Source organism: Oncorhynchus clarkii, chromosome 16 (assembly GCF_045791955.1).
Source record: "Oncorhynchus clarkii lewisi isolate Uvic-CL-2024 chromosome 16, UVic_Ocla_1.0, whole genome shotgun sequence".
NCBI lineage: Eukaryota > Metazoa > Chordata > Actinopteri > Salmoniformes > Salmonidae > Oncorhynchus > Oncorhynchus clarkii.
This window is the reverse complement of record NC_092162.1, coordinates 59,550,113-59,694,291: the sequence shown is the minus strand read 5'-3', so window position 1 is coordinate 59,694,291 and position 144,179 is coordinate 59,550,113. Positions and strand designations below refer to the sequence as shown.

Sequence of the window (144,179 nt, the reverse complement as noted above, 5' to 3'; positions counted from 1 at the left end):
ACTGCTCAGGAAGGAGACGCGTTCTGTCTCCTAGAGATGAACGCACTTTGGTGCAAAAAGTGCAAATCAATCCCAGAACAACAGCAAAGGACCTTGTGAAGATGCTGGAGGAAACAGGTAGAAAAGTATCTACATCCACAGTAAAACGAGTCCTATCTCGACATAACCTGAAAGGCCTCTCAGCAAGGAAGAAGCCACTGCTCCAAAACCACCATAAAAAGCCAGACTACGGTTTGCAACTGCACATGGAGACAAAGATCGTACTTTTTGGAGAAATGTCCCTCTGGTCTGATGAAAGAAAAATATAACTGTTTGGCCATAATGACCATCGTTGTGTTTGGAGGAAAAAGGGGGAGGCTTGCAAGCCGAAGAACACCATTCCAACCGTGAAGCACGGGGGTGGCAGCATTATGTTGTGGGGTGCTTTGCTGCAGGAGGGACTGGTGCACTTCAAAAATAGAGGGCATCATGAGGATGGAAAATAATGTGGATATATTAAAGCAACATCTCAAGACATCAGTCAGGAAGTTAAAGCTTGGTCACAAATGGGTCTTCCTAATGGACAATGACCCCATGCCTACTTCCAAAGTTGTGGCAAAATGGCTTAAGGACAACAAAGTCAAGGTATTGGAGTGGCCATCACAAAGCCCTGACCTCAATCCCATAGAACATTTGTGGGCAGAACTGAAAAAGCATGTGCGAGCAAGGAGGCCTACAAACCTGACTCAGTTACACCAGCTCTGTCAGGAGGAATGGGCCAAAATTCACCTAACTTATTGTGGGAAACTTGTGGAAGGCTACCCAAAACATTTGACCCAAGTTGAACAATTTAAAGGCAATGCTACCAAATACTAATTGAGTGTATGTAAACCTCTGACCCACTGGGAATGTGATGAAAGAAATAAAAGCTGAAATAAATCCTTCTCTCTACTATAATTCTGACATTTCACATTCTTAAAATAAAGTGATGATCCTACCTGACCTAAGACAGGGAATGTTTCCTATGATTAAATGTCAGAAATTGTGAAAAATTTAGTTTAAATGTATTTGGCTAAGGTGTATGTAAACTTCCGACTTCAACTGTACATGTGAGATTTGGTTAAGACAGTATACTGATAATACAGTGCATTTGGAAAGTGTTCAGACCCCTTTTCCACATTTTGTAACTTTACAGCCCTTTTATAAAATGAATTAAATAGTTTTTATCCTTAATCATGGTAGCATCCACATTAATGTAGAAGTGTTTAGAAACAGTCTATTCTTATCCGGGCTGTTTCACATCCAGCCGTGATTGGGAGATCCATAGGGCGGCGCACAATTGGCCCAGCGTCGTCCAGGTTTGGCCGGGTTAGGCATTCATTGTAAATAAGAATTTGTTCTTATCTGACTTTACTAGTTAAATAAAGGTTACATAAAAATAAAATATGTTTTACAATAAAAGTAAATTAATTATTTACCATCCAATTCTATTGGGCACCAAATCATCTGAAACTAAACCTAATCAAACGGAAAATGCATCCAACAAGTTTGTAGAGTCACAAGTTTGGTGTAAAAATTGCATGCTGGGAATATGGGACCAAATACTAAACCTTGTACTACTTTAATACACATACGTGAATTTGCAAAAATTGCTGTAATATATAAACGGTTCACCAGATATGGATGAAAATACCCTCAAATTAAACCTGACAGTCTGCACTTTTACCTCATAGTCATTGTATCATTTAAAATCCAAAGAGTCAAAATAACCAAAAAATGTGTCACTGTCCCAGTACTTTTGGAGCTCACTGTATGTCGATTTAGCACAAAAAAAGACGCTGTTGGTGATAGGAGTCTCTGGAAAGCAGAGGTAGATATTTCTCAGAATCTTGTATTTCTTTAATTCAGGAATCTATATTTTTTTTATCCCCTGGTATTTTTAGGAAGTTGGCAGCATCATAGGCAAGGTAAGAAGGCTTATATTTTTCTTCTATCATATAAATGTTATTTAAAACTCATATCTGAAGAGATACAGTATTCAGAGGGGCTTTCTGATCCAAGACATGCTGTTATCACAAGGGATGCCTATTTTCAGATCAATTAAGACATTTTCTAGAATTAGATTAATATTGTACTAACACAAGTGATGGGAATTATCCTCTATTAAAAATAGACGCTTCACACCATGCCATTTTGTAAGTGTTCATAAACCAATCTATGTGGAATGATTTTTCTATGTCTTTCCATTCTACTGTAAAAGCACAACAGACATAAGGCCTCCTGACACACAATTTTGTGACTGTAAATGTAATTGCCTTAAACCAAGCCACTTCAGACCTCTCTACCCTCTAATGTAATACAGTAATCCATCAAACAGAAACATTAGTGCAAACCTCCGGTTGAAACGGAGCTCCGAAAGGCATATTACTGTCAGCCCGTTTAGTGTCTGCTATAGGAACCCCGTCCTGTAGGCCGCTCTTTACCAGTTTAGTGTCTACTAGGAGGAGTGTAGGCTGCTCTTTACCAGTTTAGTGTCTACCAGGAGGAGTGTAGGCTGCTCTTTACCAGTTTAGTGTCTACCAGGAGGAGTGTAGGCTGCTCTTTATCCGTTTAGTGTCTACTAGGAGGAGTGTAGGCCGCTCTTTACCAGTTTAGTGTCTACTAGGAGGAGTGTAGGCTGCTCTTTGTCCGTTTAGTGTCTACTAGGAGGAGTGTAGGCCGCTCTTTACCTGGTTAGTGTCTACTAGGAGGAGTGTAGGCTGCTCTTTACCAGTTTAGTGTCTACTAGGAGGAGTGTAGGCTGCTCTTGACCAGTTTAGTGTCTCCTAGTTGGAGTGTAGGCTGCTCTCTATCAGTTGTGTGTACTAGGAGGGGTGTAGGCTACTCTTTTCCAGTTTAGTGTCTTCTAGGGCGGGTTTAGGTTGCTCTTTACCCCCTTGCTGGCTCTCACTTGCCCTGTAATAGAACAGGTAGAGAGAAAGAGTGAGTGAGAGAGCGAGAGAGAGAGAGAGAGAGAGAGAGAGAGCGAGAGTAGGGGGGATGGGGAAACCAACACAGAGGATATAAAATATTAAGAGAAACAGGGGATAAGAAAGAGGGGAGAGAGAACAGACAGACTGACGAAGAAGAAAAGGGGATACATAGAGATGGAGATGGGAGCGAGAAATGCTCTGTTTTGCACATACCGTGCTGAAACAGACCTGTAACCAGGCTCTCCATCCAAAGCACTTGTGTTAATTGCTCCCTTCCCCCTCTTTCATTCCTCAACTCTATCTCTGCTGGCCTCCAGAACCACAACCTCTAAAATTTCCCAAACTACACACTAGCATACTATTTAGAATTAAATAACAGGTGTTGCTAAGTACACAAAATAGTATGGTTGTGTTTTTATTAGAACACATCTGGTTGTCAATGTCATAGGCGTAGGTGGTAGAATCACTTGGAGAAGGGAGGAGAGAATGATGGGCTGAGGCCAATATAAAAGTGACAGATGGGGAGGCAATATAAAGCTGACAGAGGATGTATGACAGAGGTGTGACTTAATTCTACTCCTGAGCCTGGGTGACGTGCCTGGCAGGCTGGCTGGCTGCAGGCCACACAGAAAGGATCTCACACAAGGACAGGACAGACATTAAGAGTTGATACTAGAAGAGTAGAGGGCTATAGATGTGAACATAAAGGAAGAGATTGAAGTGAAAATGGATAGATATTAACATTTCAGATGTGGATGGGATGAGAATACTGTTTGTAAGCATGGTGCCATCCATCTCAGATTGGTAGAGGATTCTATTTTCTATGCCGTGTTAGCTCCGATTACTTTTCAATGGAGGGGAAATGTAGTCAATGTGAAGAAAAGTATCTGTTTAATAGTGATTTGAAGTACAGATGGATTTCAATATGCAAGTTGAGAACACCACTTTAACAAATCACACACACACACCTTACTTCAAAGTTGTCCTTCGTCTTCTCTTTCCCAGAAAGGAGAGACGGTGAAAAGAATACGAGAAGAGGTATGTTACCAGCTTCTTATCACCACTGTTCGTTATCTGTGTACTCCACATTACCATAATACATGCAAAGTAGAGCCTGTCATTGGTTGATGAAATACATGTATATAAACTAGCTCCAAAGCTATCAGTATCACATCTTGTTTCTGTCTCAATATGCATTCAATATGCAATCTTTATTTTCCAGTTATTGTGTAGACCAGAAGTGTACCATCACGAAAAGGTTATAGTTCAAGGCAAAACATAATCAAACCGGAGACAGTGTCTAATATTGGTTGTGTTGCATTAATATTAAACTCAAACCCTCTCTGGATGTTTGGGAAGAGTGACTGGTATAGCATACAGAACAGCCACATAGTCTGACCTGCCTATTCGCCACTGGTGGCTTCATCTCTCCTTTTTTGCACTCTCTCTATCTGTATGAAGCTCTCTCTTTTCTCTCTGTCTTTCCCTCTCCCCCCTTTTCTCTGTCTCTGCCTGTCCCTGTCAAGCTTTCTCAACCACCCTCTCTCCCCATTTCTCAGTTTGTCTCCTCCCTCTCTTTCTCTCTTTTATGTCTCTTCTGTTTCTCCCTCATAAACATCAAAGCTGCAGTTGATCCGATGGCGCTTGATTAACTCCTTGTTTAAAAAGTAATTTGAGTGCCATTGTGTTGGTTCTCGTCCCTCTGACTCCTGGTGTAAAACTATTATGTTGTACTTTATGAAGCAGAATGTGAAACAGAGGCAGTTAGACTGGGTGATCATGTAGCCATGTAGGTCCACTGCATGAGTCAGCCAGTAAACCAGTCATCCATGCTAGTTAGCCCTCCATCCACCCACCCAGTCAGTCAGTCAGTCAGTCAGACAAATAGACATGCCTTTAGTTAGTTCCCCAATATGAGGCTCTTTGGCTTCCTCCCCAGGCCCTGTCTGTCCTCACAGTGCCAGAATGACTCTATAAGATGACTGTAATCAACATTGTTAAAGTACCACCATACCTCTAATACTCATATGTCCAGTCTCTGATCCCCAGACCCCAGGGCTCTGGAGAAAAATTAAGGGACAGTTGATGGAGAAATCAGAGTACCAGCCTAGAGTTTAGTTACAGCAAGGTCAACTTCCTGTAGGGTGATCCAGCTCCCGTATAAATTGTTAGTTATCTGTGGAGCAGGGTGTATTAAGCCTAGGCGCTAGCGGGACAACTTCCGGTGAAACTGGAGAGCGCGCAATTCAATAAATAATAATACAAATTATGGATATTTAACATTTAGGTATATATAAGTGTCTTATATCGGCTGAAAGCTTAAATTCTTAATCTAACTTCACTGTCCGATTTACAGTAGCTATTACAGTGAAAACATGCCATGTGATTGTTTGAGGACGGCGCCCCACATCAAAATATTTTTCCACCGGCACAGGTTTCATAAATTCACAAATAGCCCTAATACCCCTAAACTTGGTTTCAACAAGTCAAAATACGTTTATATTTACTCGTCAGATACCCTAAAATGTAATCAAATGTAATCAAACTATAATATTCCTTATGTCTTCATAGCGCACGCAAACACGAATTTCCAAGACAGTGACCCTGTACTAAAAGTGATATTTCTTATTTGTTTTTGAAGTTACAAGCCTGAAACCTTGAACATTGACTGCTGACAGCATGTGGAAGCCATGGGAATTGCATCCTGGGAGCTAATTTTCCGTATGCCCTTATGCTTGCCATTGTAAGAGCATGGTCTCTCTCTCTCAAAAAAAAAGTTTTTCTTTGGATTTTCTCCTACCATATCTATTGTGTTATATTCTCCTACATTATTTTAACTTTCTACAAACGTCAACGTGTTTTCTTTCCAATGGTACCAATTATATGCATATCCTGGCTTCAGGGCCTGAGCAACAGGCAGTTTACTTTGGACACGTCATTCAGGTGGAGATTGAGAAAAAAGAGGCCTAGCTCTAAGAAGTTTTTAACTGGTCTGGAGTTTGGCCTCCGTCTATTTAACCATACCCCTTCTTATCCATACTAACCTCATTGTGTCCTCCTCACCTCTCTGCCCTCTTACCTGTGCACCTTATTTGCGCCATCCACCACATGATATAACCATGCTCTCCTCATCTAATAGAACGTAAATAAAGCTAGACACTGGTTCTTGGTCTATCCCCCTACAGAGCAGTGCACGGGTGAACATCTCAGAGGGCTCCTGTCCAGAGAGGATCATCACCATCACTGGTTCTACAGACTGTGTCTTCAGGGCCTTCACCATGATCACATACAAACTGGAAGAGGTAAGACAACACAATCAGCGTTTCCCTTAGAGATTTCCTTAGGCAGGGCACAGCTGCACAAATTATTTGATGTATGATGTCCTGGTTTCCAATTCAATTATATGTTTTTATTTATACAGTTCATCCTGTAAATTAATAATTGAAAATCATTTCTTCCCAGGTTGGCATCTACTGCAGATGAATTTGACGTTGGATAGGAGTTAGACTGTTGCTGCTCTTGGTTCATGAGCCTTTTCGATTCTCATTTGGAATATTGCAGTGTGAAGTGTAGCTAGCACATTGATGAATACATTTATCACCCGGCCTTTTATGCAGCAGCATAGTGACTTGTTAAGTTGAGCTTGGCATTGGAACAGCACTGACAAGAGGAGAGTAACAGTCGAGTGGCTCCATGCCGTTTATGGAAAGCATATTGTTTTGAGGGAGAACATGCGTCAGTGCTTCAGGCCTTTTGATGAAAGAGCAAATGACAATATGTTAACGTGCTAATTAATTAAACAGATGAGGTTTGTGTTTAATCCCTTAATGAGCTACAGATAATGGCAGACCTGCGGAACATTTAGCTATTTATCCATCAGCAAACTAATTAACATGATAGATTCAGGGACATTTTGGCTTGCCTAGCTTTGGAACAGTCGCTCCCCGCGTAGTCGAGTCGACGGAGCCTTGTTTCATTGCAGTCAGTAAACACACGCTGGCTGGGAGGGCGCCGTGCAGCATTCATTAAAGATCTTAAGCTCTCACCTATTCCCAACCCTACATTAAGCCGAAACTACCGAGTTGTCATGGCAACCTGTTGGCTGACCTACAGCACACGGCATGCCTCTCGCCATGCCTGAGTGGTATGTGTCTGACATCTTTAATTAAAGGATAGAAAGAAAAATACATTTTTTGGGTATTGGGTATGGGTATTGTAAAGAATTGATATTGTTGTCTCTCTTCTGCTACTCCCTACTGTTATTAAATGAGAAGTTCACCCAAAATCCAGAGACTCCCAAGTGATTTTATACATTGAAACTAGTTCAGGGAATTTTACCCTTCCCCCTCTCGCTCCGTGTAGTGCTGTACTGAAACAACTGCAAAAAACGTCTCATGTGACTGGTGATGTTGCTGGATGCAGGCCTCGCTCTGCTCCGTTGCCAGTGAATTCATGATTCAGAAAGAACACCATCCCAACCTCAGAAGCACAGGGGTGGCAGCATCATGTTGTGGGGGTGCTTTGCTGCAGGAGGGACTGGTGCACTTCACAAAATAGAGGGCATCATGAAGGAGGAAAATTATGTGGATATATTGAAGCAACATCTCAAGACATCAGTCAGGAAGTTAAAGCTTGGTCGCAAATGGGTCTTCCAAATGGACAATGACCCCAAGCATACTTCCAAAGTTGTGGCAAATGGCCTAAGGACAACAAAGTCAAGGTATTGGAGTGGCCTTCACAAAGCCCTGACCTCAATCCTGTGGAAAATTTGTGGGCAGAACTGAGTAAGCGTGTGCGAGCAAGGAGGCCTACAAACCTGACTCAGTTACACCAGCTCTTTTTTATTTTACCTTAATTTAACTAGGCAAGTCAGTTAACAACAAATTCTTATTTTCAATGATGGCCTAGGAACAGCGGGTTAACTGCCTGTTCAGTGGCAGAACGACAGATTAGAGCTCTAACCACTAGGTTACCCTGCCGCCGCTCTGTCAGGAGGATTGGGCCAAAATTCACCCAACTTATTGTGGGAAGCTTGTGGAAGGCTACCGAAACGTTTGACCCAAGTTGAACAATTTAAAGGCAATGCTACCAAATACTAATTGAGTGAATGTAAACTTCTGACCCACTGGTAATGTGATGAAATAAATAAATGCTGAAATAATTCCTTCTCTCTACTATTATTCTGACATTTCACATTCTTAAAATAAAGTGGTGATCCTAACAGACGTAAAACGGGGAATTTTTACTAGGATTAAATGTCAGGAATTGTGAAAAACTGAGTTTAAATGTCTTTGGCTAAGGTGTATGTAGACTTCCGACTTCAACTGTACATGTTGTACTTGACTTGTTTCTCCCAGGAAAGGAGATTTTATTTGGAGCAGTTTAGTCATTCTCCATTGATGTCTCATCATCTTAACCACAGCAAACACAGGGGATTATGCCCAGCGCCTCTTTGTGTGACTGCAGATTCTTGTAACCCCCGGACGTATTTACGCCAATTTTCTTTTGAGAGTTGTTCACCGAGTTTGGTGAGTGAGCAAGGATCGTGCCATTCACAGTTGTTAAGATATGACGCATATTTTTAGATCAAATCTGATAGATGACGCCCAGAGCCCTGCGATCCCACTGACGAGCTACGTGCTCCTCATATAATGAGACAACTCCACGTCAGCCATGTTGCCTAGATCTTTCCACCTCACTTAATATAGACACTGAGAGAAAACCAAGGATCATAGCTGCATTAGATACATGGGTTTTCTATTTAAAAAGTAGGCCTACAAGAATTGTTGGAGAAATAAATGTTTTTTTGCTCAAATCACCTGGAGGGCACCTCTGTAAAGTACGTGAAATGATTATTGCACACCGCCTAGTTAACGCATTCTGTTTGAAATATATGTGGTGTGCGTTGCATTCTGCCAGGGCATACGGAGAGAGAGGGGGAGAGACTTGTATTCAGGTTGAGTTATTGGGATGTTTGCTGATGGACAGAGATAGCGAGGGCCATTTACATTTCAAAGGCTTAGGGAGCCTGACTGTTCATTAATTACCAGCTCAATCTCCGCCCACACCGGAGTGAAGGAGAGGCTACCTGGTTTATTACCTGGTCAAATGAAGGAACATTTTAAACAACCTGATTGAGGCCAAGGCTTTACCTTTACAGGGCCGCTCAAGACCCCCCCCCCGTTCAGTAGAAGCCGGGTTTTTTTTTAGGTATTATGCCATCAATGACTTATCATCCATCTTTCTCTCTCTCTCTCTCTCTCTCTGTCCCTGTCTCTATCTTTTCCCCATCCTTTTCAACCCTCTCTCCAGGATCTCACTACACTGGTGGCCAACGGTACCATCAGCAGCAAACCCCCAGTGACCCTACGACTAGTCATCCCAGCCAGCCAGTGTGGCTCCCTTATTGGCAAGGGAGGGGCCAAGATCAGGGAGATCAGAGAGGTGAGAGACTTCAGAATATCTACCTGCATTCAGTTACCACAAGTTAACCATGCTCTCTATTCAATCCATATCAAGGAAGTTCAACGTTACAGCATGATTGAAATGTAAAGGCAATGTTCCCACGCTAGCAGAGACTGCATTCACGGTATACGCTGCATATGTCAGCTCAAATCGGAAATGACCTTTACATTTCTATCACATAATCTGTAATGTTTCAGCAATACAGATTGAATAGAGCCCTAAAGCAAAAACAAACTGGCACCCAGGTTAGCTAAATTGAGCATCCCCGTCATACCTCCCTATCACCTCTGTCCACAGCTTCGTATCTGGATGAGCTGACACTTGTTTAAAGAAAGCTACGATAAAGGGATGATGATTGAGTTGGTGGAAAATATCAAAAACATGGTTGACTTGAGGCAAGAAACAAGTCCCTTTAGAGTTAAAAAAAAAAGTCAGCCATTTTACGTGACTGTAGCCAGAGTGGGGAGATAGTTAGTCCCTTCCCTGATCAGTGCTCCAGGCGACTATATGCCAGTCTGTTTCATGTCTGGTTTGTATTTATCTCAGGGGCACTAAGCCACTATCGGGAACCATACACGATATTCTGTGGTCAGGGTGCGTTATGTATTCTGTTTGTTCAAATAGAGTGGCAGTTGCACTGTGCCTTGACTCTACTGCAAGCTGATTTTACTTGCAGAGCACTGATATTTGTATGCAGGTCTTTACATCCATCCATCCATGACCACCCAAGGTTTAGTGCTGAGCTTATCACAAAGTCACTAAGCTTACTCTGTGAAATGAGGGGGAAAACCCCTTTTTTCATCTCTGGGTCATTCCACAAAATGTCCCCTTTGATATTTTAAGTAGAAATTGTGCACCGATGTTGGATTTTAAAAGCCTGTTATATTAAATGAAGTGCCCTTTGATATAGACCACATGGAACATTCAATAAATATGATTTTTATTATGAATACATTTATTATGATAAATAAATCTGTGACTTCTGAAGATTTTAATCCACTTAAACCTGGATAAACGTTGGAGTTTTCACCATCATTGTAAAGCCCTAGTTATTGTTGCTTTTACAAAGTCATTTCTGAAGATTGTTATTTATTTCATGTGATTAGTGATTCATTTTAAGGTTAATTTTTTTTTCTCACCTGTCCCACATTGTAAGGTCTGTTACATGAACTGAACTCTCGTTTTAATATGTTGTAACTATTCCTTTTTAAATATATTTTTTCTAAAGAAACATTGGACAGTTAATAGTCAAATCATAGTGTAAAAGCAGGTGAGCTGGTTCTACTCTCTTTGGACATTTTCTCGTGTTTTGTGGTGGAAAACTGAGTGGGTCAAACATAACTCGTCAACCCTGTTACTCACAGATAGACAGGCTAGACATTTTTAAAGAAATCAATCAATTGTGAAGCTTGAATTCTATTGCCCCTCCCTGTTGCACACAACAAGCTTCCATTCCCTTGTCACAAGAGGATTTATGGCTGATTTAAGATGAAACCTTGTTACGGTCAACCCTGTTTATTTGTCAAAAATTAAATATGCCTCTTGAGATGGGAAAACATGTTTTTTATTAAATTGAACATGTGCTCGTCATGACAGAGTGTAAAAATTTGGTGAAATAAATGTTTGTTTTTTTACTAAGTTACACTACCCAAACGGGACTCATTTTGTGGAACGACCCTTCTATTTTTTGGGGTATTTTATTATGATCCCCATTAGCTGTTGCAAAAGCAGCAGCTACTCTTTCCTGGGGTCTACACAAAACATGAAACATAATACAGAATGACATAATACAGAACATCAATAGACAAGAATAGCATACATTTTTTATTAAAGGTCAACAAACCATAGAGATTGACCAATGTCAGTGTGATTATTAGAATGCCAAATCTTTCTGAATCAGTGTAATCCTTTCCTGAAACCCCTATCATTGGCAGAGCACCGGAGCACAGATACAGGTGGCAGGGGATTTGCTGCCAAACTCTACTGAGCGAGGGGTGACGATATCGGGGAGTCAGGACTCTGTAATCCAGTGTGTCAAACTCATCTGCACTGTAATCCTGGAGGTGGGGCGCCGTTTCTCTCCTTCTCCCTTTCCTATCCCCCTCACACACACATCCATAACCATTAGTGGAATTCAATCAACCCTACACTTTCTGCATTTTTGTGGCACAAGAGCAATGTTAAATTTGTCCAGCTTGGGTGTTATCCATAGTGTTGATTTGATTGAATTACTGCCATACCTAGAATATAGATGAGGTAATAATAGCCACTAACAGATCCACTAATCTGAGCCTTAGGGAAATGTGGAGCATCCGTCCTGAAGAGCCAGCTAAAGTGAACTTCTCCTCGGTTCAGAACACATTAGTCAGCATCCTCTGGTCTTTGCTCGCGGACCCTATTAGACTCTGAGAAACCTTATTATAGAGCAGCCTGATGAGGCAGTCACAGAGGAAAGCACCCTGGCTCAAGTTTTCCATTGTTGGAAAAGAACATCAAGCTCTTAACCCAAAAACAAACTGACCTGCAGCAAAGTGTGTTCACCTTTAAACAACTGTTCTCTTGAGAAACAGGAGTGGGGGGGGAAAGGGAAAAAAACTACCCAGAGCATTATTTCCTTCCAATGCGTACGTGCCGTGTACAAGTCCTTTTTGCATGGACCTGCCTAACAGCTAGTTTGATCCAGTTTTCCAGGGCTTTCGTCAAAAGGCATGCAACTTTCATTAGGATTCTCTTCCAGCAGGGTCTTGCTTTTGGCTTCAGGATGTAAATTATGCAAAGTTATACAAAGAATATGCTCCCGCAGAAAAGATGCTCCACATTTCCAGAAGACCATGCATGCATCCTTATGATAAATTATACAACTTCCTGTGTGTTGTTTTACCCATGTTTTGTTTCCTTTTGTAATTTGTGAGTTCTCTCTGAATGGGAGTAGGTTTTTGTCAGTTAAGTGTGTGTGTGTGTGTGTGTGTGTGTGTGTGTAAGGCAAACCTAACCCAACAAACAAACCCAAGAACAATCCAATCAACCCTAAAGAGCTGCTGTTTCAATGGTTGAACTGTTCAATTAATGACTAATGTCACCATGAGAAAAACAAGGTGACAAATGTCATGTAAATGTCATTAGTAGTTTAATACACCATTCATTGTCATCCTGCTTCAATGCCATTTGCTCCATTTCTTTCCCTCCCATACAGCATAAGTGACACAACATTAGCTACATTTAAAAGATCAAATCACACAGATTTTTTACTTGCAATTGTCATATTTATTTTAGTGTTTAAAGGTGTTTAGATACGTCACCACACCAGACCTTGTCCTCTGTTTGACTCCCCAGTCTCCCCCGAAAGGTGCTACTATTCCTTACCGGCCCAGCCTCTCCCCAGGAGCACTTCTCATCTCTGGCAACCAGGTGAGAACGCCACAAACACATCCCTGTATAGACGTATCGTGTGAAATATAGTCCAGTGTACTTATTGAGGGACTTTAGAGCACCATTCTATGTAAGATCTCTAATTATGGTTCATGGTTCCTGACCCAGTGTGAAGTGGGGGTTGTATGTATTTGTGTGAGTGTAGGGGGATAAGATTGGGGGTGGGGGAGATGTCTGGATCGCCATGGTTTAAAACATTTTAGCCACTGTCTATAGATCTCTAGCGTTGGGCTGGACCGCGGTGGAGCCTGGTTACTATGCCTGCCTGTCCTGGGGATCCAAACCCTGTTACAGTATATGAGCTGTCTGAGCCTCTGATATGGTATTGAGTTGAGAGTGCTCATAATAAGATATCTTAAGTCCAGTCAATACACTCCAGAAGGAAGAAAAATGTTATATATTTTACTTTACATTTCAGAGGAACAGAAGAGGTTTTCAGTTAAACATTTCAGTTGGAAAATGAATGTAGTCGGTGGAATTTACCAATATATCTGTATGGTTTTATGATGCTGAAAATGCTCTGGGATGACACTTTAAAAGGCTCGTACTCCTTGATTTATTACATGAATTTAGCTTCCATGTTTTTACTATGAGTATATCTGCTTTGCTTAAGTACTCTGTGTTTATAGCAGAGGAGGCTGCTGGGAGGACCTATAAGAGGACAGATGAATTGTAATGGCATTAATGGAACGGAGTCAAACACATCAAACAGATGGGAACCACATGTTTTACTCCATTCATTCGTTTATTCCAGCCATTACAATGAGCCCATCCTCCTATAGCTCAACCCACTAGCCTCCTCTGCTTTACAGTATGTAACAAATGAGCTTCCTTCAAAAGCCACATTAGTATCTGTTCTCCCTGTGTCCTGTGTGTATGTGCAGGTGTTTGAGGCATCAGACTTTACCCCCCACCCTCTGTACTCAGTCTCCCAGGGGGGGCTTGACCTGCAGCAGGTGAGTGTTAGATGAACTGAGGTTACACCAACATCTCAAACTGTGACTACAAAAGTGGTCCAAAGTGGAACTTTCTGAGCTATAATAACATTGAACAAAATAACCATTTGATTCAAATGGATTAAACGAAGTACTGTACATTTGATGTGGGAAGTACATGAAGCAGTTGACAGGTGTTCTAGAATAATCTTCACAGCTCAGTGTATGAGGTTTGTATAAGGTTTGGAAAGTGAATCTGGGATGTCAAAAAGTGGGTAGCACCACATTGGCCTGATATTCTAAAACAGCTGAGCCTAATCTGCAGCCATTGTTCCAACATAGCATCACAAACATGATAACTGCTGTGACTAAATACCACAAAGCATTCCATTACACCTCTACCAACCATTTCATATTACCCCCTCATCTTTTCATATCAGTTTAACTGTCACAAAGAGGCTATAGGGACCTAGAATTTATAACTCTATAAACTATGCTAGTCAGTGCTGGTTGGATGCTGGTCAGAGCTGGTCTGACCAGCATGGTCTAGTTGGTCAAGGTGGTCTGACCAGCATGGTCTAGTTGGTCAAGCTGGTCTGACCAGAATAGTCTAGCTGGTTTTGCTGGTGACCAGCCTCGCTGTGTTTTGGACACTGATGACCAGCCTTCGCTGTGTTTTGGACACTGGATTTTAAAGTCAACAAAAATATAAACGCAACATGTAAAGTGTTGGTCCCATGTTTCATGAGTTGAAAAAAGAAAAATCCCTGAAATTTTTCACATGCACAACTCATATTTCTCTCAAATGTTAAGCACAAATGTGTCTAAATGTATCCTTTGCCAAGATAATCCATCCACCTGACAGGTGTGACATATCAAGAAGCTGATTAAACAGCATGATCATTACACAGGTGCACCTTGTGCTGTGGCAATAAAAGGCCACCATAAAATGTGTCATTTTGTCACACAACACAATGCCACAGATGTCTCATCATTATTATATTTCCCAGCATGCTCTATTGCAGTTGATTTTTTGAATTGTCTGTACATTGATTTGTTATGTAATCTTATGCTACACAAGGTAAATAACATACATTGTTCTAAACCAATCCAATCTGTTAGTTGGACTTATTCAAACCGTAACTGAAATGGTTGTTCCAGTTTAGATGGTTTTATTTATTTAAAATGTAAAAAATTCCCTGGCAGACATGATGATTTTTATTTTTTGTGAGGGGAAAAAAGTTACAATTGTTGGATATCCCCAGTCTGGCTCAATTCCATAGGAACTAAACATCACTTTGCAAGCCAGCAGCCATTGACTTCTGGCTTGCAAAGTGACTTGGTTTTTCATAAACTGGTCACCAGTGTCCAAAACACAGCAATGGCTGGTCACCAGCAAAACACAGCAAAGCACTGCGAAGACTGGTCACCATAAAAACACATTGCAGGCACCACGAAAACACAGCATAGACTGGTCACCAGCAAAACCAGCACCTACACTGGACCACCAGGGTCCTGACGGGCCCTGTACAGTACACACATGGATACTGTATGTATAGCAACACATCTCTTCTTGATGTTCTCGGGCAGGTGAAACAGCCTCTGGTGATTCACACCTTAGCTAGCTATTGTAATCATTTATTTCAGAATGGCTCTGAGAGCCTCCCCGCGGTTCTTCTGATACATAACTGAACAAACCAATTGTAAAAAATAAACATTTCCAGTGGTCCCTTTTGTCAATTCTGATTATTGATTCTGCTGTGGCTCTCCTAGTGATCAAAATATGACAGTATTAGCCATGGTCTGACCATGTTTCCTGTTCTTCCAGTTTATTGTGTGGTTTTGGTGCATAGTAGCGGCGCATATACAACCTCTCCTCCAAATTATGGCCATGGAGTGGTAATACAAGTCAGACTGCTGCCGGCGGTCAGAATTTAGTTTAGCTAAGTGCTGTCTGGCCTGACCATGGGGATACATGGACACCACCCTGACTAATGAGAGCAGGAGGATAGAACTGAGAGGCTGGGAGGAGGGGAGAGAGAGGAAGGGAAGAGAGAGGAGGGGAAGAGAGAGAAGAGGGAAAGAGATGGATGAGAGAGGGGAAGAGAGAGGAGGGGAAGAACGAGGAGATGGAGAAGAGAGAAAGGTGGGAAAGTCATGGAAGGGGGATGAGAGAGAGGACAGGGAGAAGAAAGGAGAGAGAGAGTGCAGGAGAGTTGAGGTAACAGAGAGTGGCGATACTACAGAGGGCACGTTACGGAGTATGGAGGTTGGTTAAATGGAAACCCCCTGATGATGTCCAACTTATATGTGCTACCTGTGCTGTGCTTATTACATTCATGCATTTTATGGAATTCGTACTGAAGTTCATAAAAAGTATGGCCAACTGTGGTCCTTTGTAGCTCAGTTGGTAGAGCATGGTGCTTGTAATGCCAGTGTAGTGGGATCAATTCCTGGGACCACCCATATGTAAAATGTATGCACACATGACTGTAAGTTGCTTTTGATAAAAGTGTCTGCTAAATGGCAGTTATTATAAGACCTTCATAAGGCATTATATGTGTTTCTATTCTAAATCTTAGACGTATTTGCCCCCACACATTACATGGCCAGAAGTATGTAGACAACTGCTCGTCGAACATCTCATTCCAAAATCATAGGCATTAAAATCTAGTTGGTCCCCCCTTTGCTGCTATAACAGCCTCCATCCTTCTGGGAAGGCTTTACACTAGACATTGGAACATTGTTGGGGGACTTACTTCCATTCAGCCACAAGTGCATTAGTAAGGTTGGGTGATTAGGCCTGGCTTGCAGTCGGCATTCCAATTCCTCCCAAAGGTGTTCGATGGGTTTGAGGTCAGGGCTCTGTGTAGGCCATTCAAGTTCTTCCACACTGATCTCGACAAACCATTTCTGTATGGACCTTGCTTTGTGCACAGGGGCATTGTCATGCTGAAGCAGGAAAGGGCCTTCCCAAAACTTTTGCCACAAAGTTGGAAGCACAGAATCATCTAGAATGTCCTTGTATGCTATATCATTAAGATTCCCCTTCACTGGAACTAAGGGGCCCAAACCATGAAAAACAGTCCCAGATCATTATTCTTCCTCCACCAAACCATACAGTTTGCACTATGGATTCCAACAGGTAGGATTCTCCTGGCATTCGCCAAACCCAGATTCGTTAGTCAGACTGCCAGATGGTGAAGCGTGATTCATCATTCCAGAGAACGTGTTTCCACTGCTCCAGAGTCCAATGGCAGCAAGTTTTACACCACTCCAGCCGACGCTTTGCATTGTGCATGGTGATCTTAGGCTTGTGTGCAGCTGCTCGGCCATGGAAACCCCTTATATGAAGCTCCCGAAAAACAGTTATTGTGCTGACGTTGCTTCCAGAGGTAGTTTGGAACTTGGTAGTGGGTGTTTCAACCGAGGACAGACCATTTTTACATGCTACGTGCTTCAGCACTCGGCGGTCCCGTTCAGTAAGATTGTGTGGCCTACCACTTCACGGCTGAGCCATTGTTGCTCCTATATGTTTCCACTTCACAATAACAGTACTTAGAGTTGACTGGGGCAATTCTAGCAGGGCAGAAATGTGTTGGAAAGGTGGTATCCTATGATGGTGTCACGTTGAAAGTCTGAGATTTTCCTTAAGGCCATTCTACTGCCAATGTTTGTCTATGGAAATTGCATGGCTGTGTGCTCGATTTTATACACCTGTCAGCAACGGGTATGGCTGAAATAGCCAAATCCACTCATTTGAAGGGGTGTCCACATTTTTATATATGTAGTGTACTTAGCGATTGTTGATATAGTAAACTGTATAAATATGATATATCAGTGATGCACGTATATACACTGTCTGCTAAGTGGTTATTGGCATAACACTGTTTTATTACTGTCATTTGCCTAATGTAGAATGATCTCTTCCAGGCCTACACTGTACAAAACCAATATGGAATTCCTCATACAGAGGTAAGTGAGGTTATATATACTGTAGTTACCATTAGCAGTATAACTATACTTTCATTTATTTATTATACCATAAAGTATCCAAACTGCTATTGAATTGTTACAAGTAACCTTACAATCCCACTGTCATTTGATATGTTCTTTCTCCCTTTGTGTCCAAGTTGGCCAAGCTACATCAGCTATCCATGCAGCAGAACATGCAGCAGAACATGCAGCAGAGTACCATGTGCCAGCAGGCTACAACCATTCTATCCGGTATGAGTTTACTGTCCTTTATTTAGCCCACATGTCAGTCAAATACATTTAACTATATGGATATTCACAAGGATAACAGGTGCAAGTTGTTGTAGGTGTGAGTAGCAATAGTTAAAGCAGTAGGAGACTTAGGCATCGGACAGTATACATCCAGACCAGAACTAATGCCCTCTTGAATGCTGATCTTACTGAAAGCCAACCTGTTACACTAACTACACAAGAGCTAGATTTTGGCTTGATATTTACAGTAATCATCTTTCATTCTATTAGTCATGTTTTCCTATCAGCTGCCAAATATCAGTCACATCAACAGTTTGTCAGGGAAGGATGAGCAGAGATAGAACGTCTCCTGTTAAGATCTGGTATCTGTTTCTCCAGTAGCGAGAGGGAAGGGATCCATGTCATTAGCCCAGCTGATTATGTGCTTGTGGGAGTGAAGAAGCTCCCAACAGTTCTCATAAATGGCTCTCCATATCTGGCAGTGAAAAGGGGAACTATTATAAGAAATGATGTGTTCCACCCCAGTATCATAGAGCCTGGAGAAATAAAATACACAATGGCGTGTTAAACAGAAGTCTATTCAAATGGAAATGAGCTGCTTAGCTAAATCTAGCCGTTATACCACCGAAAATATTTCTCATGTATCATGTCATTTTTGCTGGTTTGCTTGACCTGCAAGCCAAATGTAAAAGATGAATATATGAATGACTGCATGAAAGGGTTTGTTAAGTCACGTATTCTCTCTCTCTCATTAGGAATGGACTCAAACTCATCGCAGGAGCTCCTTATTCCAAATGATGTAAGCAGTAAATTATACAATATTACATTTCAGTTATTTTATCATACCTCCTTCAGGTTAAGTCTACTCTGGAGGTGAATTGAAATACCAATTCAATTCTAGGATTGGAATTGGAAAAATACTAATAGAAAATAACTGCCACTTTTGAATCATTGAAAGAGAATGTCAGTTCATCTCCTAAATTTACGAAATGGAATTTACTACCAACCTGAATTATTTTAACCAGAACAATCTACCGAAGGCTTAATACCAAGCAGAACACCAAACAGCAGCAGTCTACTGCAGGCTTAGTACCAAACTACAAACCGAACAGCAGCAGAAGTCTACTGCAGGCTTAACAAACCGAACAGCAGCAGAAGTCTACTGCAGGCTTAGTACCAAACTACAAACCAAACAGCAGCAGAAGTCTACTGCAGGCTTAGTACCAAACAGCAGCAGAAGTCTACTGCAGGCTTAGTACCAAACACACCAAACAGCAGCAGAAGTCTACTGCAGGCTTAGTACCAAACACACCAAACAGCAGTAGAAGTCTACTGCAGGCTTAATACCAAACACACCAAACAGCAGCAGAAGTCTACTGCAGGCTTAATACCAAACACACCAAACAGCAGAAGTCTACTGCAGGCATAATACCAAACACACCAAACAGCAGCAGAAGTCTACTCCAGGCTTAGTACCAAACACACCAAACAGCAGCAGAAGTCTACTGCAGGCTTAGTACCAAACACACCAAACAGCAGCAGAAGTCTACTGCAGGCTTAATACCAAACACACCAAACAGCAGAAGTCTACTGCAGGCATAATACCAAACACACCAAACAGCAGCAGAAGTCTACTCCAGGCTTAGTACCAAACACACCAAACAGCAGCAGAAGTCTACTGCAGGCTTAGTACCAAACACACCAAACAGCAGCAGAAGTCTACTGCAGGCTTAATACCAAACAGCAGCAGAAGTCTACTGCAGGCTTAATACCAAACACACCAAACAGCAGCAGAAGTCTACTGCAGGCTTAGTACCAAACAAACCAAACAGCAGCAGAAGTCTACTGCAGGCTTAATGCCAAACACACCAAACAGCAGCAGAAGTCTACTGCAGGCTTAATGCCAAACACACCAAACAGCAGCAGAAGTCTACTGCAGGCTTAATATCAAAAACACACCAAACAGCAGCATAAGTCTACTGCAGGCTTAGTACCAAACTACACACCAAACAGCAGCAGAAGTCTACTGCAGGCTTAGTACCAAACTACACACCAAACAGCAGCAGAAGTCTACTGCAGGCTTAGTACCAAACAAACCAAACAGCAGCAGAAGTCTACTGCAGGCTTAATACCAAACAGCAGCAGAAGTCTACTGCAGGCTTAATGCCAAACACACCAAACAGCAGCAGAAGTCTACTGCAGGCATATTACCAAACACACCAAACAGCAGCAGAAGTCTACTGCAGGCTTAGTACCAAACACACCAAACAGCAGCAGAAGTCTACTGCAGGCTTAATACCAAACAGCAGCAGAAGTCTACTGCAGGCTTAATACCAAACACACCAAACAGCAGCAGAAGTCTACTGCAGGCTTAGTACCAAACACAAACAGCAGCGGAACAGCAGCAGAAAACACACCAAACAGCAGCAGAAGTCTACTGCAGGCTTAACACACCAAACCGCAGCAGAAGTCTACTGCAGGCTTAGTACCAAACAGCAGCAGAAGTCTACTGCAGGATTAATACCAAACAGCAGCAGAGGTCTACTGCAGGCTTAATACCAAAAACACACCAAACAGCAGCATAAGTCTACTGCAGGCTTAGTACCAAACTACACACCAAACAGCAGCAGAAGTCTACTGCAGGCTTAATACCAAACAGCAGCAGAAGTCTACTGCAGGCTTAATACCAAACAAACCAAACAGCAGCAGATGTCTACTGCAGGCTTAGTACCAAACTACAAACCAAACCGCAACAGAAGTCTACTGCAGGCTAAGTACCAAACACACCAAACAGCAGCAGTAGTCTACTGCAGGCTTAGTACCAAACACACCAAACAGCAGCATAAGTCTACTGCAGGCTTAATACCAAACACCACACCAAAAAGGAGCATAAGTCTACTGCAGGCTTAATGCCAAACACACCAAACAGCAGCAGAAGTCTACTGCAGGCTTAATACCAAACACACCAAACAGCAGCAGAAGTCTACTGCAGGCTTAATGCCAAACACACCAAACAGCAGCAGATGTCTACTGCAGGCTTAGTACCAAACTACAAACCAAACCGCAACAGAAGTCTACTGCAGGCTTAGTACAAAACACACCAAACAGCAGCAGAGGTCTACTGCAGGCTTAACACTAAACACACCAAACAGCAGCAGAAGACTACTGCAGGCTTAATACCAAACAGCAGCAGAAGTCTACTGCAGGCTTAATACCAAACACACCAAACAGCAGCAGAAGTCTACTGCAGGCTTAACACTAAACACACCAAACCGCAGCAGAAGTCTACTGCAGGCTTAGTACCAAACAGCAGCAGAAGTCTACTGCAGGATTAATACCAAACAGCAGCAGAGGTCTACTGCAGGCTTAATACCAAACAACAAACCAAACAGCAGCAGAAGTCTACTGCAGGCTTAGTACCAAACACACCAAACAGCAGCAGTAGTCTACTGCAGGCTTAGTACCAAACACACCAAACAGCAGCAGAAGTCTACTGCAGGCTTAATACCAAACACACCAAACAGCAGCAGAAGTCTACTGCAGGCTTAATACCAAACACACCAAACAGCAGCAGAGGTCTACTGCAGGCTTAATACCAAACAACAAACCAAACAGCAGCAGAAGTCTACTGCAGGCTTAATACCAAACACACCAAACAGCAGCAGTAGTCTACTGCAGGCTTAGTACCAAACAGCAGCAGAAGTCTACTGCAGGCTTAATACCAAACACACCAAACAGCAGCAGAGGTCTACTGCAGGCTTAATACCAAACACCACACCAAACAGCAGCAGAGGTCTACTGCAGGCTTAGTACCAAACACACCAAACAGCAGCAGAAGTCTACTGCAGGCTTAGTACCTGTTACGAATCCCTTTTGGCCCGACAGTCTAGGGGGGGATGGTAATGAGACCCGTAACATATCTCATGCAAATTATCATTGTGACAAAGTAAAAGTGTGAACGAAATAACCACGACAACAGAAATCTACCGTCAAACTCCAGGTTTATTTATAAACACACGGTAATGGGGGAGCAGGAAAAGGGGCTGAGCTGGACCCAAGGAAAGAAACAATAAGTCTACAAAAACACCCCTAAGCTAGACTAGCCTACTTTAACAACAGCTAACTAACTAACCAAAAATACAGTGGGTGGTCCGCCCAGTTCTAACTAGTGTATTTAACAAAGTTTACCTACGGGTAGTGTATGCCCATGGGCGACTTGTCTTGGTTTCCCCTTTTCCCACCAGCAAACACCATAAGCAAAAACAATACTCACAGGAGATGACAAAGTGATTTGGAGGTGCTCAAACAAAAGAGAGGTTAAGACACAAAGCGAGAGTGAAACACAGAGACCTACAAACATGGCATTTACAAAGAGATTGAGCTCTAGAGCAAACAAATGATGGGGTTTTTAAACCATGGGGAAGGAACTGTGATAGGGTAGGAAACAGGAGGAGGTGTGTCTTCTGATTGATGATTGATTGTTGACTGATTGGGGAGTGATGATTTTCACCTGTGAGGGGAGAAGGAGAGAAAAGAAACACACACACACAGGATACACACACAGGATAATGGTATCCGTAACAGTACCAAACACACAGAAGTCTACTGCAGGCTGAATGCCAAACAACACACCAAACAGCAGCAGAAGTCTACTGCAGGCTGAATGCCAAACAACACACCAAACAGCAGCAGAAGTCTACTGCAGGCATATTACCAAACAACACACCAAACAGCAGCAGAAGTCTACTGCAGGCTGAATGCCAAACAACACACCAAACAGCAGCAGAAGGCTACTGCAGGTTTAGTACCAAACAACACACCAAACAGTAGCAGAAGTCTACTGCAGGCTTAATACCAAACAACACACCAAACAGCAGCAGAAGTCTACTGCAGGCTTAATACCAAACAACACACCAAACAGCAGCAGAGGTCTACTGCAGGCTTAGTACCAAACACACCAAACAGCAGCAGAAGTCTACTGCAGGCTTAATACCAAACAACACACCAAACAGCAGCAGAGGTCTACTGCAGGCTTAGTACCAAACACACCAAACAGCAGCAGAGGTCTACTGCAGGCTTAGTACCAAACACACCAAACAGCAGCAGAAGTCTACTGCAGGCTTAACACTAAACACACCAAACAGCAGCAGAAGTCTACTGCAGGCTTAGTACCAAACACACCAAACAGCAGCAGAAGTCTACTGCAGGCTTAACACTAAACACACCAAACAGCAGCAGAAGTCTACTGCAGGCTTAACACTAAACACACCAAACAGCAGCAGAAGTCTACTGCAGGCATATTACCAAACAACACACCAAACAGCAGCAGAAGTCTTCTGCAGGCTTAATACCAAACAACACACCAAACAGCAGCAGAAGTCTGCTGCAGGCGTAATACCAAACAACACACCAAACAGCAGCAGAAGTCTACTGCAGGCTTAATACCAAACAACACACCAAACAGCAGCAGAAGTCTACTGCAGGCTTAGTACCAAACAACACACCAAACAGCAGCAGAAGTCTGCTGCAGGCTTAATACCAAACAACACACCAAACAGCAGCAGAAGTCTACTGCAGGCTTAGTACCAAACAACACACCAAACAGCAGCAGAAGTCTACTGCAGGCTTAATACCAAACAACACACCAAACAGCAGCAGAGGTCTACTGCAGGCTTAGTACCAAACACACCAAACAGCAGCAGAAGTCTACTGCAGGCTTAATACCAAACAACACACCAAACAGCAGCAGAGGTCTACTGCAGGCTTAGTACCAAACACACCAAACAGCAGCAGAGGTCTACTGCAGGCTTAGTACCAAACACACCAAACAGCAGCAGAAGTCTACTGCAGGCTTAACACTAAACACACCAAACAGCAGCAGAAGTCTACTGCAGGCTTAACACTAAACACACCAAACAGCAGCAGAAGTCTACTGCAGGCATATTACCAAACAACACACCAAACAGCAGCAGAAGTCTACTGCAGGCTGAATGCCAAACAACACACCAAACAGCAGCAGAAGTCTACTGCAGGCTTAGTACCAAACAACACACCAAACAGTAGCAGAAGTCTACTGCAGGCTTAATACCAAACAACACACCAAACAGTAGCAGAAGTCTACTGCAGGCTTAATACCAAACAACACACCAAACAGCAGCAGAAGTCTACTGCAGGCTTAGTACCAAACAACACACCAAACAGCAGCAGAAGTCTACTGCAGGCTTAATACCAAACAACACACCAAACAGCACCAGAAACAGGAACATCATATCACACATGAAAACAACTTCGATGCTTGAATGTTCAAGGCGTGCGAGAGACTGTGGTCTTGGGTAACATCAAAGGTGGGAAGGCAGACATCTTGGCAACATACAAATTATCCAAGTCCTTCTAACCCCAGAGTAACCCAAGGTCGTGGGCATTTTGAGACGATATGGATCCGTTGGTGTTATTGTCTGGGTTCCAGCTGCAGTGTCTCGGAGTGACTCTCATGAGTACCCAGTTAATCCTCTCTTGTTCCCTGACCTACTTACACACTCTCTCTCTGCTGTCAAAACAGACAATAAAAAACAGCTAGAGATCCTCTCCCTCTCACTCAAACACAGCATGTGATGCCTCTCCAATCACAGAGCAAGAGACGGAGATGCTGGAAAACATTGGGAAAGGCACTACCCAGATTTGTCCTCTGTGATGATCTAGCACTGACTGGCATAGGCTGTCCAACTGTGTGAATTGTTCAGACTTCATGTACTCTACAATCTTGAACTGAATCGTACCATGACAGAGTGCAATAAGCTCTCCTGTTTAAGATGACATGCCAACCAACCAGACATAACTCTTGAACAATGTCACCACTTCTCTCCAGCAAACCCTTAAGTATCAAACCTTCCAATCAGTCAGTGGTATGGCTGGTACTGTAGTGTGGTGCATGACAGGGACAGCTGAGTCTAAGCTCCAGCCATTGTTCCAGAGAGGACTTATAGCCATGGATGAGCCCTCTCTCTCTCTGTCTCTGGCTCTCTCAGGCATAGCAGAAACCGAAGACCGCAGACCAGTGGAGGATTTAGGATCCATTCTCAGAGGTCCAGTGGGAGATTTAGGCTGGGTCTCAATATTCTAAAACGGTTTTCTCTCCTCATCTGCTTTCTTTTATCTTCATCTGCACTGATCTGAATACATAGAAGCGGTGAAAGCGATATGGTGTTTGTTTTCCCCTGTCGTTCCCTTCCATACTAGTGCAGCTGAATAAAGAGAAAGAGGAGGGAGGAGGCTACATAGATGAGAGAGAGAGAGAGAGAGAGAGAGAGAGAGAGAGAGAGAGAGAGAGAGAGAGAGAGAGAGAGAGAGAGAGAGAGAGAGAGAGAGAGAGAGAGAGAGAGAGAGAGAGAGAGCGCGCAAGAGCTTTAGTCAGCAGTACTTCTGCCCAGGGAAGATTTAGCCTGGAGAAAAATGGTGACTTCCCCCACCACCCTATCCTTCTTCCTGTGTCCTTTCAAATGACAAATTCAGCTGGAATTCTAAGAAAATATAGGCCAGTTACAGTAGCTGAGGTGAGGCATGCAGTGTTACTGTACTGTGTATGTCCTGCATAGCAAAGGTAATCACTAATGAACACAGTGGTCTATTACCTGCATGTTATTAACCTGGCTCTACACTAAATCCGGAAGCTCCTAGAGCTCCTACACTACCTCTGAAAATTGCCCTGTAAACATTCAAAACAAGCCTTCTACTCAACATTGTTTTGGGATTACAATGGCCTAGACAGAATGGCCTAGACATACTTCCAATGCAGTTCATTTTTCACAATCAATTAAGCATCAAGACAAATTGATTCAAGCTGCTCAGAACTGATGTATTGTTCTGATGTACTGATTCTCCCTCCCAGCAGGGGGAGTCCTGGTCATTATCTCTGATCCCAGGTCTGTGCTAGTGCTGCTCATCGTCTCCCTGGGTTGCTCTTAAGCCTGGCTGGGCTGTGCCAACACCTAGCTAGCTGCTCCCTGAATAATATGATGTGCCAATAATAGCCAGGGAGACCAACCATGATGCTGTGCGAACAATGAAATGCTGCTGAGCAGGACAGTGACTTCTCAGGAAGGAATATGAATTATAGGGAGAAGGACAGGAGCAGGAGAGCAGTGTGTGTGTGTGTGTGTGTATGTGTGTGTGTGTGTGTGTGTGTGTGTGTATGTGTATGTGTATGTGTATGTGTGTGTGTGTGTGTGTGTGTGTGTGTGTGTGTGTGTGTGTGGGGCGCAGTGGCTACTATCAGTCATCCGTTGTTAAGCTGCCAAAGCACACATACTGGAAGTACTCCATCACTGTCTAGGCCTCTCGCCGTTTATCTGACAGCATAACCTCTACCTCTGGGGCCTGACACCATGCACTCAGGCTTAGACCCTGGGCCTATACACTGATCCTTAAGCCTAGTTTTCAGAATGGTTCCAGATAAACAAACTGGTTGGATTGAAATGGAACAAGTCACGTCCACTAGATTCCTAATTGATGTTCTAATTGATGAAAAGTTATCCTGGAAAGATCATATTAAATTTGTCTGCAGCAAAGTGATTAAATCTGTTGGTATCATCAGAAAGATTAGTGGTTTGGTTTATGAGGCTTGCTTAATTTACTATAGCTTAATTTACCCATATCTAATTTGCTATAATATTGTCTGGGCCATTACATATGCCTCCTACCTACATATGCCATCTCCTTGCGTTAGGAGGTAGGTGCAGGAGAGCAGGGATGTCTGAGAAGCGTACTTTAATTGGCAAGTCCACCAACACAGGTATGGCACAATCAAAAAAAGTAAAACGCCCTCGACAACAGAGAAACCGTACAAACGCACGGAGGAACAAACAAAGCTCCGACAATAACACACACACAAACAAGAAATAGGGCATAACCTCACCGAGCTACATCACTATTATTCTATAATGTAGAAAATAGTCAAAATAAAGAAAAACCCTGGAATGATTAGATGTGCCCAAACTTTTGACTAGTACTGTATATTGTAAATAGTTTTACAAGCCCTTGGGCTTCCAACCACACCTGCACACCTTTTTTTAAACTTTTTTTTATCTGTATTGTTGTTTATCATTTATTTTCTTTGGTGCAAAAATGTTTAACCTAAACCTAGCATTATCCTCTGGCCTTGGCCCTGCTGAGAATGTATTGTTCTCCAACAGAGCAATGCTCCAAGACAACAGAAACCAATAAAAAAAATCAGCTAAGACCCCGAATAAACTGATGTCAGCATCATGTAAACTATTGTCAGCATCTTATAAACTAATGTCAGCATCTTATAAACTAATGTCAGTATCATATAAACTAATGTCAGCATCATGTAAACTATTGTCAGCATCTTATAAACTAATGTCAGCATCTTATAAACTAATGTCAGCATCTTATAAACTAATGTCAGCATCATGTAAACTATTGTCAGCATCTTATAAACTAATGTCAGCATCTTATAAACTAATGTCAGCATCTTATAAACTAATGTCAGCATCATGTAAACTATTGTCAGCATCTTATAAACTAATGTCAGCATCTTATAAACTAATGTCAGTATCATATAAACTAATGTCAGCATCATGTAAACTATTGTCAGCATCTTATAAACTAATGTCAGCATCTTATAAACTAATGTCAGCATCTTATAAACTAATGTCAGCATCATGTAAACTATTGTCAGCATCTTATAAACTAATGTCAGCATCTTATAAACTAATGTCAGCATCTTATAAACTAATGTCAGAATCTCATAAGCTAATGTCAGCATCTTATAAACTAATGTCAGTATCATTGAAACTAATGTCAGCATCTTATAAACTAATGTCAGTATCATTGAAACTAATGTCAGCATCTTATAAACTATTTTCAGCATCTTATAAACTCATGTCAGTATCATTGAAACTAATGTCAATATCTTATAAACTAATGTCATCATCTTATAACCTAACGTCAGTATCATATACACTAATGTCAGTATCATTGAAACTAATGTCAGCATCTTATAACCTAATGTCATCATCTTATAACCTAACATCAGTATCATATACACTAATGTCATCATCTTGTAAACTAATGTCAGCATCATATAAACTAATGTCAGCATCATATAAACTAATGTCAGCATCTTATAAACTAATGTCAGTATTTTATAATCTAATGTCAGCATCTTATAATCTAATGTCAGAATCTTATAAACTAATGTCAGAATCTTATAAACTAATGTCAGAATCTTATAAACTAATGTCAGCATCTTGTAAACTAATGTCAGCATCATATAAACTAATGTCAGATAAAAAGAGACAAACCAGCCGGGTGTTATGTTTTGAATTATTTTCCCATTAGGTTTTCTATTAGCCGAGAGATGCCTCTATTCTGGGTCGTGTTCGGGAAGTGATTTGTTTGCGAAGTCGCCACGGCGATGGAAATCAATAACCTTTTAGCCATTCAGATTAATGAGAGGCAAATGTGCTCTCTCTCTCTCTCTCTCTCTCTCTCTCTCTCTCTCTCTCTCTCTCTCTCTCTCTCTCTCTCTCTCTCTCTCTCTCTCTCTCTCTCTCTCTCTCTCTCTCTCTCTCTCTCTCTCTCTCTCTCTCTCTCTCTCTCTCTCTCTCTCTCTCCTGTCTGTTTTATTGGGGCATGGAGCACTGCAATTAAGGAAGAGGTTGGAAAAACTGTGTGTTTGACATGCATGATAGATGACGGGGCCATTGCAGACAAACAATGTGATCACAATGTTTAGAGAGGTGTACATTTCATACACAAACTGTAGAAGGCCAATAATAACATGTACACACATTCTCAACACACGCTTTCACAAGTATTGTCTGCAGTTTATCATTATTAATAGTTAGCATACTCAGCATCATCAACACCACTGTCATATAGCCTACAGTAGCTTTGTTTGATGTATTGCAATATTGAGACTTTTGAAACAACTCTCAAAACAATTGCAACGTAATAAATAACTCTTAGACAATCTGAATGCAATCAAGTGCTGAGACTCTCTGCACAGATATCCACTGCATATAGCTCTCCATCCATCCACCCCATCTATCTATCTATCTATCTATCTATCTATCTATCTATCATCTATCTATCTATCTATCTATCTATCTCTTGCAGCTGATAGGCTCGATCATCGGCCGGCAGGGCGCTAAGATCAATGAGATCAGGCAGATGTCGGGGGCTCAGATCAAGATTGGCAGCCAGCTAGACGGGACCAGTGACCGTCACGTCACCATTACAGGCACACCAGTCAGCATCAACCTGGCCCAGTACCTCATCACCTCCTGGTAAGGCCACTGGCTGATGCGATCCAGTCTAACCAATCAGTGCCGGGGGAGGGAGAGGGGATTCTGTTTCCATAACTGTTAAGGGCAAAGGTTAAATGTGATTTTTCTGTGTTTTATATATATCTTTCCACGCTATGAGGATTAATAGGGTGAAAATTATGATAATGCCCTTTTAGTGTAAGAGCTGTTTGTAAAACTGCCTGAAATTTCTACCTGATTTGATTGGGTAGAGTTTTGGCCTTATTTCTGTCCTCACCAGGTGCTAAATTAGTTAAGAGACCAATAAGAAAGAGAGTTCCAAACTTCTCTGCCAATAACGGCTAGTTTTCAGTTTTCCCCCTCTCTTCAGACCACTCTCAGACAGTCCTAGCTAAATTATTGCTTGAGAAATTGTTCTTTGCTAAGAATCTACACTGAACAAAAATATAAACGCAACATGTAAAGTGTTGGTCCCATGTTTCATGAGCTGAAATAAAAGATCCCAGAAATTTTCCATAAGCTCAAAAGGCTAATTTTTCAAATTTTGTGCACAAATTTGTTTACATCCCTGTTAGTGAGCATTTCTCCTTTGATACAATAATCCATCCACCTGACAGGTGTGGCATATCAAGAAGCTGATTAAACAGCATGATCATTACACAGGTGCACCTTGTGCATCTTAATATTAAGATGGCACAGAAGAACAGGGCTGACGTTTTACATTCTCCCATCCAATTGTGCTATTTTGTTAGTTTTTTTGCTTTTTGTGTAACTTATTTTTTCACTTATTGTGTACATAATGTTGCTGCTACCGTCTCTTATGACCAAAAAGAACTTCTGGACATGAGAACAGCGATTACTCACTCCGGACTGGAAGAAACTGTTTCCTTTAATGAGTCAGACGAGAAGGATATCCTGCTTTCACTGGAACAGGCCCAGATCCCTGCCTTTTGTGTGAAGAAAAGGGGCCGCAGACCGGGCAGCCTTCTGAGAATCCGTAGGCGAGCGAGTAAACTCCCACTGGCATCTGTTCTTCTTGCTAACGTGCAATCATTGGAATAAAATTGATGAGCTACGATTAAGATGATCCTACAAACGGGACATTAAAACTGCAATATCTTATGTTTCACCGTGACGTGACTGAATGATGATAAGGACAATATAGAGCTAGCGGGATTTTCCATGCACCATCAGTGCAGAGACGCTACCTCTGATAAGACAAGGGGTGGGGGTGTGTATCTATTTGTCAATAACAGCTGGTGCACAATGTCTAATATTAAAAAAGAAGTCTTGAGGTATTGCTCGCCTGAGGTATAGTACCTTATGATAAGCTGTAGACCGCATTATCTACCAAGAGTTCTCATCTATATTATTCGTAGCCATCTATTTACCACCACAGAACGAAGCTGGCACTAAGACCGCTCTCTACCAACTCTATAAGGCCACAAGCAAAGAAGAAAATGCTGACCCAGAAGCGGCACTCCTAGTGGCCGGGGACTTTAATGCAAGCAAACTTAAATCTGTTTGACAAAAATGTTACCTACATGTCACATGTGCAACCAGAGAAAAAAAATCCTAGACCACCTTTACTCCACATACAAATCTGCAAATCTGACCATAATTATATCCTCCTGATTCCCACTTACAAGCAAAAACTAAAGCAGGAAGTACCAGTGACTCGCTCAATACAGAAGGGGTCAGATGATGCGGATGCTACTCTACAGGACTGTTTTGCTAGCACAGACTGGAATATGTTCCGGGATTCATCCAATGGCATTGAGGAGTGCACCACCTCAGTTATAGGCTTCATCAATAAGTGCATCAACGACGTTGTCCCCACAGTGACTGTACGTACATACCCAAATCAGAAGCCATGGATTACAGGCAACATCTGCACGGAGCTAAAGGGTAGAGCTGTCGCTTTCAAGGAGTGGGAGACTAATCCAGACGCTTATAAGAAATCCCACTATGCCCTCAGATGAACCATCAAACAAGCAAAGCGGCAATACAGGATTAAGATTGAATCCTACTACACTGGCTCTGACGCTCGTCAGATGTAGCAGGGCTTGACAACTATTACAGACTACAAAGGGAAGCACAGCCGCGAGCTGCCCAGTGACACGAGCCTACCAGACGAGCTAAATGCCTTTTATGCTAGCTTCGGGGCAAGCAACACTGAAGCATGCACGAGAGCACCAGCTGTTCTGGAGGACTGTGTGATAATGCTCTCTGTAGCCGATGTGAACAAAAACAGGTCAACATTCACAAAGCCGCTGGGCCAGACGGATTATCAGGACATGTACTCAAAGCATGCGCTGACCAACTGTCAAGTGTCTGCACTGACATTTTCAACCTCTCCCTGGCCACGTCTGTAATACCTACATGTTTCAAGCAGACCACCATAGTCCCTGTGTCCAAGGAAGTGAAGATAACCTGCCTAAATGATTACCGTCCCGTGGCACTCACGTAGCCATGAAGTGCTTTGAAAGGCTGGTCATGGCTCACATCAACAGCATCCTCCCGGAAACCCTAGACCCACTCCAATTCGCATACCGCCCCAACAGATCCACAGATGATGCAATCTCAATCGCACTCCACACTGCCCTTTCTTACCTGGACAAAAGGAAAACCTATGTGAGAATGCGGTTCATTGACTACAGCTCAGAATTCAACACCATAGTGCCCACGAAGTTCATCACTAAGCTAAGGACTAAACACCTCCCTCTGCAACTGGATCCTGGACTTCCTGATGGGCTGCCCCCAGGTGGTAAGTGTAGGCAACAAAACGTCTGACACGCTGATCCTTAACACTGGGGCCCTTCAAAGGTGAGTACTTTGTCCCCTCCTGTTTTCCCTGTTCGCCCACAACTGCATGTCCAAACACGACTCCAACACCATCATTGTAGCCTGATCACCTACAACGATGAGACAGCCTATAGGGAAGAGGTCAGAGAATTGGCAGTGTGGTGCCATGACAACAACCTCTCCCTCAGTGTGAGCAAGACAAAGGAGCTGATCGTGGACTACAGGAAAAGTCAGGCCGAACAGACCCCCATTAACATCGATGGGGCAGTAGTGGAGCGGGTTGAGAGTTTCAAGTTCCTTGGTGTCCACATCACCAACAAACTATCATGGTCCAAACATACCAAGACAGTCATGAAGAGGGCACGACCAAACCTTTCCCCCTCAGGAGACTGAAAAGATTTGGCATGGGTCCCTAGAACCTCAAAAGGTTCTACAGCTGCACCATCGAGAGCATCCTGACCGGATGCATCACCGCCTGGTATGGCAACTGCTCGGCATCTGACCGTAAGGCGCTACAGAGGGTAGTGTGAACGGCCCAGTACATCACTGGGACCAAGCTTCCTGCCATCCAGGACCTATATAATACGCAGTGTCATAAAACATAAAATTGTCAGAGACTCCAGTCACCCAAGTTATAGACTGTTTTCTCTGCTACTGCATGGCAAGCGGTACCGAAGCGCCAAGCCTAGAACCAAAAGGCTCCTCAACAGTTTCTACCCCCAAGCCATAAGACTGTTGATCAATTCAAGAAAAATCGCCTCCGGACATATTACACTGACTCGGTACCGGTGCCCCTTGTATATAGTCCCGTTATTGTTATTCTTATTGTGTTACTTTTTATTTTAGTCTAATTGGTAAATATTTTTTTAACTCTTCTTGAACTGCACCGTTGGTTAAGGGCTTCTAAGTAAGCATTTCGCGGTTGTAATCGGCGCATGTGACAAATAAAGTTTCATTTGATTTGAATCAAAGGCCACTCTAAAATGTGCAGTTTTGTCACACAACACAATTCCACAGATGTCTCAAGTTGAGGGAGCATGCAATTGGCATGCTGACTGCAGGAATGTCTACCAGAGTTTAATGTTAATTTCTCTACCATAAGCCACCTCCAAAATTTGGCAGTACGTCCAACCAGCTTCACAACCACAGACCACATGTATGGTGTCATGGGCAAGTGGTTTGCTTTTCTCAAAGTTGTGAACATAGTGGCCGATGGTGGTGGTGGGGTTATGATATCAGCAGGCATAAGCTACGGACAATTAACACAATTGCATTTTATTGAATATGAATGCACAGAGCTACCGTGACGTGATCCTGAGGCCCACTGTCTTGCCGTTCATCCACTGCCATCACCTCATGTTTCAGCATGATAATGCACGGCCCAATGTCACAAGGATCTGTACACAATTCGTGGAAGCTGAAAATGTCCCAGTTCTTCCATGGCCCACATACTCACCAGACATATCACCCATTGAGCATGTGTGGGATGCACTGGAATGTTGTATATGACAGCGTGTTCCAGTTCCCGCCAATATCCAGCAACTTTGCACAACCATTGAAGAGGAGTGGGAGAACATTTAACAGGCCACAATCAACAGCCTGATCAACTCTATGCATATAGAGGATATTTTGCACTGCTGAGGCAAATGGTGGTCACACCAGATACTGACTGGTTTTCTGATCCACGCCCCTACCTTTTATTTAAGGTATCTGTGACCAGCAGTTGCATACTGTATCTGTATTCCCAGTCATGGGAAATCCATAGATTAGGGCTTAATTTGTTTATTTAAATTGTCTGATTTCCTTATATGAACTGTAACTCAGTGAAATCTTTGAAATTGTTGCATTGTTGCATGCAGTATTTTTGGGGTTATTTTTTCACCATTTTAATTGAAAAAATTAACAGTACTTCATTGTTGCCCAGAAATAATTTGATATTTAGATCAAAACGGCTGCATTGGACCTTTAAATAACACTGTGATATGCGGTAATGATGCCGTTGTTCTCTTGTTCTGGTAATAATCCCTTAGAGAATTCATAGATCTGTATTGTATTGCAATGTATTGCTGTTACGCACGCCTCTATGAAGAGGGAACGCAACCCCCTGCTACAACTAAACTCTCTGTGAAGCGAAAGAGGTATGGACTGTAGGTGCGAGTAAGAATGACAACAGGCAGAATGTGGTACCGTTTTACAAGGACTTTATTCCTGTACACGGTAATATGGGGAAAAGGGGCTGGACGGAACCAAAGCAAAGAACGTAAATCTCAAAGCCCCCCCCTCTCCTATCTTACCTGCCTACCCACTACTTACCTAATTTAGCACCACCTGGTGCCCTAACCAAAATACAGGGGGTGGTCCGCCCAGGTCTTACCTAGTGTGCCTAGACAGTGAATATACTACGGGTATATGTATGCCCGCGGGCCTCTTGCCTAAGCACTCCCAAGGTGCCTTCCCCTTCCCCCCTGGGAACAAATGAAACAGAATGTTACACAATTTTACAAACAAACTAAGAAACAAAGGACATCAACTAAGCTCTACCTGAGCAACAAACTCAGAACATACCCACTCTCAGCAATGAACTCCCAGCAAAATCAACCTCTAGCAAAAACTCTCTATCACAAACAATCGCTCAGCAATGACCTCAGCAATGACCTCAGCAATGACCTCAGCAAAATCTCTCTAGCAAAATCTCTCTCAGCAATCCCTACCTCCAAAATCTCTCTCTCCTGAACAGAACACTGGCTTTTATATAGCTTCAGAATGAATGTATAATTGGAGACAGCTGTGTCTTGACGAGGGGGCGGGGTCAGCTCTCCAATTAGCCCTGGAGTAGACCAATCAGCTGCTTGAGGGATTTCAGGAAGCCATTTCCTGAAATAAACACATGCAAGTACACAAACTACAACACAAACTGGGGAACGTAACAATTGCATTGTACTGTATTCTATTATATTGTATCGAAAGCCACTCGTCCTCTACTCTTCTCTCTCCATAGTTTAGAGACAGCTAAATCCACGGCCCAGGCAGCGTCCATGGCCTCCCCCAACATGGCTGACCTCAACATGGCCTTCACCCAGCCCGTCTCCCCGGCCTCCTCCCCCCACTCCGCCTCCACCCTGGCAGCCATGAGTGCCCTCTCCCCAACCCCTGTCATGGGCCACCCCTACGGCGTTCTGCCCTTTTCCGGCCTGCTAGGGGTCAAGTCTGTCCCCTTCCTGACTCTCTCTAGCCCCACGCCCCAGGTCGCTGTCACCGCAGCCCCCTCCCACACCACCCTGGCAGCCTACACTACCAAAATCTCCTCAGCCAACTGCATCAAGAAACCCGACAGACAGAAGTTCGCACCTTACTGATGCTACATGGTACACCAGGCTAGCCTCAGCCTTCTTCTGGAGGCTGAAATGAAGGACAGCTTTCTATAATGGCTCCATCTCCAGTTACACCCTATTCCCTACATAGTGCACTATATGGTGAATAGGGTGCCATGTCAGATGTTCATTCACTCACGCCATATCTGCTGCCAGAGATGGTCTTGACTTGACTTTATAATTCACCACATGGAAGAGAGGATAACTATCATAAGGTATACTATACATTACATATATAGATGATTTGTGAGTTCCCCATAAAATTATGGACTGCTTTCACCTCCACTTCATTCTACTGTTATTTATCACTAATAAAGGGGACAGTCCTAACTTGGGAAATGCACTAACTTGGATTTTCATGCACTGATGTGATGGTATGTTTTTGCCTCTCAAGTTAGGAATAGGCCCGAAAGTATTTATCCTTCAGTAAGTTTGTAAGTTATACTCTGATGCGGATGGATGCACACTGTATGATGCTTTTATACAATGTCTATGTTTGCTTCTTGAAGTTTTTAAGAAAATCTGTAAATGCTTGGGAGGAAAAAGATAAGTGTTTTCTGCTATAGGAATCTAGTGTTGAGTGTTATGTTTGTTATGTGCAACTTGTTTTATTTATGTAAATTGATTTGTTTATTAAACTTTTTTTTTTTTCTTGAAATGGCTGCAGGTTTGAGTCTCCCTTTAAATTTGACCTTTGTCCATTTTAAAGGGGAAATCTGCAACTTCTTTGTCGCCTGTGGACACGAGATGAAATGCTCAATCAATGAACGAAAACACACACACTCAAAATCAAATGTAAGCCAATCAGCGCGATTCAAACATATTGCAGAATACATGAAACAACCCAAAGAGCGGTCTTTCTTTCTTTTAGAGATAATTCATCTATTTAAAACCACGATGAAAAGTGCACTTGTAAAGCCACTTTGAAAATACACATCATATTAAAAGTGACGCAACACCAGTTCTCCTCCTGCCAGCTTATTTTTTATTTTCCCCTAGCTGTCACGAGCCGGTGGGTGGCACGTCATTCCAAATGGCAGGTTTTATGAGGGATGCTCTTCACATCATAGTGCTCTTTGTCCCTGAACAATAACTTCAGTGTGAGGCAGGCAGGCTTCTCCACAACCCCACTGGAGCAGAGGGCTCCGCCTGCATTCACAAATACAGGGCACACACACAGAGTTACTATATACACACACACTGTGTGCACACTCAGATGCTGAACTCACACACTGTGCGTACACACACACATTCTGATACTGAACACACACACACGCACTCAGACACTGTGTCCACACACACAAAAACACAGACACATGCTCAGATCCTACACACACCCACATCAACTGACGCTCAGAGACGAGGGTAAGAGAGAGAGAGCATGGAAGATAAGGGAACATGCAGTGACAGCATCAACATGCACCACAGCATCGTCATCCTCTGGAGAGAAAGCCAGCCTTATTTCATTCCACTCTTAGAAGACCTCATTGGGAATGACAGGAGGCCTTGACAGCGACATGTCCTTGCTGTTGCCATAGATATTCACTTACATGTGGTCTCAGAGACATGCAACAATATTACCCTTTCACCAGACTGACATCACAACAGCGGAATTTCTATGCTAAATATGCAAGGGTCATTAGAGTTTTCAAATTCTGTCTCTTTACACCTCTGATATGAAGGAGCTTTTGTTAGTGTGGGCTGAGTTGCCTACTGTAGAAAAGGATCTCTCCCTCCCTCTCTCTCTCTGTCTCTCCCTCCCTCTCGGTCTCTCCCTCCCTCTCTGTCTCTTCCTCCCTCTCTCGCTCTGTCTCTCCCTCCCTCTCTCTGTCTCTCCCTCCCTCTCTGTCTCTGTCTCTCCCTCCCTCTCTCTCTCTCTCTCTCTCTCTCTGTCTTTCCCTCTCTCTCTCCCTTTCCCTCCCTCTCTCTCTCTCGCTCTCTCTGTCTCTTTCTCTCCTCCTCTTTACTGCCTAATGCAGCTCCCTGAAAAAAAGGTCCTAAAATATCCATGCCCTCAGTAGGGGTCTCTATACCTCCCGCATCTCTCTCCCTTTCCCTCTTTCCTCCCCCCCCCTCTCTTTCTCTCTCTCCTCACTCAACCCTCTTTATTTACAGTATCTAACGTTTATCAGACACGATTCTATCTTTGATTATGTTTACATCCCAACACTCTACATCATCAACAAATATCGAAAATCTTTTTCATACAGTATACTCTGTACGTTAGCCTTTAGATACGAATGAGAATGCACAGGAGCAATACTTTCCCTCAGACACTTGTGCCACCTGCAGGAACAAGTGCACATAGCACCATTGAATTCACTGTACCTTCTGCTACAGTACATAGCCTAATTCAGTTTGATCTCTCTCTCAAGCATTTGAAACAGCAATGCGAGTCCAAGTGAGAATTTCCAGGAAGATTGTAGTGGCCTTGAGCGGAAAGGCATTTGTCATTTCTCTTTCATGTTCTAGGGTCTGCTATGGACCCAGAGGCCTGACGTGAACCCTCTCATGTCTGCTATAACACACACACACACATACTTTCTTATGATGGCGCAACGCACACTGGCAGTATGGGTGGCACAGGAGGTTGATAGCACCTTAATTGGGGAGGACGGGCTTGTGGTAATGGCTGAAGTAAAAATCAGTGGAATGGTGTCAAATGCGTCAAACACATGGTTTGATACCATTCCATTTGCTCCGTTCCTGAAATTATTATGAGCCGTCCTCCCCTCAGCAGCCTCAACTGATGGGTGGCTATAACCGCTGTGTAGTTGTTATCACAAAAGCATAACCACCACAAAAATGGCATCATCATCACAAAAGCATCAATGACAGCTTTGCCTATTTATCAGAGACCTGACAGATTCTCCACTGTTCCTGCAAACACAAAGCATAACAAACTTTAAAAGGTGAATGGAGTTGAGTAGCTAAGGACATTTCCACTAACTTCTTGCTTTATGCAGAGCACATTTTTTGCATGTCCAATAGGGGAGTTCTGACGTCGTTTTGCATAGGCTACTGGTCAGCTTGAACTTGAGACAGAGACTGCATTTTCTTGATCAACATTGGATGTACAACTTTCATATACCACACCTTTACAAAGGCCTTAAATGACAGATAACGGGTTGCTGTTTCTGTTAGTCAATAGTCAATAAAAATGTTTTCAAAAATGATTATGGATTGCAGCTCTTATTGAGTTGCTGATTAAATTAAAGAATGTCATATGATGGAAACTTGTCCCCAACGACCCATTAAAGTCGTGTGTATATATTGGTCTATAAGTCAGTTTTCCCCAATCTGTCCTTTGGAGACACCTAGGGTTGCACATCTTTTTACCAGCCCAGCATGAGGCATTTAACTGGTTGAATGCAGTGTGCTAGTGTTGTGACATTGATTAGAGAGGCCTTAGCTGGTACTTACTACATGTAAAGTGGCTGTCATTTTCCTTCTGTACTCATTGCATGGGAACAAGCTTAATAATGTTCCACTGAAGAAGAGAAGCTGGGCGCTTCGTTGTTAAAGTCGACCTGAGCATGCACAAGTAGTTAGTCATTTCCAAATTAAACTATGTTCAGAATTATCCAGTCTACATGTTGGACTTACAAATCAGATGTTATTTTTCACATGCCAAATACAACAGGTAGACCTTACCGTAAAATTGTTACTTACAAGCCCTTAAAACTGCAATGTTGGTTAAGAAAATAAGAGTTAAGAAAATATTTACTAACTGAACTAAAAAAAACAATACACAATAAAAGAACAATGACAGGGCTACACTAAGTCTCAAAGAAGGTTGAGACTTGGTCAACTACTCTGTAATGTTCCAAATGTTTGCAATTTCCTCCTTAAACTTTTCAAATAAAGCCTACCTACATGTAACAACGTTTTTTAGGAAATGTTTTTGTAAAACATGCACCTTACATTGGATCATCTTGAAACATTTTCGGTAAAACTAACTTTCGTTAAGGTTTTATATGGTCTATAAATGGCTTCTCTCTTTTCATAGTCAGTGTCCCTTTTCAGCGTTATGTCCGTAATATGTGATGGATGTGATGAAAATAAATGCTGAAATGCATAACTCATACATGGCGGTACTGTTTTCTTTAACGAATCTATTCAATCTATATTGCTGAAGAGTTACAGACATGCACGATAGAAATTTGAAGGGAATTTCCGATTGAGCCGTCATATGTAACGTTTACTGTGAATGCAGTCACCTGCAGTCACCACGAACCCGAGAACATTGGCTTGAAATTTAAATTACGCTATAGCACAGATCTTCCATGATAAAGATTGAATCATTTTAGTCCTTAATGTACTTTGATAAATACATGTCTTGCATTCCCCAACCACTAAAACCCTAACCCACATATTGTGCCTTCGGTAAGTGCTCAGACCCCTTGACTTTATTCACATTTTGTTACCTTACAGCCTTATTCTAAAATTGATTAAATAAAAATGATTCCTCAGCAATCTATAAACAATGCCCCATAATGACAAAGCATAACCAGGTTTAGAAATGTTTGCTGATTTATTAAAGATAGAAAACGGAAATATCAGAATTACATAAGTACTCAGACCCTTTACTCAGTACATTGTTGAAGCACCTTTGGCAGTGATTACAGCAGTAAGTCTTCTTGGGTATGAAGCTACAAGCTTGGCATACCTGTATTTGGGGAGCATCTCCCATTCATCCCTGCAGATCCTCTCAAACTCTGTCAGGTTGGATGGGGAGCGTTGCTGTACAGCTATTTTCAGGTCTCTCCAGAGATGTTCGATCAAGTTCAAGTCTGGACTTTGGCTGGGCCACTCAAGGACATTCAGAGACTTGTCCTGAAGCCACTCCTGCGTTGTCTTCGCTGTGTGCTTAGGGTCGTTGGAAGTTGAACCTTCGCCCCAGTCTGAGGTCCTGAGCACTCGGGAACAGGTTTTCATCAAGGATCTCTCAGTACTTTGCTCCATTAATCTTTCCCTCAAACCTGACTAGTCTCCCAGTCCCTGCCACTGAAAAACATCCTCACACCGTAGGGATGGTGCCAGGTTTCTTCCAGACATGACGCTTGGCATTCAGGCCAAAGAGTTCAATCTTGGTTTCATCACACCAGAGAATCTTGTTTCTCATGGCCCGAGAGTCTTTAGGTGCCTTTTGGCAAACACCAAGCGGGCTGTCATGTGTCTTTTACTGAGGCGGGGCTTCCGTCTGGCCACTCTACCATAAAGGTATGATTGGTGGAGTGCTGCATAGATGGTTGTCCTTCTGGAAGGATCTCCCATCACCACAGAGGAACTCTAGAGCTCTGTCAGTGACCATCGGGTTCTTGGTCACCTCCCTGAACAAGGCCCTTCTCTCCCGATTGCTCAGTTTGGATGGGCAGCCAGCTCAAGGAAGAGTCTTGGTGCTTCCAAACTTCTTCAATTTAAGAATGATGGAGGCCACTGTGTTCTTGGGATCTTCAATGCTGCAGAAATGTTTTGCTACCCATCCCCAGTCCTGTGCCTCGACACAATCCTGTCTCAGAACTCTACCAACAATTCCTTTGACCGCATAGCTTGGTTTTTTCTCTGGCATATACTGTCAACTTTGGGACCTTATATAGACATGTGTGTGCCTTTCCAAATCATGTCCAATCACTTGAATTTACCACAGGTGGACTCCAGTCAAGTTGTAGAACATTTTCAAGGAGGATCAATGGAAACAGGATGCAGCTGAGCTCAACTTCAAGTCTCATAGCAAAAGGTCTGAATACTAATGTAAATAAGGTATTTCTGTTTTAAATTTTTAATACATTTGCAGACATTTCTAAAAACCTGTTATCACTTTGTCATTTTGGGGTATTGTGTGTAGATTGATGAGGAACATATTTGATTTAATTGTCACTCCCTGACCTGAGAGAACCTTTTATTTCTCTATTTTGGTTAGGTCAGGGTGTGACTAGGGTGGGTAGTCTAGTTTTTTATTTTCTATGTTGGCATGGTATGGTTCCCAATCAGAGGCAGCTGTCTATTGTTGTCTCTGATTAGGGATCCAATTTAGGCAGCCTTTTCCCACCTGTTGTTTGTGGGATCTTGTTTTTGTGTTGTGCCTGTGAGCACTGCATTTGCTTCACGGTTCATTACTCTTTATTGTTTTTGTGAGTTTCATTTAATAGGTTATTATAGGTGGATCGGCCTGCACAGGAATCTGGTCTCATTTGTCTCATTTCGTATTATTCTGTAATTAAATCCGAGACACTCCATGATATGTTACGTTTCGTATGGTATGTATAATTTGTGGATGTCCATCACCGATTCCACGTGACAAATTACGAATTTGCAAAAAGTACAATATGTTAAGAATTTACAAAACGTATGATATGTTATAAATTCCAGCTAGGTGGCTAATGTTAGCTATCCTAGGGGTTAGGGTTAAGGTTAAGATTAAGTTTAGGAGTTAGGTTAAAGGGTTAAGGTTAGGGTTAGGATTAGGTGAAGGGTTAGCTAAAAGGCTTAAGGTTAGGGTTAGGTGAAGGGTTAGCTAACATGCTATTAGGTATTAGGGTTAAGGTTAGGGTTAGGTGAAGGGTTCGGTATAAGGGTTAAGGTTTGGGTTAGGTGAAGGGATAGCTAACATGCTAAGTATTTGCAATAAGTAGTTGAAAAGTTGCTAATTATCTAAAATGCTAAAGTTGTCCGTGATGAGATTGAAACTCGCAACCTTTGGGTTGTTAGAAATTTGCGGTTATACACCCGACCAACTACCCTACTTTTGTTTTTGCTTTAAGTAACCATCTGTCTTATGTAACCATACCAAACGTGTCCTGATTTACATACAGAATATTATACGAAATGTTCTGAGACCAGGTTGTGCACAGAGACTCTTTCAAGTGGTCAGACCAGAATGCCTACTCATTCAAAAATATGGAAGCAAGGACAACCTAATTCAAAGTGACCCACAAATGTGTTGTGTCTTCTACAGACACATGGCAATGGGAAGTTGATGTGAAATGTCATACCCATGGTGCCCTCCGTATGATGAACAGATACAGTATGTAGTGAGAGTGAAGCTGACTCCTCTGTGACCATAACTTATCTGGCTTTGTTAGAGGCAATTTTACAGCAGATCCTGGAGAAAATGACAGAGAAGACGTGTCAAGATGCCAAACTGAGTTGGAAAAGGCAGCCAGGCAGAGAACTCTTCATGGAGAAGGAGAATGAGATTAATGTTATTAATCTCCTTCTCTATATTCTGATGGGAGATCTAGTATAAATGATGTATTGTGTATTGTGAAATGTGTACCGTAAAGGGGCAGTATGCAGTTGCTACATCCATTTTTGGACAATTAATTATATGTACCCATTGATTCTTGAAGAATATAACTTGTAAATGCTTCATGAGCTTAGTTCAACTGTTGTACCCCATCAGAACCCAAAATATAAGCTTGTTTTACTCAAATGTTTGTAAGCAAAGTAAATGTAAACAAACACTGTATAGCCTCAAACCATGGCTAAAACTATAATATTTATATCATGGATGGTCAATCCTTGCATTCATAGCTCTGTCTATGAATTTGAGAGTGGTTACATATTCTCCAGCACCATTCCTCAGCTTTTTACTGAAACAGGGGCGGGGAGAGGCTTTGTTGTTGTTTCAACTGGTGATTGCTGCTTTAACAAATATTTAAAAAACATTTACATCATGTGTCACGCCCTGGCCATAGAGAGGCTTTTATTCTCTATTTTGGTTAGGCCAGGGTGTGACTAGGGTGGGCATTCTAGTTTCTTTATTTCTATGTTTTCTGTTTCTATGTTTTGGCCAGGTATGGTTCTCAATCAGGGACAGCTGTCATTCGTTGTCTCTGATTGGAAATCATACTTAGGCAGCCTGTTTTGCCACCTTAGTTGTGGGTAGTTGACTTTGTTAGTGGCCTGTATAGCCCGAGTAAGCTGCACGGTCGTTTTTGTTGGTGGCATTCATAATAAAAAGAAATGTACGCTCACAACGCTGCACCTTGGTCCGGTCATTTCCCTGACCACGTTCGTGACATCATGTGCCTTTACATAATCTATTGATAGATTTTATAGGTGGAGATTGTGGAGAAGCTAGGCCTATAAACGTCCTCCACTGACTGTGCACAGTTCACAAGACATCAATAAGCGGCAGCCGCAGTAATGTATTTATAAAATGTTTAGTTAACCCTTGTTTTCATTGTCTTGTCTAATATGACCATTAAAGCAACTTGCATTTATATATATGGAATAAATTATATAGAATGTATATTTAAAATGTAAAGAGAATTTAAAATTCTATGTTGTGGAAATGTTCTTGTTTAAAAGATGTAATCATCTTATTTACCTGGGGTGCGTTTAGTTTGCTTCAACCTTTGTAACGTGATGTTTTGTAGCGTTTTGCAGCCTAAATATTTAAAAAATTATATTTTATCAAATAAGCCTCACATAATTCAACACTCTCATAGACTTCCAAAAAAAAGGGCTTCCTTCGCCTCATCCTCCCTGCTTTGAGGTATGTATCCTCCAGTGAATTACATATACACATTGGTTTGGTCCCGTTTTGTGGGTGTGGCATGTGCAATATGGGTGTGACCATTTGAAATCTCAAAATGCATGCAGCACACCATATGGTAATCGCCCCCTGGGCCACCATAATAACGTTTTTCAACTGTTCATTCAGTACAGTACCGTTTCCGTTGAGAGAGAGGACACGAGGAGTATATCATAGATTCTCCCTAGTTATGTCGTCGGAGCAGTTGCCTCTCCCTCGCACGCAGCCTGGCGCACTTCGGACAACTTTAGACATTCCTGTTTTGAGTCATACCACAGTGAGGAGGTCAGAGACTTAGCAGTGTGGTGCCAGGACAACAACCTCTCCCTCAAAGTCAGTAAGACCAAGGATCTGTAGGAGGAGAAAGAGGGGAGAGCACGCCCCCATCCACATCGACAGGGCTATTGTGGAGCGGGTCGAGAGCTTTAAGTTCCTTGGTGTCCACATCACTAAGGACTTAGCATGGTCCAAACACACCCACACGGCAGCACCTCTTCCCCCTCATGAGGCTGAAAAGATTTGGCATGGGCCCTCAGATCCTTAAAAAGTCATACAGCTGCACCATCCCCCTCAGGGGTGGGCAATTCCAGTCCTCGAGGGCCTGATTGGTGTCACAGTTTTGCCCCAGCCTCAGCTAACACACCTGACTCCAATGATCACCTAATCATGATGTTAAGATTAGAATGTAATTTGATTAATCAGCTGTGTTTGCTAGGGATGGAGAAAAAAAGTGTGACACCAATCATGCCCTCGAGAAGTTCCCCACCCCTGATCTATAGTAGAACACCTTGACTGGATGCATCACCGCTTGGCATGGCAATTCCACCGCCATTGACCGCAAAGCGCTACAATGGGTGGTGCAGACAGCCCACTACATCCCTGCGGCTGAGCTCCCTGCTTTCCAGAACCTCTATATCAGGTGGTGTCAGAGGAAGGGCCCTAAAATTGCCAAAGAATCCAGCCACCCAAGCCATAGACTGTTCACTCTGCTACCATCTGACAAATGGTACCAGAGTATATCTATCCCAGTCTGCTGTCCCCACATGTTTTAGGATGTCCACCATTGTTCCTGTACTCAAGAAAGCAAAGGTAACTGAACTAAATTACTATCGCCCCGTAGCACTCACTTCTGTCATCATCAAGTGCTTTGGGAGGCTAGTTAAGGATCATATCACCTCTACCTTACCTGACACCCTAGACCCATTTCAATTTGCTTATCGTCCACAGACAATGCAATCGCCATTGCACTACACACTGCCCTATCCCATCTGGACAAGAGGAATACCTACGTAAGAATGCTGTTCATTGACTATAGCTCAGCCTTTAACGCCATTGTACCCTCCAAGCTCATCATTAAGTTTGGGGCAATGGGTCTGAACCCTGTGCAACTGGGTCCTGGACTTCCTGATGCCCCCCCCCAGGTGGTGAAGTTAGGAAACAACACCTCCACTTCGCTGTAAACATTTCGCTGTAAGGTATACATACACCTATTGTATTCGGCGCACGTGACAAATAAACTTTGATTTGATCCTCAACACAGGGGACTTCAGGGAACAGCAGAAGGAGCACGTCGCCATCCACATCTATGCGACCGCTGTGGAGAAGGTGGAAAGCTTCAAGTTCCTCGGCGTACACATCACTGACAATCTGAAATGTTCCACCCACACAGAAAGTGTGGTGAAGAAGGCGTAACAGCGCCTCTTCAACCTCAGGAGGCTGAAGAAATTTGTCTCGGCCCCTGCATTTTTACAGATACGCAAATGAGAGCATCCTATCAGGCTATATCCCCACCTGGTAGGGCAACTGCACCGCCCACAAACGCAGGGCTCACCAGAGAGTGGTGCAGTCTGACCAACGCATCACTCGGGGCACACTGCATGCCCTCCAGGACACCTACAGCACCCAATGTCACAGGAAGGCCAAAAAGATTATCAAGAACATCAACCACTCGAGCCACGGCCTGTTCACCCCACTATTATCCAGAAGGTGAGGTCAGTACAGGTGCATCAAAGCTGGGACCGAGAGACGGAAAAACAGCTTCTATCTCAAGGACATCAGACTTTTAAATAGCCTTAACTAGCCGGCTACCACCCGGTTACTCACCCTGCACCAGGCTGCTTCCCTAAATACATACAGTTCATTCAGTGTTCAGACCATTTTTTCCACATGTTGTTACTTTACAGCCTTATTCTAAAATTGATTAAATAAATAAAATCTCAGCAATCTACACACGATACAACACGTTTTTTTTAAACGGAAATAACTTATTTACATAAGTACTCAAACCCTTTGCTATGAGATTTGAAATTGAGTTCAGGTGCATCCTGTCTCCATTGATCATCTTTTATGTTTCTACAACTTGATTACTTGATTGGAGTCCACCTGTAGTAAATTAAATTGCTTGGACATGATTTGGAAAGACACACACCTGTCTATATAAGGTCCCACAGTTGACAGTGCATGTCAGAGAAAAAACCAAGACATGAGGTCGAAGGAATTGTACATAGAGCTCCGAGATAGAATTGTGTCAACTTACAGATCTGGGGTAGCAAAACATTTCTGCAGCATTGAAGGTCCCCAAGAATACAGTGGCATCCATCATTCTTAAAAGGAAGAAGTTTGGAACCCCCAAGACTCTTCCTAGATCTGGCCAAACTGAGCAATCAGGGGAGAAGGGTCTTGGTCAGGGAGGTCACCAAGAACCCGATGGTCACTCTGACAGAGCTCTAGAGTTCCTCTGGAGGTGGGAGAACCTTCCAGAAGGACAACCATCTCTACAGCACTCCACCACTCATGCCTTTATGGTAGAGTGACCAGATGGAAGCCACTCCTCAGTAAAAGGCACATGACAGCCCACTTGGATTTTGCCAAAAGTCACCTAAAGGACTCTCAGACCATGAGAAACAAGATTCTCTGGTCTAATGAAACCAAGAGGCAAAGATGAATGGAGCAAAGTACAGAGAGATCCTTGACAAAAACCTGCTGCAGAGCGCTCAGGACCTCAGACTGGGTTGAAGGTTCACCTTCCAACAGGACAAGGACAATAAGCACACAGGCAAGACAATGCACGAGTGGCTTTGGGACAAGTCTCTGAATGTCCTTGAGTGACCCAGCCAGAATCCGGATTTTAACCCGATCAAACATTTCTGAAAAGACCTGAAAATAGCTGTGCAGCAACGCTCCCCAACCAACCTGACAGAGCTTGAGATGATCTGCAGAAAATAATAGGAGAAACTACCACACTTTTACACTCATCATTTGCTACTGCTACTCTGTTCTTTATTTTACTCGTATTATTATCTATCCAGATGCCTTGACACTTTACCCTGCCTTTGTGTATATATCTACCTCTGTCAAATTCCATTCCCTGTCAAACATACTGCCAATCATTGTTGCTATTTTCCACTGAGCAGCAAGCAATGGAAATGACAGAGACGAGGCTGATAAAAGATTGTCTTTAATGTTTGGCATTGTTAATGAATCCATACCACAGCAGTTATGGGAGTAGGCAAACCACTTTTACAACCAAACACTGTTTGATCATGCTAACACCATATGTACAAGAAAGCACATTGAAAAGTGTATAAAGTATTTATATTTGAAGATTTGAAGTCAACAATGCAGACACACCACAGTCTTCTTTAAACATTGATTATAGATATTCATCAATTCTATCCATTTCTGGAGTACATGTATTTACACAAAACAACAATACAATTATTTTAGGGGGGTCTGCAATAATTCTCAAAAATATTTCACAATACCGCTGTATGTACAGTAACAGAATTTACATTGAAAAATTCTATTGTACCTATATTTGATCTGAGTATCACACCTCTCAACATCAGCTTGCCCTCCCCCCACACCTGATATTCATCTTATTTAATCTATAGCTGTGCTGTTCCATACTAATTCCACTGCTAAACATACCCTGCATCCTTTCATGGTACATCAGTGAAAAACGTCAACACTGATGAACCTGCATACAAAAATAGATGTTGTCTGATCAGCGGAGAACCTGATTTACAAGAACACAAAACCAAGCATTTACCTGCAGAACAGGACTGTGTGAAACAAAAAGCTGTCGTTGGAACACTGACCTCCACTTTCCAACCCACTGGTGGTGAGTTACACGTTACAGCTAACTGTCTGTTGTACCTTCATTCCCCAAGGAGATCAAACTCATGGTCCTGTCTGAGCTACTCATACTAATCTTCTGTACACAAACATGTCCATATTGCAGATCAGGGTGAAGAGGAGATGCAGGCAGAACGTATTACTGTAGCACCACATCGTCAACCGAGGCAGGACGAAACAGATGTCACACGTTGATATTATCTGCTTTGTTCGGAGATTGTTGAGAAAGTGACGAGAAAGGAGAACTGTCATTTTCACGAGTTTCTCAGAACCAGTCAAGTGAGTTGTCTGAGCGAGAGATTGATACTGCAATTCAGTGCACTTAAGGCAGGTGGGCGGAGGGAGGTGCGCAGAGGGTGTGGGGGTGATTAAAACAGGTAAGTTGTACTGTAAATCAGACAGAAGCAATGGCATTGCCATCAGTCCATTTACACACGGTCCATATTTAGTACTTGTTGGTTGACATTGGCCTGAAACATATAGAGCAGAGAGAGGGTGTGATACTGGTTTTCTGAGTATAGTTAGTCCAATAGGTGATTGAGGTACTGTTAAGTCATTATTCTTCATTATTCTTCGTTACTTCTCATTAGTCTCCATCACCATCTACTTTCAGGGATCAATCCAGTCCTATTGGATCCAGCTCAACCTGTGCAACTGAAATTGGAACTCACTGTTGTTCCAGCACCTGACAATTTCACCCCTTCCTTGTACCCCTCCCAAGGATTGATCCGATCTGTCAGTCAGAGAACACTCATGCTCCTCTCATGAGATATTTCTATCTGGTACACAAAATATTAGAAGACTGGAATAGATACATAACTTAAATATAAAAGCACATTAACAGAAAATAAGACCTGCCACTTGTGTAATACAAATAGCACATCTTGTTTAAATACATTCACATTGGTTTTCCATTCCGTATGGATGAATACTCCTAAACTGAGGTTTATATGTCCTTTGAGGTTTGGGTTGAGAAGAGCGACCCAGGTCAAATAACAGACTTGCTTCCAATGAGAACCAAGTATCAGAACAGAGTATGGGAGAATGCCATATGGCGAAGGACTAAACAGTGTTTTGTAAAAAAAGAGAAAAAAAAGAGCATGGAAAGTGTACTTGAAAACCCCATACATACTGTAGCAAAGCTATCAAAATAATAGGTTGGATATATGTAGCATTGAAAGCAGAAAAGACAACATCACTTTACTAAGAATATAACTTTCTGTAGTTGCCTTTTGTTGTGGAAAAGGGGGGGTCCTTTCGGAGTTTGTATCGTTTGATCATGTTGATCGAGATCGTCATGTTTCACAAAACGGCTGTATATTGTTCTCAAATGAAAATAAACTAAACATGCTCACATACTAGTTGTAGAAGAGTGTACAATCAATATTAATTTAAACAAAGTCATTATTATCGGTCACATTGTCCAACAGATAATATTTCCCTTATTAATTCCTATGAGGCTGCTTCCTCCATTCAGAATCAGACCATCTGAATACAGTGAGAAGATTGAGGGCGTATCTCAATAGTCTAAAGTGGATTCCTCTCCTTGTTCCCTCCCCTTTACCTGCACTGATATGAAAACATGGGATGGATGAAAGCAATATGGTCAATGATTACAATGTATTTGCATGATTCCACAGCCCATGATCTTTCACATCAATGCAGCTGAAGGAAAGGAGATAGGGGGGAGGGAGTCACTTTAGACTATTTAGATGCACCGAGGTGACTGAAATCTCCAAGAGGCCCAGCACTTTAGTACTATACTATAATAGACTATTGAGATGAAGCCAAAGATGGTCTCCTCATGGTGTCTCCTCGTGTTCCTCGCTGATGCACTGCTCCCATGCAGCCTTGGCTTGCTCCTCTCTGTGGCTATGGGGGGAGTGGAAGATCCTCCGAGGCAGGGGGATGGGCTGGGGCAACAGAGAGCTCAGGTCCTCCTCAGGGATGCACCCCTCCCTCAGGTAGGGCTTGGGGGGCACAGCCGGGGGTTGGGGGCGCCGGTAAGGAATGCGGTGGGGGCCGTGGAGTGGTATCTGGTGGTGGGTGGGCCCATGGGAGTGAGGGTGGGGGTGACCGTCGAGGCCGGCCGGTTGGGGGTGAGACTGGGAGTGGGAGTGAGGGTGGGGGTGACCGTCGAGGCCGGCTGTTTGGGAATGAGACTGGGGGTGGGAGTGAGGGTGGAGGTGTGAGACAGGGTTGCGGTAGTGGAAGGGTCGGACCTGGTCGAGGGACTCTGCTTCTGGCCCGCTGTAGTGGATGTGGAGGTAAGGAGAGTCCAGGTACTCTTCAGGGGTCCACAGGTGGCTAGGGACGGGCTCCATGGCATCATTTCGCAAGGGGGGATCAGGGTACTGGCCCACAAAGTTACTCTCACTCAGAGAGGAGACGCCACTGCTGGCACTGCCCGAGAGGGTGGAGTTACTGCCCCCCAGGGCTGACTGAGGACTGGTAGGGGAGCCTGGTATGGGGTGGAGAGGAGACTAGATAAAGAGAGAGAGGAAGATAAGAAATGAGTTGACATCTGTTGACCAAGTTAAGAGGATCTCATTATTTACTGCTGCAGTATGCATGACTGTCTTTAACCTTTCTGAGAGAACGAATGGGCAGTGCTGGGGGTGGGTCACTGTTCTGGTGGTGGAACGCATCAAAGTGCATCAGGAAGTGACCTAGAGAGAGGAAGTAAAAACATTCATATCAGAATAACCTTCCCATGTACTTTACAAAACCTCCTATTTAGTGTACATGACAGCTAAGGGACTCTTACCCATAAATAAGGTGTATATTATGACATGATTGTTCTTACCTGGTGGGAAGGACCTGGGCGGGACGGGGGGCATGATAACACCCCCTGTAGGTCCCTGGATGTAGGGCACTGTCTCCCTACCCTCCCCATCTAGACTCCAGCTGCTGGGGGCACTAGGGAACACTGGGGGAACACCAGAAAACCACATGTTCACTACAGAGCTAGGAAATCCTCCTATTGTATGTGTAGTTGTGTCCTACTTAGCTCAACACTAGAGAAAAGCATCATTAACCAATTTTACCACGCACATTCAGTATACTTGCCTTTCTCTGGCAAGCCCATGTGAGGATCAATGCATGGCTTACAGGGGCTCACTTGTTGGAGTAAGGCACGCTGCAGATTGTTGCTCTGCAAACAGAGAGACAACACAGGCTAAAAATAAGGGTAAAGTATAAGAACAAACAGTATGCTCTGTAGTCTCATTACCAGTATATTTCTGCTTCGGGCCAATTTGCTGTTCCAAAGCTTCAGTGAACTAACTGTCTTCTTAAATAACTAATGCAGCAATGTCGTCAGTCCATTTGGCAGCAATGTCGTCAGTCCATTTGGCAGCATTGTCGTCAGTCCATTTGGCAGCAATGTCGTCAGTCCATTTGGCAGCAATGTCGTCAGTCCATTTGGCAGCAATGTCGTCAGTCCATTTGGCAGCAATGTCGTCAGTCCATTTGGCAGCAATGTCGTCAGTCCATTTGGCAGCAATGTCGTCAGTCCATTTGGCAGCAATGTCGTCAGTCCATTTGGCAGCAATGTCGTCAGTCCATTTGGCAGCAATGTCGTCAGTCCATTTGGCAGCAATTGAATGGTTTGGCCTGTAACGTCAGTACCTGTCCGTTGTCAGTCATGCTGTAGTACATGGTGTTGTTAGTTCTCTGGTGAGGGGGCAGCAGAATCATCACCTCCCGGTTGTGTTTGGTTTTATCCGGTAGGGACGGAGAGCCTGGGGGAGGGAGGGAGGGGGATAGGATGGGTCTGCTGTAGACTGTATGGACACCAGAGACCCACTGATAAACACTGGATATACACTGACTGACAGTTATAGTCACAACTGTGAATTAGCATGTTTCCTAAATAAAACATTTACTTTCTGGTGCAGGAGTCACTCACCTCTAGCGCTGGAAGGGGCAGAGTTGATTATCTGGGAAGAGGTGGAGCGAATGGAGCTCAGACTGGAGGAGGAGGGGCTTGGCTGGAAAATAAAACATCTGTTCACACACGTATCGTCAAAATGTACAAAACTTGCGTGTGTGTATGCGTGCATGTTAAACCCACCTGCATGTGTGCCGTATCCTCAGGGGGCTCTCCCATCAGGCCATCTGTCAGGATGACCAGGTTTCCTCCCGCCTCGCTGGAGGTGTGAGAAGAGAGGGAGGAGGAGGACTGGCGTATAGAACCTTGCAGGTTCATAGGGCTAAAATAGAGGGAGAGAGAAAATCATGTTTTAAAAGGTGGTCACATTGAGATTACTGTAACATCTCTTTCTCAAGTGAAACCTGTGTGAAACTGACCTGTGTCTGTGTATCAGACGAACGCTCTCTGGGCTCATGTGGCTGTGAGTGGTCAGGATGCCTCTGGGAGAGTTGACCCCTGTGTAGGCCGCTGGCAACCCCTGTTGGGCCACATATAAAGACTGCTCTGAATATTTACACTGACTGCACGCGCACGCGCACACACACACAAACAGAAGAGCATGTGGAACCACTTACCTGGTGTAAACCAGCCCTCATCATGTGGAACTGATCTATCAGCTTTTTGTGCAGAGGACGCATTTCTGGGTGCACCAACTTCTCGTGGACAGCCAGCCCCACTCCAAGGATGTGAACCTGTGACAATGAAACAACATGTAGGAAAGAGAGAACATATGGTGTATCTGTCCTCTATACCCATGTACACTGTATGGACCATTGACCAGTGGGCAGTGAGGAGTTAAGAGTTGTGTCTGACCTGTTCCTGCATCAGGTCATTTAGCTGAGCTATCCTCTCTGTGTCCTCTGGTTGACTGTTGATGTACTCCTTATCAAAGAATGCCTGTGGAGGATGAACATGGGATATGAATGAGTTACAAGGCATACTCCAAGTCGATATTCACATAATAATAATAATAATATGCCCACACATTGGGGAAACAAACATTCTTTCCTATTGGTATTGTAAAAGAGCCAACTTGGTCGTAGATTTTTTGTTTTACAGAAAGAACAAAACATGCCGAAAAGCTGCTGTGTTGTTCAATGTACATGAAGCCAGGTCAAAAATCTCAACCAATGGTTCGAATGCTCCCACATAGGGAAGTAGAGCCTGCAAGAAGAGCCCTGTGGCTTCAAGCTATTCGGTGTGGGAAATGGAGGGACGCTGTGTCCAAGTAGACTACAGGTGTGTGGAAAACATTTAACTTGTTTAGTACAGTCCGTTTGTAACTCCACTCACTCCACTAACTTTAGTATGCTATAAATACTGCATCCAAAATAACACCTTTTTTTACTGCAGTCATTTTGCAGTGTAACTACAGTTAGAGTTCAGTATAACTGCACTTCAACTGCAGTACACTGCAGTTATTCTGCACTTATTGCATCCAAAATACTACAGTCGACTGCAGTAACTGCACTTTTACTGCAGTTTCAAAACCTGCCTGGTTTCCCCACAGGCGGGCAGGGTCGCAACGTTCTATCGAATACCAACTGGGTCCTTAGCAGATAACACTGAATGTTCCCTCCATCCCTCCCTCCATCCCTCTCTGTCAGTACCTCCTGGTATCTGGCGATGCCCCCGTTGACTGCAGCATCTATGACCCCGTTGAGCAGCATGCTGAGGGGGTTGATGTTGCCATGGTGCTGCCGGTGCTGGTACTGGCTGATCAGAGTCCGCAGCTCCTGGGTCTTATTCTCCACCACGTAGATGGCATTCTCCAGAGGGCTCACCTCCACCTGCACACACACATAGATTTGAATCCATAATGACAGAGAGAGAGACAAACACAAATGATGCACTCGCTTGCATCATCTCCCTAAGGAGTCTGATGTCACAGTTTGAGAAGACAGTTTGAGAAGACAGTATGAGACGACAGTATGAGACGACAGCGTGAGACGACAGCCTATGGGATGACAGCATGAGATGACAGCATGAGATGACAGCATGAGATGACCGCATGAGACGACAGTATGAGATAACAGAAGCCAATGAGATGTCAGTATGAGACGACAGTATGAGACGACAGTAGCCTATGAGACGACAGTATGAGATGAAAGTATGAGACGACAGTATGAGATGACAGAAGCCAATGAGATGTCAGTATGAGACAACAGTATGAGACGACAGTAGCCTATGAGACGACAGTATGAGATGAAAGTATGAGACGACAGTATGAGATGACAGTATGAGACAACAGAAGTCTATGAGATGACAGAGTGAGACGACAATTTGAGATGATAGTATGAGATGACAGTAGGAGATGACAGTTTGAGACGAACGTATGAGACAGCACTATGAGATGACAGTATGAGACAGCAGTATAAGATGACAGTATGAGACGACAGTATGAGATGACAGAATGAGACAACAGTATGAGACGATAGTATGAGATGACAGTATGAGACGACAGTATAAGATGACGTTTGAGACGACAGTATGATGACGATAGTATGAGAAGACAGTTTGAGACAACAGTATGAGAAGACAGTATGAGATGACAGTATGAGACGACGTTTAAGACGTTAGTATGAGACGACAGTTTCAGATGATAGTATGAGACGACAGTTTGAGACAACAGTATGAGAAGACAGTATGAGAAGACAGTATGAGATGACAGTATGAGACGACAGTTTGAGATGACAGTATGAGACGACAGTTTGAGAAGACAGTATGAGAAGACAGTATAAGATGACGTTTGAGACGACAGTATGATGACGATAGTATGAGAAGACAGTTTGAGACAACAGTATGAGATGACAGTTTGAGACGACAGTATGATGACGACAATTTGAGACGATAGTATAAGACAACAGTATGAGAAGACAGTATGAGATGACAGTATGAGACGACGTTTAAGACGTTAGTATGAGACGACAGTTTCAGATGATAGTATGAGACGACAGTTTGAGACAACAGTATGAGAAGACAGTATGAGAAGACAGTATGAGATGACAGTATGAGACGACGTTTGAGACGTTAGTATGAGACAACAGTTTGAGATGACAGTATTAGATGACAGTATGAGATGACAGTATGAGACGACGTTTGAGACGTTAGTATGAGACGACAGTATGAGAAGACAGTATGAGACGACAGTATGAGATGACAGTTTGAGATGACAGTTTGAGATGACAGTATGAGACGACAGTTTGAGACGACAGTATGAGACGACAGTATGAGACGACAGTATGAGATGACAGTTTGAGATGACAGTATGAGACAACAGTTTGAGAAGACAGTATGAGAAGACAGTATGAGATGACAGTTTGAGATGACAGTATGAGACAACAGTTTGAGATGACAGTATGAGATGACAGTATGAGATGACAGTATGAGACAACAGTTTGAGATGACAGTATGAGAAGACAGTATGAGACAACAGTATGAGAAGACAGTATGAGAAGACAGTATGAGACGACAGTATGAGATGACAGTTTGAGATGACAGTTTGAGATGACAGTCTGAGACGACAGTTTGAGACAACAGTATGAGAAGACAGTATGAGAAGACAGTATGAGACGACAGTATGAGAAGACAGTATGAGACGACAGTATGAGACGACATCATGAGATGACAGCATGAGATGACAATAGCCTATGAGACTACAGTATGGGATGACAGTGCTCCTCACCAGTTCTCTCCTCTCCACCTCAGCCCAGCGGGAGATTCCAGGGAGGGGACGAGACAGAATCAGGGTGGTTCTCTCAATCCACAGGCTCTGAAAACACACACATAAAACACTGAATCACCTTCTGTATAGTATATAGACAATATAATTACCTTCCATTGTCATTCATTCTATTTAGAAATACAAAGCAACAACTTGGACATAAAAGACACACACACATACTCTGAACTCATTCTCCCTGTCCTTGGGTCCCTTGTGGAAGGGTCTGTCGTAGTGAAAGCGAGTGACATTGTTGATGCGGTAGAAGCTCTTGATCCTCTCTGGGACACGCTCCAGCTGAGGCACATCAGTAATGTCTGACACTGGGGTCACCGCATAGATCTGCAGGTCTGAGGCCACGTGTTAAGGTAAACATAGCCAAATAGGCTGACAGTTGAGTTGACACACACACACACACACACACACACTGACCATGGTTAGGTTAGGATACACTGAGCATCACTCTGTAGGAGGGCGTCATCTGGTTGGTTGGGGTGCTGCATGGCAATGGCCTGTGGGAATTCTCCCAGCATCCTTTGCTGGAAATCCTCAAGTCGTTCATAGTCATAACCCCGGCACACAAATTCCTTATTCTGGAGAGAAGAGTTGTCATCCAATTGATAGGTACAAAAAAATAGCAATTAGATAAAAGATCCTGTGTGTGTGTGTGTGTGTGTGTGTGTGTGTGTGTGTGTGTGTGTGTGTGTGTGTGTGTGTGTGTGTGTGTGTGTGTGTGTGTGTGTGTGTGTGTGTGTGTGTGTTTTAACTATACTTGTGGGGATCAGAAGTCCCTAAAACAATTTTACCAACGGGGGACATTTTGTTAGTCCACACAAGGTCAAATGTTATTCTAGGGGGTTTAGGGTTAGGGTTAGAATTAGGTTTAGTGTTAGTTTTAGGATTAGGAGCTAGGGTTAGGTTTAGGGTTAAGGTTAGGTTTTGGGGTTAAGGTTAGGGTTAGAGTTAGGGTTAGGGGGTAGGAAAAATAGGATTTTGAATGGGACTGAATTGTGTGTCCCCACAAGGTTAGTTAAACAAGACAGTGTGCGTGTGCATGTGTGTGTGTGTGTGTGTGTGTGTGTGTGTGTGTGTGTGTGTGTGTGTGTGTGTGTGTGTGTGTGTTCATCTCACCCTAAGGAAAAAAGGAAACTTCCTGCCATAGAAGCCCATCCTGAAGAACTCTGGTTCAATCCTCTGCTGTTCTATGATGTTGTCATAGTACGCAGCTTCCATTTTCTATAAAGACAAAAAGACTTGATTCAACCCTCAGAGTCTTGATCTTTCTCAGCAACACACATCAACGAGGTTCCCTTGATGACAAAGTGGTCATAATGTTTTTGATATTTTGTCAGTGTATTGCAATGTAAATATATTTCCACAATGTGAGGACAATAAACGATTTATATTATATTCCATTCCTTTCTATTTACTTTCCATCTTTGTGATGATGAGTAGTGACTGGGGGATAAAGGAATGGCTCTGATGCAAATCATTTTTTAAAGAGACAGGGATAACACAGAGAGACAAGGGGAGAAAGAGAGAAAGAGAGGGCCAGAGAGAGAGACAGAGACAGAGACAGACACAGAGACAGAGAGACAGAGACAGAGAGAGACAGAGAGAGAGAGAGAGAGAGAGAGAGAGAGACTCAGACAGACAGACAGACAGACAGACAGACAGACAGACAGACTCACCCTTATCCAGCTCAGACTCTGGTAATCATATAAGGTTTCATACTGGAAAGCCAGTTCCCGACAGAGTGATATTCCATATTCCCAACACTGGAAAGAGACAGAGACAGAGCTCTCACTCATATGGAATCTCTCATTATAGGTATATCATGTCTATGGAATATCATTCTCAGGAGGATTTGAAGGGAAATCATGACACATGCAGAAGTGCTTAGACTTGAGATGTACATCCATTTTGAACTTTATCAAATAAAATGATGGTTTAATTTGGGCCAAATTAAAAGATCTCACATTTGAATACTACCTAAAGTGGCTAGACAAAGCCTTGCACTTCCTTTGTTGAATTACTTATTTTTACTTGTTTTAGTTTGCCTTTTTTTTTGCTTGACTTAACTTAGCTTGACTTGTTTTAGCTTGACTTGCCTTTCCCTTGTTGAAATAGTGGAGGACTTTGCGACTGAGGCCCTCCTTGCGTTGCCACTCGCTCTGTGTGGGGTAGTGGAGGAACTCTCTGAGGGGGCGGTCCTCCCAGTGCAGCAGCTCCCAGTACAGAAGCAGGGTGAACGCTGCCTCTGTTGGTAGGGAGGACACAAAGGTCATCACAATTCACCACATTGACCTTACGTAGTAATCCTGACTGTCACAGGGTTCCAATACTATACCGTATGAGCAGGTTGACCAGTGTGTTACCTGTGTAGTCCTCTGCCTGCAGGTGCAGATCACACAGCTTGTGGATGTAGCGGATGTACATCTCCTCCTTGTTCATCTCAGACTTGTAGAAATTCTGGGGAGGACAGCCAAATGTTATCAGGAAGCAAGATTACTACAGCAACCAAAAACCAAAGTACATTTGCAGTTGTCTCAACACATCTCTGGCATAACTGGTATATAAGTTATAAGGTATAATAAATCATACGATGTCTCACCATGAGGTTGGAAGAGCCACCAATTTTCTTGTTCTCCATTTCATCTCCTTTCATACACTCCCTAAAAGTAGAGCAGGGTTTTGATGTCTCTCCAATCTCTACAGTACATCCATGTATCAATAGTCAATGTTATGATATTAACATGTTGCTTGTAATGAGTAATCCAATCTACCTGTAATCTAGCAGCCGCTCCATCAGTCTCGTGACGGAGGTGACAAATGAGATGCCCGTCTCTCTCCACGTCTCCTGCTCAATTTTCTCAAGTAGGCTACAGACAAACAAGCTCTCTGTTACACGTGCACATTAAGGACAGTAAACCATAAATACTTATTTATTTGAGGATCATGATAGTGGTAGAGCTAAAAGCTTGGGCTGTGGGGAAACGGATATCTTACCTGGGGTAAGGCCCAAACAACTGGGTCCTGAAAGACGCAGCAGAAAAAGACACAACAAGTCAGGAGCATACAAAAGAACATTAAAGATGTAGGATCTTAATTTGATCATTCTTTTGTTTCTGAGAATTTTCCTGCACAGAAGGAAATGCAAACTTTGTGTATTCAATGTTTAAAAAGGCTTCTAAATGTTCTAAATGTACAAAAATTAATTATAATACACTGTTGCTGCAAGATAATTTTCCTGCTGTAGCAAACTGACACAACTGAAGATCCTACATCTGTACTACAGCACACTGACTCAGGTCACATTGTTTATGAATAGAAGACTGAGGTTGTTGATTCTTACAGCAGACCAAAAAGCTCTCTGTGATTGCCATCCCCTTTCCCATCTGACACCATACTCTCCAGCTTGTCCATCAACTCTGCTTCCACCTACAGACAGACAGACATACAGACAGACAGACAGACAGACAGACAGACAGACAGACAGACAGACAGACAGAGAGAAATAGGTTAGTGCATAAGGAACCAACCACCACACTTCTACAGTAGCACTAAAATCATAAATCCATAACATAGATATGACATTGGGTTATAACATGAAGTTAAACAAGGACAACAGAGGATGAGTGGTGGCACACAGCAGGGGACAGACAGCACTGACCAGTTTGAAGTTCCCGTTCTGCCTCTGCTCCCAGTCCATCATGTCATGGAAGATGGGAATCATGATATTCCGGACCTCGCTCTGAGGCACGAGCGTCACTCCCAGGAATGGACCCATCATTCCAGGGATAAAGTGGGGCTTATTCTCACCTGGAGCACGCAGAGAGGGCACAACACAGATGTTATAGAAACACACATGACATTACCCATGAAGGCTAGAATGACAACAAAGCATCTGAATGTCATTTTATCTCACCAAGCTTCTGCCACATGCTGAAGAGCTCATAGGCCATCATCACTCTCATGTCTCCATACCTACAGAGGAAGGACGAGGGGGGGGGGGGGGGGGGGGGTAATGTAGAAAACGTAGAACTACTGACCACACACACAGATAAATACACACACACACACGTGATGGAGAGGTTCTTACTTGTCCAGGACTTTCTTCCTCTTGGCCTGTGTAAGGGGCTCCAGCTGCAGACTGGGCTGGTTGATGTACAGGACCGTCAGGCTGAAGAAAGAGTTCCACACCTGAGAAAGAACATGCACATCAGACACGTGTTCAAATTCCCTTTAACGGCAAAGATCTATCTATCTGTTATCTATCTATCCATGTAGGCCTACGTCTTAGCAATGTTGTCACTTTATACATTTCACCATCCGGTTATGCATTTCAATAGTTTCTCTGCAGTCATAAATCCAGGTTGAACCAACTCAGACACATAAGACTGGAGACAGGTGGAACACAGAATGACAGCATAATGTTGTTAGGAAACCATGGAGAGAAAAACAGAGTCCTTTGTGAACAGAGAAAGACAAGGAGAGAACAGCAGGTTCTGGGTCGACTTCTCCGGGATATTTATCAGGCTCTATTGTTTACTGCTGTTGTTCAACATGACACGTCTCGTTTCTCTACAGAGGCACGCACCTTGAAGTCAAAATCCGCCTCAGAGAAGTTCTTGTGTAACGCTGGGGACAGGTACTGTGTTGTCACCACAATGACACTGCAGAAGAAGTCACAGCAAAACGTTAGGATAAAAAAGACGCAACGTCTACACAAATGTCACGTGCTATCAGCGTAAGGACTTTCATCTCATAGCTGCATATTTTCCCTTATCTCCTATAGGAGGCCATATGAAGGCAGTGTTACAGCTAATGCGAGTCAGACTTACTGACTGGTCAGAAGCCTCATGACACTCCAGTCTCGGGGGAAGATGGTGAGCTTCATCAGGTTCCGGAACACACAGAAGATCTTCAACAGGAACTCCTGGAAGTCAATGGAGGTAGTGAGTATTGTGTACATTATCATCTACATATTATACCTCAGCCCCAGGTTCCTAAATCAGACTGAGACTGTAGCTCTCACCTTGAGTTCCTCTTTGCTGTGGAAGTTGTTGAGCAGGTGGTGGAAGTGGACCTCTGTCATCTGTCTAAGTAGAGACAGCAGAGTGGACACATACTCCCCCTGGACAGGCAGAAACACTTCCATATCAGTGAGGTTCCATGCATTACAAAACATTATCTTTTTCATGTAGTGTAGGAGAGGAGAGTCTCTGACCGTGATCTCAGCTGTGCACTGGGGACAGCGCTGCCCCCTAGCTGTCTCCAGAGACTGAGACTTGGACATGATGGACAACAGAGTCTGGAGCAGAACATCCAGCAGGCTCTCCACCATCATCTCTACCTCCTCCTGAACAGAAGACTCCTAGGAAGAGGGGGAGAGAGAAACGATGGGGAGAGGTGAGGAAATAGGAAGGATAGAGTGGGAGGGGCAGAGAGAGAGATAGAGAGAAGTAGAGAAGAGGAGGAAAGAGAGAGGGAGATCGAGGGAGAAGGAATTTAATGAATAATTCATTAATTTGTATAAGCCGCTCGACAGACCAATTAAAATATTAATTCAGCACTCAACGTAAAGTGGCCTACAAAATAATGTCTTGACAATAATGTCTGAACAATGACATGGTATTATAATTGCCTTAACCAGCCTTGGCAGTGTATAAAGTTTTACCAACTAGTCTGTCATCCCATCTTTAATTCCATTTGATACAAGAAATGTGAAAATAATGTTTAGCTGGGATACTATAGATACACTACTGTAGGTGGTCTAGTAACCAGTTATAGTACCAGCTTTTGTTACAGAGAAGTAGCCCCTAACCACTGATACAGGGTCAGATATAATGTCATCCTCCTAATGATGATGATTAGAACAACTTCAACTCCAATCTCTTCTACTGCAGTAGATTCAGTGGTGATGTGATGTACCATAGCGCTGGTATTGATGATGGAGAAAATGCTAGTGAGGATTCCTGAGCAGATCAGCAGCTCCCTCTGCTGGCGCAGGTGCAGGTGGATGTGATGCAGGACCACCGGCAGCAAAATACTACGAGACTCTGAGAGGGGGAGAGAGAGGAAGAGGGGAAGAGAATGGGAGGGGTACGGAGAGAGAGGAAGAAGGGGAGAGAGTGAAGGATCAATTGTAGAAAGATTTTAACCAGCTTTAGCCTTTGCCTTTTAGATTCTTTGTCCTGACAAAGAACCAGTTACAGGTAAAACAATCTATTACATTCCCACTTTAGGAGCATCTAACAGTGTTCACAGTTTCATTTGGTAGTAAAGCTGTCCTGTAGTCTTCAGTCTTACCAGGGAAGAAGAAGAGCCTGCTCTCGACGGTGCGGGCGATAGACTGCAGTTTGACCACGTCCATAGACTGACCGATGTCCACCGTACTGGGCATGCTCCCCAGCGTGCCCCGGACATACTCAGCCACCTCCTGCACTGTGAACATCTGCAGCAGCTCGTCAAAGATGTCTGGGAAACTGTTCAATAACGCCGCCTGACAGGGTCAAGGAGAAGAGACAAGAAGGGAGGGAGAGAAAAGGAGAACAGACAGACAGACAGACAGACAGACAGACAGACAGACAGACAGACAGACAGAGGGAGACAAAGAGGCAAAGAGAGAAGAGCAGAGAGACAAGGAGAAGCAGGTCTAGATCACTTGTAAATGACACTATGCCATAAGGGAGTTTTAGGACTGTAACATCCATACAGGGATACATACGTCTTAAAAGGACCATAAGAAGAACGTAAACCAAAACAGGGCAGGGTAACACATATCTTATCGAGGGAGGTTGACAGCTGACAGAGAGCAACTGCTGCACTGGGTGACCAACACAATGTTGCGCTGTGACTAACTGAGACGAGGGAGACTTGGAGCATGTCTACCATAGAAAAGCATGCAGTTGATCACAACAGTAAAAAGAGGGATCAGAATCAAATAAAATGATACAAAGTATATCAGCGGAGGCTGGTGGGAGAAGCTGTAGGAGGACAGGCTCATTCTAATGGCTGAAATGGAATTGATGGAACAGAGTCAAACATGTGGTTTCCATGTGTCACGGCTCCTCCTCTGCATTGCAGGGGCGGTTCCTCCTGCAGGCAGAGGAGGGTCGTTAGTGATTAAAGTCACCTGGGATCAGAGTATTTAAACTGTCACTAATCATCTCTCTCTCTGCTAATAGTTTTGTTTACAATAAAGAACATTTTTTAATTGGCCTATCTATACCTGTTGTTCGCGTCCCCTCATTTTTGCCACAGGCTATGAGCCGGCCTGTGACATGTGGGGGCTCGTCCGTAAGTTAAAGTTAATTGTACTTTAGTCTTTAGTATTTTAGTTTAACATTTTGTTATAGTTAAGGTTTTGTCTATTTGTTTATTTGTAATTTGGCTTATTCGATTATTATTTTGTAGTTTAGTTCAGATTGCCAATTTTTTTGTTGGAGGGGATGTTTTGGTTGGGCCAATATTGGGGAGAGCATTGAGAGTCATGTGTTCTTTTGGTTCAGTTAGCTTGGGAGCTAAATTTGGTTAGCAATTCACTCTGGGTTTTTCTGGGTTTTGTTCAGGTGGGAGTCCTCTCATGTTCAGGCTTATCAGCGAGTGTCAATAGGAGGCTCGTGGTGTTTTTGTTTTAGGTGGCAGTGAACATGGGTAGAGCATCCCTTTCCCTTTTCCCCTACATCGGCTCGGGAGCACCTCTGTGGTTATGGGACGGGGGGGGGGCAGTGAACGTGGGTAGAGCATCCCTTCCCTATTTCCCCTACATCGGCTCGGGAGCACCTCTGTGGTTATTGGATGGGGGGGGGGGGGGGGGGCAGTGAACGTGGGTAGAGCATCCCTTTCCCTTTTCCCCTACATCGGCTCGGGAGCACCTCTGTGGTTATGGATGGGGGGGGCAGTGAACGTGGGTAGAGCATCCCTTTCCCTTTTCCCCTACACCGGCTCGGGAGCACCTCTGTGGTTATGGGGGGGGGGCAGTGAACGTGGGTAGAGCATCCCTTTCCCTTTTCCCCTACACCGGCTCGGGAGCACCTCTGTGGTTATGGGGGGGGGGGGGCAGTGAACGTGGGTAGAGCATCCCTTTCCCTTTTCCCCTACACCGGCTCGGGAGCACCTCTGTGGTTATGGGGGGGGGGGGGGGCAGTGAACGTGGGTAGAGCATCCCTTTCCCTTTTCCCCTACACCGGCTCGGGAGCACCTCCGTGGTTATGGGACGGGGGGGGGCAGTGAACGTGGGAAAGGGTTGCTCTACCCTTTTCCCCTACATCGGCTGGGGAGCACCTCCGTGGTTATGGGGGGGGCGCCAGTTTCTGGTTGTCTTTTCCACTCCACTGGTTTTGTGTGCATAAAACCCCACCACATGTGACTGCACGAAGACCAGGGCCAGTTAGTTGTTTTTGGAGGATAGTGGGGTGTGGCTCCTGTCCTTGAACCCAGACTGACAGCAACTGAGTTGTGTTTTTTTTGTTGAGCATTTGTAAGAGTTGTATTGGTTGAGGAAAATGTCTTCCATTTTGAGTAGTTTTGTTCAAGCTCCTTCAGAGGTAGCCTTAGAGTTGTGTACTAAGGAGCAGTTAATTGAAATTGCTGAACATTATCAGATTGAGATTGTTGCTAAAAAAAAATTGACTGTTAAAACTAGATTAAAGCAGGGTCTTAGAGAAATGGGTGTTTTGGGGGGTCAGTCTGCTAGTAGTGGGGGTGCAGGTTTTCAGTCTAGCCCTTCATCTTTTGCGCAGCAAAGGGAGCTGTTGCAAATGCAGTTAGAGAGCATTTCTCAATCGCTCTAATAGACCAGAAGGACTACCACAGTTTGATGTTTCACAGAATCTTCATTTGTTGCCTACATTTGAGTCAGATCCAGACACATACTTTGCTTTATTTGAGCGTATTGTGGAAGCTAGAGTTTGGTCAGATTTGGACATGACTATGTTGTTGCAATGTGTACTTACAGGTAAAGCACGTGAGGCTTTTACAGCACTGAGTGTAGCTGACAGTAAAGTTTTTGCTAGTTAAATCAGCAGTTCTGAAGGTCTACGAGCTTGTGCCAGAGGCATATTGTCAATGTTTTCGTTACAGGAAAAAGTTAGATTCACAAACCTATTCTGAGTTTGTTCGTGATTTGACTTCTGCATTTAATTGTTGGTGTACAGCTTCTGAAGTTAGTACTTTTGAGGGTCTGTCTAATTTGATTGTTAGAACAGTTCAAAACTTCTGTGTCTGACCAGGTTGCTACATACATGAATGAACGTAAAGTTAAGTCTCCAAGTGATGCAGCAATCCTTGCAGATGAGTACAGGCTAACACATAAAAGCCATTTTGAGTCAAACAGTGACATGTACCATAAAAATTACTTACTCCTAGGAATAGTAGGTCACCTTTTTCTGGGGCTTCTTTCCAAAGGCCTCAGCAGACGTTTGGGTCTGGAGGACTTAAAGCACCGGTTAATGCTAATACCTGTCGCTACTGTTTAGTTGAAGGACATTGGAAGAAAGATTGTCCTCTGCTTAAATCAAAAAAGTCAGGTCAAGTTAAACCTGCTGTGATGACAGCTCCTGTTACAGCCTCTGACCACCAGGGTGAGCTTTTTCAGCCACTCGTTGAGTTTGATTCTGTCTTCCCACTGATTTTTCAGCCTTTATATCAGATGGTGTAGTGTCCCTGGTAGATGGCAACCAACATGTTTCAATCAAGATCTGAAGAGACACTGGAGCTTTAGATTATTTTATTCTGGAATCTGTTTTGCCGTTCTCTAAAGAGTCTGATACTGGCAGTTGTGTAATGGTATGTGGTATGGGTTTAGTTCCATTCTCTTGTCCTTTACATGAAGTTACCTTAAAATATGGTCTGGTAGAGGGTGATGTAGATGTTGGGGTTAGACCCCAGTTGCCAGTAGAGGGAGTCCACATGATTTGGGGGAATGACTTGGCAGGTAGTAAGGTGTGGGCAGATGGCAAACTAAACATCTGTAAGAAGCAACCTTCAGGGTCACCTGCAAGGGAATCTCCAGATCAAAACTGTATGTCTCCTGAGGTATTTCCAGTTTGCGGTTACCCGTGCGGCCTCTCGTAAGGAGATGGAGAGTAAGCCAGAAAGTCTTGAGTTGCCGGTCAAACTCCAGACAGAACAGATGACTAGTTCTAGAGAATCATTGATGGCTGAGCAAAAGGCCGATACTAACTTGGCTGATCTGTTTGATAAAGTTGTTCCTGATTCAGTGGTGAGGAATGTGGTGTTATTTTTTTATGGATGGGCTGTTGGTCAGGAAATGGGTTCCACACTATGATCAGGGTCTAGGAGAACCAGTCTTTCAAATAGTTGTACCTACTACTTTGCGAAATAAAGTGTTGCGAACTTCACATGGTGATGTGGCAGGTCATATGGGTGTTCGTAAAACTTATGATCGCATACTTCGTTATTTTTTCTGGCCACGTTTAAAGCGGGATGTATCTCAGTTTATTAAAACTTGTGATACGTGTCAGCGCACAAGCAAGCCAAACCAGGTTGTAAAGCCAGCACCTTTGTATCCAATACCAGCCATAGGGCAACCTTTTGAGCATCTTATTATCGATTGTGTTGGGCCTTTACCAAGGTCCAAGTCAGGTCATAGCTACTTATTAACTTATGTGTCAAGCAACCAGATATCAGGCAGCTTTTTCCTTGCGTACCATAAATTCAAAATCAGTAGTTGAAGCGTTAACTCATTATATTTCAACATTTGGGATTCCAAAAATCATCCAGTCAGATCTGGGGTCTAACTTTACCTCCCATTTATTTGCTCAGGTTCTCAAACCGCTTAAAGTTAAACACAACAAGTCTACTGCGTTCCATGCCCAGAGCCAGGGAGCTTTGGAACGTTTTCATCAAACTTTAAAATCCTTGCTTCGTGCATACTGTACAGAACTGTCTGCAGATTGGGAGGAGGGTTTACCTTGGCTGTTACTAGCTGCTCGTGAAGTAGTGCAGGAAAGCACAGGGTTTAGCCCAAATGACTTAGTGTTTGGTCATAAGGTGCGTGGGCCTTTAGCAGTGATGCAGGATGGTTGTTTGCCTGAAGAACCACCTCGGAACCTTATTGACTATGTAAATGGTTTTAGGTTGAAGTTGTATAGGGCTGGTGAACTGGCGAAAGAAACTAAAATCTGAAACTGAAATATGACTGAGCTGCGTGAGTTTAGTCCCGGTGATCGTGTACTTGCTCTTCTGCCTCTTGTAAGTTCACCTTTTCAGGCAAAATATTATGGTCCTTTTCATTGTGTTGCGTAAAGTGTCAGTTCAAATCTATCTTATTGAAACCCCTGGTCATAGGAAGTCCTCTAAATTATGCCATGTGAACCTGTTAAAATGTTATCACTCCTGTGATCTAAGCAAAGTAGAAGGCACTCCAGCAGTGAGGTCAGCGTTGACTGCTGCTCCAGTCACTGCATCTTGTGGCATTAATTTGGTGGAGGGGGAGAAGAGGAGGACGTTAGGGTTTCAGATGAGGTCTTACAAGGTCGGTTGAAAAACTCCCAGACTTTGCAAACCTTGGTTTTGGTAAATCATTTAGACTCTGAGAAACCTGATGAATTGGTAGCTCTTATTAGAAACTACCCTGTTTTGTTTTCTGACACTCCATCGCAAACCCACTTATTTGTCTGAGGTCCCTGCAAAATCCCAACCAGCGCCTGATGCGTTTGGCTTTGTTCTTGCAACCATTCAACCTTGATATTAGACACATTAGTGGTAAGGATATTATTATTGCTGATGCTCTGTCCCATGCTCCTTTAACCTAGTTTGTATATTCTATCTGCTGACCCCTACAGGCTGTCTGCGCCTCTTTCCTCTTAAATTGCTCCCCAGGTACCTGGGCTGCCGAGTTTGAGGGGTGGACGGTCAGTTGGGGGGACACGGGGCTACTACTAGGAGCTGGGACCTTTTTTTGGGGGGGTAGGGGGGGGGATTTGAATTGTTTTGAATATGTTGGAGGAATGTGGGTTGAGGGTGGGACCCTCATTTTAAGGAGGGGGGGTGTCACGGCTCCTCTGCATTGCAGGGGCGGTTCCTCCTGCAGGCAGAGAAGGGTCGTTAGTGATTGGAGTCACCTGGGATCAGACTATTTAAACTCACTACTCACCTCTCTCTCCGCTCCTCCAGGTATGAACCTGTTTTTTTAGTTTTTTGTTTTGTTTTGCATAATTTTCACTCAGTCATTCACACACACAGATTCACGCATCCATGCACTTTACATACACCTTACATTATGATACTTCCACACCTCATTTATTTTTCTTAGTTTAAAGTTAATAGTTTTGTTTACAATAAAAAACATTTTTTAATTGGCCTATACTTGTTCGTGTCCCCTCATTTTTGCCACAGGCTATGAGCAGGCCTGTGACAATTGTGTGATACCGTTCCATTTATTCCATTTCAGCAATTACAATGAGCCAGTCCTATCTCTCCTCCCACCAGCCTCCACTGAATTATATATGCATTAAAGGTCGACTTTGGGCAAAAATTCAAAAATAATAGCTTTAAACTGTAACTGATCAGTGCACCATTATACCAGGTAATTTAATGCTTTAAAAAAAGAGGAATAAGATATATGGCTACAGAAGTGCCATGTATTACCGATCTCTACAGCTTCTGTTCAAAAACAAATCCTGTGAAATGACAACACATACTGGAGGAGTTACTGGCTAGCTACAGTGGCTAGGGTAGATAACGAACAAGCTATGTTGATCATAGCATAGGCAAAGGCACACCCCATTTCTGTTTGAAAATTGAGAAAGAGGTGCTTCCCGAGTGGCTCAAGGCACTGCATCGAGGTGCTTGACCTGGGTTTGATCCCAGGCTGTGTCACAATCGGCCGTGTCCAAGATCCCCATAGGGCGGAGCACAATCGGCCCAGCGTCGTCCTTGTTAGGGGAGGGTTTGGCCGGGGGGGGGGGGGGGGGGGGGGGGGGGGGGGTTTACTTGGCTCTTCGCGCTCTAGCGACTCGATTTGGCGGGCCGGGTGCCTGCAGGCTGATTTTGGTTGTCAGTTGAACGGTGTTTCCTCCGACAAATTGGTGCAGGTGGGTGTTAAGAAGCGCTGTTAGGCGGGTCATGTTTCGGATGACTGATGACTCGACCTTTGCTTCTCCCGAGCCCGTTGGGGAGTTGCAGTGATGAGACAAGATTTAATTGGCTATCATGAGAATAGTTTTTTTTTCTTCTTACAAAATACATAAATACAATTGGAGAAAGAGGCGGACTGTTTTTCGTTCAGATTTAAAGTGCTTTACAGGAAAGCAACAAAGAAATGAAACATTACATGAAATCAATGACAAATTATTGATAAATGAATGTCAATTGAATCAAAGCTAAATGAACACAAAGAACAAAGGAGCCGATAAGCTCATAATAGTCCAGTCAAAATGTACTGATCTGTCTATGTAGTTATCCCTTCTGGGATAAAGACAAGCTAGAGACAGACCGGAAGTGCTGATGTTCTGACCTGTGTGAAGACGAGGGTCTCTGAGCTGCGGCTGTCCAGACTCAACACAAAGCGGATGGACTGGAAGAGCTCCTGGATGCTGGCCCTGAACAGCTCCTCCTCCATACCACAGGTCGCTCGCGAGTACAGGATCCGAGACTGGACGATAAACTTCAACAGGTACTCCAGAGCCTGCAGGGTGGACAGAGGACGAAATAGGATACAATTACCTGTAAAACACAATTATCTTATTATCTTATATCTATATTTTATGTGTAGTGTGGTGGTTTGAGTTGGGTTGTGTTTCTTTCTTTAGGCCTTGTAAGACAATATACCTTTACATGACCATTACAGCATCAAAGAGCAAACCTTGGTATCATAATTCATGTCAGTATTCTGCAATGCAAACATATCAATACATATTGATGATTCCCTGTCATAAGATATCTCTAGTCTTCATCTATCTGGAAACCTCCCCTGATCTACCATGGCTTTAGATTATACTATTTGACATTCATGTCATTTTTCCTTTCATCTATAGGCGTGAGGTCTAAACGTTCCATGTTTGGTAAAGAAATGCATGTTGGGAGTGTCTAACAGTGTGTGGGTTCACTCTGTTTGTCCAAACCTCCTCTCATGTGCTGATGTGACGTGAGCTTTACCCTCATGACCTCCTGGATGTGGTCCTGTCCGACCACCTTCGATGTGATGTGAGCCTTACCCTCATGACCTCCTGGATGTGGTCCTGTCTGACATCAGATGTGATGTGAGCCTTATCTTCAAGGCCTCCTGGATGTGGTCCTGTCTGGCAACCTCAGATGAGATGTAATGTGAGCCTTACCATCATGGCCTCCTGGATGTGATCCTGTCTGACAACCTCAGATGTAATGTGAGCCTTACCATCATGGCCTCCTGGATGTGATCCTGTCTGACAACAGATGTGATGTGAGCCTTACCCTCATGGCCTCCTGGATGTGATCCTGTCTGACAACCTCAGCAGAGCGGTCCATGTACCACTTCAGACAGCGAATCAGCTCTCTACAAGAACACAGAGTAAAGAGTGTTAAACATGGGGTATTCCATGGCCATATAAGACAAAGAAAATGTACACTGGTGTCATAGTCAGGTCCAAGATTATTGGCACCCTTGATAAAGATATTATTATGTGTAGTGTGGTTTGAGTTTGGTTGTGTCCTTTCTTTAGGCCTTGTAATCCAGTACACCTTTACATGACCACTACAGCATCAAAGAGCAAACCTCGGTGTCATAATTCATGTCAGTATTCTGCAATGCAAACATATCAACACATATTGATGATTCCCTATCATAAGATATTACTAGTCTTCATCCATCTGGAAACCTCCCCTGATCCACTGTGGCTTTAGATTATGTTGTCTAAAGTTTTATGAGTTGGAGAACACGTTGGGAGGGATCTTAGACCCTCCCTCCATACAGAATCCTTCCAGATCCTTGATTTCCTCCGGCTGCCTTCTTCAATTTAAACCGCAGGTTTTCAAGGGGTTTCAAGTCCGGAGACTGAAATGGCCATTGTAAATGTTATTTTTCCGGCCAATTAACTATTTCTTTGTGGATTTTGATGTGTGCTTGGGGTTATTGTCTTGCTGGAAGATCCAATTGCGGCCAGGTTTTAGCCTCCGGTCCGCGGTAACCAGGTTTTTGTCCTGGTACAGAGTAAAGTTTATGACCTTAAAAAGCAAAATAGCCCCATAACATCAAAGATCCAACAGCATATTTTAAAGTAGGTATGGGGTTATTTTCTGCTCATGCATTCTCATGTTGACGCCAAACCCACCACTTGTGCGCACAGACAAAGAGCTCTATTTTCATATCATCTGACTATAGCACGCACCGCTTCCAATCCAAGTGCCAATACCTTTTAGCAAACTCCAGGCATTTATATTTGTTGGATGACACTGGGAACACACTGGTTGAATCAATGTTGTTTCAACGTCATTTTAATGAAATTGCGTTGAACCAATGTGGAACAGACATTGAATGGACATCTGTGCCCTGTGTGTGGTGGGGGGGGGGGGGGGGGGTGAGGCATCGAAATGAGAACGCATGAGCAGAAAACAACCCCATACCTACTGTAAAATATGGTGTTGGATCTTTGATGTTATGGGGCTCTTTTGTTTCCACTGGTCCTGGGGCACTTATTAAAGGGATACTTCAGGATTTTGGCAATGCCCTTTGTCTACATGCTAGGAACATGCTAGGAGATATCAGCCTGTACCAGGACATTTTAGCCAAAAACCAGGTACTGAAGGTCCCCAAGAACACAGTGGCCTCCATCATTTTTAAGTGGAAGAAGTTTGGAACCAGCAAGACTCTTCCTAGAGCTGGCTGCCCGGCCAAACTGAGCAATCGGGGGAGAAGGGCCTTGGTCAGTGATGTGACCAAGAACCCGATGGTCACTCTGACAGAGCTCCAGAGTTCCTCTGCGGAGATAGGAGAAGCTTCCAGAAGGACAACCATCTCTGCAGCACCACCAATTAGGCCTTTATGGTAGAATGGCCAGATGGAAGCCACTCCTTAGTAAAAGGCACATGACAGCCCGCTTGGAGTTTGCCAAAAGGCACCTAAAGACTCTCAGAAACAAGATTCTCTGGTCTGACAATGACATTCAGCACACAGCCAAGACAATGCAGGAGTGGCTTCGGGACAAGTCTTTGAATGTCCTTGAGTGGCCCAGCCAGAGCCCGGACTTGAACCGTGCAATAAAGCTCCCCATCCAACCTGACAGAGCTTGAGAAGATCTGCAGAGAAGAATGGGAGAAACTCCCCAAATACAGATGTGCCAAGCTTGTAGCGTCATACCCAAGACGACTCGAAGCTGTAATCACTGCGTCTGTCAACAGACCGAATACTTAAGTAAATGTGATATTATCAAAAAAAATTTTTTTGTAAATTTTCAAAAATATCTGAAAACCTGTTTTTGCTTTGTCATTATGGGGTATTGTGTGTAGACTGATGAGGAAAAAAACAATTTACTCCATTTTAGAATAAGGCTGTAATGTAACAAAATGTGGAAAAAGTCAAGGGGGTCTGAATACTTTCCGAATGCACTATAGCTCAGTATATTATTTATTTATTTTATACAGTCTTATTTGTTTGTCTTTATCAAGGGTGCCAATAATTTTGGACCTGACCGTAAGTGGTTCATTACTTGTAGGCCAGAGCTCCTGCAAAGTGGTTCTGTATGTATGCCTCCATAACAGGCCGGAAGTGGTAGAAACGACTGTCCCTGAGCAGGTTGATGATAAACACCTGAGTGCACAAAGACAGACAGACAGACAGGGGGGAAAACATAAGATAGGGTTTAGCCATACTGGAGAAAATTTTTGTATGCTGCAGCCACACCACATGCAGTCATGCATGCATTCACGCATGTGTGCACACTCTCACACATGTGAGTCACACACATACATAAACACACACACACTACATTCCATTACATTAAATGAGGTTGGTCTCTCCATCTTGACATACCAATGACTGGAAAACCAGTGGTCCGTATTTATCTGTGTTGTCATCCAGGAGACAAAATAGTGTATCCAGGACATCTCGTAGGAACTGCAGGGGAGAAGAACCAGCTCAATCATTAAACCAGGGGTGTCAGACTCATTCCATGGAGGCCCTAGCGTCCACAGGTTTTTGTTTTTTCCTATCAATTAAGGCCTAGACAACCAGGTGAGGGGAGTTACTTACAAATTAGTGACCTTAATTCATCAATCAAGTACAAGGGAGGAGCAAACACCCGCAGACACACGGCCATCCATGGAATGAGTTTGACACTTGCATTACACCATCATAGTTCCCCAAACCCAATAACAAAGGCTAGTCACAGATCTGTTAGTGTTTGGTCAAACAACAAAGAGGAGTCTTTCCTAGATGTATTGATTGAATAAGAGTGTTACCTTGACAATCTCCTCTCCGTTGATGTGGCGTAGTTGACCCAAGATATCTAACACCTTGTCAGGGTGGGCTTTCCAGTTCAGCAGAGCCAGGAGGTCCACTGGAAAAAGAGAAGAATAGAACAGACACAAAAACATGTGTGAAGCTCTGGGTAAAGATTGAGGCTAGGCTTGTGAATTCTCTGTTATAGAGTGTGGTGAGATGTACAAAACAGTGTAGTGAGCTGGCCTTACCGTTCTGAGTGAGCTTGGTGGAGCAGAGCTGTGTGGAGACCCAGAAGGTCTCCTTGGGGTTCCTCTGGAAGGGCAGGGTGGAGGGCAGGTTGGGGCAGCTGTTGAAGTCCTCTTTACAGCAGGGCATGCTCAGGTACAGGCCCTGGTTACTGAACGTTGTATTCTCATCACACTGGGCAACAGAGGCACAACAGAGAAACGTGTTAGATAGAAATTACAGAGAATAATGTAGAATATGTAAGCCTGTGTGTGCATGTCTGTGTCGTCTATGACCACACCTTATAGACATAGAGCTCATGGCTCTCGTCTGACAGCGTGGTCCCATCCTCCCTCATCAGAGGAGTGAAGGCAAAACCAAACAGCTTCTTCTCTCCTTTGTCTTTAGCTGAGGAGAGACACAAAGGAATTACTGTATATTTTATGCCATCTACACAGCATAAACAATACCAGACACCATTCTGTATTGCTATCAAGTTAATAATAATGATAACAATAATAACTTTATTTCTAAATCCTGTCCAGTGTTGTTGACATACTGGAACAGTGTCTGAACTCGAAGCGCAGGTGTGATCCTCTGAAGCGGTCTATGGGGATGGGTAGTTTGATCATCTCACTCCAGCGAGGGCTGTTGTTGTGGTACAGGACAAAAGAGCGATGTTCACTGGTGTTGGGCTCCCCACTACCCAGACTGATACAGTCCTGATGTGGAGAATAGAGAGAGGACAGGCACTCTTTAGAATGGATGGATGGATGGGTGGGTGAATGGATAGATAGATGGATAATAGTGTAATGGTCTGTCAAATGGTTGAAATCATGAAATCCAAATCAATTACGACAAACCAACAGAAACGTTCTCTGTTACCTTGAGTGTGTCCCCATCGGCGTAAAGTACATACACAGTGACCTCAATATTTTTCTGGACACTCTTGCCCCCCCTCTCAAAGTCCCCTCGCTCCAGGGTCAGGTACAGGTCATTACGAGTGTCACCTAGGATAAGGACACACAGTCAAGCCATGACAGTGTTCTGTTCTAGAGAATTCTCTCTCTACAGTGTCCCTACAGTTCAGAGGAACAGGTCTTAGAATGCCCACGAGACAATAACATCTCTACAAGTTCCTAGGACAGAACCAAATGAATGTTTCATGTGCACGGAATTGTTAGTTTATCTTTACTTTATACTCTGTGGTTTTTGCCTTCTATAATTTACCTCAGCCTCAAGTGATCCTAAGTCTGGGATATCCCCGAACGTGGAGCTAAACTACAGTCTTAAACTACAGCAGCCAAGGATTGCGGATGTAAGCCATCTGGCTCGAAAAACTAAGGGATCCTGGGTAGCTCAGATGAATGTGGACATTATGAATTAGGATGCGGCGCTGACACCAAACATTATTGTTCTTGTCAATAAAAAATGGCCCTCCTGTTCTAATATACACAGTAGCTCATAATAACTGTCTCAGCACCCCATGTGAGTCAGTGCTTAATGGAAAAGATATCAATGACTACAGTGAAAGAAGATATTGCAGTTATTTATAAGATCAGATGACTGTTATTTATATCTTTCTCATTTCCTTGGGGACAGATGAGTCACTGACAGGGGTATTGGGAGGTATTTTAAATCGGAGTGAAAGGAAGTAGAGGGGTGTGTGTGTGTGTACACTGTAGTATTCATCTCAATGGAACCCTAGAAGAGTGATGCCAAATGATGAAACAAACACACACTGTGTGGCCCTTCACTCCTTTGACAGAATCTTTGAAGATCTCTGTTGTTTGTTTACAAATGCTCACAGTTTAAAGACATGCTCCAGTACTTTGGCGACTAAGAAATACTTTTTTAAATCTCCTGGATGTGTCAATGTGCTGTTCCTACATGCATAATCTATGAGAATAATTACTGTCTTACCTCATTTAGCCACAAAATCCCTAGTTTGAAAGCAACTGATTTCCCAAAGCTGTGCCACGCCATTTCCCTACGTTCCCCCCCCACGTGGGCCAGCCCCCTAGTAATTTGAGTTATAGCCAATGAGTGACAGAATTTGAATGACAGTTACCAAGAGGCCTGCCCAGCGTTATCCAATGAGGTTGCAGGGCAGGCCCAACGGCTCAATGGATACAGCAGAGAGAGAGAGAGAGAGCTGCCAGCCATAAGATGAGGGGCAGTGTTTGACAGACCAATCAACCTGCACATGTCCTCTATTGTATGCTTATTGTTATTGTTCAATGTATGGTTATTTTGATCCTTGGTTATTGTTGTTACTGTTGTCTTATTGACAATTTTAATTCTTATTATCTTAATATTAAAAATATTAAATATCCAAAGTAAGCTTAGGCAATATGTACATTGTTACGTCATGCCAATAAAGCAAATTGAATTGAGAGAGAGCGAAAGAGAGAGAACATATCTTAAATATATGTGACATAGTACGCAATTTTCAGAGACCACTTTTGGCTCGTGGGTGCTACTGTCAGAACTCCTGGCTAAAAAGTATACAAAAGCACCAGAAAATCTCTTTAAGCCTCTGACCCAAATGTTGTCGAAAGTAGGAAACACCTAGCCTACATTCTCTTCAGTATAGGCCTAACTCCTGCTGAGGGTTTATTTCAAGTGAAACATCTGATTTTGAGCATTTTGGACTGAGACTGGTTTCCAACTGTGTCAATGAAACTGGTGTCCTTCTGAACATCTGCTTATCCCCTCTTAAATAATAACTTCCCTTGAATGAAACACGAGCCCTATTTTCTGGAACTCTTCCTTTCTCCCTACCGTCAACACCCTATCCTCTACTCCCTATCCCCTACCCCCTACACCCTATCCCCTACCCCCTACCCTCTACCCCCTACCCTCTACCCCCTACACCCTACCCTCTACTCCCTATCCCCTACACCCTACCCTCTACTCCCTACACCCTACCCTCTACTCCCTATCCCCTACTCCCTACACCCTACCCTCTACTCCCTACACCCTACCCTCTACTCCCTATCCCCTACCAACTACTCCCTATCCCCTACCAACTACTTCCTACCCCCTACCCTCTACCTCATATCCCATACCCTCTACTCCCTACACCCTACCCTCTACCCCCTACACCCTACCCTCTACTCCCTATCCCCTACCCTCTACTCCCTATCCCCTACCCTCTACTCCCTACACCCTACCCTCTAATCCCTATCCCCTACCCTCTACCCCCTACACCCTACCATCTACTACCTATCCCCTACACCCTACCAACTACTCCCTACACCCTACCCTCTACTCCCTATCCCATACACCCTACTCCCTATCCCCTACATCCTACCCTCTACTCTCTACTCCCTATCCCCTACACTCTACTCCCTACACCCTACCCTCTACACCCTACCCTCTACTCCCTATCCCCTACCCCCTGCACCCTACCCTCTACCCCCTACACCCTACCCTCTACTCCCTATCCCCTAGCGCCTACACCCTAACCTCTACTCCCTATCCCCTACCCCCTAAGCTCTACTCCCTACATCATTCCCTCTACTCCCTACACCCTACCCTCTACTCCCTATCTCCTACCAACTACTCCCTATTGCCTACCCAGTACACCCTACCCTTTACTCCCTACACCCTACCCTTTACTCCCTATCCCCTACCAACTACTCCCTATCCCCTACCCTCTACTCCCTACACCCTACCCTCTACTCCCTACACCCTACCTTTTACTCCCTACACCCTACCCTCTACTCCCTATCCCCTACCCCTACCCTCTACTCCCTACACCCTACCCTCTACTCCCTATCCCCTACCCCCTACTCCCTACATCCTTCCCTCTTCTCCCTATCCCCTAGCCCCTACCCTCTACTCCCTATCCCCTAGCCCCTACACCCTACCCTCTATCCCCTACCCCCTACCCTCTACACCCTACATCCTTCCCTCTACTCCCTACACCCTACCCTCTACTCCCTATCTCCTACCAACTACTCCCTATCCCCTACCCCCTACACCCTACCCTCTACTCCCTACACCCTACCCTTTACTCCCTATCCCCTACCAACTACTCCCTATCCCCTACCAACTACTCCCTATCCCCTACCCTCTACTCCCTACACCCTACCCTCTACTCCCTACACCCTACCTTTTACTCCCTACACCCTACCCTCTACTCCCTATCCCCTACCCCTACCCTCTACTCCCTACACCCTACCCTCTACTCCCTATCCCCTACCCCCTACTCCCTACATCCTTACCTCTTCTCCCTATCCCCTAGCCCCTACACCCTACCCTCTACTCCCTATCCCCTAGCCCCTACACCCTACCCTCTATCCCCTACCCCCTACCCTCTACTCCCTACATCCTTCCCTCTACTCCCTACACCCTACCCTCTACTCCCTATCCCCTACAAACTACTCCCTAACCCCTACCCTCTACTCCCTACACCCTACCCTTTACTCCCTACAACGTACATTTTACTCCCTACACCCTACCCTCTACTCCCTACACCCTACACCCTACCCTCTACTCCCTATCCCCTACTCTCTACTCCCTATCCCCTACCCTCTACTCCCTATCCCCTACCCTCTACTCCCTATCCCCTACCCTCTACTCCCTATCCCCTACACCCTACCCTCTACTCCCTACACCCTACCTTTTACTCCCTACACCCTACCCTCTACTCCCTATCCCCTACTCTCTACTCCCTATTCCCTACCCTCTACTCCCTATCCCCTACCCTCTACTCCCTACACCCTACCTTCTACTCCCTATCCCCTACCCTCTACTCCCTACCCCCTACCCTCTACTCCCTATCCCCTACACCCTACCAACTACTCCCTACACCCTACCCTCTACTCCCTATTCCATACACCCTACTCCCTATCCCCTACACTCTACTCCCTACACCCTACCCTCTACACCCTACCCTCTACTCCCTATCCCCTACCCCCTGCACCCTACCCTCTACCCCCTACCCTCTACTCCCTATCCCCTAGCCCCTACACCCTAACCTCTACTCCCTATCCCCTACCCCCTACCCTCTACCCCCTACACCCTACCCTCTACTCCCTATCCCCTAGCCCCTACACCCTAACCTCTACTCCCTATCCCCTACACCCTACCCTCTACTCCCTATCCCCTCCCAACTACTCCCTATCTAGTATCAACTACTCCCTATCGCCTACCCCCTACACCCTACCCTCTACTCCCTATCCCCTCCCAACTACTCCCTATCCCCTACCCTCTACTGCCTATCTCCTATCAACTACTCCCTATCGCCTACCCCCTACACCCTACCCTTTACTCCCTACACCCTACCCTCTACTCCCTATCCCCTACCAACTACTCCCTATCCCCTACCCTCTACTGCCTATCTCCTATCAACTACTCCCTATCGCCTACCCCCTACACCCTACTTTTTACTCCCTACACCCTACCCTCTACTCCCTACACCCTACACCCTACCCTCTACTCCCTACACCCTACCCTCTACTCCCTACCCCCTACCCTCTACTCCCTATCCCCTACCCCTACCCTCTACTCCCTACACCCTACCCTCTACTCCTTATCCCCTACCCTCTACTCCCTACCCTCTACTCCCTATCCCCTACACCCTACCCTCTACTCCCTACACCCTACCCTCTACTCCCTACACCCTACCCTCTACTCCCTACACCCTACCTTTTACTCCCTACACCCTACCCTCTACTCCCTACACCCTACCATCTACTCCCTACCCTCTACCCCCTACTCTCTACTCCCTAAACCCTACTCTATACTCCCTATCCCCTACACCCTACCTTTTACTCCCTACACCCTACCCTCTACTCCCTACCCTCTAACCCCTACTCTCTACTCCCTATCCCGTACTCTCTACTCCCTACACCCTACCCTCTACTCCCTGCACCCTACCCTCTACCCCCTACCCCCTACCCTCTACTCCCTATCCCCTAGCCCCTACACCCTACCCTCTACTCCCTATCACCTACCCTCTACTCCCTATCCCCTACCCCTACCCTCTACTCCCTACACCCTACCCTCTACTCCCTACACCCTACCCTCTACCTCCTACCCTCTACTCCCTATCCCCTACTCTCTACTCTCTACACCCTACCCTCTACACACTACCCTCTACTCCCTATCCCCTACCCCCTGCACCCTACCCTCTACCCCCTACACCCTACCCTCTACTCCCTATCCCCTAGCCCCTACACCCTACCCTCTACTCCCTACACCCTACCCTCTACTCCCTATCCCCTACCCCCTACACCCTACCCTCTACTCCCTACATCCTTCCCTCTACTCCCTACACCATACCCTCTACTCCCTACACCCTACCCTCTACTCCTTATCCCCTACCCTCTACTCCCTACCCTCTACTCCCTATCCCCTACACCCTACCCTCTACTCCCTACACCCTACCCTCTACTCCCTACACCCTACCTTTTACTCCCTACACCCTACCCTCTACTCCCTACACCCTACCATCTACTCCCTACCCTCTACCCCCTACTCTCTACTCCCTAAACCCTACTCTATACTCCCTATCCCCTACACCCTACCTTTTACTCCCTACACCCTACCCTCTACTCCCTACCCTCTAACCCCTACTCTCTACTCCCTATCCCGTACTCTCTACTCCCTACACCCTACCCTCTACTCCCTGCACCCTACCCTCTACCCCCTACCCCCTACCCTCTACTCCCTATCCCCTAGCCCCTACACCCTACCCTCTACTCCCTATCACCTACCCTCTACTCCCTATCCCCTACCCCTACCCTCTACTCCCTACACCCTACCCTCTACTCCCTACACCCTACCCTCTACCTCCTACCCTCTACTCCCTATCCCCTACTCTCTACTCTCTACACCCTACCCTCTACACCCTACCCTCTACTCCCTATCCCCTAGCCCCTACACCCTACCCTCTACTCCCTACACCCTACCCTCTACTCCCTATCCCCTACCCCCTACACCCTACCCTCTACTCCCTACATCCTTCCCTCTACTCCCTACACCCTACCCTCGACTCCCTATCCCATACCAACTACTCCCTATCTCCTACCAACTACTCCCTATCCCCTACCCCCTACACCCTACCCTCTACTCCCTACATCCTTCCCTCTACTCCCTACACCCTACCCTCTACTCCCTATCCCCTACCAACTACTCCCTATCTCCTACCAACTACTCCCTATCCCCTACCCTCTACACCCTACACCCTACCCTCTACTCCCTAATCCCCTACCAACTACTCCCTACCCCCTACCCCCTACCCTCTACTCCCTATCCCCTACCCTTTATTCCCTATCCCCTACCCTCTACTCCCTACACCCTACCCTCTACTCCCTACTCCTTATCCCCTACCCTCTACTCCCTATCCCCTACGCCCTACACCCTCCCCTCTACCCCCTACCCTCTACTCCCTATCCCCTACCAACTACTCCCTATCCCCTACCCCTCACCTGGCATGATGACATCAGGGAAGCCCAGTTTGCGTGTGATGGCCAGAGCCCTGCTGAACACAGCCTGGTTCTCCCTCCTGATCTGATCCAGCTCCCCCCGCAGCAGCTGTAGAGAGATGATGAGGCCTGGGAAGTGATGGAGAGGGAGTGTGAGAGGGATGGAGGGAGGGAGGGAGGGAGGGAGGGAGGGAGGGAGGGAGGGAGGGAGGGAGGGAGGGAGGGAGGGAGGGAGGGAGGGAGGGAGGGAGGGAGGGAGGGGGAGTGGGAAGGAGGGAGGGAGGGAGGTATGGGAAAGAGGAAGAGAAGGGAGAGGGAGGAGAAGGATAAGGGATAGAGAAAGAGAGAGGAGAGAGAGAATGAAAGAGAGAGAAAGAGGGGAGGGAGGAATAGAGGGGTATTTAAGGGACATTAGTCAGAGTGCGGGGGAGGAAGAGACAGACAGGAGCATGGATGGAGAGATAAAGTCACAGCGAGGAAAGGAGAGAGAAAAAAAGGTGGGGTGGCATTAGGAATAGAAAAAGAGAGAAGGGTATGGAACAAGACAAGATGACGGAATTCAGTGACTCATATTATGCTACAGAAATATACCAGTGTGAAGCACTAAAAAGACAATACTGAGCAACATGAAGATGCATGCAATACAGACATTCTATCAGTCTAAATAAAATGGAGGTCTGTTTGAACTGACATGTGGAACCACAGAACACATTTCCTCTGCATCATCACATTGTGGATGTATCCAGTACATGTGCAATGAAACGTCAATAATGAGAGCCCTTTCCTTCAGCTTATCCTTAATGCTGATTGACATAGTCATGGTGATCAATACGCCATTATGACAATGAATATCTGATTTAACCTTGGAGGACCTCTAAGACAGACATGGCCGGTAACGTCTGTCTCAAAGCTGAAACGAAACGTTCTATATACTTTACCTTCTTTGTCAGTTGGTTAATCACATCCTTTAACGTGTAATGTCCTAGAAGTCCATTTCAATTCAGTCAATTTAGGAGACTAATTGCCATTTCAATAAAAAAAATGGAAAACCATTTTTCTTCAATGAGGATTTCTCAAGTTCTTGAAATGGAATTCCAATGACTTCCTGAATTGATTGCCATTGAAATGGAACGGACCAAAACCCTGGCCCCAGAGGATGAATGATCATCATATGTACCATAGTTGGTGCTAGGGGCTGAGTACTTTGTGCTGGACTTGCGTATGATGTTCTCGTGGATCTGAAACCACTCGTTCTCATTATTACATCTGGAGAAAAAGATAGAGGGAAGACAGAGATGATAGAGAGAAGACAGAGAGAAGATACAGAGAAGATGCAGAGAAAGAGAGAAGACACAGAGAAGATACAGAGAAAGAGAGAAGACAGAGAAGAAAGAGAGAAGATACAGAGAAGATACAGAGAAAGAGAGAAGATACAGAGAAGATACAGAGAAGATACAGAGAAAGAGAGAAGATACAGAGAAGATACAGAGAAAATACAGAGAAAGAGAGAAGATACAGAGAAGATACAGAGAAGATACAGAGAAAGAGAGAAGATACAGAGAAAATACAGAGAAAGAGAGAAGATAGAGAGAAGATAGAGAAGATAGAGAGAAGATACAGAGAAAGAGAGAAGACAGAGAGAAGATAGAGAGAAGACAGCGAAGAAAGAGAGAAGATACAGAGAAAGAGAGAAGATACAGAGAAGATACAGAGAAAGAGAGAAGACACAGAGAAGATAGAGAGAAGATACAGATAAAGAGAGAAGATACGGAGAAGATACAGAGAAAGAAAGAAGATACAGAGAAGATACAGAGAAGAAAGATAGAAAATAGAGAGAAAATAGAGAGAAGCATTAATGACACACACATTAGAGGGGGAGAGATGGGGAGATGGGGACGGTTGTGTCCCTGAAGCGAAAAGAAACCAGTGGGGGGACATGCTATCAAGCAGCACATTACCCCAAAAGCACAGGCCTCTAAGCTGAGCTGACAGTCCGCTCTCTCTTCTCTCCTTTCCTCCTCTACGCCCTCTCCACCAGGCTTTTTCATTACTGTAGGCCAGTGGGCCCCTGGGAGAGGAATGGGGGGAAAGCACAGGCTGGAGCCTTATTTATTTGTATTTTACCTTTATTTAACTAGGCAAGTCAGTTAAGAACAAATTCTTATTTACAGTGATGGCCTACCCCGGCCAAATCCAGACGACGCTGGGCCAATTGTGCGCTGCCCTATGGTACTCCCAATCACGACTGGATATGATACAGTCTGGATTCGAACCAGGGACTATAGTGACGCCTCTTGCACTGAGATGCAGTGCCTAAACCGCTGCGCAACACGGGAACCCCTTATAGGTGAAGACAGTTCAGTGGCAGCTCTGCTCTACACTCAAAACGCTGCTCGCTTTTTCCTCTGAGGAGACGTGCATAGGGCTGATAATAATCATCATCATAACAAGAGTTAACGTTATACTGCAATTCATTTCTATAATTCATTTAGTGTAGAGCAAGCTCCTTTAGATGTCCTTCTGCAATGTGGATAAAAGGGCATCGAAAACAGTAGAAAACAGTAGCGTCGGGCTATCTAGACCACATCCAAAAGCCCTGACAGAGTCCTGACAGAGGCCGAATGCTGAGGAAGAGGGGGAGGAGAGGAGGAGGAGAGGGGGAAGAGAGAAGGAGGATAGGAGGACGCACATGCGTTATAGCTATCTGTTGAGTCACTGCCTCAGAATGCTTAGCTCAGTGTTATTTTCCCTTCTACTACTCCTCTAACTTTGTCTAAGTGTCATCTCCCTCCTTTCTCATACGCACACACACACTCTCTCTCTGTCTATCTCTCTGACTTGCACTCTCACACTCTCTTTCTCTCTCTCTCTCTCTCTCTCTCTCTCTCTCTCTCTCTCTGTCGCTCACTCATGCCTTCATTGCTTGGCGGGTTACAGGAGTGTCTCTTGCATGGTGCCTAACAGAGTGAGCCAGATTCCCATCACGCCAGGAGCACAATCTTAGGCCCTGGTTGAACAGATATTGATTTTCCAGAGGACACTTCATTATCATTCTGGTCCAAAAACAAAGCGCATCAACACAGTCAAGCCCTTGGTTGGGAACATTCACAGAACATTGGTAGAACATCATGCCTCAGTAAACACAGTGGAATTCCAACCAATGGTGCTGTCTCTGGAGTCTTTTTCACAGTCATTTTAATGGAGATATCTTTGTAAAAGGCTGATGACACATTACATTGTTAGTAGTCAGTTATTCTGGCTACTAACATCCATTTAGATGGCCTCCATATTTACCAGGACTCCAGCTACATGTAGTATGTGGTGTCAGCTAAATATTGCTTTAGTATTTAGAAAAAGGTTGGTTAATTGTAAATCGCTCTGGATAAGATCTTGACTAAAATGTAGACTGTGACTCACGTGTAAACTTTGAGTACAAAGTCCTTCTCCTCTTTGAGGTCAGTGATGGTGTGGAACACGTCACTCATGGCCAGGACAGCACAGCCGTACGGTCTCCTGTACTGCACGTGGGGCAGACCCTTCTTTGAGTCATTCAACAACATACGACCTGGATACAACAACAACAAAAACAACAATGCATTAGCTCCACATGAGTAATAGCTTTCCTGGAAATCACATTGTGATATTTCTGTTACTCCGTTTCACATAGGCTCACCAGTTCGTATGACATGTGTCACAATGTACAGGTCTCTCTTCAAGTCCTTACTGCTCAGATCCTAAGGACAAAACAACCATTAACACAAGACACTGTAGCCGACTTACAGTGCATGGATGTTTCCACATTAGGTAACTACATTATTTGTTATTGCTGTTGAATCACATAATCCATGAATAGTTCATCCAAAGCTAAAATCATATGAGTGTTTATCAGTGGCGTCATGTGAGTGCGGAGAGCGAAGAGTTACCGTGAAGAGAGCACACAGACGGTCCACTTTCTCTGGGTTCTTTGGCCCTCCATTTTTGTTTAGTCTCACCATAAACTTCTCACTAAGAAGGGAGATACAACATACAGAATATAACATGAATTAAGGCACATTGTTTTTAATTGAATCCTTATTAAAACCAGGAAGTCCCATTGAGATAAATAATCTATTTACAACGTGAAAGGAACCCTGAGCAGTCCTGTATCGTGTGTAAACAGGACACATGAGCGAAGTGACCTTGCGCTAAGGGTGACATGTTGTGAGTGGGGGGTGTGTGTACAAATAGGGCTATCTTCTGTATACCATCCCTACCTTGTCACAACACAACTGATTGGCTGAAAGGCATTAAGAAGGAAAGAAATTCCAAAAATGTACTTTGAACAAGGCACACCTGTTAATTGAAATGCATGCCAGGTCACCTCATGATGCTGGTTGAGAGAATGCCAAGAGTGTGCAAAGCTGTCATCAAGGCAAAGGGTGGCTACTTTGAAGAATCTAAAATAACACTTATTTTGTTACTACATGATTCCATATGTGTTATTTCATAGTTCTGATGCCTTTACATTTATTATACTATGTAGAAAATAGTACAATAAATAAAAAACATTGAATGAGTAGGTGTGTCCAAACGTTTGACTGTTACTGTAGATATTTAAAACATATATACACTGAACAGAACAATGCTACAATTTCAATGATTTTACTAAGTTGGAGTTCATAAAAGGAAATCAGTCAATTGAAATACATTTATTAGGCCCTAATCTATGTATTTCACATGACTGGGCAGAGCGCAGCCATGGGTGGGCCTTGGAGGGCATAGGCCTACCTACTTGGGAGCCAGGCCCAACCATTGGGGAGCCAGGCCCAGCCAATCAAAATTAGTTTTTCCCCACAACACAAAGGGACTTTATTACAGAAATACAGAAATACTCCTCAATTTCATCAACTGTCCTGGTGGTCTCAGACGATCCCTCAGGTGAAGAAGCTGGGCGTGGAGGGCCTGGTCTGCGGTTGTGAGGCCGGTTGGAAGTACTGCCAATTTCTCTAAAAGGACGTTGGAGACGCTTATGGTAGATAAATGAACATTCAATTCTCTGGCAACAGCGCTGGTGGAGATTCCTGCAGTCAGCATGCCAATTGCACACTCCCTCAAAATTAGGACATCTGTGGCATTATGTTGTGTGAAAAAAATGCATATTTAAGAGTGGCCTTTGATTGTCCCCAGCACAAGGTGCACCTGTGTAATTATCATGCTGTTTAATCAGTTTCTTTATATGCAACACATGTCAGGTTGATGGATTATCCTGGCAAAGGAGAAATGTAAACTAACAGGGATGTCAACATATTTGTATATTCTGTTATAATCTCCACCCGGCACAGACAGAAGAGGACTGGCCACCACTCATAGCCTGGTTCCTCTCTTGGTTCCTTCCTAGGTTTTGGCCTTTCTAGGGAGTTTTTCCTAGCCACCGTGCTTCTACACCTGCATTGCTTGCTGTTTGGGGTTTTAGGCTGGGTTTCTGTCTTCTATTGTGTTATTGACTGTATGCTTGTTTATTCCATGTGTAACTCTGTGTTGTTGTTTGTGTCGCACTGCTTTGCTTTATCTTGGCCAGGTCACAGTTGTAAAAGAGAACTTGTTCTCAACTGGCCTACCTGGTTAAATAAAGGCGAAATAAAGAAAAAGAAAAAAAGAAACACAATACACCCATACCTAGAATTTTTTGCTCATTTATAAAAGCAATAAAACTGAAATATCACATTAACATAAGTAAATGGTAAGTAAATGGTTCAAGTCCGGGCTCTGGCTGGGCCACTCAAGGACATTCAGAGACTTGTCCCGAAGCCACTCCTGCGTTTTCTTGGCTGTGTGCTTAGGTTTGTTGTCCTGTTGAAAGGTGAACCTTTGTCCCAGTCTGAGGTCCTGGGCGCTATGCAGCAGGTTTTCATCAAGGAACTCTCTGTTCTTTGCGCCGTTCATCTTTGCCTCGATCCTGACTAGTCTTCCAGTCCCTTCCCACAGCATGATGATGATGCTGCCGCCACCATGCTTCACCGTAGGAATGGTTCCAGGTTTCCTCCAGACGTGACGCTGGTCATTCAGGCCAAAGAGTTCAATCTTGGTTTCATCACACCAGAGAATCTTGTTTCTCATGGTCTGATAGTCTTACGGTGCCTTTTGGCAAACACCAAACGGGCAGTCATGTGCCTTTTACTGAAGAGTAGATTCCATCTGGCCACTCTACCATAAATGCCTAATTGGTGGAGTGGTGCAGTGATGGTTGTCCTTCTGGAAGGTTCTTCCATCTCCACAGAGGAACTCTAGAGCTTGGTCAGAGTGACCACCGAGTTCTTGGTCACTTTTCTGACCAAGGCCTTTCTCCACCGATTGCTCAGTTTGGCCGGGGGGCCAGCTTTAGGAAGAGTCTTGGTGGTTCCAAACTTCTTCCATTTAAGAATGATGGAGGCCACTGTGCTCTATGGGACCTTAAATGCTGCAGATATGTTTGGGTACACTTCCCCATGTTTGTGCCTCGACACAATCCTGTCTCTGAGTTCTACGGACAATTCCTTCGACCTCATGGCTTGGTTTTTGCTCTGACATGCACTGTCAACTGTGGAACCTTATATAGACAGGTGTGTGTCTTTCCAAATCATGTCAAAGTAATTGAGTTTACCACCTGTGGACACCAAGTTGTAGTAACATCTCAAAGATGATCAATGGAAACAGGATGCACCTGAGCTCAATTTCGAGTCTCATAGCAAATGGTCTGAATACTTATGTAAAAAAACATGTGTTTTTTCTTTGTTATTATGGGGTCTTGTGTATATATTGCAGAGGAAATGGTTTTATTTTAAACATTTTAGGAGGGGTCTGAATACTTTCCGAAGGCACTGTACATGTCATGGGATGTTTTTCACAAGGACATATTGTTTTGTGTCAGGATTCCTGAGCATGAAACGCATATGGGTTTTTCAGTGTGCTGTTTGGCTATATTGACGAAAAACTGATTCCATATGGGATTGAATGGTGGTCTTTTACACAGATGGGGTTCCATCTATCACGGGAGAGAGGCCAGTCCTCTGCACTCAAGTTCTCCCATATGGACACATTTTATGATCCACCGAGAGCAACTGGCGGCAAAAGAGCAGTGAGCACAGAACTGGGAGATATACTACAGCAGGTAACTTTGATTGTAAACTACATCAAACCACATCCACTGAGCACACGCCTGTTCACAAAACTATGTGGAAACATGGGATCAGAGCATGATGATGTTCTATTTCACACTGAAGCTTGGTGGTTATTGAGAGGGAGTGATGGAAAGATGTTTTACATTGAGAGAGGAGCTGTTGTTACTCACAATGGATATAAAAAAAACAGACTTGGTTGACTTTCTGTGTAATGAATAGAAAATAACAGAAAACAGTATCAGTATGATGACTGCTCAAATCCAACGCTTTGAAGAGCACTTTTGGACGGACCTACTTCCCAATCCGTTTCCCTGTGATCCTGGCTCAGTTGACATGCCGGTAAGTGGAATCGAACAGCTGATCGAGCTGTCATTTGACCGAATGCTGCAGACAACGCATTCACTACGGAGGATTTTCAATTCCTGACCCAAAGGGAATGAATAGTGTTCAAAAAGAACCTGGAAACTAGAAAACACCTGACTTATGACTTCAGTGCACTTGAGACCACTGGGACCTGGGAAAGAAAATCCTTTTGAACAGTCACCCAACTCGGAATTCCAACCTGGGAACTCGTACCGCTTTCTAGAGTTCTGACTTTCCGACCTAAAGATACCTGATGTCATGCTTTGGCCTCATATTTTCCCAATTGTCTTGAAAGAACCATAAAATTCATGGTAGGCCATGGCAGTGCTTGAGGCGTCACTACAGACCTGGGTTCGATCCCAGGCTGTATCACAGCTGGCCGTGACCGGGAGACCAATGAGGCGGCGTACAATTGGCCCAGCTTTGACCGGGTTAGGGGAGTGTTTGGCCGGCCGGGATTTCCTTATCCCATCGCACTCTAGCGACTCCTTGTGGCAGGTCTGGCGCCTGCAAGCTGGTGTTTCCTCCGACACATTCTTGCGGCTGGCTTCCGGGTTGAGTGAGCAGTGTGTCAAGAAGCAGCGCAGCTTGGCAGGGTCGTGTTTCGGAGGACCCATGACGCTCGACCTTCTCCTCTCCCAAGTCTGTAGGGGAGATGCAGCGATGGGACAAGACTAACTATGAATTGGCTATCACAAAATTGGGGAGAAAAAGGGATAAAAGTAAAAAAATATATAATAATAAAATTAAAAATGCAATGGTAGGCTACCCTTTGCCAGCTCATATCTATGTGAAGCTGGATTCAGTGCTCTCGTCTGCATTAATACCCAATATTGATCCAGGCTGGATGTGACAGCAGAGATGAGGTGCACATTGTCGACCACGCCCCCTGACTTTGAGAAGCTCCGATGCGACACGCATCAAACACACCCATCTCATTAGTGGTGGTGAAATAACAGACATTATGTCAGACTAATTTTCAATTAACTGCCCAACATTAAAAGTATGTGAGTATGAGTTGAGAAAATTAGAAATACTGTTAGAATACTTTTCAATTGGCTGCCATAGCCCCAAATAAAAAAGTAAACACTGGCTGTTAATTACATAATTTCTTTCACATGGATGGGGTCGCAAGAATTTTCAGATATGGGGTCGTGGGCCCAAAAAGTTTTGGAACCCCTGATTTAGCCAATGACACCTTCTTGATGATTAAATCAAATTAAAATGTTTGGTTGTCTCTCTATAATACTAGCCTCGTGGCTTTAGCTAGCCCAGATAGGTTCCCAATCTCCCAATCTCATAACTAGCTATCAAGCCATTTCAGACTATCAATCAAGTTAGAGTAGCTTGTCTAACTATCTTAGCTGCCATGCCTGCTGGCAAGGTTGCTAGACTTTAGAAATATACAAAAATTGCTTTAATTATTGGGTTATGAGACTATATACAAGGGTGGCAGTTATAGAAAACTCCTAGGCAAACAAGTTCTTAAATAATCAATTTGATTGATAAATTAAAATGACAATTGAACAGGCAAAGAGGTATGCTATATATTTTTTTTTACATAGAATTAGCCACAATGATTATGGCGATAGAGTGCTGGAAAAAGCTGTTTCATTTGTTTGAAAAATAAAAAATTATCTGATTTCCTATCACCCCCCCCCCCCACCCTTGTGTAATTCATGCCCTCTCTAAAATAATGGGTGCATGATGCCCCTGCCTATATGTTTACATGTGTGTGTGTGTGTGTCCTGCAACCCTCCCTCCAGTAGTCTGCTTATTGTCATGTGCATCATAGAGGGAAAAGGTGTCCACGTGTGTCCTGTGGTCCTCCCTCAAGTACCTGACCAGCATGTTCTTTCACGTGTTCATGTAGAGGATGTGTGAATATGTCCTGTGTGTGAATGTGTCCTTTTTGTGTGTGTCCTGTGTGTGTATAGAGTGTTGACTGTGCGTGTAGCGACCTGATCTGTTTGTTATCGCGGGTGTCGTAGAGGGAGAAGAAGACATCTGCGTCCTCGCTGATGGTGTTATAGGTGAAGCTCTTCAAGTTGATGAAGAGGTGGTGCTGCACCGGAACATGGCAACCATCTCCATGACGCTGACGCATGTTGTCGCCCTGAGAACGAACGGACGACGAACACTAACAAGACAGGTCCTTACTGTGGGGCAAAGCTCCAACTGCGCTGCACACATGCTATGTACAGTGGGGCAAAAAAGTAGTTAGTCAGCCACCAATTGTGCAAGTTCTCCCACTTAAAAAGATGAGAGAGGCCTGTAATTTTCATCATAGGTACACTTCAACTATGACAGACAAAATGAGAAAAATGAATTTATTTGCAAATTGTGGTGGAAAATAAGTATTTGGTCAATAACAAAAGTTTATCTCAATACTTTGTTATATACCCTTTGTTGGCAATGACAGAGGTCAAACGTTTTCTGTAAGTCTTCATAAGGTTTTCAAACACTCTTGCTGGTATTTTGGCCCATTCCTCCATGCAGATCTCCTCTAGAGCAGTGATGTTTTGGGGCTGTTGCTGGGCAACACGGACATTCAACTCCCTCCAAAGATTTTCTATGGGGTTGAGATCTGGAGACTGGCTAGGCCACTTCGTTGCCCGTGCGGTGTGTTTGGGATCATTGTCATGCTGAAAGACCCAGCCACGTTTTATCTTCAATGCCCTTGCTGATGGAAGGAGGTTTTCACTCAAAATCTCACGATACATGGCCCCATTCATTCTTTCCTTTACACGGATCAGTCGTCCTGGTCCCTTTGCAGAAAAACAGCCCCAAAGCATGATGTTTCCACCCCCTATGCTTCACAGTAGGTATGGTGTTCTTTGGATGCAACTCAGCATTCTTTGTCCTCCAAACACGACGAGTTGAGTTTTTACCAAAAAGTTATATTTTGGTTTCATCTGACCATATGACATTCTCCCAATCTTCTTCTGGATCATCCAAATGCTCTCTAGCAAACTTCAGACGGGCCTGGACATGTACTGGCTTAAGCAGGGGGACACGTCTGTCACTGCAGGATTTGAGTCCCTGGCGGCGTAGTGTGTTACTGATGGTAGGCTTTGTTACTTTGGTCCCAGCTCTCTGCGGGTCATTCACTAGGTCCCCCCGTATGGTTCTGGGATTTTTGCTCAGCGTTCTTGTGATAATTTTGACCCCACGGGGTGAGATCTTGCGTGGAGCCCCAGATCGAGGAAGAATATCAGTGGTCTTGTATGTCTTCCATTTCCTAATAATTGCTCCCAAAGTTGATTTCTTCAAACCAAGCTGCTTACCTATTGCAGATTCAGTCTTCCCAGCCTGGTGCAGGTCTACAATTTTGTTTCTGGCGTCCTTTGACAGCTCTTTGGTCTCGGCCATAGTGGAGTTTGGAGTGTGACTGTTTGAGGTTGTGGACAGGTCTTTTATACTGATAACAAGTTCAAACAGGTGCCATTAATACAGGTAACGAGTGGAGGACAGAGGAGCCTCTTAAAGAAGAAGTTACAGGTCTGTGAGAGCCAGAAATCTTGCTTGTTTGTAGGTGACCAAATACGTATTTTCCACCATAATTTGCAAATAAATTCATTAAAAATCCTACAATGTGATTTTCTGGATTTTTTTTTCTAATTTTGTCTGTCATAGTTGAAGTGTACTTATGATGAAAATTACAGGCCTCTCTCATATTTTTAAGCGGGAGAACTTGCACAATTGGTGGCTGACTAAATACTTTTTTGCCCCACTGTATATCTATCCTGTGAAGGTTGTCACTGTGTAGTAGACATTATAGTGGATGTGGTTTGCAAGCTAGGTGATTGTTCACATTGAATGGATTTGTGTTTGTGTTTATGGTAGTGTTGATGGCGAAGTTGATCATTCAAAATGGTGCCATGTGTTTTATCAGTAAAATTATATTTTCAATTAAATGAGTGACAAAGTGTTGGTAATCATAAAAAATTGTGGCGTGTCAAGTTCTCATATACTGTATCTCAACTGGTTATCTAGTGTCATAGATTTAATTGAGGTCATACCTGGTTTGTGCTTGGCTGGCCACTGTGTCGGCTGGATGCATGCTGTGGGGTACACAGAGGGAAAGAGAGAGATTTCAGTTTAGTCAACCCATTTTATTGCCTTCTTACTCATGATCAATAAACTTGTTTGGTTTGTACACCTCAAATCGGGCCTCACAAAGAACCCACACCTGTTGTATAGTACAGTGCAATAGATGCATGAAATCTGATGAAAAGGCGCCCACCAATTTTGCCAAGAGGCTGCTTCAGTGAGCTGTATCCCTAAAATAAGCCCACGAGGTAGAGCGTTAGCCCGTTGGAGACAAGAGGACAAAGCCTGTATCACCTACACACACACATAATCACACACACACACACCTCTGTGCTCTGCAACCTTAGAGATCTCCTTTACTCCTGCCTGAAGAGGCGCCAAGGCCTGTGTATCCTGCCAAAAACAAGCTCACTTTCATCGACAGAGTGAGGAGGCTTTTTGGCAGGGATGCGCCATGCTGTTGTTTCTGGGCCAAGCACTTACTGCACTAACAATCTTCCTGCAAAGCCGCAACAAACGGCACAGGTATAATAGGCGACCGCTGGGAAGTTGGACTATTGGTCAGACTGGGTCTACCATTTCCAAGATGGCTTCCCCCAAAACATGACATGGGCATCTATCTACCTACTCTGAGCAGTGACTACACTTAGCTAATTCTGGATCTGGCTGAGTATTCTTTCACTGGAGGTGTAAACTTAGCTTAGAACTCCCTCCTACATTACTATAGTTTAGAACTCCCTCCTACCCTACGTTACTACATTTTAGAAATCCCTCCTACCCTACGTTAATACAGTTTAGAACTCCCTCCTACATTACTATAGCTTAGAACTCCCTCCTACATTGCTATAGCTTAGAACTCCCTCCTACATTACTACAGTTTAGAACTCCCTCCTACATTACTATAGTTTAGAACTCACTCCTACATTACTATAGTTTAGAACACCCTCCTACATTACTTTAGTTTAGATCTGCCTCCTACATTACTATAGTTTAGAACTCACTCCTACATTACTATAGTTTAGAACACCCTCCTACATTACTTTAGTTTAGATCTGCCTCCTACATTACTATAGTTTAGAACTCCCTCCTACCCTACGTTACTACAGTTTAGAACTCCCTCCTACATTACTACAGTTTAGAACTCCCTCCTACCCTACGTTACTACAGTTTAGAACTCCCTCCTACCCTACGTTACTACAGTTTAGAACTCCCTCTTACCCTACGTTACTACAGTTTAGAACTCCCTCTTACCCTACGTTACTACAGTTTAGAACACCCTCCTACATTACTACAGTTACTACACTACAGTTTAGAACTCCCTCCTACGTTACTACAGTTTAGAACTCACTCCTACGTTACTACAGTTTAGAACTCCCGCCTACAATACGTTACTACAGTTTAGAACACCCTCCTACGTTACTACAGTTTAGAACTCCCTCCTACGTTACTACAGTTTAGAACTCACTCCTACGTTACTACAGTTTAGAACTCCCGCCTACAATACGTTACTACAGTTTAGAACTCCATCCTACATTACTATAGTTTAGAACTCACTCCTACGTTACTATAGATTAGAACTCCATCCTACGTTACTACAGTTTAGAACTCCCTCTTACCCTACGTTACTACAGTTTAGAACTCCCTACTACATTACGTTACTACAGTTTAGAACTCCCTCCTACCCTACGTTACTACAGTTTAGAACTCCCTCCTACCCTACGTTACTACAGTTTAGAACTCCCTCCTACCCTACGTTACTACAGTTTAGAACTCCCTCTTACCCTACGTTACTACAGTTCAGAACTCCCTCCTACATTACTACAGTTTAGAACTCCCTCTTACCCTACGTTACTACAGTTTAGAACTCCCTCCTACCCTACGTTACTACAGTTTAGAACTCCCTCCTACCCTACGTTACTACAGTTTAGAACTCCCTCCTACGTTACTACAGTTTAGAACTCCCTCTTACCCTACGTTACTACAGTTTAGAACTCCCTCCTACCCTACGTTACTACAGTTTAGAACTCCCTCCTACCCTACGTTACTACAGTTTAGAACTCCTTCCTACGTTACTACAGTTTAGAACTCCTTCCTACGTTACTACAGTTTAGAACTCCCTCCTACCCTACATTACTACAGTTTAGAACTCCCTCCTACCCTACGTTACTACAGTTTAGAACTCCCTCCTACCCTACGTTACTACAGTTTAGAACTCCTTCCTATGCACACACACACTCACACGCAAACAGAATCCAACATTCATTTGCATAAACACTCTCTCTGTGTCAGTGTACCATACAAATAAATAATTAACACCCACACACTTCTATTAGAATACTATCACACACAAGAGTCATATATGTGGAAGTACACTATGCATGTATAATATCTGTGTAAGTACACTATGCATGTATAATATCTGTGGAAGTACACTATGCATGTATAATATCTGTGGAAGTACACTATGCATGTATAATATCTGTGGAAGTACACTATGCATGTATAATATCTGTGGAAGTACACTATGCATGTATAATATCTGTGGAAGTACACTATCCATGTATAATATCTGTGGAAGTACACTATGCATGTATAATATCTGTGGATACACTATGCATGTATAATATCTGTGGAAGTACACTATGCATGTATAATATCTGTGGAAGTACACTATGCATGTATAATATCTGTGGAAGTACACTATGCATGTATAATATGCATGTATAATATCTGTGAAGTACACTATGCATGTATAATATCTGTGGAAGTACACTATGCATGTATAATATCTGTGGAAGTACACTATGCATGTATAATATCTGTGGAAGTACACTATGCATGTATAATATCTGTGGAAGTACACTATGCATGTATAATATCTGTGAAAGTACACTATGCATGTATAATATCACTATGCATGTATAATATCTGTGGAAGTACACTATGCATGTATAATATCTATGCATGTATAATATCTGTGGAAGTACACTATGCATGTATAATATCTGTGGAAGTACACTATGCATGTATAATATCTGTGGAAGAACACTATGCATGTATAATAATGCATAGTAAATGCACATCTTGAGGGCAGGTTGACGTGTATTGGGATGAGTCTTGTCCTGGAGGCAGAACTGAGCTGCAAGGACAAAATTGGCTATATTGTAAAAATCCATGAAAAAAAATGTGCTTTTTGGTCTTAATTTAAGGTTAGGGTTAGGCATTAAGGTTAACAGCATGGTTAGGGTTAGGTTTTTTTTTTTAAATACAAATAATTGATGACTTTGTGGCTGTGCCAGCTAGTGACCAGAGCTGCCTCTAGAACAAGATTCATGACCTGCATCTTGAGGGTCACTGTTTTCTTAATGGCCAGGGGGTTGACAGAGTTAACGATAATGGCCAGGGGGTTGACAGAGATAACAATAACGGCCAAGGGGATGACAGAGATAACAATAATGGCCAGGAGGTTGACAGGGCTATCAATAATTGCCAGGGGGTTGACAGAGATAACGATAATGGCCAGGCGGTTGACAGAGATAACGATAATGGCCAGGGGGTTGACAGGGCTATCAATAATTGCCAGGGGGTTGACAGGGCTAACGATGTGTAATACATTTGCATTCACCCATAACACCCACATAATATGGCCATGTACAGAATGCACCAATTACAGAAAAAGTTTCATATGTTCACAGTACCAATTTGTAGAGTTCAGATACACTGATATGATCCTGATCCACCATTTCAAACTCCTTTCTAGGAACAAGGTCCAAGCCAAGGTGCCTATTGAGAGAGAGAGAGAGAGAGAGAGAGAGAGAGAGAGAGAGAGAGAGAGAGAGAGAGAGAGAGAGAGAGAGAGAGAGAGAGAGAGAGAGAGAGAGAGAGAGAGAGAGAGAGAGAGAGAGAGAGAGAGAGAGAGAGAGAGATGGGGAGTCCACAAATCATAACATTAACCATCCAAGAAAACACAACTGACATTCAAAAAGCATTTCCTCATTAATAAGTACTGTCTGAACAACTAATTAGCTCATTGGCAACACGTTAACATTCATACAACTTCCCAACTAAACAGTGTTTTTATGTTGTATGCAGTTTAGCTAAATATACATATTTTTTAAGTATCTAAATCACCCAAATCCATTTAACTAAGATTAAGGGAACATTTCAAGTTGACCCAACATATGGCCTTTTCATTTTAAGCTCTTCCTTGGATGATGAGGATGGAGCCGAGAGAGCTCTCTCTACGGGTGGCTACTAATCTAGTTGATAACGTAGGATCAATCAGTAAGGATAGCTCACATTACTTCATTCAGTAAGCACAATATAATTCACATGGCTTCCTCTTCTATGGGCACAGCAGGAATTTATATCTGATGTTGACAATGTTCTCATCAACAGCACAGCATCATGTCCAGGGCTCTAAATTACAATTTTCCTTGGTAGCACTGGTGCTGCAAACTTTAAAAAGATAGGAGCACAACATAGGAGCACCCGTAGGATGGATAGAGCATGGTCCTGGCAACACCAAGGACCTGGGATCAATTCCTTCCCCTTGGGTCCAACTATAGAGTATTGCATAAGTACTCTGATAAGTACTAGAAGTCTCTTCGGATAGACACATCTGCTAAATGACTGTGTCATTACATTACATCTACATTATATACTGTAACATGATACAGTGTTATACACACACACACACACGGTCACACTCAATATGGTCTCTTGCCCATGCGATACAGTACAGTAACTCACTCGTTGCCCCAGTCCAGGCGCACAGTGATGTGGCGTTTGATCTCTCTGGTCTGGTCTTGGGCCAGGTGACCCTGGATGAGCTGCCGGCGCAGGTCGATGAGCTCATTCATCACATGACGCAGTTTGTGGAACAGGTCCACCTTGTGCTTCTGTGTGGATCACATACACAACAATATGATCAAAACATAGAACATTGCATATGACATTACATGGTTCAATACACATTGAGTCTTGGAGACTCCCACACTATAGTATGCCTACTGTATATTGGTCTGAACAATGCCGTTTCCATGTTAGTACCCCTATGTTGATGAGAGTTCCCTGGTCTGCTATGGGAGAACCCAGTACCTCCAACTCCAGGCAGCCTCATGATTCGATCCCTGGTTTTAAATATACTTCCATTATGAAACACACAGCTAACCAACTAGATACTGTCAGAGTGCAGGTGTTCCTCCTGACAGAAGAAGGTCAGGGTTATGAAAGTGTAATGAGTGTTAATAAAACACACTGTGACATGGTTGTGTCATGAAATAATTATGCCGGAATTATGCAGCTATTAAGGAAAATGGTTCAGTGAAGCCTGTTCTCTGTTATTAACAACCAACAAGGATCTTTCTTTGCTACTGGAGGTTACATATGATACCATATGCTAAAATACTCGTATAATTAATTAAGAAGATAGAAAAAAAAATACAAGTCCTACTAGGCTACCTAGTTACCATATGAGTTCCACTGGAGGCTGCCTAGTGGTTCTACTGGAGGCTACCTAGTTACCATATGCGTTCTACTGGAGGCTACCTAGTTACCATGTGAGTTCTACTGGAGGCTACCTAGTTACCATGTGAGTTCTACTGGAGGCTATCCAGTTACCATATGAGTTCTACTGGAGAATACCCAGTTACCATATGAGTTCCACTGGCAGCTGCCTAGTTACCATATGCGTTCTACTGGAGGCTGCCTAGTTACCATATGAGTTCCACTGGCGGCTGCCTAGTTACCATATGAGTTCTACTGGAGGCTGCCTCGTTACCATATGAGTTCTACTGGAGGCTGCCTAGTTACCATATGATTTCCACTGGCGGCTACCTAGTTACCATATGAGTTCCACTGGAGGCTGCCTAGTGGTTCTACTGGAGGCTACCTAGTTACCATATGCGTTCTACTGGAGGCTACCTAGTTACCATGTGAGTTCTACTGGAGGCTACCTAGTTACCATGTGAGTTCTACTGGAGGCTATCCAGTTACCATATGAGTTCTACTGGAGAATACCCAGTTACCATATGAGTTCCACTGGCGGCTGCCTAGTTACCATATGCGTTCTACTGGAGGCTGCCTAGTTACCATATGAGTTCCACTGGCGGCTGCCTAGTTACCATATGAGTTCTACTGGAGGCTGCCTCGTTACCATATGAGTTCTACTGGAGGCTGCCTAGTTACCATATGATTTCCACTGGCGGCTGCCTAGTTACCATATGAGTTCCACTGGAGGCTACCTAGTTACCATATGAGTTCCATTGGAGGCTAACTAGTTACCATATGCGTTCTACTGGAGGCTACCCAGTTACCATATGAGTTCTACTGGAGGTTGCCTAGTTACCATGAGTTCCACTGGCGGCTGCCTAGTTACCATATGAGTTCCACTGGAGGCTATCCAGTTACCATATGAGTTCCATTGGAGGCTAACTAGTTACCATATGAGTTCTACTGGAGGCTAACTAGTTACCATATGAGTTCTACTGGTGGCTGCCTAGTTACCATATGAGTTCCACTGGAGGCTGCCTAGTTACCATACGAGTTCCATTGGAGGCTACCTAGTTACCATACAAGTTCCATTGGAGGCTACCTAGTTACCATACGAGTTCCATTGGAGGCTACCTAGTTACCATACAAGTTCCATTGGAGAATACCTAGTTACCATATGAGTTCTACTGGAGGCTAACTAGTTACCATACGAGTTCCATTGGAGGCTACCTAGTTACCATACGAGTTCCATTGGAGGCTACCTAGTTACCATATGAGTTCTAACATAATTAATTAGGAAAATAATATTTTTTAAGTCCTACTCAGTTGACCTACAGGTGATACAGGGTTTCATCAGCCACAGGTTCATGGAAACAAACTTTTCTCCATGACCAAGGACATCACTTTTAATTGAGCAGCGCACACTACTTCCCAGGTTTGTTTAAATAAGTGCAAAGATTAAGCGCATCCACAACGTTCATGTACATTTAATGAGGGTAAACATTCCATGTTCTCAAACTGCTCATGGCTGTAGGAAAACAAAGATTTTAGTCAGAGTTGATGAGGCATCTCGGACGGCTGTTCTGTAAGGTCTAATTATGTACATTACAACAGATACACATTAATGCTCAAGCCATCGCTCCCTGAAGTACCACTATGAATTCTAATTGGCAGCAAAACGCCTCGAGGGCAAAACATTCAAGGAAAAATCTAATAAACTTGTCAACATCTAGCCAATGATACATCCTGCTTTTTATGGATGGTAACAGTGGTGGTGACTGGCTGCACTGGCTACCAAACAGGGGGGCAGAATGAGTGCAGTGTTAAATCAATGGTTTGTATTAGTCGTGCTTGACAGGAAGTTACATCACCACAGTGCCGCCCCAGGCTCCTTGGCTCCTCTGAGCATGAGCAGTCCTCAGTGAGAGGTTACGTAAAAACACGCTGCCAGCTCGACAACATCTCCCTCCTCTCAGCTCAAGCTGCAGCTACATTCAGTAGCTACATCCCCCTGGCTCCTGCCCCCTCTACATTTAGCATGATAAGGGTTTATTTAGGTCTCATGGACCATTTATAAAGTGAGAGGAGGATGAGGATGCTGGCTGAATGTACAGAACTGTATTGGGTTTTAAGTTGATGTTATAATAGACCATGACAGGTAAACATTAGCCTGGGCCAGATCTGTGTGGGCTTTAGCTATCTCTTCTGACTATCATTGGTATGAATGGCATGCCAACGATAGAGGAGTTGGCTACTGCACATAGAGATCTGGGACGAGGCTAGACAAAGAACTGTGGTAACAGCAGAGTGACATACAGTGAAATTGCCTATGACAGCTAGCTATCTAGGACATTATTTATGGCCAATGACTATTTTGGGTTTTACAGTAATATGAAGACATAGAGTGGAGTGGCAGCCTTTAGGACATGTTATGGGGATTCATGGGAAGGGGCTGTATTTGCAGTACAGTGTGTTCAACCCCAATGGTTTCTTACTATCCCGCAGTTCTTGCAAATAGACATGGGCTTTTCAGGTATTGAATGAGGTGGATGGAAACTGCATACTGTAGGTAAAAATGTCTCTCATCAAATCCCTTGAGCTGAGTATGTAATGCATGGATGGATGCAGCTCCCATTTCTTGTTCCCTTTCCGATGATCTTCTAACCCTGCACATTGCATCTAAACGAACCCAGTGTTTCCTCGACACTAGACAGAGGTCTCCCAGTGAAAGGTGAAACGGTACTCACCACGTAGAGTTGCTTCCACAGCACGCCCCATTCCTGCAGGGTGGAGGTGGTCTCAGTGATGATAGGATCTTCCAGAGGCACCACCGTCTCACACACCCTAGGGTGAGACACACAGTTATAGAAACAGAGTCAGACACTCAGAAATATTCAGATTTGACAGAGGGAAACAAATAGAGAAACAAAAACAGAAATAATTGAACGCACGCACAAACACACATGGATACATACACACACTCAAGCATGCATGCACACACTCACTCACACATACACACACATTTAGATCACTGCCCTGAGCTGACACTGTAATGACATAACTCATGATTCAAAATAATAAAACATTACACAGTAATGAGCTTTGTGAAATTAGGATTACAATGGATCATTAGAGCAAAAACACAATAGACATAATTTATTGTTCAGAGTGCCAACCATGAGACAAAATGTAAGACAAGAGAAAGACCTTAAGCAAGACAGAGAGAAGACAGCCAGGTTATGTTGTGAGATGTGGTTCTATGCACTGTGGTTTTGGATTCCATAATGTACAACTATGCATTGCTGACCTTTTACATGTTGTTCTATATAAAATGGGTCTAGTTAAAACCATAAGACAGTTCATTCATTACATAACAAGTTAGAATGATACTCTATATCTCCAGCATAGATGTGATGCATTGGAAGAACTGAGGAGAAACCGTACAGATGTACATGATGTTAATTTTAGCCAGTTTTCCACAGTAGGAAAATAATCTCGCAGCAACATGAAATGTGAATTATTATCTGGTTTCTAATTCATGGACATTATTTGTAGGGGTTGATAACTTTTTCTTTAGGGCAAATCAAGTCTGACATTTTAAAGTAGAAATTACAAACTTTAGAAGCCTTCTTAAACCTTGAATACACTACAAGTTTCAATTTCATGCTGTGTAGGAAAGTTCTCAGCAACAAAAGAGTGATCAAATTAAGTTCCTACATCTGTAGGTGTTTCACATCATTAACCACACTGAACAGCAATGCACATATCTCAAGGGCAACTCTGAGCGGGGAAGTGTCACAATACCAACTTCTGCACCGTTAATTGATGATTGGGTGTCAGGTAGCCTAGCGGTTAAGAGTATTGGGCAAGTAACTGAAAGGTCGCTAGTTCGAATCCCCTAGTCAACTAGATAAAAAATCTGTCGATGTTCCCTTGAGCAAGGCACTAAACCCTAATTGCTCTGGAATAGAGTGTCTGCTAGATTACAGAAATGGGAATTTAAATGTTAAAATGTCATTGTTTTAAAAGCAAACGAGAGATCTCTGACTAGGTCCTATGTGCTATAGCGGCACTGGAGGGCGTTGGTGTAACACTGTGAAGTATCCTCCCAGTCCACACTGTGAAGTATCCTCCCTGTCAACACTGTGAAGTATCCCCCCATTCCACACTGTGAAGTATCCTCCCTGTCAACACTGTGAAGTATCCTCCCTGTCCACACTGTGAAGTATCCCCCCATTCCACACTGTGAAGTATCCTCCCTGTCAACACTGTGAAGTATCCTCCCTGTCCACACTGTGAAGTATCCTCCCTGTCAACACTGTAAAGTATCCTCCCTGTCAACACTGTGAAGTATCCTCCCTGTCAACACTGTGAAGTATCCTCCCTGTCAACACTGTGAAGTATACTCCCAGTCCACACTGTGAAGTATCCTCCCTGTCAACACTGTGAAGTATCCACCCAGTCCACACTGTGAAGTATCCTCCCTGTCAACACTGTGAAGTATCCTCCCTGTCAACACTGTGAAGTATCCTCACAGTCCACACTGTGAAGTATCCCCCCAGTCCACACTGTGAAGTATCCCCCCAGTCCACACTGTGAAGTATCCCCCCAGTCCACACTGTGAAGTATCCTCCCAGTCCACACTGTGAAGTATCCCCCCAGTCCACACTGTGAAGTATCCTCCCTGTCAACACTGTGAAGTATCCCCCCAGTCCACACTGTGAAGTATCCTCCCAGTCCACACTGTGAAGTATCCTCCCAGTCCACACTGTGAAGTATCCCCCCAGTCCACACTGTGAAGTATCCTCCCTGTCCACACTGTGAAGTATCCTCCGTGCCCACACTGTGAAGTAGCCACCCAGTCCACACTGTAAAGATACTGATCCTAGCCTAATCTCCATCAACACTAGCTGATAAATAGCTGCCTGCCTGCCTGCCTGCCTGTCTTTGCTCTGCCTGCTCTCTGCTTCCACTGCCATGAACAGCTTTTGTGCCTTGAACAGCTCTGATGACCACTGCTGTCGTGTGTGTCCGTTGGAGGGTGTGTGTGTGTGTGTGTGTGTGTGTGTGTGTGGGGGGGGGGCAAAGCAGAACTAATGCTGTTTAAGTATAGCTCCTCACAGATCAGTGATGATGGAAATGAGGCCACAGAAATGGGCAAGACATGCACACACCATCATTGAATCTGACCCAATGGCAGCATGACAGAATGTTGTGGGAAAGACAACGCTTCCTTTGACTTCCATGAACCAATGCTCCTGTTCCACTTATCTCATCTATCACAGTGGTCTTATGACTTAACAGGAAGAGACTCACCCTCTGTTGCTGACTGTGGATTTCTTCAGGTGGACATAGCTGGCTGGGAATATACCCTGCTGGATGGATAGGGCAAAAGTGTTAAAAAGAGAGTAGCAAGGTCCTGCAACTGAAGACCATAGTTGTCTACATGCATGTAAACAGTATGTCCCACATGTTGCATGTGTGTCCTGTGTTGTACTTGTTATGCTTTGGTCAACTGTAATGTGGAGCAGTTGTTAGAGGACTAGAGCTGTGTTGACAGAGAAAGACTACTGTAGCAACAAGCTACTCTTAGATTGTGGCTATTTTAATACTGCTCTAACTCTCTCTGACACACACACATACACTAGCACGCATGCACACACACAAACACAGACACACACACAAGCTGCATATGCAGAAGTGCCAGCCCAATTGTAGCTGAGTTGGGGAGGACAGAACAGTGCAAACTGCCACCCGTGCAGTTCCTCTTTTTGCTATAATCTGACAGATGTTATGAATTGGCCACATTATGCACAGCTGATTGTGGCAGCTCAGGGAGAGTATGAGCGAGGGAGCGTGGGAGGAAGAGTACATAACAAAATGGAGGTGTGTTGGTGGGGGACTGTAAATAGCTCATGAAAGTAGTGAAAGCAGGACGGGCATTAGCATCACATAAGACCTTGAGAGATCTGCCAGGATTGTGAGAAGTTTTTGTGTGTCTTTCTGGAACAGTATGTTATCTGACATAACTCTAGATCTTACTGACTTTTGACTTCAGGTCAGTTTCAAAGAATGATGAGACAAAAGAGGTATCTGTAGCCTGGTCCCAGATCTGTAGATCAGTGCTTTATCCCTCTGTCCAGCACTGTCATGACATTGTAGACCACATACAGATTGGGGACCAGGGCCAGGCTAAGGCATCACTGGTTTCCCAGCTTATTAAGATACTGACTGAGTGACTGGTATCAGATGTCAGACATTTTGATTTGGAATATGAAGCCGGAGGAACGGGTAATAGACATGGTTTACTAAACAATCGATTGTATCGGAAGAGGATGTGTCAGTAATATTTCATAATAATTTACTGCAGTGCAGAATATTGATCGATGGCAGAAGCCATGGTGGTGCGTTGCTTGGAGGTACTGTACATATTTAGTTCAAACATAGTGTACGCAAGGTACACACATCCAATAAACTTCCACAGCTGCAGGAAGGAACAGTACCACCTTTGGTCTCTTGGCTGTCCCACCCCAACGGGAGGTCAGCTCCCACTCAGCCCAGTCAAAGTTCTTCTCTGTCCAGGCACCCCAATGATAGAAACAGCTTCCATCTGATGCTAGGCGAACAAAGTCCCTGCCCATCTTCTGAAAATGTCTGAAACCATACCTCTTCAACGAGTATCTTAAATAAGAAAACTCAGTCTTATCCCTACCCCCAAAAAATAACAAATAAACTTGCACTTGACTTTTCCTACTAGCACTGACTTTGCTGATAACTTATTTGAGGAAAACATGTATTACTACGACTGTGATATGTGGTTGTCTCACCTAGCTATCTTAAGATGAATGCACTAACTGTAAGTCACTCTGGATAAGAGCGTCTGCTAAATCAGTGGATCCCAGCATTTTTTGGTTACTGTAGCACAAACGGAATTTTGCTCTGACTGGCGTATTCCTGAAGTACCCCCTCCTGTGCATTTTACCAGTAGGTCTATGGTCTCAAGGGTCTTCTTAAGTACTGTACCTCCTGTGGATAGGCGAAGTACACCCAGGGGTCCTTGTACCCCCGGTTGGGAACTACAGTTCTAAATGACTAAAATGTTAATGTAAAATGTAATGATACCATAGAAAAAATAAGATGAATACCTGCACACTGTTTGAATGCTCTTTGATTTCGAAAGTAATGTGGTCAGCCTGACAAAGAGACACTTAGTAATCAAAACATTGCTATTAAAATATAGGATTATTTTAGCAGCTGTAAGAGTATTGTCTTTTTACTGTACCTATCTAGGCCTTGTGTTAATTGAGCTCAATCTGGAGTAGTGTGCCAGTTTACATGGAGCTGCATGTCAGAACAACAGCTGAGCAGGCTCTCTGGGTGGGATGGCAGGAGACCACATCCTCCTCCCCTCTAACTCTCATCTCCCAGCTAAACACAAACTGCTGCAGGCTTTTATCGTAGATGCTCCAACATATTCTCCTCTTACACTCATGTAGGGTGGCAAAATTCTTGGAATTTTCAATAAATTCCCTGGTTTTCCAGAAATCTTGGTTGTAGGACTCTGGGTTTCATGCATATTCCATCCTGATTCAGGGAACCATCCAACTGGGATTTCGGGGAAAACCAGGAAATTTAAATTCCAGGAATTTAACAACCCTATACTCATCTCATTGGAAGAGAGATGAATGGTGAAAAGTACACTTGATACCACAAAATAGGCCTCTTTGTATGAGCGGTGAAACACTTGTGGCTGTATTTTAACAACCTAATGCAATGGTACATCTAAATGCAGGAGGAAATATTTTAGCTATTTTCACTATCACAATTACCTGCACACTTGATGGCATTGACGCAAAAGGGCTGGGTTGTGGGTGTGTCAAGGCTTGGCTCCTCGCTGGCCAATCAGAACGTCCTCCATGGCGAAATATGTGGTTGCTTCAAGTTGTGTATTTTATGGTGCTTTTTAATGTATTGCCTTGGAATTAACTCAATTTCAGATGTTAGTCTATAGTTTCTTAAATGGCTTACAGAATACAGAAACGAAATAACAAAATGTAAATGTAACCCATTTGTTCTAAGGAATCACATGGCATTCACACTGACACATTGGCTAAATCAAATCAAAGATTATTTGTCACGTGCGCCGAATACAACAGTGAAATGCTGACTTACAAGCCCTAAGCAACAGTACAATTTTTAAGTAGAAAATAGGTATTTGGTGAACAATAGATAACTAAGGAAATAAAAAACAACAGTAAAAAGACAGTGAAAAATAACAGAAGCGAGGCTATATATAGTAGTGAGGCTATAACAGTAGCGTGGCTATATACCGGCACCGGTTAGTCGGGCTAATTGAGGTAGTATGTACAGTTGAAGTCGGAAGTTCACATACACTTTACATACACTCCACAAATTTCTTGTTAACAAACTATAGTTTTGGCAAGTCAGTTAGAACATTTACTTTGTGCATGACACAAGTAATTTATCCAACAATTGTTTTCAGACAGATTATTTCACTTGTAATTCACTGTATCACAATTCCAGTGGGTCAGAAGTCTACATACACTAAGTTGACTGTGCCTTTAAACAGCTTGGAAAATTCCAGAAAATGATGTCATGGCTTTAGAAGCTTCTGATAGGCTAATTGACATCATTTGAGTCAATTGGAGGTGTACATGTGGATGTATTTCAAGGTCTACCGTAAAACTCAGTTCCTCTTTGCTTGACATCATGGGAAAATCAAAAGAAATCAGCCAAGACATCAGGAAAAATGGTCTGGTTCTTCCTTGGGAGCAAACATCATGGGCCCACGCAGCCGTCATACTGCTCAGGAAGGAAACACGTTCTGTCTCCTAGAGATGAACGTACTTTGGTGCGAAAAGTGCAAATCAATCCCAGAACAACAGCAAAGGACCTTGTGAAGATGCTGGAGGAAACAGGTACAAAAGTATCTATATCCACAGTAAAACGAGTCCTACAGTATATCGACATAACCTGAAAGGCTGCTCAACAAGGAAGAAGGCACTGCTCCAAAACTGCCATTTAAAAGCCAGACTACGGTTTGCAACTGCACATGGGGGCAAAGATCGTACTTTTTGGAGAAATGTCCTCTGGTCTGATGAAGCAAAAATTTAACTGTTTGGCCATAATGACCATTGTTGTGTTTGAAGGAAAAAGAGGGAGGCTTGCAAGCCAAAGAACACCATCCCAACCATGAAGAACGGGGATGGCAGCATCATGATGAGGGGATGCTTTGCTGCAGGAGGGACTGGAGCACTTCACAAAATAGATGGCATAATGAGATAGGGAAATTATGTGAATATATTGAAGCAACATCTCAAGACATCAGTCAGGAAGTTAAAGCTTGGTCGCGAATAGGTCTTCCAAATAGACAATGACCCCAAGCATACTTCCAAAGTTGTGGCAAAATGGCTTAAGGACAACAAAGTCAAGGTATTGGAGTGGCCATCACAAAGCCCTGACCTCAATCCTATAGAAAATGTGTGGGCAGAACAGAAAAAGCGTGTGCGAGCAAGGAGGCCTACAAACCTGACTCAGTTACACCAGCTCTGTCAGGAGAAATGGGCCAAAATTCACCCAACTTATTGTGGGAAGCTTGTGAGAGGCTACCCAAAACGTTTGACCCAAGTTAAACAATTTAAAGGCAATGCTATCAAATACTTATTGAGTGTATGTAAACTTCTGACCCACTGGGAATGTGATGAAAGAAATAAAAGCTGAAATAAATAATTCTCTCTACTATTATTCTGACATTTCACATTCTTAAAATAAAGTGGTGATCCTAACTGACCTAAGACAGGGAATGCTTACTAGGATTAAATTGTGAAAAACTGATTTTAAATATATTTGGCTAAGGTGTATGTAAACTTCTGACTTCAACTGTACATGTAGGTATGGTTAAAGTGACTGCATATATGGTAAACAGAGAGTAGCAGTAGCGTAAAAGAGGGGTTGTCGGGTGGTGGGACACAATGCAGATAGTCCAAGTAGCCAATGTGCGGGGGCACCGGTTAGTCGGGCTAATTGAGGTAGTATGTACATGAATGTATAGTTAAATTTACTATGCATATATGGTAAACAGAGTGTAGCAGCGGTGTAAAGAGGGGTTGGGGGGAGGCAATGCAAATAGTCTGGGTAGCCATGTGATTACCTGTTCAGGAGTCTTATGGCTTGGGGGTAAAATCTGTTGAGAAGCCTTTTGGTCCTAGACTTGGCGAGAACAGTCCATGACTGGGGTGGGGTCTTTGACAATTTTTAGGGCCTTCCTCTGACACCGCCTGGTGTAGAGGTCCTGGATGGTAGGCAGCTTAGTCCTAGTGATGTACTGGGCCGTACGCACTACCCTCTGTAGTGCCTTGCGGTTGGAGGCTGAGCAGTTGCTGTACCAGGTAGTGATGCAACCAGTCAGGATGCTCTCGATGTTGTCAGGTTGCTCTCGATGTTTTGAGTATCTGAGGACCGATGCCAAATCTTTTTAGTTTCCTGTGGGGGAAAAGGCTTTGTCGTGCCCTCTTTATGACTGTCTTGGTGTGTTTGGACCTTTCTAGGTTGTTGGTGATGTGGACACCAAAGAACATGAAGCTCTCAACCTGCTCCACTACAGCCCCGTTGATGAGAATGGGGGCGTGCTCGGTCCTCCTTTTCCTGTAGTCCACAATCATCTCCTTAGTCTTGGTTACGTTGAGGGATAGGTTGTTATTCTGGTACCACCCGGCCAGGTCTCTGACCTCCTCCCTATAGGCTGTCTCGTTGTTGTCGATAATCAGGCCTACCACTGTTGTGTCGTCTGCAAACTTAATGATGGTGTTGGAGTCGTACCTGGCCACGCAGTCGTGGGTGAACAGGGAGTACAGGAGGGAATCCAGTCGCAGAGGGAGGTGTTTAGTCCCAGGGTCCTTAGCTTAGTGATGAGCTTTGAGGGTATTATGGTGTCGAACGCTGAGCTGTAGTCAATGAATAGCATTCTCACATATGTGTTCCTTTTGTCCAGGTGGGAACGGGCAGTGTGGAGTGCAATAGAGATTGCATCATCTGTGGACACCTACAGTGTCTCCTGACCCCTCCTGTCTTAGCCTCCAGTATTTATGCTGCAGTAGTTTATGTGTCGGGGGGCAGTTTGTTATATCTGGAGTACTTCTCCTGTCCTATTCGGTGTCCTGTGTGAATCTAAGTGTGCGTTCTCTAATTCTCTCCTTCTCTCTTTCTTTCTCTCTCTCGGAGGACCTGAGCCCTAGGACCATGCCCCAGGACTACCTGACATGATGACTCCTTGCTGTCCCCAGTCCACCTGGCCGTGCTGCTGCTCCAGTTTCAACTGTTCTGCCTTATTATTATTCGACCATGCTGGTCATTTATGAACATTTGAACATCTTGGCCATGTTCTGTTATAATCTCCACCCGGCACAGCCAGAAGAGGACTGGCCACCCCACATATACTCTCTCTAATTCTCTCTTTCTTTGTCTCTCTCGGAGGACCTGAGCCCTAGGACCATGCCCCAGGAATACCTGACATGATGACTCCTTGCTGTCCCCAGTCCACCTGACCGTGCTGCTGCTCCAGTTTCAACTGTTCTGCCTTATTATTATTCGACCATGCTGGTCATTTATGAACATTTGAACATCTTGGCCATGTTCTGTTATAATCTCCACCCGGCACAGCCAGAAGAGGACTGGCCACCCCACATAGCCTGGTTCCTCTCTAGGTTTCTTCCTAGGTTTTGGCCATTCTAGGGAGTTTTTCCTAGCCACCGTGCTTCTACACATGCATTGCTTGCTGTTTGGGGTTTTAGGCTGGGTTTCTGTACAGCACTTTGAGATATCAGCTGATGTACAAAGGGCTATATAAATACATTTGATTTGATTTGATTTGGATCTGTTTGGGCGGTATGCAAATTGGAGCGGGTCTAGGGTTTCTTGGATAATGGTGTTGATGTGAGCCATTACCAGCCTTTCAAAGCAATTCATGGCTACGGATGTGAGTGCGGCAGGTCTGTAGTCATTTAGGCAGGTTACCTTAGTGTTCTTGGGCACAGGGACCTATGGTGGTCTGCTTGAAACATGTTGATATTACAATCTCAATCAGGGACATGTTGAAAATGTCAGTGAAGACACCTGCCAGTTGGTCAGCACATGCCCGGAGCACACGTCCTGGTATTCTGTCTGGCCCCACGGCCTTGTGAATGTTGACCTGTTTAAAGGTCTTACTCACGTCGGCTACAGAGAGCGTGAACAAACAGTTATCCGGAACAGCTGATGCTCTCATGCATGCCTCAATGTTGCTTGCCTCGAAGCGAGCATAGAAGTGATTTAGCTCGTCTAGTAGGCTCGTGTCACTGGGCAACTCGTGTCTGTGCTTCCCTTTGTAGTCTGTAATAGTTTGCAAGCCCTGCCACATAAGACGAGCGTCGGAGCCGGTGTAGTACAATTCAACCTTAGCCCTGTATTGGCGCTTTGCCTGTTTGATGGTTCATCTGAGGGTATAGCAGGATTTCTTATGCTTCCGGGTTAGAGTCCCGCTCCTTGAAAACAGCAGCTCTACCCTTTAGCTCAGTGCGAATGTTGCCTGTAATTCATGGCTTCTATTTGGGGTATGTATGTACAGTCACTGTGGGGACGACGTCCTCGATGCACTTATTGATAAACCAGTGACTGATGTGGTGTCCTCCTCAATGCAATCGGAAGAATCCCGGAACATGTGCCAGTCTGTGATAGCAAAGCAGTCCTGTAGTTTAGCATCTGCTTCATCTGACCACTTTTTATTGACCGAGGGAGAGAGCTTTGTACGCATCTCTGTGTGTGAAGCACAGGTGATCTAGAATTGCTTTTCCTATGCTTGCGCATTTAACTTGTTGATAGAAAATGGGTCAAACTGATTTTAGTTTCCCTGCATTACAGTCCCCGGCCACTAGGAGCTCCGCCTCTGGGTGAGCGGTTTCCTGTTTGCGGTCTTAGTGCCAGCGTCCATCTGTGGTGGTAAGTAAACAGCCATAAAAATTATAGATGAAATCTCTCTTGGCAAATAGTGAGGTCTACAGTTTATCATAAGATACTCCACTTCAGGAGAGCAAAATCTAGAGACTTCCTCAGATTATGTGCACAAGCTGTTGTTTACAAATATGCACGTCTGTGTGCTGATCTACCTAGCTGGTGCAGCTTATATCCTGCTGGCTTATTATTCATGTCATCATTCAGCCACGATTCTGTGAAGCATAAGATGTTACAGTTTTTGATGTCCTGTTGGTAGGATATTCGTGATCGTACCTCGTCTAATTTATTGTCCAATGATTGTACGTTGCCGAGTAATATTGACGGTAACGGCAGCTTTCCCACTCGCCTTCTCCGGATCCTTATGAGGCACCTAGGCACCTATTGTAAATTGCATTATTGCTGAGCATGGACCAGCCAAACATTGTCAATAATCAAAATTACATGAATTATTGATGAGGCCTAAAAAGATAATGAATAATTCTTATAAAATTCTAAACAAAACAACTTGTTTTAAATAGGCTATGTCTAACTCACAGGCACCATCATTTCTCCCCTTGGGCATATAACATTAAAACAATGCAGGCTATGGAGGGTTTTACGCACATCCAAACTTTTCAAAGTAGCTGGACAAAGATCCAATATAAACAAAGGGAGAATGTCCACTCCCCGTTATACTGCTCACAAATAGGCCTGTTTTCTGAACATAATCGGAACCATTTTACACATCAGATCGCATTCACACACTCCAAGAGTTGCATTGCAAGTGCGCCACGGACATTGTCACCATAAAATCAGGAAGGTGAATCATTCTAATAAGTTTGGTTGTAATAAAATTAAACAAAAAACAAGCTGTGTTTTTTATTAACAACAACAACAACAAATGCATGTAAAATCTCATGATATCATAGTTGCCAGGATCTAAAAGACACGTGTTGCTGGTGAACCAGCCTTTGTTCTAGTAGGTCTAAGGGAGGGCTTGGGTTTTGAACATATGAAACAGAAAACAAGCTATTTTGACAGGTTACAAATAACTTCTAATTACCAGGTTCACCGGCATTCACCGAGGTTCTCATCTTTTGTTTCATGATTGGCATAGACACATAGCCTACATCATGGAGCTGGTTTTACGCACGTCCAAAACGGGACCTGCATGGCTAAAATAATGTTGGCCTGCCTACAATACATACATAAAAAGGGAATGTCAGCTCACTGTTTTACTCCTCTCAAACTTGATATTTTAATAAAGCTTTTGGGATTAAGATGTATTTCCAAGCGGTCTCAGGAGCCAACCCCATCCTTTATCGACAGTCTTGACTACTTCGCGATTGCATTGGGCAGACAAAAAAAAACTTAATTGAGAAGACAGGAGGCTATGCTTGCTTTTTAATCAAATCAAACAAAATGGGTTTCTAAATAAGAAGCATACAGGCACCAAAAGCACTACACGCATATGGGCAGTGTGCGTCACGGTTGGATAGGCTGTGTTCCCGATGTCCAAATGCATTGCCATAACCAACTGCGTTACCGCTAAAACCAGTTTTTGGTTGGTCTTAAATATCCACATCAGCGCTGCCTGACATTAGCACTTTGGATCATGCTTTTAAGGATACACTATATAGGAACAGTATATCCGTTTTTCAGGAACTGATATACTGTAAGACAGGTAAATTGCCGAACCTGGCGTTAGGGTTGGAAAATGTCAGTGCGCCAGTTTTTACATGACAAATTGCAAACTAACCTGCATTTGACACTGGCACCGCATAACACCAGACAAAAATCGAGCCCTTGCTCTGTAGTAAATTAATAGTATATGTGGGTGGCTCTGTAAGGTGGTGAACTGAGAAAATAAATTGCGTAAGTCTTATTGTACGTTAACCACTACTCGTCCAATACAACGCCTCCAGAAATCTAAATGTGTATTGTATTCTTTGCTGCATAGAGGACAGAGAGACGAAATATGCTTGATTGCACCTAGCAACACATATTAATTTCTGCACCCAAACATGCTTACTTTTCTTAGCGTTGTTGTGCTGGTATGGAGGTTTTCATTAGGAATCAAGTTGCTGTAAATAAATAGCCTCAAACAAACAATGTCTGATAGCTGCCTGGTCTAAAAGGACCCCTCTGCATAATGAAGAGAATATGATTGATTGATTGATATGTTTACCTTGATGGAAGGCTTCTTGGTGGAAAACCCTCTGTACCAGCCTAAAGACAGATTAAAGATACATATCAACCAGTTGAACAAGGACTATAACTATTACCCATAATACACATACACACACTGAAGTGCTGTCTTTAGATTAAGGTAAAGTGGTTAAACTTTACAATGTTACTCACTAGTATTCTCTATAAAGGGTCACTCAGCAGCTCTTACCTTCAGTCTTCTCCAGGATCTGCACAGTCTCTCCTATCTCCAGAACCAGGGCCTGACATACTGAGCTCCGGAAGTTGCAGATCACTGAGGAGAAAGTAAAGGGTCAACAATGTTACATTCATGAAGTTATCTCTGTTTCTGCTGTAGCCAACATGTTGTCAAGGTAAACTTGTGACATCGTTTTTTTTGTGATCAATTGTTTATTTTTCAGTGAAAGGAGATTTCTCAAAGCTCAAATTACACAAAGCTCTGTTCATCATCACTATATCCCTTTCCCGTATACAGAAACATCAGGTAGACAGGTACCCAGCCTGAGGATGAGATAGGTGCATCCCTCCCCATCAATGTCATGTGTTTTGGTTTGTCGCTGAGCGGTGATCACAGCTTTTTTAACAAGCTGTTTTGTGCAAACATCTAAACAACACAGCTCACCGAACTGTAAACAGGCTCCCCTCCCTTAAGAGTGTAGGCATTTTAATAGGCAATTCATTATTAAACAGTCCTGATTTTAATGCAATGTTAAGTTAATTACACTGTCTCTAAATATAGACCCCACACACAAAGCACATATTCTGCTGCTAAGTAGTAGGGGTAAAAGCTCCTCCATCATATATTTTTATTTGCATAAATCTTCCGTGCTGAATTGAACTGTGTGCCGACAATGTGTTCTTGCAGCAGCATAAATTCAACCAATGCCCTTAAAATTATACAGAGTACTGCTGGCAGAATATTTACATTTTTTATACATTAAATACATGCTTTATCATGTGGACAAATATTATGCCTCCATTGTGTTGTGTTATGGAGAAAATGGGGGTTCATGTTTGCAGTAACTGCAAAAAGTTACAGTGAAAACAAGGTATCACATGTGCTCCCTCTCCGGCCTCTAGGTCACCAGGCTGCTCGTTATGGCGCACACCTGTCACCATCGTTATGCGCATCAGCGCATTATGACACTCACCTGGACTCCATCTCCTTGATTACCTGCCCTATATAGAGTTGAAGTCAGAAGTTTACATAAACTTAGGATGGAGTCATTAAAACTCATTTTCAACCACTCATTTTCAACCACTCCTCTAATTTTTTGTTAACAAACTGTAGTTTTGACAAGTCGGTTAGGACATCTACTTTGTGCATGACACAAGTCATTTTTCCAACAATTGTTTACAGACAGATTATTTCACTTATAATTCACTGTATCACAATTCCAGTGGGTCAGAAGTTTACATACACTAAGTTGACTGTGCCTTTAAAGAGCTTGGAAAATTCCAGAAAATGATGTCATGGTTTTAGAAGTCTGTTTCATCCTTGGGAGCAATTTCAAAATGCCTGAAGGTACCATGTTCTTCTGTACAAACAATAGTACGCAAGTATAAACACCATGGGACCACACAGCCGTCACACCACTCAGGAAGGAGACGCGTTCTGTCTCCTAGAGATGAATGTACTTTGCTGCAAAAAGTGCAAATAAATCCCAGAACAACAGCAAAGGACCTTGTGAAGATGCTGGAGGAAACAGGTACAAAAGTATCTATATCCACAGTAAAACGAGTCCTATATCGACATAACCTGAAAGGCCGCTCAGCAAGGAAGACGCCACTGCTCCAAAACCACCATAAAAAGCCAGACTACGGTTTGCAACTGCACATGGGGACAAAGATCATACTTTTTGGAGAAATGTCCTGTGGTCTGATGAAACAAAAATAGAACTGTTTGGCCATAATGACCATTGTTATGTTTGGAGGAAAAAGGGGGAGACTTGCAAGCCGAAGAACACCATCCCAAATGTGAAGCATGGGGGTGGCAGCATCATGTGGTGGGGGTGCTTTGCTGCAGGAGGGACTGGTGCACTTCACAAAATGGCATCATGAGGTAAGAAAATGATGTGAATATATTGAAGCAACATCTCAAGACATCAGTCAAGTTAAAGCTAGGTCGCAAATCGGTTTTAAAAATGGACAATGACGCCAAGCATACTTCCAAAGTTGTGGCAAAATGGCTTAAGAACAACAAAGTCAAGGTATTGGAGTGGCCATCACAAAGCCCTGACCTCAATCCTATAGAAAATTTGTGGGCAAAACTGAAAAAGCGTGTGCGAGCAAGGAGGCCTACAAACCTGACTCAGTTACACCAGCTCTGTCAGGAGGAATGGGCCAAAATTCACCCAACTTATTGTGGGAAGCATGTGGAAGGCTAACCAAAACGTTTGACCCAAGTTAAACAATTTAAAGGCAATGCTTCCAAATACTAATTGAGTGTACGTAAACTTCTGACCCACTGGGAATGTGATGAAATAAATAAAAGCTGAAATAAATCATTCTCTCTACTATTATTCTGACATTTCACATTCTTAAAATAAAGTGGTGATCCTAACTGAATTAAGACGGGGGATTTTTACTGGGATTAAATGTCAGGAATTGTGAAAAACTGAGTTTAAATGTATTTGGCTAAGGTGTATGTAAACTTCAGAATTCAACTCCCTTATGTTCCTTCCCCAGGCTTATGTTCATTGTTTCTGTTTCAGTTTCCTGTCTGTGTGTTGATCGTGTTTCTTGTTTTGAATTATGTTTCATTCATTTATTAAAACACTCACTCCCTGAACTTGCTTCCAGGCTCTCAGCACATATCGTTACAGAATGACGCCTCACCAAAGGGAAGCATCAGGGAGTGTTTTTTTTTGTTTGTTTTTTGTTGTTGTTTTTGCATTTTTACCCCTTTTTCGTGGTATCCAATTGTTGTAGTAGCTACTATCTTGTCTCATCGCTACAACTCCCGTACGGGCTCGGGAGAGACGAAGGTTGAAAGTCATGCGTCCTCCGATACACAACCCAACCAAGCCGCACTGCTTCTTAACACAGCACGCATCCAACCCGGAAGCCAGCCGCACCAATGCGCCGGAGGAAACACCTGGCCACCTTGGTTAGCGCACACTGCGCCCAGCCCGCCACAGGAGTTGCTGGTGCGCAATGAGACAAGGACACCCCTACCGACCAAGCCCTCCCTAACCCGGGCGACGCTAAGCCAATTGTGCGTAGCCCCACGGACCTCCCGGTCGCGGCCGGTTACGACAGAGCCTGGGCGCGAACCCAGGGACTCTGATGGCACTGCTGGCGCTGCAGTACAGCGCCCTTAACCACTGCGCCACCCGGGAGGCCCCCTTGTTTTTGTTTTTTGGCGGTGCTGTCGGGTTCGGGTGTCAGAACCGGAGCTACCTGGAAGGCCTCAGCCAGTTTGTTGGATTCCCATGCCTTGGTAGGTTCGACGGGTTCCCCTGCCTCAGCTGGCTTGACGTGTTTCCATACCTCAGTGGGATCGATAGACTCCCATGCCTGACGAACCGGCTCATCAGGCTCTCATGCCTCAGCCGGTTCATCAGGTTTCTGCGCCTCAGCGGAGGCGACTAGTCCGTTCCTGATCCCCGAGATTGACCCTGTGGTTGGCGTCCTGCGGCTGGAGCCAGCTGCGCCGGGGAGGGGGTACTGTCACGTATGCTCTCTCCTGCGCTCTAGGTCGCCATGCTCCCGCACCTCAGCTGGATCGACAGGTTCCCGCGCCATAGCAGAGGTGACTGGTCCGCTCCTGACTACTTTTGATTTCTTACCCAGTCATCATTGTTTCTGTTTCCTGTCTGTGCATCGTTTGTGTTTCTTGTTTTGTATTATGTTTCGTTCATTTATTAAATGATTCACTCCCTGAACTTGCTTCCCGACTCCCAGCGCACTCGTTACACAAGGAAAACCTTGGTTTCACTGAGCTCTGTGCAGCAGTGTCTACGGTTTACCTTGGTATTATTTACTGTTCTTTGCTGATACAAGTATCAAACTATGACACTGATAGCCACATATAAATATATGAACACAAGTTTGTTTTAAAAAATCCTCATGGAAACGTATTCAGTGGGTGTACCAAGCAAGAAGGCAGTAACTGCTGTCAAAGGTCACGGTCAATATAAATAAATAAAAATACCTGATAGTAAGACAACCACATCTCTGATCAGCTTACAGTTAATTTGGCTGGACAATAAAAAAAAAACGTTGAAGTAATTTTTATTCAGTTTCACTCTGAGCAGTTACTACTCTTTTGCTTGATAGTGCAGTATAGTGTGGAGAATGGAGAAAATGTCTTATATTAGTCCAGGTTTTTATCCTCAATACAATACCTTTTAATACATCTAAATGGTATGTCAGTCAAGTAGCAGTGTAACTTAACAGCAGAACATAGCTGTAATGTCTACAAAGCCTCAGTATAAGACAAACATGTTTGACGATGACAGGGATCCATTGAGCCCACAAATGGTGGCCCTTGGAGGAGAGTTCTGTGTGAGTCATTATGCTAATGACCCAGTCAGGGGACCCAATGGGAGGAGGGAGGGCGGGGGGGGCAGGGTGTCTGTTCTGTTTGTGGGAAACGAGTGCTTAGTTCCTCTGCTACGGTAGTTATGGCAACAGATCACATACAAAACTGTAGGGGTTTCTTCAACGTATAACTGCTGCAGGGATCTGGGCATTTTAAAATGGCAGGAATATAGATGTGATGCAATCATGAGTACAGGGCATAGATCAGATGGAGACAGAGATGGAGAAAAGGTGTGTGAGAGAGAATCTGAACATTAACGATCTAAAAGTGACAAGAGAGAAAGAGACTTGAAGAGGGCTTGTCACCTTTTTTTTCAACTCTGCTTCAGGCTATTACCAAACAGGGATAAACATTCTCTACCTACAAGTCCTCTTCTATTAATGTCCTCTACCTAATTTAAATGGATAAATTACAGTGGAACCATTATGAGAACCTCAACAGAGACACCCATGTCAGAACAAGATGGTACTGTTTCATTGTAGAGTGTGGTTGTATTTCACAGACGATGTTGACACTACTTTCTCACTCTGATTCACTCTCTGAAATATGGAGCAAAGTTATCTCCAAAGCAAATCTCCAATTTCACCACTATTCCCCATATTGTGCCTCAAATGTATTTCACTATATAGGGAATTGAGTGTCATTTGAGACACAGACCCCAAAACAAGCAAACAAACAAATCTGCAATAAAAGTATTGAACTCACTTCACTTTTCTATTACAGGCCTACTATATATGATGATGTACTGTAATAATTGCCTCAAGCTGCTTTACTGGTAACACACACGGTCTTTGATCAGAGGCCATAACCTTAATGGATCACATGGTCTGTGGCACCAAAGTTCAAGGCCGTCAACACCCCAATAGTACAGTTACTTTACTCAGTGTGCAGTGCCACAATTACTCAAACAGTTGAGTTCAGCCAGAGTTTAGATGCTTACTGAAAATGTTGATGGTGTGAATAAGATACACTACGGTGTGTGATTAATTAATCTTGTCGAGAGCAAGGCATTAGGGCTGCAAGATATCGGCAAATAATATATATAATTTTTTACTTACCATATATTGTTATTGCGATTGTACTTGCGATTTAGATCAAAACACTGTGGGGATCATAGAATCGGAGTACTCATTTTATTTCTATGGTTGGTGTCGTTTGGCATGACACCTAATGAAAAAGACAGGTATAGTAGAGGTTGTTGTGACAGGTTAGGATCCAAAGTGTTAGTCAGTTTCCCAGGGGACACTTATTTCATTTGAATGTTACATTCATGGCATAAAAAAAAGTGAACCGATGTGGATATTGCACATCATAATATTTAAATTTAGATTAAAATGTGATTAATTGTGCAGCCCTACAAGGCGTTTTCACAATGATAATCATCAAGTGGAGTGAGTAAAAGAAGGACAAACAGAACAGTAATGGCCGTGCTTGCTCATACAAAAGCACAAACAATAAAGGAAATGTTAGTCTTATAGTAAAAGTAGTAATAAAGTGAGACAGTGATATCTAAATGGGCTTCTTATAGCCTAAACATTTATATTGATGAACAAGTTATGGAGTATTAGGTTGCATGAAGTGCCAGTGTTGATGATTTGCCACAACCAGTGTTAGTTCATGAGAGCCTCTTTACAATAGCTATTAAGTCTGAATATGGCATAACTGTGTTTGGGAGTTGTTCCTAATTCCTCAACTTTGGAATTCAGTACAGCTTATTTTTGCAGAGATTCAGCTGAAGCTATTTTTTTAAGGGTAAAGTGGGCCCACATGACAATGTACGATGATGGCAGATGCTGCAGTTTTGTGCTCCCTGCTGTGTGAAAACAGACACGGAATAAGCCACACACACACACTCGGGCATGCACACAAACACAGAGAGAGAGAGACATGGTTACATGGAAGACAGAGATCAAGGTTACATCAGTGATGCTTTGTAAATGAATTAGCTTATGGTGTGGTGTTACAGACTCCTTCCTATCTGTCATCCTTTGTTAGGTTTGTAAAGTGAACGAGAAAAAAACATAAGCTCAGTTTGAGGTGATCCTTGTTGTTTAAAACAGTGCATGAACTGTTCACTTTTCTATCACAGTGACTATCTACAAAGCCATTTGTATAGTTGACTATCTCTTCAACCCAGTGAATCTAGGCCTTTACAGTGTGTGTCACTCTCTTAGTCCCCAGGCTCAATCAACCATGCAAATAGCTTCACTTAAATATGCACAGCGCACAAAATCATCATTATTATCCAACCATTTTTGTGGTCATCAAAATGCCACAACGTGGAAAAAATGTGAAATACAAAATGATAAATCAAAATGAAAATCAAAGTAGACTGGTGATTAGATAGATAATGAACTCCAGACTGAAGGTACAGTCTTCCAAGAATGATCTATTCTTTCACCACAGACAGACATCACTCATTGTAAAGACAGCTTTATTGAAAATGCAGGAGTTAGATTACTGTTTTCTCTGATTACAATTTTGGACAGGTAACTTAACTGTAGCGGATTACATTTAGAAAGTAACCAAACCAACCCTGCTAACAGACGGAAGTTAAGCGGTGTCATCTTTATTAGCAAAAGCACCTAAAATTATAGTGAAATTCACATCTTGAAAGATCACGTTAATGAGTCCTCTATTGAATAGAAGCTATCATAATGGCTTCCTGAGTCCTTTTAGAGCCAAAGCAAAACACCGCTGGTAGGGCAGGTGATCACAGTTATCCCAGATTGATCCCAAATGAGTTCCTCTAACCATACAGCTCATTGTGACTAAGCATTCAGACCTTGGAGGTCCTGCTTCTCTATAGTGATGGGGGGGGGGGGAATATTATTTTGGGATGATATTATATTGATATTTGACTGCAGGTATCATCGATATGTCAAACAAACAAACAAAAAAATATATATATACACACACACACACACACACACTCACTCAGCAAAAAAAGAAATGTCCCTTTTTCAGGACCGTGTCTTTCAATGATAATTCGTAAAAATCCAGAGATCTTCATTGTAAAGGGTTTAAACACTGTTTCCCATGAACCATAAACAATTAATGTAAACAGTCGTTAAGACACCAACAGTTTACAGACTGTAGGCAATTAAGGTCACAAATATGAAAACTTAGGACACTAAAGAGGCCTTTCTACTGACTCTGAAAAACACCAAAAGAAAGATGCCCAGGGTCCCTGCTCATCTGCTTGAACGTGCCTTAGGCATGCTACAAGGAGGCAAGGGGGATGTAGATGTGGCCAGAGCAATAAATTGCAATGTCCGCACTGTGATACGCCTAAGACAGCACTACAGGGAGACAGGACGGACAGCTGATCGTCCTCACCTTGGCAGACCACTTGTAACAACACCTGCACAGGATCGGTTACTCCGAACATCACACCTGTGGGACAGGTACAGGATGGCAACAACAACTGCCCGAGTTACACCAGGAACGCACAATCCCCCCATCAGTGCTCAGACTGTCTGCAATAGGCTGAGAGAGGCTGGACTGAGGGCTTGTAGGCCTGTTTTAAGGCAGGTCCTCACCAGACATCACCGGCAACAACGTCGCCTATGGGCAAAAACCCACAATTGCTGGATCAAACAGGACTGGCAAAAAGTGCTCTTCACTGACGAGTCGCGGTTTTGTCTCACCAGGGGTGATGGTTGGATTCGCGTTTATCGTCGAAGGAATGACCGTTACACCGAGGCCTTTACTCTGGAGCGGGATCAATTTGGAGGTGAAGGGACCGTCATGGTCTGGGGTGGTGTGTCACAGCATCATTGGACTGAGCTTATTATTGCAGGCAATCTCAACACTGTGAGTTACAGGGAAGACATCTTCCTCCCTCATGTGGTAACCTTCCTGTAGGCTCATCCTGACATGACCCTCCAGCATGGCAATGCCACCAGCCATACTGCTCGTTCTGTACGTGATTTCCTGCAAGACAGGAATGTCAGTGTTCTGCCATGGCCAGCAAAGAGCCCGGATCTCAATCCCATTGAGCACGTCTGGGACCTGTTGGATCGGAGGGTGAGGGCTAGGGCCCAGAAATGTTTGGGAACTTGCAGGTGCCTTGGTGGAAGAGTGGGGTAACACCTCACAGCAAGAACTGGCAAATCTGGTGCAGTCCATAAGGAGGAGATACACTGCAGTGCTTAATGCAGCTGGTGGCCACACCAGATACTGACAGTTACTTTTGATTTTGTTCAGGGACACATTATTAAATTTATGCTAGTCACATGTCTGTGGAACTTGTTCAGTTTATGTCTCAGTTGTTGAATCTTGTTCATACAAATATTTACACATGTTAAGTTTGCTGAAAATAAACACAGTTGACAGTGAGAGGATGTTTCTTTTTTTGCTGAGTTTATATACCGTATATAGAGTACCAGTCAAAAGTTTGGACACCTACTCATTCAAGGGTTTTTCTTTATGTTTACTATTTTCTACATTGTGGAATAACAGTGAAGACATCAACACTACAAAATAACACATGGAATCATGTAGTATGCATAAAAGTGTGAAACGAATCAAAACATATTTTAGATTTTAAATGCTTCAAAGTAGCCACCCTTTGCATTGATGACAGCTTTGCACATTCATTCTCTCAACCAGCTTCACCTGGAATGCTTTTCCAACAGTCTTGAAGGAGTTCCCACATATAATGGGCACTTGTTGCCTGCTTTTCCTTCACTCTGCGGTCCAACTCATCCCAAACCATCTCAATTGGTTTGAGGTTAGGTGATTGTGGAGGCCAGGTCATCTGATGCAGCACTCCATCACTCTCCTTGCTGGTCTAATAGCCCTTACACAGCTTGGAGGTGTGTTTTGGGTCATTGTCATGTTGAAAAACAAATAATAGTCCCACTAAGTGCAAACCAGATGTGATTGCGTTTCGATGAAGAATGCTGTGGTAGCCATGCTGGTTAAGTGTGCCTTTAATTCAAAATAAATCACTGACAGTGTAACCAGCAAAGCACCCCTACACGATCACACCTCCTCCTCTTCCATGCTTCATGGTGGGAACCACACATGCGGAGATCATCCATTCACCTACTCTGCGTCTCACAAAGACATGGCGGTTGGAACAAGAAATCTCAAATGTGGACTCATCAGATCAAAGGACAGATTTCCACCAGTCTAATGTCCATTGCACGTGTTTCTTGACCCAAGCAAGTCTCTACTTCTTATTGGTGTCCTTTAGTAGTGGTTTCTACGCAGCAATTCGACCATGAAGGCCTGATTCACGCTGTCTCCCCTGAACAGTTGATGTTGAGATTTGTCTGCTACTTGAACTCTTTGAAGCAAATTTTTTGGGCTGCAATTTCTGAGGCTGGTAACTCAAATGAACTTATCCTCTGCAGCAAAGGTAACTCTAGGCCTTCCTTTCCAATGGTGGTTGTCATGAGAGCCAGTTTCATCATAGCACTTGATGGTTTTTGTGACTGCACTTAAAGAAACTTTAAAAGTTCTTGACATTTTCCGTATTGACTGACCTTCATGTCTTAAAGAAATGATGGACTGTCATTTCTCTTTGCTTATTTGAGCTGTTCTTGCCATAATATGAAGTTGGTCTTTTACCAAACAGGGCTATCTTGTGTGTACCATCCCTACCTTGTCACAACACAACTGATTGTCTGAAATGCATTAAGGACAGAAATTCCACAAATTAGCTTTTGATAAGGCACACCTGTTAATTGAAATGCATTACAGGTGACAAGGTAAAATGCCAAGAGGGTGCAAAACTGCCATCAATGTAAAGGGTGGCTACTTTGAAGAATTAAAGAATTAAAGAATTAAAATAACACTTTGTGTTATTTTATAGTTTTGATGTCTTCACTACTATTCCACAATGTAGAAAATAGTAAAAATAAAGAAATACCCTTGAATGAGTAGGTGTGTCAACTTTTGACTGGTACTGTGTGTATACATACAGTACCAGTACCAGTCAAAAGCTTGGACACACCTACTCATTCAAGGGTTTTTCTTTATTTTTACTATATATATATATTTTACCTACATTACCTAAAGTATGTGGACACCTGCTCATCGAACATCTCATTCTAAGATCATGGTCATTAATATGGAGTTGGTCCCCCCTTTGCTACTGTAATAGCCTCCACAATTCTGGGAAGGCTTCCACTAGATGTTGGAACATTGCTGCATGGACTTGCATCAATTCACCCACAAGAGCATTAGTGAGTTTGGGCATTGATGTTGGGTGATTAGGCCCGCAGTTGGCATTCCAATTCATCCAGAATGTCATTGTATGCTGTAGCGTTAAGATTTCCCTTCATTTGATCTAAGGGGCCTGGCCCGAAGCATGAAAAACAGTCCCAGACCATTATTCGTCCTCCACCAAACTTTACAGTTGGCACTATGCATTGGGGCAGGTAGGATTCTCCTGGCATCCGCCAAACCCAGATTTGATTGTCGGACTGCCAGGTGGTGAAGGGTGATTCATCACTCCAGAGAACGTGTTTCCACTGCTCCAGAGTCCAATGGCGACGAGCTTTACACTACTCCAGCCCACACTTGACATTACGCATGGGAATCTTAGGCTTGTATGCAGCTATTTAGCCATGGAGACCCATTTCATGAAGCTACCAACAAACAGTTCTTGTGCTGATGTTGCTTTGCTTCCAGAGGCATGCTTGGAACTCGGTAGTGACTGTTGCAGCCGAGGACAGACCGGGACAGCTCTTGCAAGGCAGAAATTTGACAAACTGACTTGTTGGAAAGGTGGCATCCTATGACGGTGCCAAAGTCACTGAGCTCTTCAGTAAAGCCATTCTTCTGCCATTGGATCTATGGAGATTGCATGGCTGTTAGCTCAATTTTATACACCTGTCAGCAATGGGTGTGGCTGAAATAGCCGAATCCACTAATTTGAAGGCGGTGTCCACATACTTTTATTATATAGTGTATATATACAGATTATTATTTAAAAATGTTTGCTACTGTAGGTAACTTTAGCTAGAGTTTGTCAGCTGTACCTGCTCCAAAACTCTGGTATTTTTCATCCTATAGCTTGTTCACCATCTTCTTTTTAAATAGTGAACCAACATGTTTTCAGCACTGACTGATCAAAACTTGTTTTCTCATGCTTCTCTCGTCTCTCTGCAGAAGACATATGGTGAGCAATATAAAATCCAAATATAGAATCGTGAGAATTGCAGTACATATCGACTCCTTGTATCACATACTGGTAATTTCCAGTTGTACTTCTTTCCTAGTTTGAGAAACAATTTCCCAGATCCACATGGATCAGTTAAAAAATGACACAAGGGCCTTTTCTGTTTGGCGACAATGAGTCATGTTGTTCAGCATTACCTGAATGAACGCTCACTCACTCAGACACACATTGCATCGCAGTTCGCAGGTTCTGCTAAGCTAACCTTGTGCCACAAGAATGCCCTAGCGCTTCTGTCAGATCTGATTCCAGAACAGCAGCCACAGCTATCTGAGTGAGCATGGCACCCATCTGCAGTAGATGTCACATGACTACTTGATGATGACCTCGTTACCTTTCGTTACTTTTTAGATGACCACAAGGCTGCTCGGCCAACCTGCAGCGGTGGAGAGCATCAATGGTTGTGTCCTCAGGGGGTTAAAACCATGAAGAAATGGTGCTTAGGGTACTCTAATCTCTGTAATCCCCCTCACAATGGAAAAGTATGTCCTGCATTATGTACTTGCTTATGGCTGTCCTGTCACACCCTGACCATAGTTTACTTTGTATATTTCTATGTTGTGGTTGGTCAGGGTGTGATCTGAGTGGGCATTCTATGTTACATGTCTAGTTCTATGTTCGGCCTGATATGGTTCTCAATCAGAGGCAGGTGTTCCTCATTGTCTCTGATTGGGAACCATATTTAGGTAGCCTGGGTTTCACTGTGTGTTTGTGGGTGATTGTTCCTGTCTATGTGTTTTCACCAGATAGGGCTGTTTAGGTTTTCATTACGTTCTTTATTTTGTAGTGTTTGTATTGATTCGTGTTTTACGTTTGGTTATTAAACATGGATCGCAATCTACACGCTGCATTTTGGTCCGACTCTCCTTCACATACAGAACCGTTACAGAATCACCCACCACCAACGGACCAAGCAGCGTGTCAACAGGCAGCAACAGCAGCGTAAAGAGGAATGGACATGGGAGGACGTTATGGACAGCAGGAGTATGGACTATACTACTTGGGAGGAGATCGACAGGTGGGCGGCCGACCCAGGGAGAGTGCCGGAGCCCGCCTGGGATTCGCTGGAGCAGTGCGAGGAAGGTTATCGTAGAATGGAGGCGGTGAAAGCAGAGAGGCGCTGGTATGAGAAGGCAGCACGACGTAGCGGATGGAAGCCTGAGAGGCAGCCCCAAAAATTTCTTGGGGGGGGGCTAACAGGGAGTATGGCTACGCCAGGTAGGAAACCTGGGCAGACTCCCTGTGCTTACCGGGGGGCTAGAGAGACCGGACAGGCACCGTGTTATGCAGTGGTGCGCACGGTGTCTCCAGTGCGGGTGCATAGCCCGGTGCGGTATATTCCAGCTCCGCGTGTCGGCCGGGCTAGATTGAGCGTCGAGCCTAATGCCATGAAGCCGGCTCTACGCAGCTGGTCCCCAGTGCGTCTCCTTGGGCCGGCTTACATGGCACCAGCCTTGCGCTTGGTGTCTCCGGTTCGCCTGCATAGCCCAGTGCGGGCTATTCCACCTCGCCGCACTGGCAGGGCGACCGTGAGCATTCAACCAGGTAAGGTTGGGCAGGCTCGGTGCTCAAGAGCTCCAGTGCGCCTGCACGGTCCGGTTTTTCCAGTACCACCTCCACACCCCAGCCCTCCGGTAGCAGCTCCCCGCACCAGGCTTCCTGTGCGTGTCCTCGGCCCAGTACCACCAGTGCCAGCACCACGCATCAGGCCTACAGTGCGCCTCGCCTGTCCAGCGCTGCCAGAGCCTCCCTCCTCTACAGCGCTGTCGGAGTCTCCCGCCTGTTTAGCGCTGTCAGAGCTTTCCTTCTCTTCAGCGCTGCCGGAGTCTCCCGCCTGTTCAGAGCTGCCAGTCTGCATAGAGCTGCCAGTCTGCATGGAGCTGCCAGTCTGCATGGAGCTGCCAGTCTGCATGGAGCTGCCAGTCTGCATGGAGCTGCCAGTCTGCATGGAGCTGCCAGTCTGCATAGAGCTGCCAGTCTGCAAGGAGCTGCCAGTCTGCAAGGAGCCGCCAGAGCTGCCAGTCTGCAGGATGCCGCCAAAGCTGCCAGTCTGCAAGGAGCCGCCAGAGCTGCCAGTCTGCAAGGAGCCGCCAGAGCTGCCAGTCTGCAAGGAGCCGCCAGAGCTGCCAGTCTGCAAGGAGCCGCCAGGGCCGCCAGTCTGCATGGAGCAGCCAGGGCCGCCAGTCTGCATGGAGCAGCCAGGGCCGCCAGTCTGCATGGAGCAGCCAGGGCCGCCAGTCAGCATGGAGCAGCCAGGGCCGCCAGTCAGCATGGAGCAGCCAGGGCCGCCAGTCAGCATGGAGCAGCCAGGGCCGCCAGTCAGCATGGAGCAGCCAGAGCAGCCAGTCAGCATGGAGCAGCCAGAGCTGCCAGTCAGCATGGAGCAGCCAGTCAGCATGGAGCAGCCAGAGCAGCCAGTCAGCATGGAGCAGCCAGTCAGCATGGAGCAGCCAGAGCTGCCAGTCAGCATGGAGCAGCCAGTCAGCATGGAGCAGCCAGTCAGCATGGAGCAGCCAGTCAGCATGGAGCAGCCAGAGCAGCCAGTCAGCATGGAGCAGCCAGAGCAGCCAGTCAGCATGGAGCAGCCAGGGCCGCCAGTCAGCATGGAGCAGCCAGGGCCGCCAGTCAGCATGGAGCAGCCAGAGCAGCCAGTCAGCATGGAGCAGCCAGAGCTGCCAGTCAGCATGGAGCAGCCAGAGCTGTCAGTCAGCATGGAGCAGCCAGTCAGCATGGAGCAGCCAGAGCTGCCAGTCAGCATGGGGCAGCCAGTCAGCATGGAGCAGCAAGAGCTGCCAGTCAACCAGACTCTTCCAGATCTGCCAGTCGACCAGACTCTTCCAGATCTGCCAGTCGACCAGACTCTTCCAGATCTGCCAGTCGACCAGACTCTTCCAGATCTGCCAGTCGACCAGACTCTTCCAGATTCTCCAGTCAGCCAGGATCTGCTAGATCCAACTATCTGCCTGGGCTTCCTCTCAGTGCTGAGCTTCCTCTCAGTGCTGAGCTTCCTCTCAGTGCTGAGCTACCCATCAGTCCCGAGCTACCTCTGTCCCGAGCTGTCCCTCTGTCCCGAGCGGTCATTAAGGAGGGTAACCTATCTAGGGACGCTAAGGAGGTGGACTAAAACGATTATGGAGTGGGGTCCACGTCCAGCGCCAGAGCCGCCACCGCGGACAGATGCCCACCCAGACCCTCCCCTATAGGTTCAGGTTTTGCGGCCGGAGTCCGCACCTTGGGGGGGGGGTACTGTCACACCCTGACCATAGTTTACTTTGTATATTTCTATGTTGTGGTTGGTCAGGGTGTGATCTGAGTGGGCATTCTATGTTACATGTCTAGTTCTATGTTCGGCCTGATATGGTTCTCAATCAGAGGCAGGTGTTCGTCATTGTCTCTGATTGGGAACCATATTTAGGTAGCCTGGGTTTCACTGTGTGTTTGTGGGTGATTGTTCCTGTCTATGTGTTTTCACCAGATAGGGCTGTTTAGGTTTTCATTACGTTCTTTATTTTGTAGTGTTTGTATTGATTCGTGTTTTACGTTTGGTTATTAAACATGGATCGCAATCTACACGCTGCATTTTGGTCCGACTCTCCTTCACATACAGAAAACCGTTACATGTCCATCCAAATCATTGTCCAAGATGGCATTGCTCCCAATTTCCATGACTTTCAAGTTTATTGTTGTATTGTGTTGCACTTGAGCCATTACATGTGGAGGTGCAAGGGCAAGCCAATGTCAGAGCCACGAGGGGCAGATGATTCTGAGGCAAAGTGAGAAGTGGCGGTCATACAGTACAGTATGTGTACAGCTACCTTTACCCCTACCATATAAACAGTGTTCTTTACCCCTACCATATAAACAGTGTTCTTTACCCCTACCATATAAACAGTGTTCTTTACCCCTACCATATCAACCACTATCTTTACCCCTACCATATAAACAGTGTTCTTTACCCCTACCATATCAACCACTATCTTTACCCCTACCATATAAACCACTATCTTTACCCCAACCATATCAACCACTATCTTTACCCTTACCATATAAACAGTGTTCTTTACCCCTACCATATCAACCACTATCTTTACCCCTACCATATAAACAGTGTTCTTTACCCCTACCATATCAACCACTATCTATACCATTCCCATATAAACAGTGTTCTTTACCCCTACCATATCAACCACTATCTTTACCATTCCCATATAAACAGTGTTCTTTACCCCTACCATATCAACCACTATCTTTACCCCTAACATATCAACAGCTATCTTTACCCCTACCATATCAACCACTAGCTTTAACCCTACCATATAAACAGTGTTCTTTACCCCTACCATATCAACCACTATCTTTACCCCTAACATATCAACAGCTACCTTTACCCCTAACATATCAACAGCTACCTTTACCCCTAACATATCAACAGCTATCTTTACCCCTACCATATCAACAGCTATCTTTACCCCTACCATATCAACAGCTATCTTTACCCCTACCATATCAACAGCTATCTTTACCCCTAACATATCTTCAGCGTTCTTTAACCGCACCATATCAACAGCTATCTTTACCCCTACCATATCTTCAGCTATCTTTACCCCTACCATATCAACAGCTACCTTTACCCCTACCATATCAACAGCTATCTTTACCCCTAACATATCAACAGCTACCTTTACCCATACCATATCAACAGCTACCTTTACCCCTACCATATCTTCAGCAATATTTACCCCCACCATATCAACAGCTATCTTTACCCCTACCATATCAACAGCTATCTTTACCCCTACCATATCAACAGCTATCTTTACCCCTAACATATCAACAGCTCCCTTTATCCCTAACATATCAACAGCTACCTTTACCCCTACCATATCTTCAGCTCCCTTTACCCCTACCATATCAACAGCTATCTTTACCTCTACCATATCAACAGCTACCTTTACCCCTACCATATCAACAGCTATCTTTACCCCTAACATATCTTCACCGTTCTTTACCCCCACCATATCAACAGCTACCTTTACCCCACCATATCAACAGCTACCTTTATCCCGACCATATCAACAGCTACCTTTACCCCTACCATATAAACAGCTATCTTTACCCCTACCATATCAACAGCAATCTTTAGCCCTCTCATATCAACAGCTACCTTTACCCCTACCATATCAACAGCTACCTTTACCCCTACCATATCAACAGCTCCCTTTACCGATACCAAATAAACAACTATCTTTAGCCCTCCCATATCAACAGCTACCTTTACCCCTAACATATCAACAGCTCCCTTTACCCCTACCATATAAACAGTGTTCTTTACCCCTACCATATAAACAGTGTTCTTTACCCCTACCATATAAACAGTGTTCTTTACCCCTACCATATAAACAGTGTTCTTTACCCCTACCATATCAACCACTATCTTTACCCGTACCATATAAACAGTGTTCTTTACCCCTACCATATCAACCACTATCTTTACCCCTACCATATAAACAGTGTTCTTTACCCCTACCATATCAACCACTATCTTTACCCCTAACATATCAACAGCTACCTTTACCCCTAACATATCAACAGCTACCTTTACCCCTAACATATCAACAGCTACCTTTACTCCTAACATATCAACAGCTATCTTTACCCCTACCATATCAACAGCTATCTTTACCCCTACCATATCAACAGCTACCTTTACCCCTACCATATCAACAGCTATCTTTACCCCTACCATATCAACAGCTATCTTTACCCCTAACATATCTTCAGCGTTCTTTAACCGCACCATATCAACAGCTATCTTTACCCCTACCATATCTTCAGCTATCTTTACCCCTACCATATCAACAGCTACCTTTACCCCTACCATATCAACAGCTACCTTTACCCCTACCATATCAACAGCTACCTTTACCCCTACCATATAAACAACTATCTTTAGCCCTCCCATATCAACAGCAATCTTTAGCCCTCTAATATCAACAGCTACCTTTACCCCTACCATATCAACAGCTACCTTTACCCCTACCATATCAACAGCTCATTTTACCCCTACCATATCAACAGCTCCCTTTACCCCTACCATATCAACAGCTATCTCTACCCCTCCCATATCAACAGCTATCTTTACCCCTACCATATCAACAGTGTTCTTTACCCCTACCATATCAACAGCTACCTTTACCCCTACCATATCAACAGCTCATTTTACCCCTACCATATCAACAGCTCCCTTTACCCCTACCATATCAACCACTATCTTTACCCCTACCATATAAACAGTGTTCTTTACCCCTAGCATATCAACCACTATGTTTACCCCTAATATATCAACAGCTATCTTTACCCCTACCATATCAACAGCTCCCTTTACCGATACCATATAAACAACTATCTTTAGCCCTCCCATATCAACAGCAATCTTTAGCCCTCTAATATCAACAGCTACCTTTACCCCTACCATATCAACAGCTACCTTTACCCCTACCATATCAACAGCTCATTTTACCCCTACCATATCAACAGCTCCCTTTACCCCTACCATATCAACAGCTATCTCTACCCCTCCCATATCAACAGCTATCTTTACCCCTACCATATCAACAGTGTTCTTTACCCCTACCATATCAACCACTATCTTTTCCCCTACCATATCAACCACTATCTTTACCCCTACCATATAAACAGTGTTCTTTACCCCTACCATATCAACCACTATCTTTACCCCAACCATATGAACCACTATCTTTACCCTTACCATATAAACAGTGTTCTTTACCCCTACCATATCAACCACTATATTTACCCCTACCATATAAACAGTGTTCTTTACCCCTACCATATCAACCACTATCTTTACCATTCCCATATAAACAGTGTTCTTTACCCCTACCATATCAACCACTATCTTTACCATTCCCATATAAACAGTGTTCTTTACCCCTACCATATCAACCACTATCTTTACCCCTAACATATCAACAGCTGTCTTTACCCCTACCATATCAACCACTATCTTTACCCCTAACATATAAACAGTGTTCTTTACCCCTACCATATCAACCACTATCTTTACCCCTAACATATCAACAGCTACCTTTACCCCTAACATATCAACAGCTACCTTTACCCCTACCATGTAAACAGCTATCTTTAACCCTACCATATCAACAGCAATCTTTAGCCCTTTAATATCAACAGCTACCTTTACCCCTACCATATCAACAGCTACCTTTACCCCTACCATATCAACAGCTCCCTTTACCGATACCATATAAACAACTATCTTTAGCCCTCCCATATCAACAGCTACCTTTACCCCTAACATATCAACAGCTCCCTTTACCCCTACCATATAAACAGTGTTCTTTACCCCTACCATATAAACAGTGTTCTTTACCCCTACCATATACACAGTGTTCTTTACCCCTACCATATAAACATTGTTCTTTACCCCTACCATATCAACCACTATCTTTACCCCTACCATATAAACAGTGTTCTTTACCCCTACCATATCAACCACTATCTTTACCCCTACCATATAAACAGTGTTCTTTACCCCTACCATATCAACCACTATCTTTACCCCTACCATATAAACAGTGTTCTTTACCCCTAGCATATCAACCACTATGTTTACCCCTAACATATCAACAGCTATCTTTACCCCTACCATATCAACAGCTCCCTTTACCGATACCATATAAACAACTATCTTTAGCCCTCCCCTATCAACAGCAATCTTTAGCCCTCTCATATCAACAGCTACCTTTACCCCTACCATATCAACAGCTCATTTTACCCCTACCATATCAACAGCTCCCTTTACACCTACCATATCAACAGCAATCTCTACCCCTCCCATATCAACAGCTATCTTTACCCCTACCATATCAACAGCTACCTTTACCCCACCATATCAACAGCTACCTTTAACCCACCATATCAACAGCTACCTTTATCCCTACCATATCAACAGCAATCTTTAGCCCTCCCATATCAACAGCTATCTCTACTCCTCCCATATCAACAGCTATCTTTACCCCTACCATATCAAATCAAATTATATTTTTCACATGCGTAGAATACAACAGGTGTACCAAGTCAATGTGTGGGGGTACAGGTTAGTCGAGGTAATTGAGTTAATATGTACATGGTAGGGGTAAAGTGACTATGCATAGATATTAGATAATGATCAGTGAGTAGAAGGAGCGTGAAAAAAGGGGGGTCAATGCAAATAGTCCGGTAGCCATTTGATTATCTGTTCAGCAGACTTATGGCTATGGCCCACCTGTCTCCCCCATCTCATCAACAGCCAACACGCTTATACGGTGAGGCGTCTCTTGAAGGTTCGACCTTGGGGCCTGGGGTTCTAGTACCTGGTTGACTGGGAGGGTTATGGCCCGGAGGAGAGGTGCTGGGTCCCTCCTAGGGAGATCCTGGACTCAAGCCTCATCGCGGATTTTCAACACCGACACCCCGGTCAACCAGGTATGCGCCCAGTTGGGACCCCAGGTGGCGACCCTAGAGGGGGGTACTGTCACACCCTGATCTGTTTCACCAGTCCATATCAACAGCTATCTTTACCCCTACCATATCAACAGCTATCTTTACCCCTACCATATCAACAGCTATCTTTACCCCTAACATATCAACAGCTCCCTTTATCCCTAACATATCAACAGCTACCTTTACCCCTACCATATCTTCAGCTCCCTTTACCCCTACCATATCAACAGCTATCTCTACCCCTCCCATATCAACAGCTATCTTTACCCCTACCATATCAACAGCTACCTTTACCCCTACCATATCTTCAGCTCCCTTTACCCCTACCATATCAACAGCTATCTTTACCTCTACCATATCAACAGCTACCTTTACCCCTACCATATCAACAGCTATCTTTACCCCTACCATATCAACAGCTATCTTTACCCCTAACATATCTTCACCGTTCTTTACCCCCACCATATCAACAGCTACCTTTACCCCACCATATCAACAGCTACCTTTATCCCGACCATATCAACAGCTACCTTTACCCCTACCATATAAACAGCTATCTTTACCCCTACCATATCAACAGCAATCTTTAGCCCTCTCATATCAACAGCTACCTTTACCCCTACCATATCAACAGCTACCTTTACCCCTACCATATCATATACCATATAAACAACTATCTTTAGCCCTCCCATATCAACAGCTACCTTTACCCCTAACATATCAACAGCTCCCTTTATACCATATAAACAGTGTTCTTTACCCCTACCATATAAACAGTGTTCTTTACCCCTACCATATAAACAGTGTTCTTTACCCCTACCATATAAACAGTGTTCTTTACCCCTACCATATCAACCACTATCTTTACCCCTACCATATAAACAGTGTTCTTTACCCCTACCATATCAACCACTATCTTTACCCCTACCATATAAACAGTGTTCTTTACCCCTACCATATCAACCACTATCTTTACCCCTACCATATAAACAGTGTTCTTTACCCCTAGCATATCAACCACTATGTTTACCCCTAACATATCAACAGCTATCTTTACCCCTACCATATCAACAGCTCCCTTTACCGATACCATATAAACAACTATCTTTAGCCCTCCCATATCAACAGCAATCTTTAGCCCTCTCATATCAACAGCTACCTTTACCCCTACCATATCAACAGCTCATTTTACCCCTACCATATCAACAGCTCCCTTTACACCTACCATATCAACAGCAATCTCTACCCCTCCCATATCAACAGCTATCTTTACCCCTACCATATCAACAGCTACCTTTACCCCACCATATCAACAGCTACCTTTAACCCACCATATCAACAGCTACCTTTATCCCTACCATATCAACAGCAATCTTTAGCCCTCCCATATCAACAGCTATCTCTACTCCTCCCATATCAACAGCTATCTTTACCCCTACCATATCAAATCAAATTATATTTTTCACATGCGTAGAATACAACAGGTGTACCAAGTCAATGTGTGGGGGTACAGGTTAGTCGAGGTAATTGAGTTAATATGTACATGGTAGGGGTAAAGTGACTATGCATAGATATTAGATAATGAACAGTGAGTAGAAGGAGCGTGAAAAAAGGGGGGTCAATGCAAATAGTCCGGTAGCCATTTGATTATCTGTTCAGCAGACTTATGGCTATGGCCCACCTGTCTCCCCCATCTCATCAACAGCCAACACGCTTATACGGTGAGGCGTCTCTTGAAGGTTCGACCTTGGGGCCTGGGGTTCTAGTACCTGGTTGACTGGGAGGGTTATGGCCCGGAGGAGAGGTGCTGGGTCCCTCCTAGGGAGATCCTGGACCCAAGCCTCATCGCGGATTTTCAACACCGACACCCCGGTCAACCAGGTATGCGCCCAGTTGGGACCCCAGGTGGCGACCCTAGAGGGGGGTACTGTCACACCCTGATCTGTTTCACCAGTCCTTGTGATTGTCTCCACCCCCCTCCAGGTGTCACCCATCTTCCCCATTATCCCCTGTGTATTTATGTGTTCTCTGTCTGTCTGTTGCCTGTTTGTCTTGTTTTTCAAGTCAATCAGCATTTTTGTTATCAGCTCCTGCTTTTTCCAGTCTCTCTTTTTCTCGCCCTCCTGGTTTTGACCCTTGCCTGTCCTGACTCTGAGCCAGCCTGCCTGATCACATTGCCTGCTCCTGACCCTGAGCCTGCCTGCACCTTTGCCCCACCTCTGGATTGTTGACCTCTGCCTATCCTGACCCTGAGCCTGCCTGCCGTCCGGCAGTGATGTACTGGGCTACCCTTTGTAGTGCCTTGCGGTCGGAGGCCAAGCAGTTGCCATACCAGGCTGTGAAAAGACCATGCTCTTGATGGTACAGCTGTATACATTTTGAGGATCTGAGGACCCATGACAAATCTTTTCAGTCTCCTCAGGGGGAATAGACGTTGTCGTGCCCTCTTCACGACTGTTTTGGTGTTTTTAGACCATGATAGTTTGTTGGTGATATGTACACCAAGGAATTTGAAGCTCTCAACCTGCTCTACTACAGCCCCATTGATGAGAATGGGGCCGTGCTCAGTCCTCCTTTTCCTATAGTCCATGATAATCTCCTTTGTCTTGATCAAATTGAGGGAGAGGTTGTTGTCCTGGGACTACACTTTCAGGTCTCTGACCTCCTCCCTATAGGCTGTCTCATCGTTGTTGGTGATCAGGCCTACTGTTGTGTCGTCTGCAAACTTAATGATGGTGTTGGAGTCGTGCTTGGCCACACAGTCATGGGTGAACAGGGTGTACAGGAGGGGACTAAGCATGCACCCCTGGGGGGCCCACATGTTGAGGATCAGCGTGGCAGATGTGTTGTTGCCTACCCTTACAACCTGGGGGACGTTCTGGAAGTCCAGAATCCAGTTGCAGACGAAGGTGTTTAGTCCCAGGGTCCTTAGCTTAGTGATGAGCTTTGAGAGCACCATGGTGTTGAACGCTGAGCCATAGTTAATGAATAGCATTCTCATGTAGGTGTTCCTTTTGTCCAGGTGGGAATGGGCAGTGTTGAGTGCAATAGAGATTCCATCATCTGTGGATCTGTTGGGGCAGTATGCAAATTGGAGTGGGTCTAGGGGTGCTGTGACAATTGGGTTGATGTGAGCCATGACCAGCCTTTCAAAGCACTTCATGGCTACTGATGTGAGTGCTACAGATCGGAAGTCATTTAGGCAGGTTCCCTTTGTGTTCTTGGGCACAGGGACTATGGTGGTCTGCTTGAAACATGTAAGTATTACAGACTCGGCCAGGGACAGGTTGAAAATGTCAGTGAAGACACTTGCCAGTTGGTCAGCGTATGCTCAAAGTACACGTCCTGGTAATCCGTTTGGCCCTGTGACCTTGTGAATGTTGACCTGTTTAAAGGTCTTCCTCACATCAGCTGTGGCGAGCGTGATCACAGAGTCATCCAGAACAGCTGGTGCTCTCATGCATGCTTCAGTGTTGCTTGCCTCGAAGTGCACATATAAGTAATTTAGCTCATCTGGTAGGCTTGTGTCACTGGGCAGCTCGTGGCTGGGCTTTCCTTTGTAGTCCGTAATAGTTTGCAAGCTCTGCCACATCTGGCAAGTGTCAGAACCGGTGTAGTAGGATTCAATCTTAGTCCTGGAAAGAAAGCTCTGCTGTTGGGACAGCTTTATGTGGGCCCTAAACGTTTGTGCGCACTGCTTGTTGCTGTTATAGTGCCATGAATTTAGTGTTGTGTGTTGTGTAGTGGCTTTGCTGGCTTGCATCTAAAAAAAATGTATGGGGAGTTTGCACCACTAAAATCACCACTGCCATCGGCCAGTGTCGCACTTCTGCATCTGTGTCGAAAGGTGACAGAGCTAGAGAGGTGTTTGTCAGACCATGAGACTTCTCACTAAATGTCTGTAGCGTCCGAACAGTTTGACCTAGAAACTATTATGACTACACTATGGAAATGGTGTTCTCTGTTTCTACGACCCCTACAATTGTCAGGAGACTCTTTGATGTGCCAACTTCTGTTTTGTAGCGTCTGAACCATTTGGGCTACTAATGGGACACCACGGTGGAAAGGGTAGATTCTCCCAAACACAATGGTGTTCTCCTTTTTGCTTTATGACCCACACAATTGTCATAAGACTCCTCTGGTGGTAACCAGTACCGGCTTTTAAAAAACGAATGAAAGTATGAAGATCATTTTGTGTCTACCCAAAAAAGAAGGGGTAAATACGTATGTGTAAAAAAATAAATATATATATTTCCTGGTTTATTTATTTATTTTTACATCTCCTAGATTTTTGTCAAGCTTCTGTCAAAGCTTTGGATGTGTGTAAAACCCTCCAGTCTAAGTTGCCTTAATATTATATGCCCACGGGCAACAATTAAGGTGCCCGTGGGCCTAACTGAGACACAGTCAACTTAAAACAAGTTGTGGTTTTGTTTTTATTAGAACTTGAAAAAAAGTATTTTGCCTACATCAGTGTAAATGTTATGTATATACAGTCAGAAGTTTACATACATTTGATTTATTTTGTTTACATACACCTTAGCCAAATACATTTAAACGTTAAAGTTTTTCACTATTCCTGACATTTAATCCAAGTAAGAATTCCCTGTCTTAGGTCAGTTAGGATCACCACTTTATTTTAAAAATGTGAAATGTCAGAATAATAGTAGAGAGAATGATTTATTTCAGCTTTTATTTCTTTCGTCACATTCCCAGTGGGTCAGAAGTTTACATAATCTCAATTGGTAGCATTGCCTTTACATTTTTTAACTTGCATCAAATGTTTTGGGTAGCCTTCTACAAGCTTCCCACAATAAATTGGATGAATTTTGGCCCATTCCTCCTGACAGAGCTGGTGTAACTGAGTCAGGTTTGTAGGCCTCCTTGCTCGCACATGCTTTTTCAGTTCTGCCCACAAATATTTTATGGGATTGAGGTCAGGGCTTTGTGATGGCCACTCCAATACCTTGACTTTGTTGTCCTTAAGCCATTTTGCCACCAATTTGGAAGTATGCTTGGGGTCATTGACCATTTGGAAGACCCATTCGCGACCTAGCTTTAACTTCCTGACTGATGTCTTGAGCTGTTGCGTCAATATATCCACATAATTTCCCTACCTCATGATGCCATCTATTTTGTGAAGTGCACCCGTCCCTCCTACAGCAAAGCACCCCCACAACGTGATGCCGCCACCCCTGTTCTTCACGGTCGGGATGGTGTTCTTCGGCTTGCAAGCTTCCCTCTTTTTCCTCCAAACATAACAATGGTCATTATGGCCAAACAAGTTCTATTTTTGTTTCATCAGACCAGAGGACATTTCTCCAAAAAGTACGATCTTTGTCCCCAAGCCGTAGTCTGGTATTTTTATGGCGGTTTTGGAGCAGTCTCTTCTTCCTTGTTGAGCGGCCTTTCAGGTTATACTGTGGATATTGATACTTTATACCTGTTTCCTCTAGCATCTTCGCAAGGTCCTTTGCTGTTGTTCTGGGATTGATTTGCACTTTTCGCACCAAAGAACGTTCATCTCTAGGAGACAGAACGCGTCTCCTTCCAGAGTGGTATGATGGCTGCATGGTCCCATGGTGTTTATACTTGCGTCCTATTGTTTGTACTGAGGAGCGCGGTACCTTCAGGCGTTTGGAAATTGCTCCCAAGGATGAACAAGACTTGTGGAGGTTTACATTTTTTTTCTGAGGTCTTGGCTGATTTCTTTTGATTTTCCCATGATGTCAAGCAAAGAGGCACTGAGTTTGAAGGTAGGTCTTGAAATACATCCACAGGTACAAGTCCAATTGACTCAAAGTATGTCAATTAGCCTAATCAGAAGCATCTAAAGCCATGATATCATTTTCTGGAATTTTCCAAGCTGTTTAAAGGCGCCGTCAACTTAGTGTATGTAAACCTTCTGACCCACTGGAAGTGTGATTCAGTGAATTATAAGTGAAAAAAATCTGTCTGTAAACAATTGTTGGAAAAATGACTTGTGTCATGCACAAGTAGATGTCCTAACCGACTTGCCAAAACTATAGTTTGTTAACAAGAAATTTGTGGAGTGGTTGAAAAACAAGTTTTAATGATTCCAACCTAAGTGTATGTAAACTTACGACTTCTACTGTAATTCCATATTGAAGCCATGAAATTACTTAGAACAATATGAACTGCTAACATGTTAAACATATTTAGCAAAGATGGGACAGGGTTACATTTTGACATGTTCTTTCTGTAGGCTATTTAAAATACTAAGCTATAAGGAATAACATTCGAATTGGAGTTGTTGTCAATGCAATACATAACAAAACGGAAATAAACATCTTGAAGCAACCACATATTTAGCCATGGAGCATGTTCTGATTGGCTAGTGAGGAGTCATGCCTCGACACACCTACAACTAATTTATTCATCAAAACCCAGCCCTTTCGCGCCACTGCCACCTCTTGCACTCATAATTCCTGCAGTGAAAATAGCAAAAATATTTCTGACACACCCCCAGACCTACAGCCTACTGCCAGCGTAAATATTTACCATTGCATTAGGTTTGTTAAAATAGCCCGTAGATTCTTTAGAGATGCTTCCAATCAAATCTGATATCTCAATTTCAGTTTGTAGCTTTCAACATGGGACATTGTTTTAACAAGGACAGCTTCAAACATCAACCCTAAGCATCAGCCCAACAATCTGAAGAATATGATGTGGCTTTTGAGTACTCTGGCAAAATTCAGAGCAGTAAAACAAAATGGACACAGTTTGTCTTTTAACAGTGTGTATGCCTCCGGGCTGTAGCCTACATAATCATCTGCACCAGTGCTTATCAATTCAAGTCAAGTGGGCCTACCTACAGGGTTGCACATTTTGTTCTAACCCACCACACCATTAACACGTGACTATCAGTTGATTAGCTGAATCAGGTCTGTGCACTGCCATGCTGTGATAGCAAAATTGTGCAACCAGAATTGAAAAATGCTGCTGGGCAATTCCATGGTAACAGAATTACACTCAGACTCAGATATTTCACTCTAAAATATATGACAAACAACAAACAATGATTTAAAAGTTTAACAAAACATACAAGTCTATGCACAAGGAATACTTTTAACAATTTACACAAAACATTTCACAAAAACACATTTATTAAAATAACTATGCAGATGCAAAGTTTGTTAACAGAGTTACGGTAAAATTTCCCTCCGTTTATGCGACCACGTTTTCCAAAAACTCTTGTTAAATATCTGTTCCGAATTAAGATGAAAATATTTCTGCAGAAAGAATGCGATGTCTGCTATGACATGACACATTGACTTTGAAAAAAGGGTAGTAGCAGGTGACCCAACTGTGGTTTGTGACTACTATGATTTCCCATTGTAGTCAATTCAATTGCAGTAAATCCGTTACCGATTTGGTAACAGTATTTCACATTTGAATCACTTAATAATTCATAAACAAAATTGATATCAGTAACACTTTAAATACATGGTGAGTCTCCCTTTACTTCTGTGAACTTTCATTATCCTCCTTAAGAGGGAGAGAATTCTGCAAATATTTTAAAGATATGTGGGGTTTTGGTAACGGAATAACAAGGCACAAGGCAATGTTTCTTTAACTTACACAAGGCAAATCATTTATCCAAAATGAATTATAAGTGTTGATATTAGTTGGCAGGGGTATTTTACTTCAACATTATTGTGTTTGTAATAACTTTTTTTTAAATGTTCTGGTAGATCCCTTTTCCATCTGTTTGACCAGGAATCAAAGCCATTTCATATGCCTACTTTTTTAAGATGGAAAATGGTTGAAAAATATATATATGCCTTAATTTCACAAAAATATAGACTCTTGTTTTCATTTGACACCCAATTTGAAATGATCCTATGAACTTCACATGTTGGTGATCATGGGTAATTTTATATGGAAATGACCTGGACGCGGTTTCCCAAAAGCTTCGTTAGAACCATAGGATCCTAACGAATTTAGCCTTAAAATGCTTTTGTGAAACGGGCTCTGGTTTAAATGCTCTGCCTTCCAGATTTCAGCACTTTCAGCACCACGGACAGCGAAACGCTAAACGCGGCTCGGCCAGAAGTTGGTTTACGTGTCATTTTCAGCTCCGTGAACATCGACATCGAAAGCATCTGGTTGAACTTGAAGCATCAAGGGTAGGCTACATACTGTACGCTGCGTGCTCTCATCAAACTGTTGCTTCTCTCCTCCTCCAATGTCAAATCAATAGTTTTCAGCCTTTGTTTCCTCTTTGTTGAACACCAATCAATAGTTCTGGAGTCTGGGTATTTTTCGAATCTACAGTGTAATACAAACATGCAAAGCCGTGTGTGTGTGTGTGTGTGTGTGTGTGTGTGTGTGTGTGTGTGTGTGTGTGTGTGTGTGTGTGTGTGTGTGTGTGTGTGTGTGTGTGTGTGTGTGTGTGTGCATTTTGAGCGAACTGATTCAACATGACTCATTCAAATTGCCAGGAACAGACTTCTCCAATACTACTGATGCGATTAACCCCTACCTCTAGGGTTACCAGTGGTGGAAAAAGTACACAATTATCATACTTGAGTAAAAGTACAGATACCTTGATAGAAAATTACTCAAGTAAAAGTCACCCATTAAAATTCCACTTGAGTAAAAGTCTAAAAGTATTTGGTTTTAAACATACTTAAGTCTCAAAAGTAAATGTCATTGCTAAAATATACCTAAGTATCAGTAAAAGTAATTTCAAATTGCTTATATTAAGCAAACCAGACCGCACCATTTTCTTTTTTTTTCTTTTTATTTACAGATAGCCAGGGTCACACTCCAACGACATAATTAACAAACGCAGCATGTGTTCAGTGAGTCCGCCAGATCAGAGACAGTAGGGATGACCAGGGTTGTTCTCTTGATAAATGTGTGAATTGGACCATTTTCCTGTCCTGCTAAGCATTTAAAATGTAGCGAGTACTTTTGGGAGTCAGGGAAAATGTATGGAGTAAAAACGAAATTATTTTATTTAGGAATGTAGTGAAGTAAAAGTTGTCAAAAATATAAATAGTAAAGTGCAGTTACCACCAAAAAACCCACTTAAGTAGTACTTTCAAGTATTATTACTTCAGTACTTTACACCACTACTAGCACTTTCCAAATAATTCGGCCTACATGGACCGAGCATGAAGACGAGGGATAGGGTAGCGTTGGTTGTAGTATGCTAAGTAGCAACTATTGTAGTAGCGAGGTAGTCGTGGTGCTATGTTATAAATGCCGACAAGTATATGGCCTACGCATAGTCAGACTCTAAAACGTAAACTACACCTGTTGGCAGAACGCTATCTCATTGCCACCTCGTGGTTTCCAGTCGAATAGCCTTTTCAGCGATGTAGGCTCTGCCGCTCTTCAACACATGGATAGAACACTATGATTGACGCATTTTCAGAAGTCAAAAAATTAAATACAGTCTATGAATGAATGATAAGGATACTGTAGCCTTATAGGTTGTATGGGTATAGACACTGGTGATACAGTCTAATAGAGGTAGCCCATCTAGCCCCTAAGAGGGTATAGGCTATCATCCCACGCAATAACCTAGTCTTTGCATTATCTTATTTTTTACCAGTTATCTTCAGCCATTAAGCACAGCTGATAAACTATATGGTTTGTAAACTATAATTAGGCTCGCGTGATTTAAAGATATATGAAACATTAATTGAAAGACATTGTGATCGTTAGCTGAGAATATCCTACAGTAGCCTAGCCCATAATAACCTGTATGACCAAACATGATATCATCACAACGCTTCTTCATTAGAAAATAAGCAGCTTTGAATGAGAAAAGTCAATGAAATTGAAAACAAGCAATCAAAAATGAAAAATGTCTATATAAAATACAGTATGGACTCACCAACTCCGATTTTTTCATCTTCTGTTGGTATCCACATTTTGGATTTTTTTGTTATTTTCCCACTAGGAGACCAAGCCTCATTCTGTCGATATCGTGGGATAATGTAGCTAAATGAAATCTATAAGAATATCCCAGACTCCTTCGATACGAACGGGATAAACTCCATAGAAATCTATAACATAAAAAGGACCACAAATGTCTTAACCCGCGATTTCTTTATCTCCCGGGTCTGCTCTGCTCGCCGTCTCCTAGTCACACACTGATGCAGTCTCTGTGTCCACCTACCCAACACACACGGTAATCTAATCTCTGAACGCTATTATTGCAGCAGCATCTCGATAGGAACGGGAATAGTTTTTTTTAACGGTTTATTTATTTATTTCCCAGGTAGTCATTAGCCTATGGCTCAGCTACCAAATCGGATATCGGGTCCCACTCCCGGCGGTAGAGTTGAGTCGTTAGATGATAATTAGCAGTCGTGATATTGTCCGCCGGTCCAAACTGGTCTTGGGGTGCAAGAACAATTCAGAAAACTGCGATATACAGTAAAATGCGCCATCTTCATGGTCATCACGACTCGTTTTGTCAAAACCGCTGTGTCAAGCATTTGCAAATGTAGATTGGACTGTCGGTGAGTAACTCGATGGCAATTGCATCTATCAGTAACTGCGCTTTCACGGTCATGGGCTACCTCGGCAGCATCTGATTTTACTGCGCTTAAAATTGAATCTGCTGAACCAAGCTGCATATGCTATTAGACTACATCAGTTATGGAACCAAGACAGATGTGGTAAGGCTTTTCTAGCCGATAATTACAGAAGAATAGGCCAACCACCATCAGCAAATGGTTGCAGAACCTCTATTGGTCCAATAAACACTGAACATACTCCTTGGGATATACATTTTGGATTTTGGCCTATGTTTAATTCACATTAATTAATAAAAAATGGAA

General features: G+C 43.8%; 2 protein-coding genes across 3 annotated transcripts in view; one reads left to right on the top strand and one right to left on the bottom strand.

The window, feature by feature from the left end:
* Positions 1-36,129, top strand: part of LOC139368851 (poly(rC)-binding protein 4-like) — a 56,872-nt gene extending 20,743 nt beyond the window's left edge. The window contains exons 3-14 of one of the 2 annotated variants that reach the window (XM_071108265.1): positions 1,923-1,946; positions 3,957-3,989; positions 6,137-6,253; positions 9,264-9,395; positions 11,351-11,479; positions 12,750-12,824; positions 13,730-13,801; positions 17,714-17,755; positions 17,914-18,007; positions 18,763-18,806; positions 29,147-29,316; positions 35,099-36,123. In XM_071108265.1, coding sequence (XP_070964366.1) covers positions 1,923-1,946; positions 3,957-3,989; positions 6,137-6,253; positions 9,264-9,395; positions 11,351-11,479; positions 12,750-12,824; positions 13,730-13,801; positions 17,714-17,755; positions 17,914-18,007; positions 18,763-18,806; positions 29,147-29,316; positions 35,099-35,456 — 1,290 coding nt within the window. In that variant the 3' untranslated portion in view covers positions 35,457-36,123. Of the gene's footprint in view, positions 1-1,922; positions 1,947-3,956; positions 3,990-6,136; positions 6,254-9,263; positions 9,396-11,350; positions 11,480-12,749; positions 12,825-13,729; positions 13,802-17,713; positions 17,756-17,913; positions 18,008-18,762; positions 18,807-29,146; positions 29,317-35,098 lie in introns of both variants that reach the window. The other variant, XM_071108266.1, reaches the window with a different exon arrangement.
* A 13,823-nt stretch (positions 36,130-49,952) lies between these two features.
* On the bottom strand, positions 49,953-143,317 carry LOC139368850 (dedicator of cytokinesis protein 3-like). Its single transcript, XM_071108264.1, has 54 exons — positions 143,228-143,317; positions 113,286-113,369; positions 113,076-113,116; positions 103,217-103,272; positions 100,648-100,744; positions 97,160-97,308; positions 96,106-96,190; positions 92,377-92,418; positions 90,316-90,494; positions 84,779-84,860; positions 84,529-84,589; positions 84,273-84,420; positions 82,033-82,121; positions 80,859-80,984; positions 74,302-74,426; positions 73,976-74,138; positions 73,718-73,824; positions 73,440-73,611; positions 73,209-73,306; positions 72,781-72,864; positions 72,458-72,558; positions 70,227-70,308; positions 69,292-69,462; positions 62,118-62,310; positions 61,740-61,867; positions 61,036-61,182; positions 60,844-60,942; positions 60,650-60,744; positions 60,406-60,481; positions 59,908-60,008; positions 59,734-59,792; positions 59,479-59,627; positions 59,161-59,246; positions 58,815-58,841; positions 58,592-58,687; positions 58,420-58,480; positions 58,184-58,277; positions 57,917-58,065; positions 57,497-57,583; positions 56,937-57,041; positions 56,257-56,398; positions 55,989-56,155; positions 55,770-55,856; positions 53,695-53,874; positions 52,898-52,981; positions 52,660-52,776; positions 52,462-52,583; positions 52,226-52,364; positions 52,061-52,142; positions 51,781-51,893; positions 51,220-51,304; positions 50,957-51,079; positions 50,737-50,819; positions 49,953-50,633 (listed from the first exon to the last, which is right to left on the bottom strand). Exons 1-54 carry the CDS (start codon positions 143,262-143,264, stop codon positions 49,953-49,955), a joined length of 6,336 nt encoding a protein of 2,111 aa, XP_070964365.1. The 5' UTR covers positions 143,265-143,317.
* Between the last annotated feature and the right edge of the window lie 862 nt (positions 143,318-144,179).

What these genes read in the sequence shown, in the direction of transcription:
- LOC139368850 (XM_071108264.1), bottom strand. Translation starts at nt 143,264, where the DNA reads ATGTGGATACCAACAGAAGATGAAAAAATCGGAGTTG. An exon ending in TGTGGAAGCAACTCTACGTG is followed by an intron (nt 97,309 to 100,647) that starts GTGAGTACCGTT and finishes TGATCCACACAG; the next exon opens with AAGCACAAGGTGGACCTGTT. An exon ending in ACAGGGAGAATGAGTTCAGA is followed by an intron (nt 55,857 to 55,988) that starts GTATGTGTGTGT and finishes GTGTGTTTTCAG; the next exon opens with AGCCTGTGGATTGAGAGAAC.